The sequence below is a fragment of the Eleutherodactylus coqui genome, chromosome 3 (assembly GCF_035609145.1).
Source record: "Eleutherodactylus coqui strain aEleCoq1 chromosome 3, aEleCoq1.hap1, whole genome shotgun sequence".
Lineage (NCBI taxonomy): Eukaryota > Metazoa > Chordata > Amphibia > Anura > Eleutherodactylidae > Eleutherodactylus > Eleutherodactylus coqui.
This window is the reverse complement of record NC_089839.1, coordinates 275,101,920-275,217,171: the sequence shown is the minus strand read 5'-3', so window position 1 is coordinate 275,217,171 and position 115,252 is coordinate 275,101,920. Positions and strand designations below refer to the sequence as shown.

At 45.1% G+C, this 115,252-nt stretch overlaps 2 protein-coding genes across 3 annotated transcripts; one reads left to right on the top strand and one right to left on the bottom strand.

Moving 5' to 3' along the window:
- The first annotated feature begins 28,805 nt into the window (after positions 1-28,805).
- SHCBP1L (SHC binding and spindle associated 1 like) lies at positions 28,806-71,446 on the top strand. The gene is made up of 10 exons (XM_066595007.1): positions 28,806-29,159; positions 33,694-33,843; positions 35,364-35,578; positions 37,359-37,445; positions 46,268-46,486; positions 48,989-49,094; positions 54,099-54,252; positions 60,269-60,519; positions 62,512-62,637; positions 70,960-71,446. The coding sequence occupies exons 1-10, from the start codon at positions 28,806-28,808 to the stop codon at positions 71,194-71,196; spliced, it is 1,899 nt and encodes a 632-aa protein (XP_066451104.1). The 3' UTR covers positions 71,197-71,446.
- Positions 71,447-74,049: 2,603 nt separating this feature from the next.
- DHX9 (DExH-box helicase 9) lies at positions 74,050-109,642 on the bottom strand. Of its 2 annotated transcripts, XM_066597446.1 has the most exons (28): positions 109,535-109,642; positions 106,162-106,297; positions 103,922-104,062; positions 98,413-98,542; positions 96,452-96,591; positions 95,838-95,986; positions 91,805-91,851; positions 89,760-89,896; positions 88,959-89,048; positions 88,507-88,668; positions 88,236-88,313; positions 87,928-88,119; positions 87,713-87,854; positions 87,545-87,627; positions 86,445-86,601; positions 85,614-85,717; positions 84,971-85,184; positions 84,745-84,839; positions 84,465-84,538; positions 82,108-82,260; positions 81,814-81,974; positions 80,944-81,055; positions 79,241-79,402; positions 79,014-79,141; positions 78,687-78,916; positions 77,110-77,225; positions 76,491-76,691; positions 74,050-74,599 (listed from the first exon to the last, which is right to left on the bottom strand). In XM_066597446.1, exons 2-28 carry the CDS (start codon positions 106,270-106,272, stop codon positions 74,236-74,238), a joined length of 3,873 nt encoding a protein of 1,290 aa, XP_066453543.1. In that variant the 5' UTR covers positions 106,273-106,297; positions 109,535-109,642; the 3' UTR covers positions 74,050-74,235. The 2 variants fall into 2 exon arrangements, with proteins under 2 accessions (XP_066453543.1, XP_066453544.1); XM_066597447.1 differs by lacking the exons at positions 96,452-96,591; positions 98,413-98,542; positions 103,922-104,062; positions 106,162-106,297; positions 109,535-109,642 and adding an exon at positions 92,139-92,196 and having other exon boundaries at positions 95,838-95,854.
- Positions 109,643-115,252: the final 5,610 nt, after the last annotated feature.

Genomic DNA, 115,252 nt, shown 5'->3' with positions numbered 1-115,252 from the left:
GCTATGACATTTCTGGCCAGACATGGTTGATTTAGCAGTTTTGCCAGGGGCTGAACCTGTGCTGATCAGGTAAAAGGGTTGCCTCCAATGAGACAAAACCCTTTTAGGGCTCCTTCACTCGGGCGTATTTGCCAGCATATTTGCGCATGCAAAAAATGAGTGCACAAGATGCAGAGAATAGAACCGATTGATAGCAATGGGTTCGTTCTCACTTTCCATATTTCATGTGCATGAAAAAAGTAGAACATGCTTTATTTTGTGCGCAAAATTTGCGCACCAAAGGGTTCCATAAAAGTTTATGGGAGGTGCATAAATGCGCACATAATACGCAACGGGTGTTGCGAGATACTACCCTAAATCATGGGGAAGAGAACACAGCTGGACCTCGTTAGGCTAAATACCTTTTTAAATCACGACGGGCGTGTCCCATTCTCATATGAACAGAAGTGCGCATGAAGTATTGTAAAATGCACTGATACGTGTGCAAAAGCGTGCAAATGTGTTGTGCTTAGGAAACACAAAAACGTATACACTTGTCTAAATGATCCTTAATCCAAAGAGTGCTATCTGTATGGATGACCCTGCAAGGGGTGCATTTACTTATGTGTCTTATGTAGCAGTAGTCTCTAAAATATATACCAGAATAGAGATTAAGGCCTCCCTCATACAGGCGCTTATTAGCATAGCATTTGCAGCGCCATGCTAATCGTGGTATAACGCTCCCATTGTCTTCAATGGAGCCTCTCAGACAGCTGGAAAGCGCCACGATTTTCGAGTGAAGTCTGTTCTATTTTTGATGTTTAGCGCACCTCATCCATGAGGTATGCTAAACTCCACTGCGAATGAGATATGATTCATCAGACCACTCCATTCTCAGACCAGGGCTGGTCTTCGCTCCACGCCATCAATGAGCCTTGGACAAACACGACCCTGTTACCGGTTCACTAATTGTCCTTCCTTGGTCCACTTTTGGTAGATACTAACGACTGCATACACCCCACAATACCTGATGCTTTGGAGATTCTCCGATCCAGTCATCTAACCATCACGATTTGGCTCCTGCCAAAGTTTCTTAGGTCCTTATGCTTGCCTAGTTTTCCTGCTTCCATCACATCAACTTCTAGAACTAACTGTTCACTTGCCACCGAATATGTCCCACTCATTGTTAAGTGTCATTGTAGCAAGATAATCAATGCTATTCGTTTCACCTATCAGTGGTATCAAAGCAGCAGAAATGCAGTCCTAAGCTCTTGCTCACGACCTGAAGGTTGCAAGTTTAATCCCGCATGGTTCAGGTAGCCGGCTCAAGGTTGACTCAGCCTTCCATCCTTCTGAGATCGGTAAAATAAGTACCCAGCTTGGTGGGGGGTAATAAATAAATTATCTGAAAGCGCTGCGGAATAAGTTGGTGCTATACAAATAACAAGATGTAACTTTTTTTTATAGCTGATCAGTGAATATTTCATACTTATCATGAGATGTGTAATACAATTCTATATTTTTTCCATGTTCGTACTGGAACAGTTAATGCACGGGTTCATCCATTATTATGTGTTCACAATTAGACACGCTTACTCATGTATCACAATGCTATGGTAACGTTGCCTTTCCTACAAATTAAGATAATGACCGTGATCATAGGAAAGACGGGTGATGTTGCATCCTCTCAAGCTTGTAGGATATGGATTGCTTGTCTAGCAAATGGAAAGGGGGATCTAGACTCCCTTCCCCTCCTCTCAGACATGCCCTGGCCTGACCCCCATGATGTGTAGGCTTCCCACAGGCTCGTCTGCATTTCTCAATGAGCACAATCATAATAATGATAATGACTCCAGACACCCGCAGATCATCCAATAAATAAAAAGAAACATTACAGACAAAAAGAAACCCTCATTGTTAGGGGAACTCTGAGAGAACAGATGAAAGCAAAAAAAATGAAGGGGTGGGAGGCATGAAGGCTTCGGCTATCAGAATGATCAAATATCTTATCATGTGGGAGACTGGCGGACTGGAGCAGCTACAAGTGGAGAGAAGAGAATATGAGAACACAGGTCATATGGTCAATGCCTTGTGCTATTGTGCCATGCTGAAGCTGAGCGCTTATATTCTGTGGTAAGACTTGTCTTTATTGAGCTACAGATTTCATTTAAAGGCCATGGAAAATGCTCTATTTTGTGCGTATTTGCTCACCAAAAGGCCCCATAGAAGTCTATGGGGCCCATCATACATTTTTTTAATAAATTGAGATATTTTCACTGAAGAATAATATTTGTAATTGGAATTAGTTGAAGAAATTTTTTAATAGTTTTGCTGCTGTGCTTGCAGTAGGTGGTTGGTTCGATACCACAAGCTAGAGGACTAATTTTCCTCCAAAATCCATTGGTCAGGGGGAGACATGACCTGTAACAGTTTACAGCCAGGAAGGAGAAGCTTGAAGATGTCATGTATTATGATATAAATGATGATTTTTCTTGCATTATCACAGTCCCACTCAGGGGCGTAACTTTAGAGGGTGCAGGGGATGCGGTTGCACCCGAGCCCAGGAGCCTTAGGGGGCCCATAAGGCCTCTCTTCTCCATATAGGGAGCCCAGTACTATGAATAAAGCATTATAGTTGGGGGCCCTGTTACAGGTTTTGCATTGGGGCCCAGAAGCTTCAAGTTATGTCTCTGTGCAGCATGGTTTAGGTATGGGTACAGGTACAGATACAGATAGAGGGGGGGCCCAGCTCACGTTTTGCATCAGGGCCCCTGAGCCTTTAGTTACGCCCCTAGTCCCACTCTTTGCAACCCATGCAAACAGCTGATTTTGGCAAGTTGCGGAGGCCAGCCAGGCATTTCCCCAGCAAATTTGTTGTAGGGGAAATATGTATAACAGGATGGTCAATGAGATTAATGGTCTTCCTGTAGTACCAGTATGGCATAGTCCAGAGGTGTAACTTGAAGCTTCTGGGCCCCAATGCAAAACCTGTAACAGGGCCCCCAACTATAATGCTTTATTCATAGTACTGGGCTCCCTATATGGAGAAGAGAGGCCTTATGGGCCCCCTAAGGCTCCTGGGCCCAGCTGCAACCGCATCCCCTGCATCCTCTATAGTTACGCCCCTGGCATAGTCTACAAGAACAAAATCTGCTCTTACAGCGTGTTTAAAGACCCAAGGACTTTTATCTGCGGTCAGGAAGGGTAGCTGAACGTTTGCATCAGGGCCCACGGGCATTTAGCTACGCCCCTTAAGGCAGCAGTTTCAGAAGACACCCTTGTAAGAGAATCATTCTAAAAGATTAATTTCCTATGGAGATGGACTGTGTAGATGCACCAAAAATTGCACCAAATTTGCGCCAAATTTTGGAGAAACGGGACGGAGCATATTCACAGGGAACTTTTTTAGAGGGATGATGCCCTGATATAAAATGTAACATTTTATTGCTGCAAGTGTTTGTGTAGAGCAGGTGCTGAACCGAGTAGAAGAGGCTGCTGGCTGGGAGAAGAAGGCGCCATAGAGGCAGCAAGAGCAGCACTGAAGGGGCATAGGACTGAGAGTCTGAGAAAGCGGGCACCGCCCAGATTCATGCAGGAACAGGATCGCTGGTCATCGGAGAGGGGCTGAGAGACTCCATCCCTCACAACTCATATAAATATAATTACATGCTTCTTCCCTTTGATGCTTGTTCTCTTCAAACAGCTGTATGATTACAGAAAATGCAAACGAGGTGGTTGTCTACCATCCTGCCCGACTTCAGTTCTAAGGCAGTAAATTCAGTCTTTGATCCACTTTTGTTATATCTGCATTGTGGAAAGCTTTTGTACATCAGAGATTGTTCACATCCTTTAAATGTTTTCGTGTTCATTTATTTTTTATTTAATATACACTTTTTGTAAAAAAAAAAGTTTTTAAACATCAAGCGCCTAAAAGGTCGTTGTTTTGCTGCAAAGCTTGGCATACAGTTACATCTCAGGCAGATATGCAAATTATTTGAGTTGTGGTCTGATTAAATGAACGGTCTTGCTACCTCAGGCCTTAAATTGGATCCACCCTTAGCCTATAAAAATCTCTTTTTCCACTTGTGAAGAGCTTGTTGACCACTAGACGCAATCTATAACGCAATCAAAGAAAGTTTGCCCAGTTAACAGAGTTTGCAAGGGGCAAATAATTGAAAGTCGAGAAGCTAGATGGTCATATCAACAAATACCCTGGGCTGTTCTGCAATGTGGATTCCACTGTGTGTACATACCCTTTAGGCTGGTTTAAGCACAACGATTCTTGCTCAAAAATTGCTCAAAGCCGTCTTTTGAGCGAGAATGGTTGGGTCTAACTGCAGTGACATCGTGCAGTTTTCGTTAACGAGTCGCTGATCGTTCTCTTTCAGCATGCTGAAAGACAACAATCAGCCTTATCAGGAGTTCACAGTGGGATACCGCTGGTACTATTGTTTCAACTGGTAACCGTTCTGTGAACACAGACAGGGTATGAAGAAGACAGCGCTCCAGCTGTGTTCTGCATACTCCGCATGGAGCGCATAGCTGTATAACAGCGGAGCGCTCCGAGAAGAGAACACCTGGATGCAGAACACTAGCCGCCCTGCTTGTCTTCTGCATACCCCGTTCGGAGTGCTCAGCTGTATAACAGCTCTGCGCTCAGAGAACACAGCAGGAGTATACAGAAGACAGCGCTTCAGCTGTCTTCTGTATACCTTGCTCGGAGCGCAAAGTGATCGCTCAAGAATGTCAATCAAACTGACGTTTGAGCGATCACCTTGCCGTGTAAATGCACGCAACGATTATCACTCAAAAAGCATCTTTTGAACTATAATCGTTGTGTCTAAACCAGGCATTAGGATTATTACAGATTCTGTATTTCTTTACTTTAGAAATATTATTGCTCACATGATCAGCACAAGATTTTATTAAACTTTGCAATGTATTCCATTGTGTCTCCTGAGATTTTTGGACCAAGGCTGTATGGAGGGGCTGTTTACATACATATATCCACAAAGCCAGCAATTTTTGTGAGATTTACAGTCTATTTCTATGAACATAACATTGAAATGTACACAATCCCTGTAATTTCCCAGCAGTACCACCACAAGGGAAACTAAGTATGACCCAGTGCCCATTCAGTCAATGGATTGTCTGTATAATACAGAGTAGAACAGGTCCTCCAGGGCAAGAAATGTTGTTTGTGGCTAACAGATGTGTATCCTGATCAGAGCACCCCCCATTACCTCAAAATTCCCTAACACGGTCTATGAAAGAGGGTTTTCTAAACAAGACAATCCGTTCTTTAAGCTACACAATTCCTAATTGAGAATCTACTCTACTCCCCCACAGGGTCTAGGGAAGCTTCAACTATAATTATAGCCTTCATGTTGGCAAGTATAATAGTACAAGTTTTTCTAAAAATGAGCAATAGTCACATCTAGTGTGTTCAGCTGTTATTGTATATGTCTAATTAGTAGTCTATGAATAAAGGTCCATTTAGACGGGGCAAACAATGCCTGACACTCGTCCCTGTGTGGCCTTGCTCCCATCCTATTGCACAGGAACTACCGTGTTTCCCCGAAAATAAGACAGTGTCTTATATTAATTTTTGTTCAAAAAGGTTTAACTTTTTTACATATATAGCTGCCTGTACATTATTTAAATTGACTTTTTTAATTAACTGTTAGCAGGGCTTGATTTTGGAGTAGGGGTTATATTTTAAGCATCCTCTACAAGCCTGAAAAATCATTTTGCATCCTCAAACATTCTGGAAAATCATGCTATGTCTTATTTTCAGGGTATGTCTTATTTTCAGGGAAACAGGGTAGTAGCACTTGCTTGCTCACAGAGCAGCCAGCAGGGGGGTAGGGAGGCTGCAGGAGATTTCTCTCTTCGCTCTCCCCCGCCCCTCTCCGTTGACTAAACATAGCGGCTGTTCATTACTGAACGGCTGCTATTTACACTAAACGATCAGTGTTCAGCTCATCATCCATCGTTTATGCTGCATATGTTAAGTCAATGGAGAGGGGTGAGAAGAACGAGGAGAGAACTCTCCTCCACCTGCCCCGCTGTTAGCCAGCGATACTACCTCCCGTGCAGCAGCACGATAGCGAGTACGTGGTGGGATGAGTGGCGGGCATCGTTTGCCCGACATTCATCCAGTCTAAATGGGCCTTAAGGGTGGCCATATGCATTAGCTCTAGATCGGCATATATTCTCATGTGGCTTCCTGACTCTTCAAGATATTGAGGGAGATAAGAAACAGGCAGATTGTTTTGTGCTTGAGAGATAAGCCACTGCCAGAGAAGTCTAGCTGTGGCTTTATCCCAGCTCTGTATTCATAGCACATGGCCAAGCATGCCTGTGTAAGGTGCTGTTGGGAAAGAGTTGCTAGTCAAACAAGTGTTTGGCAAACTGTTATTTAAAATGTGTGGGTAACCATACATTCCAAGGGAACTTTGTACCTTAGAGGAATTCTGGCACACTTAAAATATTGTCCAATCCATGGGCAGTATGTTATAGAGCAGGAGGAACTGAACAGATCAATATATAGATGTGTTGGAAAAGATTCAATATGACTTTATTTTCCAAATTTATTGATCCCAAGCTATGTTCATTCTGGGCCTAGGAGTCCAGTGGGCGGTCCTACTCAGTCATTGACAGCTATCTATGTATGGATACTCAAGCAATTCAGCAGCACTTACTATCCAGGCAATAAAATGCCGAGCGGCACATACGTATCTCCCAGATGCAGAGCTCCCACAGGATCGGATCCCAGATCCCACAGTTGATCCAGTAATAAACAGTATGGAGGAAGCAGAATCTTGAAGATTGCCGTGGATGCTGCTTCCTCCATACTGTTTATGTATGGATACTGTTGTGGAGAAGGCTGTCAATCACTGATAGAACCTCCCACTAGACTCCTAAGCCCTGAATGAGCATAGGCTTAGAACAACAAATGTCAAGTTGTGCTGCATCTTCTCCCATAGAGTTATATATTGATCTTCTCAGCTCTTTTTGCTCTATAATATGCTGCCTATAGTTAATGTGGCTGAACTGTAATATGGACAAGAATGGCATTGTTTCGGTAAGAAGAGTAGACCTATTTTTTTCTCATCTCACACCACCCCTGTAATAGTTGAAGCTGGTAGTTAAAACCTTGCAAATTTGCATGCAACATGTCAGTTGGATCGTTTATTAGAATTATATTATTATTTTAGCTATAACATAATTTGTTTATTAGAACAATATTATTATTTTAGCTATTATTTGGTGGTTTTAGGGCTCAGTCAGACGGGGGTTTTTATGTGCGCAGAAATGTATTCCGTTAAAAAAATTGCGTGACCGAAGTGGGCGTCACACTGCAAAAAATGCACTTAGCTGCGTTTATGCGGACATGAAGTGCGCTGCCTGCTATCCCCTGCTGCGGCTGTGACAGCTGCAGCAGGGGATGCCTTGGATGTGAAACCCCTGGATGCTGTCACATCCAGGGGTTTCACCTTTGGTGAATAGGGCCGGTGGCCAGCATTGTCACAGTGTCCAGTGACAAGGGGACTCCTTGCGGAGACAAAGAAATCCTCTGCCACAGCTGTCACAGCTGTGGCAGAGGACCGCAATGCTATCCCATTGAATTCAATGGAGCCGGCGCTACAGTCGGCTCCATTGAAAGCAATGGGCTGCCAGCAAGCCCTGAAGTGATTTTCGGGGAAGGGCTTTAAATATAAGCCCTTCCCCGAAAATCATCCCTAAAATGTGTAAAAAATAAAAAAAATATATACTCACCTCTCTGCAGCTCCTGCGGCTCAGGCGCATCCAGCCGGGTCTTCTCTCTGCACTGCTCTGAAGTGCTTTCAGCAGCCGGGGATTTAAAATCCCTGCTGCAGAAAGGGCTGCCTCTGATTAGCTGAGCACTGTGACTAATTACAGGCAGCTCTCAGCTGTCATTCAATAGCTGAATGCTGCCTCTGATTGGTCACAGTGCTTAGCCAATCAGAGGCAGCCCTTTCATAGCAGTTCGGGAGAAGACCCGGCTAGATGCGCCTGAGCCCCAGCAAGGCAGCTGCAGAGAGGCGAGTATATATATATATTTTTTGTTTTTTTACACATTTTAGGGATGATTTTTCAGGGAAGGGCTTATATTTAAAGCCCTTCCCTGAAAATCCCTGCAGGGCTTGCTGGCAGCCCATTGCTTTCAATGGAGCCGGCTGTAGCGCCGGCTCCCTTGAATTCAATGGGAGAATATCGCGCTCCTGTGCCACAGCTGTCACAGCTGTGCCAGAGGATCGCAATCTTCACTGTATGTTCCCAATGGGGTGGGCACTGCAGCCACCGGCCCCGTTGAGCACAAGGTGAAACCCCTGGATGTGACGGCATCCAGGGGTTTCACATCCAAAAAAGACAGATGCCGCAGTTAAATGCTTTTTTAAATCCGCTGGCCCATATTTACCGCTGCGCAGTTTTGTGGTCTGGCAGATGACCACTGCCATTGAAAAGCACTGGTTCTTAAAAGATGCGGACTGCAACCACAAGTAACACGCGCACATAAAAAAACGCCCGTCTGACTGAGCCCTTAGGCAGTTTTGACTTTAAAAAAAGGTGGAAAAGAGTATGAGCGTTAAACAATTGAACCTTGGTCTAGTTCTGTACAATAGCTATATATATATTATTATTTTTTGGAAAGGAAGCGTATTTTCCCCTGACATCATATAGATGTTCAATCATCACCAACTTAGCTTCTTGTCATGATGTTACAAGTGACGCCTGTTTGACCCTTTGCTTCCTGGGGGAGCCATATAAAGAATGAAGAAAATGTTATCAAAAGAACAAACTGTTGATTGTGTGAAATGTGTTTTTTTGTATTTTCTCTGGCAATGGGCACTTTTGGAAGTATGCCAGCTGCATGTTTGTGAGTTATCTCTTAACAGGCTCAAACAAGCCTAGGATTTGCTGACTTTGATTAGAAATCATCGCTTGCACAATAGGTGCAGCAAACTCTGCCAGTAGTAAAAAAAATCGGCATGTCTTTTGGACCACGCTGGAACAAATAACATGGAAAAGGAGAATCAAGTACAGGACTTTCCATTCACTGAGAATAAGACTTCATTCCCGCATGTCCAGTCATCCGTTGTTTTTTTCCTTCCCACGTGGTAGGGGAACACCAGAGAGAAAAGGATCCCAGAACTGATCCCATGCTTTCCTATCAGTTGTGACGCAGGATGCCTCCCTGTCCGGCTATTTTAGGCTATGGACGCTTGACGTCATCAGTTCTGTCCGACTCAGACATAAAATAAACTGACTAGACACAACTGATCTATGTGAACCGAGCCTAAGACCTTGTTTAATATTATGTGACTTGTTTTATGGTTTTGACGTCATTTAGTACTATTTCACTGCTCACTATCCAAATATAGGCAAGTTTAGACAAAAGTTGTTTTTCTCACGGCAAATAATTATCGCATATCCACTGCGTATGCCAGTTATCTTATGAGTTTGGCCAACAGTTGCTAACTCTGAAAGCCCCTTCAAGAGCAGCTTGTAGTCATTGAGAACAATGGACAGCAGAAGCCATATAGTTCCCCAGCTGCCAACAGCTGGTCCATCACTGAGCCCCTCCATGATTAGCATGTCTGAGGGGACTCGTAATATGAAACATGGTTGGCAAAATTGGGCAACCCTTTAAAATGCAAAAGTACAAAAAGGAATGACGGAAAATGCATTTAGAATTATAATACAATTCTGTACTAAATGTACAGTATTTCTGGAATTTTGACTCTTGAAGTCCTATAAGGTATTGAAGTAGCAGCATTCACAGCTAACAATGCTCAGACTGTACCATCTGATTGTAAAATAAAGGCCTTCAGGGCGTTACCTCAGTTTCCCTTGGGCGTACTAAGGATGTACGTTCTCTGGGAGAATTCTCATGTCATATTGATCTATGACATTGTCTTATAAACTGTAAGGTCCCTATCCAACACGCTTTCCACGGGAACATTCTTCTCATACTTTTATCTAGCAGAGTCCACAGGGAGGTTGCTACTGCCAAGAGTGCGAATGACAGTATGGGGGATGCTTTTACAAAGGCGAAAATGTTTCAAATGTGAAACAAATTAGGATGCAAGGAAGACAGGTGTGATCCCATGTATGTAAGCCCAGATCCTTAATTCATGGCATCACACATAATGGTTTTACACATTCCAAAAGTCATGGGATAGCAGTACGTAAGTTGATTATGAAGCGGTGGAACGTCAACATCTGTACAAGTTGTGAGGTGTTATCATACGAGTAAGGGTGCCCACCCACTGGCGTTTTTTTTCACTGCGAAATTCGCAGGTTTTTTTTTTCTGCAGGGGGTCTATGGGACTTGTAATGTAAAAATCGCGATCGCGCAAAATAGCGATTTACCGCGATATCGCGATTTTGCGCGATCGCGATTTTAGCTTTGCATGTCCCATAGCCCAAAGACCCCTGCAGAAAAAAAAAACCGCTGCGAATTTCGCAGTAAAAAAACGCTAGTGGGTGGGCACCCTAAGGTTGATAGCTGGCCAGCATGCTCATGGCAAGGCGACATGAATTGGAAATTGAACAAGACATGACAGTGGGTGTCAGACAGACAGAGAATCTAATTCTATTTCTGACGTTGTGTGGGCATTCAACATTTTTCAATCCACATGTGTGAACTGGGAAAACACTTTATAAGGCATTACAACCCGCAGTGGACAGCGAAGTGGCCGCCTACGCCTGCTTAATGATCTTGACTGCTGGAGTCTGGCTAGAATTGTTTGTGTGAACAGACAAGCAACCCTGGCAAAAATCACATTCTCATTCAATGCAGAAAGCCCCACACGTATATCCCATAGTTCAGTGCAGCATTCTTTAGCTTCCTTGACATATGGATGCAGAAGACCCACCAGAGTGCCTATGTTAACACCATGACACTGGACACAGCGCCTCACTTGGACTCATGAGTGTGGCATGGTCTGATGAGTGACGATACCAATTGTTTTGGGGTGATGGTAGGTTTTCCATGTGGCACAGATCCCATGAAGCCTTGGACCCCAGTTGTTGACAAGGCACTGTACAAGCTGTTGGTGGTTCCATACTGGTGTGGGATGTGTTCTCATGGTATTGGTTGGGTCCACTGGTCTGCTTGAACATGTCATTGACTGGTGTCTGCTACGTTTCACTGCTTGGTGACCATTTTCAACTCTTCATGGACTTCATGTACCCTACAGTGATGGGATATTCCAGCAGGATAATGCACTGTACCATTAGGCCTTAGTTGTCTAGAATTGGTTCAAGGAGCATTCTGGAAAGTTCTTACGAATGGTGTACCCTGCATGTTCACATGACATGAGTCCAGTCAACCATTTATGAGATGTGGTAGAGAGGTCCATTCTCACCCACGATCCTGCATCTACAAATACCACTGTGCTGCAGGTGGCTATCCAGACAGCATGGCTCCACATCCCTCCAGACAACGTCTGTCTATTTGTGGAATTGAGGTCATGTCGAATTGCTGCAATTTGCTAGGCTAGAGGGTATCCTACACAATGTTAGTTCCTGTCCCATGATCTTTGGCATATCAGTGTATTATTAATTTTAGATTATTTATGACTGTTCTGAAATAGAATAAACTCATTGATACTTTACTCTAATCCTTTTAAAGGATTTGCCTAAGATTGCGATAGAAAAAATATACTATACAAATAAAAATAGACTTGTTAAAGCTCTTTTACTACCCTATCATTGCTGGCTGCTAGCCCCATCTGGCCTATATATTCGAAAGGCCACAGTGATGTTTTGTCCATAAAGAAGCAACCTCTAGCGGTTGTGATTGGATGATGAGAACTGGTGGTGAGTGGTGGATGGGCAAATAATTTAATAGTATACTGTATATAAAGTTTATATTTTTCAATTATATACAAGCTTATGGTCTTTGGGAGAAATGGTACGGTTCTAAGGCATGATATATATGTAGGTTGAACAATTACAATTTTGGGAGAACTTGACATCTTTTATGCTATACTGTTTAACAGGAAATAAGTGAAAAATCATTATTGGAGATGCTGCTCTCAGGAGGGAACTGGTTCTTCTTGCAGAGGTCCAGCTGGAAGTAGGGAAATTTAAGGCTCATGTCCACAAGCGGGTTTGAATTCCGGGATCTACGTGGGGCACCCGCGCAGATGATCTGGAGTTCAAGACGCCCAGAGACTATTCATGGGCGCCCGCAGTTTAATTAAAGCATGCGGGTCTGTTTTCTGAACCTTCCGGTCCGGAAAACAAATCACAGCATGCTGCATTTTGCCACGGGTCCCGCAGGGACAGCTTTTATTGAAGTCAATGGAAGCTGTCCGATCTGCGGCACACCTGGAACTGTCACTCCGGGTGTGCTGCGGGTCCCGCGGTAAAGCAGGAGATTAAAAAAAAAAAATCTCCATTGCGCATGTGTGGGGAGCGTGTCGGATGGCGGGCGTGCCTACATGCACTGAGTAGACGCCCTGAGATCCGCACACATCCAGACTGGTAAGTAATGGCCTCATTCCGCGGGGAGGGTGGGATCCCGCGGCGGTGCTCCCGCCTATGCAACCTGACCCGCCCGTGGACATGAGGCCTTACTCTTCTTCAGAATAAAGAAAACTGTCTCTTTAGTGCCACCTAGAGGTAGCCATCCTAAAAAATAATGTCTGACCCTTAAAAATGCCTTGGAACATGACAAGGAATGTCCGCCAAATGTTTATTTTTGATTTTACATAAAGGTTTCAATGCATAATTGTAATAACTACAATTAAAGTTCTTACTCTTTTATGAGCAATGCATATCCGTGCCATGTATTTAAGTTGTTTTAGGGCAGAGGTGCACAATCCTTCTTAGTCTGAGGGTCGCATTGTCAGATTGTACCACTCTCAGAGGAAATAATAAAACCTTTGGTAGGTAGAATGTCAGGTATGTTCCTGCATTGCTCCTTTAAGAACTACACAGTTTCCCACACAGTGCACCCTATGACAATTCTATTCACACAGTGCTTTTTCAACCCTCAATGAGTGTGCAGAACAGAGAGGAAGGGGGACAAGCAGGCAGCAGAGAAGCTCTGTGATTCTTCTGTCTCTCCCCCTGTCCCATTCATTAGAGAGCATATTTTCTCTCTGATTGTCACATATGGGGTTTTTTTTCCAGAAAAGGAATGAAAAAATGAGGACTTGCTGATGTACTCCTCTACACCATTTAACCCTGCAGATGCAGAGGGCATCTGATGGAACTAGGAGTATGCAGTATTTTATAGTGGTATTCATAGCCCCATTGATTTTACAAAATGGCTTACACATTTTGTGTTTCAGTTGCACAGTAATCTATAAAACTGACATACAGTATATAGCTTAGGGTAGTGTTTCCCAACTCCAGTCCTCAAGGCATCCCAACAGGTCATGTTTTCTGGAATTCCTCAGTATTGCACAGATCATGTAATTATAGTCAGCACCTCAGACATTGCTATAGGTATTCCTACTATAGAGTATCCTGAAAACATGATCTGTTGGGGTGTCTTGATGACAGGAGTTGGGAAATACTGGATTAAAGTCTTGTGACATGAAATGTAATATTAATATTGCACTATATTATTTGGGCACAATGGGGATTAGTGTGTCCAGTAGGATCCTTTGGCACATGAAAAAATATATGGCAAGCCCCATCACATGCTGTATTACACAGTTATTCTCCCCTAAACGTATTGCTTCTAGGAGACAATCCTGGGCCTCACAAAGATACCATTTTGCGACACATGAAGTTTCTACAGGTCCATAATACAGATCCATCTGAACTTCGTCTGCCGCTCCACAGGGTCTGTGCACATGGCTTTGCTGTGTACGTAAGTCCTAACATCCTAACACTACAGCTGTTCTGGTATCATAAAGACATCTTGGTCAAAACATCACTGAATTAAGTACAGAAAAAAAAAGTTTTAGCCCATGGGAGTTTTTGGTATGTGATTTTTTTCGTGTGCCAACAATTTCCACAAGCTGGACCTCATCAGTGTCACAAAATCCACCCACAGATGTGAAAAAGTACTGGCAGGTGTTCTCTTAAAGGATTCCGGCTGTCTTCTAGTGCAGTCCGCACAGCCAGATTGTGCTGGTAAACAAATATGTTTCCAGGGGTGGTTACTTCACGCCGTCTGAATGAAGCCTAATTGGCACATGAGAGTAAAAGTGTTTCAGCTGGGATAAATTCTGTTCTGTGTCTTCACTACTGATGAGAATACATACAAAATATGGGGCCATAAGAAGGGACTAGAAAAATGAAACATTGGATGCATGGAGCTTGTACTGCAGCACATAGAGGCTGTACAGCTCCCTAGTACGGAACGGAGCGTGCTCTGTGTGCCTCCGTAAAAAATCGGATGCAAATGGAAATACGGAATGTAACCATAATGGCTGCGGCAAACGGACAGGTATTCCCACTACCTCAGCCATATGTGATTGAGATAGAAATAGCCCTTTAAACTAGTCATTATGGCTGAGATAGGAATATGCATCTGTATACCCCAGCCACCTGGCTAGGAGAATGGAAACAGCTCGGCTACACTGTTTCCAGAACTCCTGCGGGAGTGAATGGGAGTTCTGGAAACAGTGTAGCACATCAAACTACTCTGTTTCCATAGTACCAGAAGTTACAGAAACAGTATAACTCACAATTGCACTGTTTTTAGAACTCCTGTTGTGAATAAAAAATACAGTTTTTTTTAAAGTTTGATGCATAGAGTACTGAGGATTTTTGAGGGAATGTTTCCCTCCTATGACAGCCTTGGAGAGTCTCCGACTCTCCATATCAATCCTCCCACTTCTATTATATGTTACATTCTTGTAAATAGCAGGCAGCATTGCAGTTCAGTGACCACTGTTCATTCCCGTTGCTTACATGTGCTGTTGTCTCTGTCTGCCATATGTGCCAAAGTATTTTGGTACTTGCCACCATATGGGCAAATACAGTCTTTTGCTTTATTTATCTCTTGCTGATTTAAGGTATAGACACAGGTCAGTACAGTAGTGGGCAAAATGTGTAGCCACGGAGATGACCATTATGATGTCTAGATACTAGGGTTTGATTAATAGGAATAGTGCTAGGCCGCTCTTGTCAGGGCAATCATCCTGCACACCATCTCTGTTTTGAGGGTATGCAGGGTATAGAGGGTATGTCGACCCTTTATACAGGTCTTTATAACAATTATTGGGAATTGAAAATCAAGCCAGAATCCATAGTGTCATTTTAACTATACCTAATAAAAGTTAATTATTAGTGTTTTTCACTCTTTCCAATTTTGATATTGGTGATATGATTGCGATGGTCACATCCGTATATCACTATCATTTATTTTGCTTCAGTATTACAGTAGCTATAAAATAGCAGAAAAACCATAAACGCGCTACTTAAAACAGTGACAATCATCATTTTTAAAACTTTTTATTTAAAGTTTTTGCAGATTACAAAATATGATGGTAATACATGATTTGTACATTAGTATGTTTTTGAAGTGTGGGAGGAAACCAGAGTACCCGGAGGAGACCCGCACAAGTCAAGGGAGAACATATAAACTTCATGCAGATATTGGTCTTCGTCAGATTAAAATCAAAGGGGCTAGCGTCATGTCAGAGTACATCCACATAAGAGCCGACAGCCCTTGGACCATCATGGATAAGTTCTGCCTGTCACTGTCAGTCCTACGCTGTCCTTTTGCTGCAGGCTGCAACCGGCTGAATAAACTACGCCAAACTTCTGTTAGACTTCCCCTGCCACTGATGGTGGTGCTGCTGTGGCAGCTTCCTGCTTGCCTGCCATGAGCCACAGAGCCTACTATCCATTGCGGATGCATACCCGCGGCCATGGGGAAATGCTCTGTTCAAGCAGCTTAACAGTCTGTCCTAATAGTGCTGCATTTTGAGGTCCCTCTCCGCTGCCCAAAGGACATTTGTCATTTTAGTCTTGTAGTGGGGATTAAGGAGGGTGGCCACCCAGTAATGATCTGATGTTTTGATGTGGGCTGCAAGCACTGCAGCATAAAAGCATTCATATGCCTCAAAGTGCCTAAGCGTTTTGGCCCACATTCCTCAGTGTCAGGCCTAAGAGTGTCCTCTGGCTAGTCCCGTCATACATGGATAATAGCTCTGGTTTCTGATGGATGGAAAGAACGTTGCATAGTCCCTTTCCTGCCTCTGGACCTATATTATCTCCTCCTCTATACTTCTCCCATGGGTGAAGAAACGTGTTAGAGAAGATGCCCCCCCGTTTCTTACATAAAGCCATCCTGCGGTGTTCAGTAATAGCAGCCTGGCCAGACAGTTGGAAGATTCCTACTCCTGTGACAACACCACATCATTGTCCCTGAGGCCCTGTAGCATCTGTTCCAGCAGGCAGACAACATGGATGGTCACAGTGATTAGTGCGTCATCACGACTGACCATTTTGGTCACTTCCTCACAGCAGACTGAAATGGCACACACATCATTTATCTGTGCCTACAATATCTTGTTCTTCACCCTCTGGTTGTTAGGACTGCCCCATCGACAACCATGACAATGAATGATCAAAAAACTCCTAGAACTAGAACTACTACATTGCATTAGACTATAGAGACTTGTAGGTGGACATAGTTTATATCATGTCACTCCCGTTATTGTCCCATGCCGCCATGAAATATTCATAAACGTAAACCAATTAACTAACCTTCTGGGCACCAAGGTCACTCTACCACTCTCTGCACTTGATTCTCTATATGAATATTGGTGTTTTAAATCGAAAATGTGTCAGTTGTTGGTATGAAGTTTGTATCCCAAACTCCATTAAGCTCTCTCTCACTGCTCGTTCATTTTCTTCTCCCCTCTCTTAGTCTATTCTTAATCTACCCAACTGGTTTGCGTCATGTAGTTTAAGGTACCATGAGGTATCCTTGAATGGCTTCATACAGTCTACGATCTCTTGTGTGGTGAATTATTCTTCAATGCACGTAGGCCATTTTTTAAAATAACCTGAAGCTCGTGACTCCACCCTATATTCTAATTCTCATCTTTCCATACACAAAAATTGCTTGAGTTAGTGTGTTATGTCTGTGAGTTTTGGAGTTATCGGCTGTAGCCATTGTGTTAATAGACAACATTTGCTTACTATAAGAGCAGCATGGATCAAATGCCTTGATTGTAGTTCAGCAGGGAGAAAGTGAAATATAAAAACCTGGGGTGTCAATCGTAGTAAGATTTTTTCGGCCTTCTCTATTAGTATTCTTATCTCTGTCCAATATCTTTGAGCTTCGGAACAAGCTCCATAAACTATGGAGGTGTATTGGGATGTATTGGGATGGGGTGGGATATCAGAATCATATATGGCCCTATGTATGATTTTAAACTGAGTTTCTCTCTATCTTTCATTGGAAATGGCTTTGTGCATTGCTGACCAGCCATCCGTGATTTTATTCAATTTCTGGGTCCTTGATGAGCCATCAAATACTGCAATGTTTAACTTGAAGACCTGGTATAAACTAGAGAGGGAGTGCTTTCATGAGGAGGAGATGATTAAGAGGTCTAGCGGATTAGAGATTTGTCCTTTATCTATTTGTCGTAAATTGGTGAGTATAAACCCTTTCAATTGCGCATAAGAGAGGAAGTGTGTGTTTGGGAGCCCAAAGGCTTCTTGGAGTTCTGGGAAAGTTTGTAGTCTAGGCCCCTGGGGATGTAGTATATGTTGGACAGTCTCTATACCTTTAGGTTGCCATTGTGTAAATAATTTGCTTTCCCGTCCCTCTTTGAATTCTTGGTGTCTCCATATCTTCATATGCTTGGAATACTCCTTTGATGTGAAACACGCCAATTTTGGCAGGATCATCCGACTATCTAATGTGTATGAGTGTCTACAGACTTTCCCCTGATGGCAGATGTTGGGGCAGAGAAGGATTGGGCTGTTGGATATCAACAAGTCTGATCCTTTTTTTCCTGGGGAGATAAGCTGCTGCTAGTGGTGTCCGTGTAGTGGCCCAGAGTTAACAGGACCCCTCCGTAAGTATGCATGTGGTTGTCTTCTCTGTGTGTAATAATTGTATTGTTAGGGTCTTCTATGTGTGTGCATATGTGATGTGTATTGCACCTCTGCAGCGCTGAATGGGTTAACATCTGGGAAATGTATCTTGTTGCGTGTCACGTGATTGTGCTATGTATATGTGTTTTGCAAGGATGTTGTGCAAGTCAATCTGAGTCTAAGTCTGAATCTGAGTCTTAGAAGAGGCTAAATTGGAGTCTGGGGAAGACAGAGCCTTTTAGGGAGTAGCGTGAGGGATTAGCGTCAGGATAAGGTAGCAGCCTGGGCATCAACAGCCAGAGACAGTGACACAATGAGTAAAGTTCATAGTCCAGGCTTTGCCTGGGTTTATTTCAGCAAAATAAAGCAAACAGGCCTTAACTCCAGGCCAACATAAATTAACACCTGCTCGTCTGAGCACTCACTATACACAGATCGGTCCTGACTACTCACTGCAAAAACACTGCTTGCTGCGCACAGCCAGTCATTTTCTCAGACCTGCAGAAGTCTCACCACACCCCCTTAAGACCTGCAGGCCCAGGTTTTATAAGGCCTGATACCAGCCTCACCTGGTACATGAGAGTGGCCATCCCACCCTTCACTTTGACCACTCCAGGAAAAGCCGGCCCGGACTATGCGGCTTGGAGCCACTATCTTACACTACAACGTGTCAGTAACTTAGTGTTACTGACACACAAACGCTGGCTTCCTCCACCGAGCCCAGGCTGCTCGGTGACACGTATCTGCCCAAGTACTCCCTAAAGCCACATAAGAGAGCATCCTAGGCAAAACATATCTGCCCTCAACAACTTTGCCAGTCACTGTCTCACAGTAGGGAAAACTGTGCCTTGTCCTACGAGGATACCCAGGATGGAAGAGGCTGAGTGATGGCCTGATGTGTGCCCTGGGCCCAATCCACCCAGGCTTCCTTGCTGTTATTATGGAGGGATGAGAGAGTGAAAGAAACCAACGGGCTGCGCTGAGTGTCACTTTTTTAAATGTGAGTTGTGTCTGAGATAATAATGGCTCAGTTGTATTCTCATTTTGTTATTTTTGTCCTCCCCTTTTGAAGAGCCCTAACTTTGTTGTTCTTCTGTCGGTCAGGCTCTGTGTTTTATATAGGTTGTAGGACCTTTGATGACCAGGCGGTGGAGCGATGACATCACCCGGAGCGGAGCATGAGAAGCACTCACATACATACTCACTGACAAGTGGTTGTTAGTAGTTTGACTTTTCTGATGTCTAATTATACCACTAAATTCTTTCCATAAGTGACTGCAGCTCACAGTTTGCATTCTTTTGACATGCTCCGTTTAGAAAAATGCATATACAAAGGGAAAAGAAGTAAACAATGAAAATGCAGGATCCTCTTCCCAGTACATGTCTTTACAAGTAGGATCCCAACTTCACAGTTGTTAAGCATTGAGTCATATCAACTATTAAATGTCAAATGATCTGCATTAACACATATTTCACACTGACGTTCACATCGTCTTCACAACGCTGTTGGTCTTCGACAAGCCTCTTCACATTTCAGTACTTATTATATAGACTATTGTAGAGGTAAATCCACTGAGGTTAGAAATGGCATAATCTGGGTTCACAAGTAGATTACGAAGTTCAATCATATAAATCATTGGATTAAGCAACAGTTCCTAGAAAGCAGCAGTGCATAACAAATGTGGATCACGTTCACTACTTGCTTGAAAGTAGAAATGTTCCAGCCACATTAAATATATGTTTTACCAAAGATCAAAGTTTTCCATAGACTCCGACTAGACATTCAACTGGGTTCATGGGGTAAAAGATGCTAATTTTTTTCAACCGTATATAGAAGAATCACAAGGAGTCTGTCATGTGAAATTAACACGAGTTTCTCGGCCGTGTAAAACCGGCGTTAGGCTAGTTTCACAAAGGCGAGCACAATTTTGCCGCGAAAAAAATGGCGGCAAAATTGTATTTTTGTTCACTGAGACTTTTGAGAGTCAGCAATGCTTTCTTTTTAGAGAATAATCTCACATCACATCGCTGATAAAATAACGCAATTTTTTATTGTAAAAGTCAGTGACTTTCTAATGTTAAAATTTCATTGCATGTTTGTTGTGTTGCGATAAAATGTAGGCCCTAGAGATGAGCGAGTATACTCGCTAAGGCACATTACTCGAGCGAGTAGTGCCTTAGCCGAGTATCTCCCCACTCGTCTCTAAAGATGTGAGGGCGGCGCAGGTGACAGGTGAGTTGCGGCGGGGAGCGGGGGGGGGGAGGGGAGGGGGGGAGAGAGAGATCTCTTCCTCTTCGCCGGCCCCCGAATCTTTAGAGACGAGCGGGGAGATACTCGGCTAAGGCACTACTCGCTCGAGTAATGTGCCTTAGTGAGTATACTCGCTCATCTCTAGTAGGCTCCATAGAGATATATGGGAGTTAAGAAAAAAAAAAGAAATATCCAAAATCTCGTGCAAATTTAAGGCCTTTTTCACACGTGCTACAAAACCGCGAGATTTTGTAGCGATGAGACACCACTACAAAACGCATGTATGTAAGGCCACATCTACACGGGCGGAGCGATTTGGACGCAAGAAAATCGCTGCGATATTATATCAGTAGACCGTGCAATATCACTGCGTAAATGCGATTCTACGCTGCTACTAAGTCGAACATGGTGCTAAAAAGTCACGCTTGAAATATATAAGCCCTACCTTGAAAATAAGCCCTAGCTGCAGTAAAAAAAAAAAAAAAGTCCTATTGACTTTTGCACTAAAACTTTTTATTGCAGGCAGCAGCGATGCAAGATTATTCCCAGGCAAAAGCCTCAAAAATCGGGGGAAACAAATAGCGTGTGAAACTACCCTTAGGCTAGTTTCACACAGGGGACCCCGATTTTGCTGCGAGAAAATCGCGGTAAAATTGCGTCTTTGTTCCCACTATTTTTAATCGGCAGCGATGCTTTTTTATTTAAGAATAATCTCGCATTGCATCGTCGCCTGCGATGAAATCGCACAATCTTTTTAGCGCAATGCATATTTCGTGTGTTGAGACGCGATGAAAAGGCGTCTCCATAGGAAAAAAATGGGTGATAAAAAAAAAAAAAGGCAAAACGCTGGCGATTTTCAGCAGGTTTTTCCTCGCAGCGTCAAAAGATAGGTCATGGCCTATGTGAGGGAGGCCTTAGACAGGTGATTTCAGACCTAGTCCTACTTATATGTAGCTGCAGTTTGTTACAATGTATCAGCCGGTGAGAGCTTTGAGAGTAGATTCCATGGACAGAGAGCGATTTGTGCTATGGTTAGCTTTTTCCTCTGGCAGGAAATATAGAGCCTACAGAACATACGGCCATGTGAATGCATCCATAGTGTTGGACAGAATCTTCAACTCATTTCTGTATTAACAAATCCCCTTCCCTGCTCATATTTCTCACCATACAATGTGTGCACATTCATTCTTGGACCATGCATGCACTACATAAATACTGGCACTCTGCCTTTATAGTGGCTGCCTAAACTTTAGCTCCCAGTTCCTTTTATTTGATACGCTACAAAAAGTTCCCATGGTTAATACATTAATGCCATTAAAACTGATTAGAGATGCTGCAGACTGCTGCCAAGCACGTATACTTTATAGGGAGCACTGGGGTTAGTGCATTTCTGAAACAGCCATGCCATGTAGCATTCAGCTTTCAATTAGGGTTTCCTACATTTTTTTCTGATCTGTAGGACGAGCCTTGTGTGAAGCATTATAATTAGAGATGAGCGAACGTGTCCGTTACGGACACATCCGCACCCGGACACCGGCTTTGCCGAACACTGCAGTGTTCGCGCGTAAAGGTCCGGGTGCCGCCGGGGGGCGGGGAGATGCGCGGCGGCGTGGGCGGCAGTAGCGGGGAACAGGGGGGAGCCCTCTCTCTCTCCCTCTCCCCCCCACTCCCCGCCGCACCCCCCCGCGCTGCCACGGCGGCCCCCGAACTTTTTCGCCCGAACACTGAAGTGCTCGCAAAGTTCGGTGTTCGGGCGAAAAAGGGGCGGGGCCGAACGTGTTCGCTCATCTTTAATTATAATGTATAGTGAACTTTTATACTTATGGACTTTCAGGGTACGTTCATGTGGCGGACTTGGTGCTGATTGTCCACAATGGAAAAATCTGCATCGAAATCGGCATCATTTGCAGATTTTACACCCGCAACTGGAGGCGTGAAATGTACTGTGGATCAGCTTAAGGACTAATTCACACGATTATATATTGGCCGGCGTTTTCATGGCCGGCCGATATACGGTCCCATCTGATTCATTGGATTCCAATGCATCAGATCACACAGGCGTATTCCTGCAGCGTAAAAGTGCCCAACAAGGTGCTTTTACGTCGGGAAGGAAAGATAGCCCAGGAACTATCTTCCTGGCCTGACTACGGCCGCTGCCACAGACTCCTATGGGAGCCAATGACAGAGGCCGGAGAAGGGAGTTTAGCAGCGTGACTGCTAAACTCCCTCCCCCTTCTCTCCTCCCCTCCACCTGTTTGCAATGGGCGGGGGCGAGACAGGGGAGGCCATTATGGAATTATGAAGCCCTACATCATATAAAAATCGCAAAGCACAAACTTGTGATGCGTTTTTAACATTAGAAAGTCCCATTGACAATGGCGTTAAAAAAAAAACGCAAGTGTGTGGGAGCCCTTACAATTATAATGGTACAAATCGCACTTGCATGCAAGTAATAGGGCATGCTATGACTTTTTTTTTATCTCGGGCCTTAGGTCTAAGAGCAAAATCGCTAATGTGAATAAACAGATTTAAATTAATGTGTTCTTTTCAAATGCGAGTTCCGTTCATGTTGCAATCGGACTGAACTTGCACGCCATGAGCACCTAAGTGAATTCACTCTCAGGATGCCTTCCGACTGGCGAGGAAATCGTGCAAGATTTGTGCGTTGCAAGACGCACAAATATGAAACCCGTTCTTTTGAATTGCGATGCGTTGCGGATCGGACATCTTTCATTGACTTCAATTTAAGCCGTCCCGGCGGGATCTGCAGAAAAATGGAGCATGCTGCGATTTTTTTTATCAGACCAAAAATCTGCATGCTTTGTGGACACCCATGCTTCTCTATGGGTGGCTTGATTTGCGGATCTCCCGCACGGATTCCGCAAATCAAACCCGCCCGTGGACATTGGGCCTAAATGTTGCCGAACAGAATAATTTCAGGAATGGTGTTCATTTGGGCGTGAACTCTAAGGCCTCTTTAACACAGGCAACACAATATTGCCACGAGAAAATCACAGCGATATCGCATCAGTGGTTTTCTCGTTGCGATATCGTGCTTTTGTGTCGCTACAAAGTTGTGTGCGGATTTTTGGGCAGGGGGGAACTTGAAATATAAGACCTACCCCAAAAATAAGCCCTATCCACATAAAAAAACAAAACAGCACCTTACAGGGACCGTAAGCTCCCCGCATGTCTCCTCTGAAACTCTGGCAGACTTCCTTAAAGGGGTTGTCCCGAGGCAAAAGTGACATTTTTTTTTCTGCCCAGTCCCCCTTCTAAATCAAACATTACAATGTACACGTGTAAATTGCTTTTAAAGAAGGTTTCTACTCACCATTCTAGCGTTTCATCAACTTATAAAACTTCTTCCAAAGATGGCCGCCGGTCCTTTCCCAGGGACGCACCGCGGTTTTCTCCCATGGTATACCGTGGATGTCTTGCGTTCCACTGCCGATTACAGCCACCTAATTGGCTGATCGGCACCACGTTATGGGGCGGAGCTACAATGACGACGCGCAGACCAGCTCTCCGGCGCGAGCACACAGCAGAAGACCAGACTGCGCAAGCGCGTCTAAAGAAGCAAGAAGACACCAAAATTAGACGGAGCCATGGAGACGGGGACGCCAGCAACAGAGTGGGTAAGTGAATAACTTCTGTATGGCTCATATTTAATGCACGATGTATATTACAAAGTGCATTAATATGGCCATACAGAAGTGTATAGACCCACTTGCTTTCGCAAGACAACCCCTTTTAAAGTCTTCTCTCATCGCTTCCTGGATTGTAGTTTCAAATTCCCCACCTCCAGGAAACGCTGGCTGTTATTGGTTCTCGAGCGCCGCGGCTCAGCCAATCAGAGCCAGCACTTGATAAACCAATCACAGCCATTCAATGCAATATGCATTAGCTGTGATTGGTTCATCGAGCAATGGCTCTGATTGGCTGAGCCACGGCGCTTGAGAACCAATCATACCCAGTGGAAAATTTCAACCCCTGACCAGGAAGCGCTCAGAGAAACTACAAGCAAGTGTTGGGGAGCTACAGAGAAGATGTGCGGCGGAGTGAACAGCGGATGTAAGGTGATGTGTTTTTTTTACTGCAGCTAGGGATTATTTTAGGGGACGCAGTAGGATTTCCTACTGTACAAGTCTCACCACATGAAAACCACGTTTTCGTGCGATGCAACATATAGGAAGGCTTGATAGGGAAACCTAGGCGTTTTCACAGCCGTCCAATATACGCTTCCTTCTAAGTAGTTCTCCCCCTTCCCTCCCACTCATCATCTCTATGTCTCTCTCCTCCCCTCCGAGCGATTTGCAATGAGAGTGGGCGGGACAGAGTGGCGCTTGGCTCTGCCGCTGTCTCGCCCCCTCCCATTGCAAACGCCGGACTGGAGGAGAAAGGCAGAGAGCCGGTGAGGGGGAGAGAAGGGAAGAACTGCTTAAATGAAAGCGTATATCGTCTGGCCGTGAAAACCCGATATACGCTCATGTAAACAAGCCCTTAGGCTAACTTCACATGGGTGTGCGCGATATGGGGCTGTGAATCACGGCCCCATATCGTGCTCCCCGACATGTGAATTCCCTGCGGATGCAAGACGTTTTTATGTTAAAACAGCCTCGCATCACTTCGGGAAAGAAGCCATCCTCGGCCACGGAATTTCTCCCATTGTTTTCAATGGGAAATATCACACTGCGTGGATTTAGCACGCTGCCATCAGCCCCATTGAGAACAATGGGTGATGCAATGCGAGAGCACGCAGGAAGATAGAACATGCAGCGATTAGTTTTCCCGCGTAGCATCGCGGTGCCATGCAGGAAAGCATTGCTCATGCGTGTGACCCCATTCAAAAGAATGGGGTTCATATTTGTGCAAAATTTGTACGTTTCGCAACACACAAATTTCATGCGATTTTCTCGCCTGTGTGAAGTTAGCCTTAGGGTGCTATTACATGACCGCTAGCGGAAGCTGCTTTTTGCGCTCGCTTATTCTCACCAACTACCGAGTGGCACCTGTGAGCGCAGATGCCACTCGGCAATTAATGCTATTAACAAGCTGTAATAGCCCGGCAAGTGTAGGGAAAACGCAAGCACTAGGGGCTTCTGCTAGCACTTGTGTAATAATGCCCTTAATGTCCTGCCTCCTGTATCTCCTGGATAATGATTGCACTTGCTCTATCATCAATCACAATAATTACAGGACTGTTTGACCCCACAGTTTAGCTGGACCTGTTTCGCTGATTATTCAGGCATTCTGTAATTTGGCTGAATTTTCCATTCTGCAACCTTGGCTACAATATTCCATAATGTGGTAATCCACGATCTGCTGCAGAAACAGATGTTTTATTATTGGAACCTGGTTTTGTTGTTTGTGTTAGGCCTCATGTCCACGGGGAAAATCAGCCCCGCCGCGGATTCTTCATGGAGAATCCGCAGCGGGTCCCTCCTGCCCCGCGGACATGAGGCTAAAAATAATAAACTCACCTGTCCGGACGCTGCAGATCTTCTCTCCGTCGCGGCCGGATCTTCTTTCTTCGACCCGGCGGATGTGCTCGGGATGTGCGCGGATGTGTCGTGCAGGACACATCCGCCGGGCCAAAAAAAGAAGATCCGGCCGCGACGGAGGAAAGATCTGCAGCGTCCGGACAGGTGAGTTTTAATTCTGGTACGGGTGTTCCGTGGACCATTTTTCTGTAAAAAAAAAAAACGCTTCCCATCACTTCTGTGGAGTAGTGGCCCTCCGTCGCGGCTTTCAGCCTTGTCGGAGTATTAGCGAGTGTTTCCCACTTTTTTCACCGGGAAACCTCGCATTACATTCATGTGATATGTTTTCCTGTCCCATTGAAGACATTGAGCAATGCGCTCTTAGGGAATGCTCAAAGATAGAACATGCCACGATTTTTTCCATGACCAGCTGCAGTACAATTTCACCGCCATACGCAGGGTCACGGCCAGACTTTCGGCCATAAAACACAGCGTTTTACGCTTGTGGGTGTGTGAGCGCGGCCTAAGGCCTCATTCACACAGGCATCGTTCTCACGTGCAAAAATTGCATCTATTAGAACCAATAGTTTCCTATAGAAGCGTTCAGATGAAGGAATATTAGACGCGCAAAATATTCACACCTTACAAAGATAGGACACGCGTGACTGCAATGCCCGCATCTAAGGTTTGTGGTGCGTGAAGAGATAGAACCTGACTAGAGATGAGCGAACGTACTCGTTTAGGGCGATTTCACAATCGAGCACCGCTTTTTTAGAGTAACTGACTACTCGGGCGAAAAGATTCGTGGGGCACGGGGGGGGGGGGGGGGGCAGTGGGGAACAGGGGGTAGCTCTCTTCCCCCCCCCACTCCCCTCTGCAACCCCCAGCGCCCCACGAATCTTTTCGCCCAAGTAGTCAGTTACTCAAAAAAGCGGTGCTCGATTGCGAAATCGCCCTAAACGAGTACGTTCACTCATCTCTAAACCTGACCTATCTTTGGTGCGTGATGTGCAGGAGTCTCCATCGACTTCTATGGGAGCCGGATAACTCGCAACTAATGATCATGTTAACGGACAATTTCACTGCTAATTAAGCTTGAGACTTGATAACTGGAAATCGCCCGTTCACGCTGTTTTTCGAGCAGTTAGCAGCGATTTTTTTCACGTGCCTTTTCTGCGTAAAACAATGACGTTCACCGTGATGGAAATAATAAAACAGATAGCGAAAGCTGATGTGAACTCATCTGAAGGGCTCATTCACACGGCCGTATGCGTAATGTTCTTTTTTTAAAAATTACCCGCTCTCTCTCTCTTAGCAGCGTTGCGCGTTAAAAACACCGCACATACGCAATGTATGGCGTATCCACGGCACTTAATACGCAACCCATAGAGAACAACAGGGTTGCATGTGCGTAATACGTGGTAAATTAGAACATGCTGCGTTCTTTCTTACATGCGTATTAAAAAAACGCCAGTGGGTCAATGATCAACGTAGTTTTATTGACTCCGTTCGCCACGTCTTATGCGCGTAATACGTGGTGTGAATAAACCATAAGGCTGTGGCGTACAAGACCGTATTTTGACCCCCATTTTGCGTCCATAATACGAAGTGCTTCCCAACCTGACCGCAGATCTCCTGACCCAAACTTTGAGCATCATACATTTCTTCAATGCTCACTATAGATGAGCGAGTATACTCGCTAAAGGCAATTGCTCGAGCGAGCATTGCCTTTAGCGAGTACCTACCCGCTCGAGACTGCAGGTCTGGGTGCCGGCAGCGGGCACAGAGCTGCGGGGGAGAGCGGGGCGGAATGGAGGGGAGATCTCTCTCTCCCTCTCTCCCCCCCCGCTCCCTCCTGCTGACAGCCACTACTCACCGCTCCCACACGCCGGCGCCCGAACCTGCAGTCTCGAGCGGGCAGGTACTCGCTAAGGGCAATGCTCAGTCGAGCAATTGCCTTTAGCGAGTATACTCGCTCATCTCTAATGCTCACAGTTTGCGTCAGGAGACCTGCGGTTAGAACGCGGTTCGCTTCCGTATTATGGACTCAAAATGGGGGTCAAAATACAATAGTGCGGTTTAACGAGTATTGAGCCATTTGTTGTAAAAGCCACATTTGAGCAAAGCCTTAGGCCGCTCTCACACACACCGTCGTTAGAACGCCACGTTTAAAATGCGCCGTCTTGCCGCGAATCCAAGTGGCGTTTTTAGAACGCATTGCACAGTGTTAAACAGCGGGGTTTTTTAACCTACACCATCATTGTAATGGCTAATGAGGTGCGTTAAAAAGCACTTAAACACAAGAAAATAGAGCTGACAACGCTCGAAAATCGCGGCCTTTCTAATAATGTCAGTCTGCAAAGCTCCATTGAAATCAATAGAGACGCTGTTCAGTGTTTAGGGCAGCGGTAAACGCTGTAAAAGGCCTTGTGAGTGTTCTTAGGCCGGCTTCGCATGAGCGTATACGTATTTGCACGCGCCTGCGCTCTGCATGCAGCGTTTCATGCATGTCCTTGCCTATTGCGTGCGAGCATTTGCACACCACCCATTGACTTCTATGGGGATAATTGGTGCACAAATACACAGAAAAATAGAACATATTCGCATGACCGTAATACGCCAGCGAACTACGAAAATTTCAACGAACCCATTGAAATCAATGGGTTCTATTCTCTGCGTGTGAAGCCGGCCTTTAGGAATACTCTTTGGTTGCGGCTTTGTGGTTGGCACTATTGTGGGGCATGGTAGATTTTTTGCTTTATTTCTGACAGGTATAGTAATGACAAAATAAATGAGCATCACTTCTATGCGAGCAGTGTATATATATATATATAAAATCCTATGAGCGGAGCCACACGCAAGAGGCGGACTACAACTGCACCTCACAGGCGATATCACTGCGCGGCCCCGGCAGCCTGCGCACGTGACTGGATGCTGCACGACGATTGGCTGTGGCAGTTTAGGCGGGAATCTCGAGAGCAGGACGGTTTATTCATCGTTCGGCTAGAACAGGCATGGCGACGGGACGCAGTGACGCGATGTGGGAAATGTCCTCACAGCTAAAACGTGAAGAAAACGCTCAACCTAAAATACCGAAGACCAACGATTTAAGCCCTTACAAATACCCCTTCTCACCGCAGGGGTCGGAGGGCAGCCCCATACTCCGCTCGGTGTTTGCGTCCCCCAGAACCCTGAGGCTGGCGGCGGGCTCAGGGCGCAGGTGCAGCAAGTTACTATTACCGCCGTGCCTGGACACAACGGAGGTCGAGTGGGAGGACGAGGAGCTGGGAGCTGCCGCTCAGCCTCTGCCGCCCATCTATGTGTCGGGGGTGCCGCTGTCTGTGCAGGAGAGGGTCTCCCTGTACTGCGAGCAGATCCTGCGTCACTGCAAGGTGCGCCATATGTCCGGCAGTAGTCTGCACAACTCTCAATGTCCTCCTACTCCCCTTGTGGTGACCTAAGGAATGACAGCCATCAGTTACAGACCATAAGCCTATGGCGCATTCACACAGGCGTATTTACAGTCCATATTTGGCGCATAATATGGGCAGTATTACACGCATTGGTTTGCATGGAGGTATTCAAACAGGCTATTTTCACGTGCGCCCCCCCCCCCCCCCAAAAAAAATCAGCAGCATGCCCCGTTTCGGTCCGTATTATAAACAAAAACCACCAATTCCAGTCTATGAGAGCATTAAAAAACCCGCAGTGATTACGCGTGATACATTGTGTATTCACTGCGTTTTTACTTATGAAGACAAGACCCTAAATGGCCCTTTTTAGTTTTTACGTGCGTGAAAAAAACAATGCGCACAAAAAAAAGTGACCAAATACGCATAAATGCACGGAATGAAAGTGCATTTTGCAGGCTGTATACACATATACCCATGTGAATGAGCCCTAGGGCTCCTCCCACATACGGCGTAGGGGAAAACGCTGCGGTTTTTACAGCCGTTTTTGAATGCATGTTACAGCTTTTTTTATAATGCACCCCATCGTTGTGATGGGGGGCATTAAAAGGCGCGAAAACACCAGATTAGAGCAGACCGCTCGAAGATTTTCTAACGCTGCCTCCGAGCGCAGGCCTGCAAGGCCCCGTTGAAATGAATGGGAGCGTTGTACTGCGATTAGCGCGGCGTTCAGAACATCGCGGTAAAAAGCACGTGTGTGAGGCTAGTTTCACACGGGGCGATCGTGATTTTGCTGCAAGAAAATCGCGGAAAAATTGCGTCTTTGTTCACGTGATGTTTTGAGCGTCGGTAGTGATTTTTCTTGAAAATAATTGTCTGTCGCGATATCGCGGTTTTTTTTTTTTTTTACGTGACTGTCAGTAGGACTTTCTGATGTTTAAAACGCATCGCACAAAAATTGCAAAGCACAAAATTGTGATTTTTGTGCGATGCGTTTTTAACATTAGAAAGTCCTATTGACAATTGCGTTAATAAAACACAGCGAGATCGCAAGTGTAAAGGCACCCTAATATCGCATCGCTGCCGTCCATGATGAAATCTCGCAATTTTTTTTGGACCTAATGTTAAAAACGCATCGTGCGAAAATCACAGGTTTCGTGCGTTGCGATAAAAAGGAGCCTTCATAGGGAAACATGGGCGATTAAAAAAAAAAAAATCGCACAAAGATAGGGCATGCCGCAATTTTCTTTCCTTGCAACATCGGATCAGTGAAAACAACGCTAATGTGAAGGAAACCATTGAAAATCATTGGTTTCATATTTCTGCATCGCGTGAAAATTACATGATTTTATTGCCCATGTGAAACCGGCCTAAGGGCGGATTCAGATGACCGTATATCAGCCGCCGGACGATATACAGCGTCTCTCTCTCTGCCGGGGGTGGAGGCTGGAAGAGCCGGGGGCAGTGCTCTGAGCTCCCGCCCCCTCTCTGCCTCCTCTCCGCCCCTCTGCACTATTTGCAATGAGAGGAGGTGGGATGAGGGTGGGGCTAAGCTGCAAGAATTAGTCCCGCCCTCATCCTGCCTCTCCTCATTGAAAATAGTGCAGGGGGGTGGAGAGGAGGCAGAGAGGGGGCGGGAGCTCAGAGCATTGCTCCCGGCTCTTCCAGCCTTCGCCCCCTGCAGAGAGAGAGACGCCGTATATCAGCCGGCGGCCGATATACGGTCGTCTGAATGCGCCCTAAGATAGATTCCTGTGTATCCGTTATGTTGCTGAATAAGTGTGATAATTAGTGTGCAGTAGACGTGTATCGAGTGCAGATGCTTGGCCATCACTTTCAGTGAAGGTCTGACTTCTGGGACCCTCACCAACCTTGATGATAATGAAGGGTCCGCAGCACTGGTGTAATGCTGCAGCCCCTTCCAAGCAACCTGCCCATCTGCATTGCAGGGAGAAGCAGTGAAGGGGATGCAGCACTACACCAGTGTTCACTCTGGCCCCTTTATCCTCAGATTTGTTGGGGAAGGGGGGGGGGGGGAGAAGTTGGACCCTACCAATCATAAAGGGATAGTATTTTATAGCAGTGCACCATTACCTTATAAGGTGGGAGCATCACATCAAGCTTCATTCACATACTATTTTTGTGGCTTGTAAATACGCTATGAATTTCATGTGTTTTTGACAAGATTTTTTTTTACAGTTTTCTTTATACAAACATTTATTTTTTCATCTTCATGTGTTTATTTTCCCATATAGAAACCTATGGGAAAACACATTAAAAAATGGCATACCTAGAGCATGCTTCGTTAGAAAAAATGGCACAAAAAAATCCACTGATTGTGTCCACTATTTTCTGTCCACAGTGGTTTTTGCAGCAGTAGACACCAGGTAAAATGCTGCAAAAAGCGCAACATTTAAAAAAAAAAAACACTACACCTGAAAGTAGTCTTTCAAAATGCAGTTCTCCACTGACTTGGGAGTGAGCATATAAATACTCCCAACTCATTAATGCTCATATCGGTGAAAGTTTGCCGATATGTAGAGCTCCGTGACTGACTAATAGTTAAATACTAGTAATTATTAGGAAATTATAGTAGCAGTGTTTCCAGTGGCACACCACACAAGACAAACACAGCTTGACTTCTCTCACAGCCGTGACATCACCACATGTCCTTCAGCCCACTGGATCTCTGTGGTGGTGGTAGGTCAGGGTGTTCTGTCAGGACTGCTGAGTTGTGTCTGAGATAATAACGGCTCAGTTGTATTCTCATTTTGTTATTTTTGTCCTCCTCTTTTCAAGAGCCCTAACTGTTGTTCTTCTGTCGGTCATGCTCTATTTTTTATTTATGTTGTAGGACCTTCGATGATGTCACCAGGGGGCGGGGTGATGATTGTTAGCAGTTTGATATTACTTTTTTTTTTAACAAAACTGTACTTTACTAATTGGCTTTGTATAGGCAGCTCTCAGTTTGCAAAGGGTGTTACACGTTATTTATGGCCTTTTCCATAGCAGTGAATTAATATTTGCTGTTGAATGCTTATTTAAAAGGGCTGTACGAAGATTGGTGGTGTCCCACTTGAGAACAGGAAGCCCGTAACCCACTCTGCCTGCGCTGCAGCGTTTCTTCTCCCCCACAGTTATACCAGTATGAATGGAGCACTGACTGAGCATGGGGCACTCCATCCATTTTAAAGGGGCTGAGAAGAATACTTGAACGCTTGCCACTCAACTATCTCCGCAGTCTTATTGAAAGTTAATAGAGCGTCAGTGCACTTGCACAACCAGCGCTCCATTGCATGTCACACTTCACTGCAGGGGGTGCAGTAAGTCCGCCGTGCGGAGGGCAGGAGACACTGGACCACTGCTCTTGGGATCAGTAGGGGTCTCAGCGGTGAGACCCCCAATGATCATCAAGTTATCCCCTGTTCCGTGGATAGGGGATAACTTGTGATCTTGGTACAACCCCTTTAATTTTTATAGGCTGAAGAAGTAGATAAAGCACTCTCTAGGTTCTTTTTGGAGAAGTTAAAGAAGAAGTGGGTTGGGGTCTGGAAAACAAACCCCAAGCTTTTTTTCCACAAATATAAAGAAGATGCTATACAGGATGTTGGACCTCTTACTGAGGTATGTATTTGTCACTTGTGCTTTTAAAGGGGTTGTCCCGCGAAAGCAAGTGGGTCTATACACTTCTGTATGGCCATATTAATGCACTTTGTAATGTACATTGTGCATTAATACAGAAGTTATAAGAAATTTTTCACTTACCTGTTCCGTTGCTGGCGTCCTTGTTTCCATGGAGCCCGTCCAATTTTCAGCGTCTAATGGCCAAATTAGACGCGCTTGCGCAGTCCGGGTCTTCTTCTTTTCTCAATGGGGCTCCGTGTAGCTCCGCCCCGTCACGTGCCGATTCCAGCCAATCAGGAGGCTGGAATCGGCAATGGACCGCACAGAAGCCCTGCGGTCCACCGAGGGAGAAGATCCCGGCGGCCATCTTCAGCAGGTAAGTAAGAAGTCACCGGAGCGCGGGGATTCAGGTAAGCGCTGTCCGGTGTTCTTGTTTAACCCCTGCATCGGGGTTGTCTCGCGCCGAACGGGGGGGCTGTTGAAAAAAAAAACAAAACCCGTTTCGGCGCGGGACAACCCCTTTAAGCTCGATATACTGTATGTGTATTGTTCACACACATACCTTTATATCTTGTTATACATATCTAATTTTTAATTAGTGATGTATAATTAATTTAACAAGTATACATTGCACACATAAATATATACTTTAAACCCACCACACCCCATAGGGAGCTATGTAGGGAGCTGGCTCACTGATCAGACAGTTTTGTATGCCATGTTACTGTTGTGATGGTTTGTATGAATGACCCCACAGAAAGTTGATTGATTGCACCATGGCTGATATATATATATATATATATAGAAAAGGGTATTGCTTTTTACAGTATATGGCCTTTTCCATAGCAGTGAATTAATATTTGCTTTTGAATTCATATTTAATTTTTTATAGGCTGAAGAATTAGATGAAGCACTTTGTAGGTTTCTTTTTGAGAAGTTAAAGAAGAAGAACAAGTGGATTGGGGTTTGGAAAGCAAACCCCAAGTTTTTTTTCCAAAACTATGAAGAAAATGCTATCCAGTGTGTTGCACTTCTTGTGGAGGTATGTATTTGTCATTCGTGCTTGGATACACTGTGTGTGTATTGTTCACAAACACAGTACATTTATACCTTATTATTTATACACTTCCCATTTTTTTTTTCATTGGAAAAAATACAATTGATCTAATAGGTATACATATATACCCTAAATTCACTACACCCCTATAGGGAGATGTGTAGAGAATTGGCTCCCTGATCATACCTATTTTTTATGCCATGTTGCTGGTGGTATTGCTTGTATGAATGATCCCACAGTTAATTGGTCAGTTCCATTCTGATGCTTTTCTTATGTGCTTGGCTGACATAAGGGAAAATGATTAACAGGGTAGCTGATTGAGTCCACAAGCCTAGCATGTAGGGGTCAAAGTAGTTGACATAATCCCTTTAAAGGGATTTTCCCAGTGAAAACTTGATGACCTATCCTCAGGATAGGTTATCAGTAGCAGACCAGTGGATGTCTGCTGCAATGGACTCTTGCCTTTCAGCTCATTTGGTTCTGATCCGCAGCTGATTTCACCCCTTCATTTTGAATTCAGTTGAAAGGGTCAAATCCGCACCAAAATCTATATCAAAATCCGCATGAAATGGTGCATATTTGCTACAAATTTTTTCAGCTACAGAAAATTCACAGCAAATCTGCTGCACGTGAAAGGACCCATGGGCTAATTTCACACAGGTGAGTGTGATATCAGGACATGCAACTCGGCATGATATGGTGCTTTGGAACGTGGGTGTCCCCGCGGCTGCAAGACGTTTTTGTGTAACTTCAGGGAAGTAGCGATCCTAGAAAGTAGGATTGGCTGTTTTTAATGGGAAACCTCGCAAAAACAATTCCGAGGGAACGGCCAAAGATGGGATATGCAGCGATTTTTATTTATTTTTTTTCCCTGCATCACAGTGCAGGAAAAGTTGCTCATGTATATGACCCCATTCAAAAGATAGGGGTTCATATTCGTGCGAGATGTGTGCTTCTCGTAAGGTACAAATCTTGCGCAATATTCTTGGCCGTGTAAAAGCACCCTAAGGATATGTTCACACTGGGCGACATCCGCTGTGCATTGCCTGCAGCGGATGTTTCAAAGCAGATCTGCCGGGCGAACGTAAAATTGCTGACGCCCATGTGACTCAAGCCTTACACAGACCTGGCTGTGATTTACTGTCTGTGCTACTGCAATCACATCTGCACTGCTTAATTCTTCTTTAGTGTCCTCCCTGATGATGATATTTATGTGTGTGTCCTTCAGAGAGTTAGGAAGCAGAATCCGTTGTTTTCTTCATGTGCAATGTATAGAAGACAGTATAACAGATAGTCTCCCCTCACCAGCTCAGAGAAAATTGAGAATTAATGGTGCAGGGAAAACTGGGGAAAATTTCAATGTACAAGACATATAATGGCAGAAACAGTGTTATTCCTCATGTACATACACATTAAATATTATGCGTATTCTGAAAAGTCACCAGGAAACTTAGGAACGCTTTAAAAAGTCACTCTCAATAGAAATACATTTTTTATCTTTTCAGGTTACTTGCAAGCCTACCCCAAATGTATCTTCTTATTTAATAGCCAAAATTTGCCTTGTAGAACCATTTTCTTCCAATATTGCTAACATTCAGAGAGAGTTAATTGATGATTTTCTGGAACAACTTGGTCACTGTGTACCTCTGCTAGAAATCTACCCTACTGAAGGACAGGATGATGACACCTGTGAAATCGCACAAGCCTTAGAAATTGTAAGGTACGACCATTCGCATACTATTTCTAATAAATATGTATACTACCGGTAATGACAAAGGATTGAAGGGGGTGGGAGGGCAGTTTGCTCTGTGCTATTTGGCTACCTCCTAGAAATTTGTGGCATATAACACCCCAATACACATGTCCCTTCAAGGGTTATTCGTTGCTTATTTAGCCTGGTACAGGAATGCACTCAAGCTGTCAGGTACCCGCATCATATGGACCAGCATAGGACATGCTGCAATTTTTCTTCACACAGAGGGCTTAAACAGACGAATGTGTTTGCACAGGTTTTTGCAAGCATAAAACTCACACCTGTAAAATGTGATGAAGCGAAGCCATTGATTTCAATGGGTTCGTTCTGAAGAGTGTGTTTCTCGCACATAAATCCTGCATGAAAGAAAGGATAGGACCTGCCCTGTCTTTCTTCGTTTTACATAGAATGCTGCCATAGAAGTTTATGGCAGGTTTAAAAAATCATGGTGAACGCTGTGACTACCCTTGTTCATGTGCAAATATGCTTCATTTGCTGTTGAAGCCCAGACTTACACATACCGTGTTTCCCCGAAAATAAGACCATGTCTTATATTAATTTTTGCCCCGAAAGAGGCACTAGGTCTTATTTTTGGGGAATGTCTAATAACAGTGGCAGAGCGTTGCAATTTTATTTTCGCTTTCAGAGGTAGCGTTCCTGCCACCGACAGTGGCTTTTACACACCCCATCATTGATGAGGTGTGCTAAACACAAAAAATAGAACAGACAGCGCTTGAAAATCACGCCGAGCACATGTCTGTGAGGCTCCCATTAAAATCAATGGGAGTGTTATAACGCGATTACCGCGATGTTCAAAACGTGCGGTAATCTTGGGAAAAAACGTCTGTATACTACTTATCTAGCAGGCGCCGTCCGGGTCCCTCCCGCTGGTCTGCGAAGTTTCGTCACGCTTGCTTGCAGTTGCCGACAGAAGATCACTTTCTGGTAATGGGGTTTGTAAACTGTGCCTCCAGGAAGCGATGCCTCTGATTGGTTGTCAAGCACCGCGGCTCAGCCAATTAATGTAATGCTTGAAAAACGAATCACAGCCATCGTGATTGGTTTATCGAGCACTACATTGATTGGCTCAGCTGTGGTGCTCGAGAACCAATCAGAGCCATTTCTTCCTGGAGGCGGAGTTTATCAATCCCGTTACCAGGAAGCGATCTGTCAGCGGCTGAGGACTGCAAGCAAACTTGCCCGGAACTCCAGAGACCAGCGGGAGGGACCCGGACGGTGCCTGCAAGATAATGTTTTGGTTTTTTTTTGTTGCTTTTTACATAGGCGTAGCTAGGGCTTATTTTTGGGGTAGCAACGCCCCCTCCCCCCCAAAAATAAATAAATAACAATCAGGGTAGGGCTTATTTTCGGGGAAACACAGTATGCATAGGCCATATCGTGTCTTTGTGCATACAGACGGAATATATACCTGTGTAAATAGGCCCTTAGGTTAAGTTTCTCTGTAGGAAAAAATTTGTTTAATTTGATAACGTGGTCACACAAATCAGAATTATACACAAGCTAATATTGGATGTCTAGAAGAGTAATTTGGTGTCAGTAATTTTCTATGAACCATGGTTTAATCTTGTCTTGATTACCTGGTAGTTATCTGGAAAGTTTTGTCTTTAGGCTTTGCATGCAATGATATTTCGGCAATTGGGAAATTTACTTCATTTAATTATTTTTTTCTCAAATCAGCCTTCAGTTTTAGGCCAATATTTATATATATTTTTTTTATATGTTCTAGATTCTTTTTTGATTACCTTTGGAGGGACTGGGATGAGGAAGAAAACTGTGAAAGTTATTCTGTTCTCATTGAAGAAAGGATCAATTTGTAAGTATTAAAGGGGTTGTCCCGCGATAGCAAGTGGGGTTATACACTTCTGTATGGCCATATTAATGCACTTTGTAATATACATCGTGCATTAAATATGAGCCATACAGAAGTTATTCACTTACCTGCTCCGTTGCTGGCGTCCCCGTCGCCATGGTGCCGTCTAATTTCAGCGTCTAATCTCCCGATTAGACGCGCTTGCGCAGAAGGGTCTTCTCCCTTCTCTTCGGTCTCGACACAAGCGGCGTTCTGGCTCCGCCCCGTCACGTGTGCCGATTCCAGCCAATCAGGAGGCTGGAATCGGCAATGGACCTCACAGAGCCCACGGTGCACCATGGGAGAAGACCCGCGGTGCATCGTGGGTGAAGATCCCGGCGGCCATCTTGGCTGCAAAGAAGAAAGAAGCTGCAGAGACGGGATTCGGGTAAGTAAAATTTTTTTTTTTTTTTATCACGTCCCTTGGGTTTGTCCCGCGCTGAACGGGGGGTCTATGAAAAAAAAAAAATAACCGTTTCGGCGCGGGACAACCCCTTTAACTCTTTGAGATTCATTTGTCTGTGTTAGGCTTTGATTAAGATTGACTCTAAGTTAAGCATATATAAAACTTTGTGTCCCTGTATTGTTTTTGGCGACATCAAGTGTGAGCTCAGGAGATGAGCCTACTCCCAATAAGGTGCCAGTTGTATTATACTGATAACACCTGCCTACAGCAGCCGGAATTGGAGATAGCTCAGATCTCAACTGTTTAATCCCTCAGTTGCCGTGGTCAATAGCAACTGTAGCATCTGTGTGGTTAGACAGAAGGAGGGAGCTGATTGTCGCTTTCTGCCAAGTAATTACAGGGTGTCGAGGAGTTGTCATGGCAGCTATATGGTACATTAAATAGTACTATTAAAAATAAGGCTTTTCTCACAAAAAATGAGCCTTCATACAGCTATGTTAAGAGAAAAATCAAGTTATAGCTCTTGAAAAGCAGGGATTAAAAAGCAAAAACGAAAATTTGAGAAATTGCTAGTCTTTATAGAGCTTAATGTCTCAACTACTCTTATTATAATATAATTTTAATATTTTTCTTGCCTGTGTCATTGAGGGACACAGCAAAGACCTTGGGTATGGGTATAGGTCCTGCCACTAGGAGGCGGACAGTAAGTGAAGAAGTACTGGCTTCTCCTACCAGCTATACACCTCCTAAAGCCATCAGTTCCTGCAGGTCATCCTGGACTTTGACTCCGGCTGCTTGCCTTGAGCATACAGGGCAACACAGTCCCTTTGTCAGGGAAATTCTGCGTAGAGCACCAATCAGGCCCACCCCAATGCCCCGCTGCCAGCGGTAAAGAAGAGACACCACACACGGAGGTCTGGTATAGGTCCTCACACGGGGACATAACTGCGCACTTTATTACAAATTACATGGGGTCTTATACCCTTTGGTCACATCACTAGGAATGGGTAATGGTCTCATTGGCTCAAATTCACCGCATAACCATATATGTGAAGTCCGCATTTCCGTCTGAGGCACTGATAGTTATATACGTAGTTAAACAGTCGTTATCAAGATACGGCGCTTCTGGGAAAACAGCCAAGCACACGGCCTTCGTATCCGGTTCTTGCTTGCGGTGTTCAAGATACATTTTGTCTTCGCCTTGCAAGGCCTTTGGAATATCTGATATAAGGCGACAGATTAAGTTTTTCTTATTTTAGCATTGAATAGAACTTGCATATAGGTATAAAAGCATAAAAAACATATAGCAATATATACATATACCCTCACACCTCTGTTAAAACATGGAGGGAAAGTGGGGTCGGTCTAACCTCCCTGCTGTTCTACCTATCTCCTCAAAAAAGTGGCACAAAAAATCCATAACTCCTATGTGGCCTGCCAGTGTAGTGCCCATGTTCTATGCCAGGCCCAAGGATCCCTCTCTCGCAAAGGGAGGCGAGAAGTTATGAGGGTTCATTGCTAGACACTATCTGAGTTCACTTTCAAAACAGGTGAGTATCTGCGCCACTTACCTTGCCCACATATTCCTTCTGCACCCAAGTCCCCACGATTCTATTCAATCTGCTATGTATTGGTTTTAACTACTATATTATGAGGATTTTGAATGTTCTTCCATTTTTTTAGCTCAGGACTTACTGCTAGAGATGAGCGAATCTACTCGGTTCGGGTGTTTTTGAACCCGAGCACCGCTTTTTCCGAGTAACTCACTACTCAGACGAAAAGATTCATCTCTACTTACTGCGTATTATTCTCTTGTAAGGAGAGTTTTTATCATTTTTTCTTTACAGGGACTTTGGATTACTACCCTGGGTGGGATAGTCCACTTTTGACTATCTGTTCTTATCCCGGGCCAGTACGTTTTTTTTTTTTCTCTGAAATTCCTTCCTCGTTTTGCATTTGTGAGTGGTAGTGGACAAGTATGCTTTAGAGGGTATATACATATGTGTATTTTTGTTTAGTTTATCTATTGGCCCAATGTGATATATTTATTTGATAAAGGGTACATATTAGAGGTTTCCCCAGTGAAGTGTTTAACAGCCAGTATGGGCTAAAATGTGTATGATTGTGTCTAAAAGGGAGTGAATTTCATACCGAAAATTCCTTTTTTCCGAGTCATCCTGACGGCAGACCTGGAGGTTGCACCTTGACCTTGTAGGGACAGGAAGCAAGAAACTTCAAAAGGCTCCCCCTGCCTCCCATTCACCAGTGTCTTCTAAATTACTTACATGGACATGTCGTGGTTAACCAAGGAAGATTTTTATTGCTCCGAGACAAAATTAACATGGTTAGTTCTATTTGAACATAAACAATAAGAGGGTAGCTTACCCGGATTAAACGAAGGAAATATGCACAAATTTACCGCATAAAACAGAAATGTCCAACATAGGAGCCTCTGGGCTACTGGTTCGTGCCCGCAAAGACGTAGATATAATCGTGTGAATTTTTGGGAGGGAAATACGTGCCGTCAGGATGACTCGGAAAAAAGGTCTGACGGCAGACCTGGAGTATACCAGATTAACTCTCTAGGGAGGGACCACTGCTTGCAGGACCTTTCTCCCGAAAGAGAGATCGGAGGAGAGGTCCGTATACAGCCTGTAGTGTTTTGCGAAGGTGTGCAGGTTGGACCATGTGGCTGCCTTACAAATTTGGTCCGGCGTCGCCATAGCCCTCTCTGCCCAGGAGCAGGATACTGCCCTGGTTGAATGGGCCTTGAGTCCTTCCGGGATAGTTCTGTTGCAGGAAGAGTAGGCCTGCTGGATGGTGGATTTTATCCAGCGGCTAATGGATCTTCTAGAAGCCGCTCTTCCTCTGCCCGGCCCCTGGAATTGGACAAAAAGACAATCAGCCTTCCTGAAGGATGAGGTCTGCTCTAAGTAGCATAAAATGGCCCTCCTTACATCCAGGGTATGGTAGTCTCTTTCCCTCTCGTTTTGGGGATTTTGACAGAAGGAAGGGAGAATAATTTCTTGCTGTCTATGGAATTTTGAGGCTACCTTTGGGAGAAAGAAGGGGTCTGTTTTTAGTATGACCCTATCGTCCTGGATTAATAAGTAAGGTGTCTTACAAGATAGGGCCTGGAGCTCGCTCACGCGCCTTGCCGTTGTGATAGCTACCAAGAACACAGTTTTAAACGTGAGGAACTTAATTGGTATCTGCTCGATAGGCTCAAAGGGATCTTTGCACAGGTTTTGGAGGACTAAGTTTAGGTCCCATGGGGGGACCATACTGCGGCTAACTGGCCTCATTCTCTCTGCCGCTTTCATAAACCTGCGGATTAGTCTATGATCCGCTAGGGGCTGATCTAGAATGGCCGAGAGTGCTGATACCTGCACTTTCAGGGTTCCCGGTCTCAGGTTTTTGTCTAGACAATCCTGGAGGAAATCCAAAATCTCTGCCACTGAAGTGTCGAGATTGGAGACTTCCGACCCCCTCCAGGAGGAGAATCTTTTCCAGATTTTATTATAGATAGCTGAGGTCACGGGTTTTCGGGACTGGCGTAATGTCGTGATGACTCTGGAGGACAGACCTTGTCTTAGTAGCGTCTGTTCCTCAATATCCAGACCGCGAGGTTCAGTCTCTCTAAGTTGGGGCACAGAACTGGGCCCTGCATTAGAAGATCCTTCCTGGATGGAAGGCGGATTGGTTCCGTGATGGCGAGTTTTAAGAGTACCGGAAACCATGCCCTTTTTTCCCAGTGTGGAGCGATTAGGATCAGCGTGATGTTGCTCTGCTGGACCTTCTGAAGAACCCTCGGGATCAGGGGTATGGGGGGAAAGGCGTATGCCAGACTGAAATCCCAGCTCTGGGAAAAGGCGTCTAACCCCTCGGCCCTGTCCCTCGGATCTAGGGAAAAGTAGGCGGGGCATTTTGAGTTTTTTTCTGGTCGCGAACAGGTCCACCTGTGGACTGCCCCAGGTTTCTGTAATAAGACGGAACTCCTCTTGATTCAGCGACCATTCTCCGGGGTCCAGGCGTCTTCGACTGAGGAAGTCGGCTGTCTGGTTCTGGGACCCTTTGAGGTGGACCGCTGTCAGGGATTGTACCGTGGTCTCGGCCCATCTGAAGATCCGGGCTGTTAGTTTCAGCAGATGAACGTTTCTGGTGCCCCCCTGGTGGCGAATAAGTGAAATGGCGGTCACATTATCAGAGAAGACTTTTATGTGTCTCTTCTTTAGGATATCCTGGGATCTGTGAAGCGCTTCCCAGATGGCCCTAAGTTCTCTTAAATTCGATGTCTGGGCACGCAGCGTCGGTCCCCACTCGCCCTGGAGCAGGCGCTGCCCCACTTGCGCTCCCCAGCCAGACTGGCTCGCATCGGTTACTACAGAGATGAAGGGTTCTGCCACCCATGGGGACTCAGCTTCTAGAGTGTCGGTTGACCGCCACCAGCGGAGGGACCTTAAGACGGATGATGACATGGGCATCCTCCTATCCAGAGAGATGGGTGTCCCATCCCAGTTATCCAGGATGGCTCTCTAGTGTTCTGGAGTGTGCCTGGGCCCAAGGGATAATGCCAATGCAGGAGGTCATGAGGCCCAGGAGCCTCATTGCGTCCCTAATTGCCATTTGCTTCTTCTGGCCGCCCTCCTGTGCTGCCAATCTAAGACTTTCTTGTCTGAGTGGAGGCAAAGACAAGGTCTGTGATACTGAGTCTATCTGCACCCCCAGGAAGGTTTTCCGTGTCTCGGGGAGAAGACTAGACTTGGGGAAGTTGACTATCCACCCCAATCTCTGAAACAGAGAGATGACTTTGCTAGTATTGTCTCTGAGGATCTTGGATGAGGAGGCGATCACCAGGAAGTCGTCCAGGTACGGGATGATATTTATACCTGCTACATGGAGATGCACCACCATCTCTGCCACTATTTTAGAAAAAATTCGGGGTGCTGTAGAGATGCCAAAGGGTAGACACTGAAACTGAAAATGGCGTACCCGGCTCCCTATTCTGATGGCAAACCTCAGGTATTTATGATGTTCTGGCAGGACTGGGACGTGGTAGTACGCGTCTTTTAGGTCGACGGTACTCATAAAGTCTCCTCTTTCGATCAGGGTTACCGCTGACCGGACTGTCTCCATTTTAAACCTTTTGTAGGTAATAAATTTATTCAGGCCCTTCAGATTAAGAATCATCCGAAAACTGCCGAAAACTTGGCTTTTTTTAATCAAAAATAGAGGCGAGTAGAACCCCTGGCCCTGCTCTATTGTGGGGACCCGAACTACCACCCCCATTTGCAGCAGCTTAGAGATTTCATCTTTAAAGATGTCCTGCATGGCAGGGGATTGTGTGGGGGTGATTCTGAAGAAATTGGGGGGCCGGGTGAAGAATTCTATCCTGTACCCCTGGGCTATGAGCTGCAGGACCCACGGGTTATCTGTAATCTTTTGCCATTCTTGGGAAAAGTTCAATAGTCTGCCCCCCACCTGGTACTCTTCTATAGGGGTAGGGGTTATTTTTATCTTACCCCTGCCTCCTTTGGGGTAGGACCAGTCTTTCCTTTGCCCCGGTATGGCTTGAAGGATGGCTGCCGTTTGTAGGGAAATCCTGTTCTGGCTTGATCCGGGAAACTGTGGGTTTTGTCTGTGGCTCTTTTTAGGATCTCCTCCAAATCCGTGCCAAAAATGTGCTGGCCATGAAAGGGGATGGAACACAATCTTCCTTTGGAGGCCGTATCTGCCTTCCACGTTTTTAGCCAGACTGCCCGCCTGGCCATGTTGGACAATGCGGCGCTTCTGGCCGCCAGCCTCATGGACTCGGCGGATGTGTCTGCCAGGAAGCCTGTTGCTGATTTTAGTAAAGGCATACACTTCAGCAACGCCTCTCTGGGGGCCTTCTGCTTAATTTGGTCGTCTAGTTCCCCTAACCAGAGGAACATCGACCTCGCCACGGAAGTTGCTGCGATGTTGGACTCCAGCGTGTAGGCCGTTGTTTGCCAGGCCCGTTTCATCAATGCTGTTGTCCATCGGGTCTTTAAGATGTGAGGAGTCCTCAAATGGCAGGGCTGTCTTTTTTGCCATTCTGGCCACTTGTGCGTCCACCTTGGGGACCTCTTCGTAGACGCTCACATCTTCCTCCGCGAAGCGGAGTCTTTCTTTGTACTCGCGGGACAAGAAGAGATGTCTGTCCGCACTAGCCCATTCATGCATGATTACTTTTTTCAAAGTATCATTGACTGGGAACATGATGCGATTCCTTGGCCTGAGCCTGCCGAACATGTCGTCCTGTACGGACCTTGGCTCGACCACATCCTCTAGCTTCATTGTATCCCTGACGGCTCTGATCAGGTCATCCAGGTCCCCGGATGAGAAATAATACTTCTTATTCTCATCCTTGGTGTCAGAGGGACGGTCTAAGAGTTCGCCGTCCGACAGGTCGCCCAGGGATTGCTCTGAGTCTGAGCTCGACAGCCGTATGTGGCTCGCTCTTTTAGTGGCCCTTCTTTCCCGCTGGGCTGGGGGGAGACTGGAGATCGATGCCCGGACCTCCTCCCTGACTAGGGATCTAATATCCTCCCTAAATGCGGCCTGTTCATCCGTAAGGATTTTGGAAGTACAGTCCTGGCATAGCGGTTTTTTGTACGCCTCATCTAATTATTTTGAGGGACAGGGCGCATTTCTTGTACTTTTTCCTAAGGTCCTGCTTAGACCGGGTGGATTCCCTGTCCTGCAAAAGACACATGCATGTACATAAGGGAAAACCCCCACACAATGCAAATCCCTGGGCATAACATTCCTGCAGCAAGTCACACTTACGGTTTGCAGGGCTTCCATCTCTGATTCCTTTGCAGTCATACTTGCCAGAAGTGTAGACAGGATCAGGCAGACAGATAAATCCTTCTCTGAAGGTATGCTGTCAGTGGAAGCTTGCCGGGGGGTCTCCATTTTTAAATCTCCCGCTGCCCGGGTCAGCTGACGGCGTCTGACGTCACCACGTCACGCCGCGTCATTGGCTCCGCCCCCCGACGTTGTGCGCGGCCGTGCCGGCATGCCCGGAGGAGAGAGGCATCTGAGCCTATGGCCCGCGGCTCTCCCCGGCTGGAAAACGCTGCACGGAAGCCCCGTGCACGATGCAGGAGTGGACTCAGGGACCTCTGGTCCGCCACTCTGATGCGCTGCGGTGGTGATCCCCGGGCGGTCAGACCCGTGGCTCGCCGTGCTCCCGGACCGCGCTGACTCTCCGGAGGGGAGGTGAGCGGGGAAGCAGCCCTGTGGACCGTCAACCCCGCTGTCAGCAAGACTCCTTTTGGAAGAAGGTGAGAGGGAAAGCGGCCCCGTGGACCGTCCCGGTGTTATCCTGTAGCTCCCTGGAGGGAGCACCTCTTGCATGTCCCTGTAGGGACAGGAAGCACTGGTGAATGGGAGGCAGGAGGAGCCTTTTGAAGTCTCTTGCTTCCTGTCCCTACAAGGTCAAGGTGCAACCTCCAGGTCTGCCGTCAGGATGACGCCGGGAAAAAAGGAGGGTTTGCCAGACAATTGTTTGTTCAATGGTTGTTCAATCATCGACCAACTTCTGCCTAATGGCCAGCTTAAAGTGACCCTCCAGGCATGGAGAAACAAAAAAGGCCACACCAGCTTCTCTGACTACCTACTGCACACTGTTTATTAGTATGCAATATTAGTCTAAGACACTACACCTGCTTTGCTTAACCAGTGATGTCCACATGGGCATGCTGGCCAGTCAGGGCAGCATTTAGTGCTTTTGACTACCAGTCTATGCTATGCACAGTGTGGATCAGGTATTCAGAGAAGCAGTATGGCCATCTTTGTTTCTCCAGGCCTCGAGGGTTGCTTTAAGGATAGTGATAAGCATAGAACCTGAATTGAACCGTGTGAAGGCTGGGTAGATGAGTGTCAATCTGGTTGATCAGCACTGGTCTAGCACAGTAAATCACTGCAGGTAAAAACACCTTTACACCACCTACACAGGATGATTGACAACATTCTCTATACACACACTGATACAGGGAAAGCTGTAAATCACTGTGTTTGGTCAGGGTAACCAGAACTCTCACTGTCTTACGAGGAGTCTAGTCAGGATTTACAGTTTTTTTCTCAGAAATCATTCTCCAAATTATATAAGTCTTTATGGTTTACAAAGCTCAACTTCTCTTCTTCTACCATATCCTACTCTCAGGGTACCATTTATCTGACAGGTTCGTTTCAAGATTATTTGGGCACAATGAATTATTGTTTTATATGATACAAAATACTTGCAATGCAATAATTACAATTTGTTACTAATAATTCTGCTATGCTAGTAAGGTTTTATTCTGCTGATTTTATAAAATAAATGAATAGAACTTACTGTTACTTAATGTTGTAGGTATGGTGAGATTCAAGATGGAAACATTCCTTGCTCTATTGCCCAACGTTTTAAGAGAACTCTTGAAAAATACAGGAACAAACGTTTAGAACTCATTGAATTTCATAGTAAGATAATGGATGACCCTTCAGTTTCAGAAGCTGTTGATTGTTGGAGCAAATACTATGAAGTCCAATTGTTAGGTGGCTTATTGAAAATTTGGGAAAATCTAAAACTCAGGTAAAATATTATTCAGAATATGAACCAAGTAATGCACTTTACAGCATCAAGAACTGCTTTCTTATCCCTTTTATTTTGGGGGGAGGGGTAAAATGGATGCAATTTATTTAATTATTTTACTAATATAATTTGGAATGTATGCGTATGCATTTCATAGAGACATAAAATCAAGCCCTAAGTAAAAGTTGACACCTAATTTCATACCTCTTAACCAGGGTTATATTAAATTATGATGTATTTCAAGTAGAACTTGTAAAAATGGAGTTATATTTTTCTATGCAATTCCCAGTATGTGGGTAAAATAGGGTGAGGGCTCGTTCACATCGGCGTAAAAAGCACGCAGAAGCTAGCTGCGGGAAAAAAATCACAGCTGGCGCTGCAGAAAATCGTCTGAGCGGACGATTTTCTGCAGCACTTGTTGTGAGTGTTAGGGCCAAGTGTTATGACCGAAAAGAGGTGCTGCTGGAGAGATAGATGGAGGAAGTTCCTGTGGAAACTCCCTTCTTTTCTGCAGAGCTTCCCTTCACTGGAGAGAGAAAGATGAAGGGAAGCCCCAGAGGAACCCCCTTCATTTCCACGGGGCATCCTTTCGCTGGAGAGAGAGAGATGAAGGGAAGCCCCATGGGAACTCTCTTCATCTCTGCAGTAGGACTTCCCTTCACTGGAGAGAGAGAAATGAAGGTAAGCCCCAGGAGAACTCCCTTCACCTCTGCAGCGTGGCTTCCCTTCACTGGAGAGAGAGAGAGAGAGAGAGATGAAGGGAAGCTTTTGATCACCTGATTGTGTGTAAAAAAAAAATCCTTTTTTTGTTGAAAACATTAAAAAATACACAGGCATAAAAGCTTGCTTACTAGTTGGAAAAACTTAGTCCTTTCTTAAGGCAACTTTACACAGAGCAACTATCATTTAGGCAGTCACTCTGAAAAGTCCCTGAAGCATATGAACGACAGTTGTTTGTTTGCTTCTACACAGAGAGATGATTTTAATAAGTTGTTTGCTGAGATATCGTTCATAGAGGAGATCTCCATGCAAATTCGTTTACAGGCAATTCAAATAGAAATGACTGTGACTTTACACCAGACGACTTTTGATCAACTAGCGACTTTTTTTTGAAAGCTGAAATTAAACGACTATTGACTTATCGTCCAAATATGAAGATAAGTGCGGCAGCAAAATATTGTAGATAAAAGCGATGTTTCAACCAGTTCTGGTCTTTATCAAGTTTAATGCATTAAGCTTGATAAAGACCAGCACTGGTTGAAACGTTGTTTTTTTGCAATATGGAGGAATAGAACTTTGATATTTTATCTACAATATTCTGCCGATGCATTTATCTTTATATTTGGACAATTTGCTTTTGGGTCTGTGGTCCAGACCCTTAAGGCCTTAGTTGCACGGGCGTTTTTTCACGCGATTTGGAGATCGCATGACGGATGCGCATCCGCAAATCGCGTGACCGATGCCCAAAATGCGCCCGAAAATCTGCTCCTAGCCGCGTTTCATTAGAAACGGGCCGGAGCTGTCCAGCGCATTGCATTCAATGGAGCCGGCAATACAGCCGGCTCCATTGAAAGCAATGCGCTGCGGGCGAGCGCGGGATGAATTGTCGGGAAGGGCTTAAATATATAAGCCCTTCCCTGAATTCATGAATGGGTGTGAGTGAGACCTGCCTCTGATTGGCTCAGGCTGAGCCAATCAGGGGTAGGTCTGACTCACACCCCCTTCACACCCACTGCAGGCCGGCCGCTCTGAACTCCGGCTGCCGGGACAAGGTAAGTATATATATATTTTTTTATTTTAACACATTTCTGGATGAATTGCAGGGAAGGGCTTATATATTTAAGCCCTTCCCGACAATTCATCCAGCGCTGTCTGGCAGCCCATTGCTTTCAATGGAGCCGGCTGTATTGCCGGCTCCATTGAATTCAATGGGCAAACATCGTTCTTCTCTGCCACAGCTGTTACAGAATGATTTGCTGCTGCCGCCGGCCCCATTGAGCGCATATAGAGAAGAGAACAGGAATCGCAGATCGCAGATAGGTGCGATCTGCGATTTCTGTTCTATAATTTATCGGACGAGCGCATAAAAAGCGCTCATGTGTCCGATACCATTGCAAAGCAATGGTTTAAAAAAATCGCCGGACGCATGCGCAAATCGGGCGAAAATACGCCCATCTGACTGAGGCCTTACAGTGGGGCAAGCACCCTGTCATCAGAAACTCCTCACCTTATAGGTGTATTTCACATTAATTGCTGCTGACTGCTTCTACTTTTGCAACTAGTGACTTATCGCTCGTCTCCCTGTTGGTGCCCAATGAACAATTATCATTTGAATTCACTTTTTTAGTGATTTTTTTTGGCCGTTAATCGTCCCGAGTAAAGGTACCTCTAGTAATAGATGTTATTAATCTTCCAGTTTGTTCTTTGGAAATGGAATTTTAACTCCTGCATTTATGTATAAACATGATTTTCTAGCTCAGTTTTACTGCTTGAAAATTACAGAGCACATGGACCGTTTTTCCCAAGACTACTAAGACAAAAGAAAGGTCCAAGAGATTCAGGAGAAGTTGTGACGCATGTTGTGGCAAAAATAATGACTGCAGACATGGTAAGAAAATAGTGTATGGTGCAAAGTGACAGCTATCATACTTAAATGTTTTTACCGACAAACAGAGAGCAAAAAAAAATCTTAAACTTAACTGTTTTTGTAATTCACATAGTTTGTGTGGACCAGCAGGGCTCACGCTGTGTCACCACTCAATACAAACTCTTCCTCTCTGTAGTTAGGAGTGCTGTCTAAATGAACATTTCTTATACCAAAGAATACACTTTGCATATAGACTTCCGTGATCCTCATTATTGCCACTTTATAGGAAGCATTAACAGGTGAATTCTTTGTATCAAGCAATAATTACTGTTTGCCTTTTAGAAAGAAAAATCAATTGCTGAGTTCCAAATGACTTTTTAGCGGTTGTAAGTTGCATATGCACAATATTTGCCTTACCTTTTAACCCCTTTTAACCCCTCAGTGACGGCCCCATAGTGTTTTTATGTCCTGCCATTGCAGGACATGTATGGAGGGAGATAGCACTGCTATCTCCTTCCATACATCACGGGTGTCAATTCTGACAGCGACATTTAAATCCCTCGAACGATGTTCGGAGGTCCCATACGGACCTCCCGTGGGTGTCAAGGCAGCCGGGGGGGTGGCTTGATAGACTGCCTGTCAGAATACAGTATGATATAATGCTATAGCATTACATCATACTGCAGGAGAGATAAAAAATTGCTGGTTGTGGTCCCCCCTGGGGACTAAAAGAAGATGTCAAAATAAAAACAATAAAGTTTTACTAATCATAAAAAAAAAAATAAAGGGGGTAAAATAAAAACCTTTTGCCTTATTTATAATAAAAGAATCTAAATAATAAAGCTAAATACGTATTTGGTATCGCTGCATCCGTAAACGTTTGATCTACCAAAGTAACACATTATTTACCCCGCACGGTAAATGTCGTCAGAAAAAAAAATAAAGAATGCCATAAATGCGCTTTTTTAGTCATCCTGCCTCCAGGAAAATTGTAATTAAAAGCAATCAAAAAGGCATATGTATTCAAAAATGGTACCAGCAGAAACTAAAGGATGTACCTCACAAAATGTGCCCTCACACAATTATGTCGACGGAAATTTAAAAAAATGATTGTGCGCAGAAAATGGACAGACAATAATAAAAAAAAATTAAATATCTCTTAAAAACAAAATACAAATAGTACAGCAAAAAAAAAAACTATATAAGCTTGGTATCGTAGTAATCCTACTGACCCATAGAATAAAGCTATCTTGTCATTATTGTTGCAGTTTGTGCGCCGTAGAAACAGGAGGCCCTGAAAGATGTCGGAATGTCGGTTTTTTCCCATTTCTCTACATTTTGAATTTTTAAAAAGTTTTTCAGAACAATATATTATATAATACCATTGAAAAATACAATTCGTCCTGCAAAAAACAAGCCCTCATACAGCTACGTTGATGGATAAATAAGGAAGTTACGATTTTTCAAAAGGGAGGAGGAGAAAACGAAAATGGAGAAAAAACAAAAAGCTCCATCACTAAGTGGTTAAATACAGCATGAATACTGTATATTAGAATTTTACGATTTATTTTGGCTTAAAACTTTTGCAGTCCGTCAGTTTGTTAAAAATAAAAAACTTTTTATATAAATCATAAGGCCACAGTTATAGTCGAAATTTGCAAGCTTTTTCAAAGCAAGTTACATTATAAAACTATTACTTGTATATTGCTTAGATTAGAAGTAAAAGTATGCCACTCTGGTACTCTATGTAAAGACAAATTGATACTTTTCTCTAAGTATATGCCCTTTAAATACAATACAATTTCCTATTGGCTGTAGATGGCACAGATTGTCTTTGCATGTTATTGCCAAGTCTTTAATCTACAAGAAGACTTTGATCTTATTTCATTCCGTGAGTTCATTTAAAAGTACAGGGAAATTACATACTGTATGCATGTGAAGTGTCTAAATCTACTACTATATATTGAATATTAGCAATCCCCCCACACACTCCCATATTTATAATAAAAAAGAGAAAACAAAAAAACATATTTGATATTGTTGCATCTGTTTGATCTATCAAAGTAATTAGAGATGAGCGAACGTACTCGTTTCGAGTACTTACGCGCCCGAGTACCGCCATTTTCGAGTACTTTAGTACTCGGGTGAAAAGATTCGGGGGGCGCCGGGGGGCGGGAAGAGGCGTCGCGGTGCGGGGGTAGCAGCGGGGAACAGGGGGGAGCCCTCTCGCTCTCCCTCTCCCCCCCACTCCCCACTGCTACCCCCCGTGCCGCCACGGCGCCCCCCGAATTTTTTCGCCCGAGTACGGAAGTACTCGGAAATCGCGGTATTCGGGCGAAAAAGGGGCGTGGCCGAGCACGTTCGCTCATCTCTAAAAGTAATGCATTATTTATTCTGCATGGTGAACATCATCAAAAGAAAATGCACAATGCCAGAATCCTGGCCAGATGGTTAATAATAACCGTACTATAATGTGTGTGTGTAATGTGTGCACACACACAAACACAGCCACACACTGTAACAGCGGGACAGGCACAGACTGTGGAGATCGCTGTCACAATGTCTGAGGATCTGTCAGCCTGCAGCCTCAGAGTGCACAGGAGCTGGCTGTGAAGATTGCCCCTCTGCCTGTTGTTATGGAAATGTCCCTTTGTCCTTGTCCCTAAAAACAGAGGGTGGATTGCAGAGAAGCTAGTAGGAAGACCCCTATTAGCAGCCACTTCAAACGTGCTCTACAGTGGTAAAACTACAACATTTTTTTAAATACAAGTATATTACAGAATTGAAGAGATTAACACAAGCTAGTAGATGAGCAGAAGTTGTCTGAAAAATTAGAACCCCTTTAAAAAAAAAAAAGTAGTTAATACTTAACTCCCTTGTTGCAGCTTCCATTTTCCATTTTCTTTCTACATTGGCTGTTGTGGTGATGTGGTTGCTTACCGATGTGACCACTGCAGCCAATTTGAGGCCCCAAAATGGATCATCAGTAATACCCCGTAAATAAGCTTGGGCCTCTTCATTTCTAGGCCTTGTAACTTGTATACAGGAAGTCACTGGGGCCACATGATTTTGTATTGAAACTGAGTTTCAGCAGCACAGTGAGTAAATTAATAAATTAAATAAGCGAGATTGGTCCAGGTCTGCGTGAAAATAACTCAGCAATGTGTGTTGCACTATAGAATATTATGGGTCTGTGTGCTGTCTTTGTGTGGTACGTATTTTTAACGGATGACACACCGACTAAAAAAAATGTGTACTAGAGAGCTTCAGCAGCTATTAGATGGCAGAGTTTCTCCCCTGCACAACACAAGTGGAGAAATGTTGATTGTTGCCGGCACCTGAATTGCCAAAACTGACAAGTGTAGCTGCTGGCCACATTTAGCATAGCTCTGTCTGTGTTCAACAGGGCTGAAACGCTCATGTAATAGCATCCTTACTGCCAGGTAGCAATCGTAATTTGTTGTATAAATCATCATTAGGGCTCTTTCACACGGGTGCTGTGATTCTCGGCCAGTCGTGTCATAGCCACAGCACGCCCGAAAATCGCATGAACGAAAGTCAAGGCTGCATCTCCTGTTTATGAGCCCGCTCAGACGGCCTGGGTGCGGCGTGTATATGCTGCACCCGGAATACCGTTGGGTGGAGAGAGACAGTTTAGTTCTGCTAAACTCCCTCCCCCTCTCCGCCTCTTGCTGGTTCCCAGCAATGGGACAGGGCGGGAGCTAGTTTTCTATACTCCTGCCCTTTGCGGCCTGCAAGCAATGGGAGGGGGGGGGGGGGAACTAGTGTGCTAATCTTCTGCCCCGTCCCGTCCCCTCCCCTCCCTTTGCCAAAAGCCGGCAAAGGGATGGAGAGATGAAGGGAGTTCAGCAGAGACGCTGCTAAACTCCCTCCCACCTTTCTTTCCGGCAGCTGTTTCTGCCGGACGGCTGTTTTTACGCATCGGAAAAACGCCCATCTCAACTGATGCATTGGAAACCAATGCATTAGATGGGTAGCGTATCTCGGCCAATCACAGGTAGCTCTCCCCGAATGAATGACAGGCGAGAGCTGCCTGTGATTGGCTGAGCACCTCAGCCAATCACATTCAGCTCTTTCAGCAGGCGAGGTATTTTAAATCCCTGCCTGCTGATAGATCAGCACCACAGTGCAGGGGACAGCAGGAGAAGACGCGGCTGTGCCCTGGCAGCTGAAGCAAGGTGAGTATTTTTTTTTTGTTTTTTTAAACCACTTTTACTTGATTTTCAGGAAAGGGCTTATATTTAAAGCCCTTCCCTGAAATCAATTACTGGCAGCAGAATCTTTTACCGCAGCTGACATATGTGACAGCTGCGGTAGAGAATTGAAGAATTCCTCTGCTGCATCTGTCACAGGGAATTCTTTTAACTAGTGCATGCGGCAGATGTGTTCTTCATCCCCGCGAGGGTCACAGCAGCGGCGGACTGGTAAGTATATTTATTTATTTATTTATTTTTTTACACTAAAATTTTTATTTTTCAGGGAAGTGCTTATATGTAAAGCCCTTCCCTGAAAAAGAATGCAGGGAGCCGGTAGACCATTGTTTTCAATGGAGCCGCCGGCAGCAGCCGTGGCTCCATTGTAAACAATGCGTGCATTCCCTATGGTGCACGCATGTCCTATCTTTGCAGGCACACGCCTGTAAAGCACGGACATGTGAACACACCATAGTAAATTCATTGTTGCACGCACAAAAACACGCTTGTGTGAAGCCATCCAGAGGCATTGAAAGGGCTAACAGCCACGATCAGTGGGTGTCGGCTGTTGCAGAGAGCTGATATCTGCTGTTTTTGGTGCCGGTTCAGCTCCTGAGCCCACTGCATACACAGCATATGCAGTCGATGGCTGTATACGTGCTAACTGCATATATGTATATAGCCTTATGGGTGTCACAAAGGGGTTAATAATAAACTAAAACATACAAATCTCAGTAATATAGTAAGTATGAAATTACTGTTTTATGGTACATAAATTTTTCATTGATCATGTATTTTTTTTTTTTTATAGGTGAAAGAATATTCTCCAGAGACTCTACTTCAGCAGCATAATAATTTGGTCACTGCTCTGGAAAATAGTTATTGTGGGGATACCGTGCTGATTTTTCCCGGAGAATATAAGGCAATAGCACTGGCTATGTTAACAGATGACATCACCATTAAAGGTAAACTTTTCAAGTTTAATATTTGTACTTCTGTCATATTCTAAGGCCACTCTCACACATAGAATTGGCAAAACGCTGCAATTTCGATAGTTTTTACGGCCATTTTCGGACACAGGTTGCAGAGGCCCATTGAAATCGATGGGAGCGTTATACCGGCATTTTGAACACTGCAGTAAAAAGCGCATGTGTAAGAGTGGCCTTACAGTTGTGGTTTCTAGGGGTTCTGCAAATCTCTGTAATATGGTAAGATACTTTTAGTAACAGAAAATTGATGGCAGAAAAAGACATGGTCATCTAGTCTGCCCTTATATTGTTTCTCTCAGCACTGTGCAAAAGTTTTAGGCAGGCGTGGAAAACTTTTGCAATGGGAGGGGCGGAGCTAAGCTCTGTTATGTAGCTCTGCCCCTGTCCCACCCCTCCCACTGCAAATAGTGGCAAAGGGCTTAGAGAAGGTGGGAGCTCAGTGCACTGCTCCCGGCTCTTCCAGCCTCCTTCCCCTGCAGAGGGGGACGCCGTATATCGGCCGGGCTTAAAACCCAGCCGATATACGGTCGTCTGAATGCGCCCTGAGAATGCTTTCAGAAATAGCTTATTTTTAACTACACTTCTATCTAAGGGGTTTTCCAGACAAGCTCACTGCACAAGTTTCTCAGACCAATTTTGCACTTGCCAGTATGAATTCAGCCTAAGGCCTCATGTCCACGGGCCCGCACGGTTTTTCCCGTGCAGAATCCTGCAGCGGATCCCACGGGGCCCGCAGACATGAGGCCAATTAATACAATATACTTACCTGTATGGACGCTGCGGGTCTCTCCTCCGCGCAGGCTGGATCTTTTTTCTGCATGGCGGATGTGCTCAGAACGCTGGCAGCATGCCGTCTTTTTTTTTTTCCTTTTTTTTTAAACTCCTGTTTTCCTGCGGCACAAACGCAAGGTCAGCTGTCAGTGTCAATAGAAACCGTGGAAGCCATCCGTGCGGGAAAACCGCACAAAATGGAGCATGCTGCGGGTGTTTTCCCGCACGCAAGAATAAAATGACATCTACAGGTATTTAATTACTTGCAGGTGCCCTATGATTCCCTTTTGGCACGAATCGAATGCACAGAAGACATGCGCAATTTTTTAAAGTTGTATTTTTGTTGTGGACATCGGGCCTAAAGCTACATGCTGTGTTCTTTTTTTTGTTCGCTTATTATGCAATGCTTGCACGCAAATGTGAGCAAAAAAAGCATAAGGCAATGTATTTGATTGCTTGCGAATTACCGTGTGTCACACGTGCATACTCGCACACGTAATACGTAGTAATCTTACGCTCGTGTGAGCCCGGCCTAAGGGTGCTATTACTGAGATGTCCAGGTGCCAGCTGTAGTCAGTGTAGCTCTTCCTGCATTTTGCAAGGCAGTAACGCTGCTGTGTAATTGCAGTCTAAGCTGCTGGTATTTGAGTTTTCCTGACTATTGCCAGGCAGCACATGCTGAGAAAACAGAAGAGCTAGAGCTTGTCCAATAGCGCCCTTAGGGCTTATTCAGATGGACGTATATCGGTCAGGTTTTCATGCCCGGCCGATATACGCTGCCCCTCTCTACAAGGGCAGGAGGTGGGACAGGACGGAAGTTAGTGCACTTAGCTCCCTCCTCTCTTCGCCCCTCGCCACTGTTTGCAATGGGAGGGGTGGGGATGAAGCTAAGTTGCACCCCCATCCCGCCCTCTCCCATTGCAAACTGTGGTGAGGGGTGGAGAGGGGGCGGGATCTCAGTGTACTAGCTCCCTTCCCATCTCGCTTCCTCTCTTTGCAGAGGGGGGCAGCGTATATCGGTTGGACGTGAAATAGTAGTACATGTTGTGATTTTTTATTTTTTTTCACTCAGACTACTCAATTAAAAAAAAAACTCATGTGTATACACTCATTCAAATTAATGTGTTGTATATCCATCCGATTACATTCCCCCTCCCTCCCCCCATTGACTTTTATGGGGACTTCTGGTATGCCAATACACAAAATATAGAATGGGTTATGTTTTTTTTTGCATGACTGAAAGCACATACAGAATATGGAAATGTGAAATCAATGGGTTCTACTCACTGCATATTGTGCGTGCAAATGCGTTAGTGCATATAAGCCCTAACTGTGGTTTAACAAAATGATGCTGATGCACTACAATGATATTCTTGGGAGTGGGTCTGACAGTACAGTATATAAGTGTAGAAGGAGGTAGTCGTGTGCATGAAAATGTTCGTGTAGGAAAAAATGTGTTTTAAAATGTATGAGAGAATGAATTCAAACTTTTTTAATCTTTAAAAACCATAAAGGATTGACCAGAGGGATGGGAAGCAGACACTACCTACATGGGTAAAATGCAGTGCTAATATGTGAGTTGGGACTTTCCAATCTGTTTTCCTTGCTGAAGTGACTTGCAAAACATGTCCAACTGGGAGCTGGGCATTCTTGCACCATCTGCTGTAACATAATGGTGCCGTAGTAGGGTTTTAAAATAAATTAATAGTAAAGATCATGCAGTCATCTTTTTAAGTGACTAGATTTGCCTGCGCACAAACTGATTTACATTGCAGAATCCGCGTCATCCGCACTGCCAATATGCAGCAAGTACCGTTCGTTACATCTTATGGAAAAGTGCTTCTTCCTGCACACTCGCAAAATCGAATTGCGATTCCTGTGAGCAGAGGAAAAATTGCAGCATGTTCTATTTTAGTGTGGATTCCGCACAGACGCCTTCCATTAAAGTCAATGGAACAAGTCCGACCCGCGGCCCTTCCACATTTGACGTCGCAGAAAGGTCGCAGATTCTGTTTCATCACCTAGCGGAAAAAAAAAAGATTTGAAAAAAAATCTGTACTGCGCATGTCTGACAGCGAACTGTCCAGACTATCCGCAGTACAGATAAAAACAGGTACGTGCGGATGCCAGCCGGGCAGAGAGATGGATTTCACTGTGGGCTCCCGCACGTGGAATCCGACCCATTCGTGTGCAGGTGGCCTTACTGTAATTTATGTCAAAACTGTTGCACCTTGGAAGCTTTCATTCAACATCGGTAAAATGTTTACTAGCATAACAGAAAACACAACTAGAGATGTTTTATAAGATTTACAAAGTCTGTTGGGAGTTTTACAGCTTTCATGTATTTGCAATTATGTGTACTTTCTGTTTAAGAATTCTGTGCAGTGGTGTCAAAATTAGTATGGGAAAGAGACACTAATTCCTGGTTCAATGAAATTTGGATATCACAAGGCTGCTGATATAACAAGAACGTGGCTTGCATCCAAAAGTTAAACTAACTTTTGAATGCAATCATATTCCATAAAGATTGTAGCGGGAAACCATACAGACATGATCCGACAACTTATCCACTTGGTTTTAGATTGTTTCTTTAGCAGTGTAACTGACAATGGGAAATGTCATTGAAAATAGTTTTGTTGTGTTAACAGCCAGTAATTCTTGCATATTTTAGAGTGTGGTTTCTTTTTTTTGCTATTAACCAGTCATTTGATTCTTCCTCTGTAGAAATGTGATTTGTGTATCAACCAAGGCTGTAACTTTTTTCTGTCAGGATTGAAACGCAAATTTTTTAGGGCCTAGTATTTAATCTCTATAAGATTGCAGTGTTTGCTTCACCATATAACTGCACATCAAAATTATTTAAAGAGTAAATTACTTTCAACTAAGTTTTGACATGTCATAGAGACATGTCAAAAGTATTGATCAGTGGAGGCCCCGCTGCTGAGATCCCCTTTGATCGCTAGAATCAGGGAGCTGCATTGCTAACCTTAGCTCTATGCCCCGCTGGCTATCTTTGCTGCTTTTCGGCTGCTTCCAACAACTGAAGACGGCCCTCTTAGAGGTGTATGGAAAGCGGTATACAGCTCTATGAGGTCACCTACCTGCAAAGATAGCTGAGGGGCTAGTTAAGTTTACCTCAAGTCATTAACCCCTTAACGACTGCCCAAACATCATTTGACGGCAGATGTTAAGGGGCTTTATTGTGCAGCGCCGTCTTTTGGTGGCACTGCGTTAGAAGCCTGGTCCGGGTCAGCTGTGTCGGGGGGAGCTGTTGTTCAGCTGTTGGAAGCCTTGTGTTTAACCTTTTACATGCTGCGGTCAGTGTGACCATAGCATGTAAAAGGCTGACAGAGCTCCCTCTATCACCCATCGGAACCCTGTCATGTGATCGCAGGGTTCTGATGGGTTGCAATGGCACAGATACAGCCTTGGATACAGCCTCTGAGTCTGCCAGTTACGGTGGCTTATGAGGCTCAGTGCTATTCTGAAGTGTATTATGAGAATGAAAAAAAAATGCTTATAATCAAGTCCCCTAGTGGGACAAAAATGAAATAAAAAAATAAAAACATCAAAACCCTGCCCCCCCTTTTTTTTACCTAGAAAATCACACATGTGGTATCTCTTCATTCGTAGTTAACCCGAGAAAAAAGTTAGTACATTATTTAACCCACACATTGCACACCATTAAACATGGTGAAAATAACTGATTTTGCCTATCTAGCCTTACAGAAAGCAGAATAGAAAGTGATTATAGATGAGCGAGTATACTCGGTAAAGGCAATTGCTCGAGCGAGCATTGCCTTTATCGAGTACCTGCCCGCTCGATATGAAAGGTTTGGGTGCCGGCGGCGGGCAGGGAGCTGCGGGGGAGAGCGGAATGGAGGGGAGATCTCTCTCTCCCTCTCTCCCCCCCGCTCCCTCCTGCTGACAGCCGCTACTCACCGCTCCCCCGCGCCGGCACCTGAACCTTTCATCTCGAGCGGGCAGGTACTCGATAAAGGCAATGCTCGCTCGAGCAATTGCCTTTACCGAGTATACTCGCTCATCTCTAAAAGTGATCAAAATGTCACATGGATCAACAAATGGTACCATTAAAGCCATTTTCACTTAGCTGAGAAAATCGTGCGAGAGGCATATCCTATCTTTGCACATGTCCTCAGATCTCCCATTGTTTTCAATGGGGCCGGCGGCAGCATCGCACCACGCGCTAGGTGCAGGTGGTGCAATTGAAGGTTTCACCATTGAAAACAATTGGAGAAACTCTGCGATCCTCCACCGTGACTAACAAAAGCGCCAGAGGATCACTACTTCCCCAAAATGATGCAAGGTGGTTTTGAGATAAAAATGCCTTGCATCCGTGGGAAAATCGCATGTTGAAGAATGTGATATTTGGCTGTGATTCTCAGCCCAATATTGCACTCGCCTGTGTGAAGTGCCTGAAAAGTACAACTCGTCCTGTTAAAAAAAAAATCCTTACACAGTACTGTTGACAAAAAATAAAGAAAAATGTTAGGTGTATTTGAATGCAGTGATAAACAAATCTATATTTTTTTTAAGTTGCAAAAAAAACTATTTAAATTAGTGACGAAGCCTGTTTGCGCCTTTTTGGAAATCTGACATGTGTCACTTTGACATAGAATAAAGGCCGTCGCTCATCGTTGTCTTTGAACGTGCTGAAAGACAACAATTAGCCTTATCATGGATTCACACCGGGATACAGCTGATACTATTGTTTCTGCTGTATCCTGCTCCCTGATGACAGGCGGGGTATGAAGAACAGAGCGGTCCAGCTCTGTTCTCCATACCCGGCACGGAACACTCGGCTATATAACTTTTTTTTAACGTTTACGTCATCGCTATTATCCATTGGATAACGGCGATTACGTGACCAGGAACCACTCATCGCAGCCCCCCATGACATCTCCTCATGCCTTCTATTTACTTCAAGGTGGGATCCGCAGAAAAATTGAGCATGCTGCAGATTTTTTTTTTCTCCCATGCGTGCCATCCGCAAATTGGGAAAATCACATCTGCAGGTATTTAATTAAGTGCGGATGACCAATGATTCTTTATGGGCTGATTGAGCTGCGGATCGCACACGCAGGTTATTCAGTTATGCCCGTGGACATGAGGCCTAATACCTGCTTTTTGTTTATGTATAAATGACAAAGAACTGTTTTACCACAATTGTTTTAAAGTCATTTTTGGCAATCTTTTAAAGGCATCGGGAAGAAAGAAGAAATAATAATTACTTCACATCCTTCAAGTGATAATTTTGTTGTCTCCAGAGCAGAAAATCTAAAAATCATTAATCTCACACTAAGACAGAAAGGGACAGTTGATGGCATAGTAGTTGTGGAATCTGGTCATTTGATTCTTCAAGAGTGTGATCTCCAGTGTGACGGGACCGGAATTTGTGTTCTTACAGGAGCAGCTTTATCCATGAAAGATTGTGAAATAAGTGGCTCGCAGGTAAGCTATGCAGACTTCAGTTTAACCCCTTCACGACCAGGGACGTAAGAGTACGTCCTGGAGCTTCAGGGTATGTATGAATAGAGGTCGCGGGGTGACCTCTCTTCATACAGCACGGGCGTCAGCTGTTTATTACAGCTGACACCCGCGGGCAATGGCCGCGATCGGCCGTTCAGCCAATTGCGGCTATTAACCCTTTAAATGCCGCTGTCAATTCTGACAACCACGGGACGTCTTATGCTATATTTCCTGAGGATGACCTCCTCATTGGCATGGGCCTCAGCACTCGTGCTCTTCTGCCTGACAGCGACATTTAAATCCCCCGAACAATGTTTCGGGGTCCCGCACGGTCCCCCCTGCGGTCAGATCGGGGGAGCCGTGCAGGTGTCATGGCAGCCGGGGGCCTTTTGAAAGGCCCCAGGGCTGCCTTAGCAGACTGCCTATCAAGCCATCCCCGTGGGGTGGCTTGATAGACTGCCTGTCAAATGGCAGTATGACGTAATGCTATAGCATTACATCATACTGCAGGAGCGATCAAAGCATCACTGGTTGTAGTCCCCCACAGGGACTTTAAAGTAAAATAAAAATCAATAAAGTTTTATTAATTGTAAAAAAAAATAAAAAAAAATTAAAGTTTAAATCACCCCCCTTTTGCCATATCTATTATTAAAAAATCTAAATCATAAAATAAAAATACATATTTGGTATCGCCGCGTCCGTAGAAGCACAGTCTATCAAAGTAGCACATTATTTTTCCCGCACGGTGAATGTAGTCCGAAAAAACCCAAAAAAACAGAAATGCACTTTTTCAGTTACCCTGTCTCCCAGAAAAAACGCAATAAATACTATCGGAAACTACAGGACATCCCACAAAAAATGAGCCCTCGCACAACTATGTCGACAGAAAAATAAAAAAGTTATTGTGCGCAGAAGATGACTGCAGAAAATAATTTTAAAAAATTAAATGTCTTTGAAAAAAAAATAGTACAGTAAAAAAAAAACTCTATTCTATGGGTCAGTACAATTACTACGATACCAAACTTGTAAAGTTATCATGTAATTTTTGTTGCAATTTGTGCGTCGTAGAAACAAGACGCACTGAAAGATGGTGGAATGTTGGTTTTTTTTTTCATTTTATTCCACTCAGAATTGTTTTAAAGTTTTTTGGTACATTATATGGTACAGTAAATGGCACATTTAAAAATACAACTCGTCCCGCAAAAAACAAGCCCTCATGCAGCGACGTCGATGGATAAATAAGGGAGTTACAATTTTTTTAAAGGGGGGAGGAAAAAACGAAAATGGAAAAAGAAAAAGGGGCTGCGTCATTAAGTGGTTAAAGGGGTTTTCCCACCTCACTGACGGCTGAAATGGGAATACGTGTCTGTATGCACTCGCCATATAGCCAGAATTACGGAAATTCTGCTTCTGTAATTCCCGTAGAAGTGAATGGGAGTTATAGAAACCATTTTACAGCAGGCTACACTATCTCTGCTACAGAAACATCAATTAGGGCTCCTCCCCACGGACGGATTTCCGCCACGTTGCCCGCAGCTATTAGGTTCTATTGAACCTAATAGCTCAATGCTCACGGTGCGGAATTCCATTGCGGAATTCCGCACCGTGAAATCTCCCGTCCTCACCCGCGGCATGCTCTATTTGCCGCGGGTGTACACGCAGACGGCTTCCATTGCAGTCAATGGAAGCCGTCCGTCACGCTATCTTCTGCTGTAGCACACAGCAGAAGATAGCGTAAAACTGCTTCCCCGCCCACCACCAGCCGCGTCATATGCTGTGGGCGTGTCATATGACGCGGCCGGTGCTTCACATGACGCTGTAGCGCGTCACGCGCTCTATTGCGCATGCGCGCCGAAGCGTCATGTGGGGCAGAAGACTCCGGATCCGGAGGTAAGTATTGGGGTCTCTGGGGGGCGCCGTGACGGGCTCCACCGCGGATACATCTCTTAATTGTAGAAATGTTTTCATTTTTAGGGAGCAGGTATTGAATTATACCCAGGCAGTGGCGCCATACTCGAGGGAAATAAGATTCACAACTGTAATAACTTCAGATGTACAGACGGCCTAGGAAGCATCCAAGGAGGCGGAATTAAAATAAAAGTAAGATTACACACAGCAGTTGATATTTCATAATATCTAGTTACTGAGACTCTGTTCATATCTGTGTCGGGATTTTGGCACATTCAATGGGAAATACAGTTATGCATGCAACATCATTTTTCTTGTTTAAAAAAAAAAAAAAAAAAAGACAATTTTATTAAGTCAGTGAGATATGTTGGGTGATGGATCCAGCAGACTGAACAGTGCCTAAGTCCATGTTTACACTAGCGATTTTTTTTTTCATGCAAATTTTGCGAGATGCACAAAACTTGCACAAAAGTAGAACCTATTATTTTAAATGGCTCTATTTACATGTGCGATTTATTTATGTATTTAATTTTTCTCTCAGTAATGCTACGATTGCAGCTTGTCCTATTTTTCTTTGATTCCGCAGAAAACTTGTCTTATTAATTCCTGTTGGCAAAATAAAAAAGCGCATCACACTCACAAGTACATGTGTGCGCGATGCAGTTTTAAAAAATGTTTCTATTGAAAAAAGTTGCGATTTTTATGTGCATGGAAATCGCATGTACTGCTATAACGGTGTGTTTTCCTATCAAAACGCATCACACTCGCAAGCAAAAATAGGATTTCTCGTCTATATGATTGAGGATCACAGCAAGACCTTAGGTATAGCTTCTGCCACTAGGAGGCGACACTAAGCATAAAAGTGTTAACTCCTCTTACTAGCTATACACCTCCTGCAGGCATCCAGCTAGCTCAGTTTTAGCTTAGTGTCTGCAGGAGGCAGAAATGTTTAGAGTAGATTTCCAAGGAAGATTTGTGGGAATACGGAGAGGCAGGGCTTTTTCCTGTCCTCCCACGAGAAGGGCGAACAGTACGGTGTCTCCACTGTGCTGTTTACGCCCGACCCAAAGAAGCAAAGGTGGCTCAATCACGCCTGTGTGCAATAGATCGCTGCCCGCCAGCCTTGGTGTTTCACTCCCTGCACCAACTCACATCCTCTGTGACCGCAAGTGCGGTGGGGAACACTGCTGGAGATGGAGGCTGTGCCGAACATAGAACACGGCCGGAAATGGATCTCTCGTCAGGATCTTCTGAAAGAGGGGTAAGTATAATCCTCTCTTTCTGTTACCTCTCATCTCTCACTCCCCCCTGCAGGAGGTGGCGGCGCAGTTAGTGCTCCGCTGCCGGCGGCGTCACTCTAGTTCCTGGCTTTTCGGGCCTACCAGGCCTGCTGGGTTTTGCAGCCGCTGTGGCACGTTCAGCGGCCCCTGAGGTGATGGGTCACCGTGAAAATTGCAGCCAGAGGCAGTGCAACCCGCGGTGGCTTGCGTCGGATGCTACAGCTAAAAATTTAGCCCTCGGCTTTTCGGGCCTATTAGACCTGCCCTCTTCACAGCCAGTGTGGCACGGTCTGGGACCCATGCGGCGGCAGGGGCCTCCATGGGCATAGCAGGCAGCAGCGGCACAGTCCGCGGGCCGCGCCTAAAAATCTGGCCCCTGACTTTTCGGGCCTACTCCTGTTTTGGAGCCTTGCTAGTGCAGAAAAGCGCCCCCCCCCCCCCCCCCCCCCCGCATGCCAGAGGTGGGGGCCGGTTTCTATAAATTGAGGTCCCGGTTTGGGCCTATTGCATGAGAGGGCCTGTCTAGGGGAGCACGTGAACTCTGGAAGGAGAGCCCTCCATCTCTCCTCCCATATGCCGGTGCTGGATAGTGGTTTTTCTTTTTTGTATGGCGCTGTGACCTAGGTGTCGCACGGCGGTTAGTGACAGTGTGAATCTGTTTTTCCTGAGATCTCTGCTACCTTCCATACTGGAAAGAGTACTTGCACGTGCTCCGGACTGGGTGGAGTCTTACCTAACGGCTAGCTCCCCTGTTGCCCCTCCTGCAGTTACCTGCAGGCAGCCTAGCGCAGTGTCTGAGTCCAGGATGACACACGGGCGGGCCAGAGCCACATACCATGTGTGCTCTCGCTACAATATGAGATATACACCCAGCCAGAGACTATCTCGTGTTACGAACAGCAGTGTTCAAACTGGTTATCAGCAGTACTCCGGGCTGCCTGAGACCTGTGGTACCTTCCATATGGAAATAGTACTGTACACGCTTTGGAACCTCCTGCAGTCCCCTGCAGGCAGCCTTAGCGCAGGGTCAAAGTCCTGGATGATGTGGACAGGGGCAGGCCAAAGCCACATACTATGTGCGTTCTCGCTACAGTATGAGATTTACATCCAGACCGAAAATATCTTGTCTTACGAATAACCTTGTTCGAACCGGTGGTCAGCATTACTCTGGGCTTGCTGAGACATGTGGCACCTTCCATGTGACAAGAGTACTATGCACAGGAACTCTGCGGACTCATCGCTCCTCATCTCCGATATGGAATAGGTGAGCCTAACCCAACGGCTATCTCCCCTATGGTGAGTCGCCTGCAGTTCCTTGCAGGCAGCTTCACGCAATCTCCATTTACAGGAGTGGCGCAGGCTGGGGCTGTCCAGAGCTGCATGATACTGTGCGCTCTCACCACAATACGAGATTGACGTCCAGTCACAAATTGTCCCGTTGGACGAACACCCTCGTTCTGACTACTTATAGTGGTAGGTCTCGATTTCCATCCTCCGGCAGGTACTGACTCCCCTCCAGTTAGCTCTATTAGACGCTGAACACTATGGGTCTGATCCCTCTCCAAGCGGTTTCGAAACCAAAACAGCATGTACTGCTTTCTAGAACGACGGGACAGCTATTTCCGTCAGCTGTGGCTCATGGCGTCTGTGATGCAGGGATGTGATCTGTTGGGAAGGAATCCCATGCAAAGCCGAATTTGGCTGCGTAACAGGCCACAAATTTTCCTGTATTGTGGATGGCCGGACTGTTGCCGTAAGGAGTACTCTGTAATTCAGAATGGTCTTCATCTACACTCCTTGAGCGGTTTCCACGGATTCTTCCTACGCAGGTACAATGCATAGGGTTCTGGTCCAACTTTGGAGCCTGTCCAACTGCTTCACTAAGCCGAGGAGTTGGAGTGTCATGCATCCTCTGGTGTCCCATTAGATGTAAGTCAATTCGCTCTAAGGCTGAAGCGCTTTCCTTTAGGTGGGTGCATTTGCATTAGCAGAAGATTCGCTGGGGTTCTTCAGCAACTATGCTTTGACCAGGTCATTTTTATTCCTCGCGGGACAAATCATATGTATGTTAGCAACTAATCTTCCTATCTACAGCGAGTTCTTACTTTGGCCGTCTCTGACGGCCATGGACTCCGTCTCTGGAGTTACTGGCCCTTGGGTTATTATCTCTGGACGCAAATGCCATTTTTCACGGTCTTCTCGTTTGGCGCAGGCCCTGTACAACCAGTATGGCGGGGAAGACACTGGTGGTGTGAGTTTTCTGCTCAGCACAGATCTGGTTCAGTTTTTGGACTTCGCCACATACAGCGCCAGCCGATAACCAGAGCGTTTCAAACAGACGGATCCGGAAACATACAGCGCTCCTCCTGCACAATTTCCTTCTGCATTGTTGCTTGTAGGAGGCTGTGGAACAGTAAACGCTTATACTGCTTTCAATTCTTTGCGCTCGCCCCTCCCTACTCCTGATGGTTCTACGGCAAGATTCACGTATTGTGTGATATTGCCATAACATCAACCTTTCTAGTGCTTCATTAGAGTCATGCGCTTGCTCGGACATCTTGGAAACGGCAACCCTAGTTGTCTACCCGAAGATGCATGCTGTGGACAATGTCATAGTTTCAGTGGGCTGCTTCTGGCAAGATGTCTGGCAGGGACGGGCTGAAGAACCTCTTGGTGCAAGTCCTTTTTACCCTACAGCTACCAAGACAACCAACGTCACGTGTGGGTTGTTGGTATACATGGCATCAGGGCCATGCCACGTTTCAGCTGTGCGGCCTTGGGCCGGACAGCGGTTGCCGATGTTCTACCTACCCCACATTCTGACGGCAGTCGGCTGTATCAAGACAGTCGACTTGGGGAAACGTAAGCCTCTCCCCACCAGCTTTCCAACCATGGCCATCGTATGACTCTGACCAGACACGATTGGGAACCCCAATGGGTCTTTTCTTTTTTGGCGTCTCTCCATCTGCTTTATTCTTCATGATGGGACTATGATGGCGTGTTTACAGTCTGGATTTCGGTGCAGGCTGCCATTCAACCAAATCGACAGCTAGAAGGCCCCAGTGCTCTTAAGTTTTCTGCTCCATTGCCACTGATGACACCACAGCTGAGGTCAGCTTGCGTTGGCTAGCAGTCTACCTTCCAAGCAGCAGCCTCTATCAGGCATACTTTTCTACGGTCGTCTTGTCATCAGAACAAGGTCGTTATCCACTTGTTGCATATTCCCTCACGGCAGGTGGTCTCTGGATCCACTTCAATGAAGATTTTGGTCAGCACTGTTATCGATAGCGGCTCGTCTTAGGTCCACGTCGGTCACAGATGGCTCTGTCTGACTGCGCAAGATTACATCAAGTCCCATTCTTCAGTCGCCCTAGCTCTCTGCTCGTCGTCCTGATAACACAAGTTGTGTCTTTGGACTCCGAGGTGGTCTCCTCGTACTAACTCTGCTCTGCGGCAGTACAGGGTTACCGGGCCAAGAACATAATATTATCTGGCCATGTTACTGCACATATTACTCGGACAGCGTGTGCCTCTCGGAAGCTCTCTCCCGGTGGATGGATGGTACCATTTCTCGAGCACTTTCTGCTAGATCTCTGAGCATGCTGGCTGCCGTTAACGCTAGTCGCAGTTTAAGAGCTGATTACGCTTTGTTATACATGCGGCTTCTTATATTTTCCCACCCCCTTGGGTACTACTCTGGAACGTCTCAAGGTCTTGCTGTGCCCCCCAATGATATGGACGAGAAAACAGGATTTTTGGTATAACTTACCGTAAAATCACTTTCTCGTCACGTTCATTGGGGAACACAGCACCTACCCAGTCTGGTATTAGGACTGTAACATGTACTCCTCTTCTTTGGAGTGTCCTCAGTGCAGTCCCACATGATGGTTGAATGGGTTACAGTTCTTGAGCATTGTTATTAACTATTGTTGCCTTATCCTACTGGCTGCTCCTACTGCTTGCATACAAACTGAACTAGCTGGATACCTGCAGGAAGGGTATAGCTAGTAGGAGGAGTTAACACTTTTTTATGCTTAACGTCGCCTCCTAGTAGCAGAAGCTATACTCAAGGTCTTGCTGTGTCCCCCAATGAACATGATGCGAAAGAGATTTTACAGTAAGTTAAACCCAAAATCCTGTTTTTCGTTACTGTAAAATCTCTTTCTTGTCACATTCATTGGGGGGACACAGTAGACCTTGGGTATAGCTTCTGCTACTAGGAGGTTAGCACTAAGTGAAGAAAGAGTTAGTCCCTCCTGCCAGCTATACCCCTCCTACATGCACTGAGCTAAATCAGTTTGTACATAAGCAGTAGGAGAGGAGAAATTAAACGCATGCAGTCAAGCAATACAGACCATACACGGAAAACAATATTTCTAGGTAAAAAATATGCCTGATTGAGGGAAAACATTTAAGAAATGCCACCAGTGCTAGCAAAGAGTAAACGCCTGGACGGGTGCTATGTCCCCTAATTTACGTTTATGATGATAAAAGGGTTTTATGGTAAATAACAAAAATCCTGTTTTTAGGTCTATGCCATTGGGGGACACAGGAGACCTTTGGATGTTCCAAATCAGTACCCAAGAGGGTGGGACAAAGAAGAAAAAAAAGTTGGTGTGGTCAGTGTGTTGTTTCTAGTGGGTGCTAGTAAGTGATGATTTTGGTAGGACATAGAGATAATGATGGCTGGCAAGCATCCTCAGCACTAGGAAGGCAGAAGAATTTGCAGATACTGAAGAAAGCACATGCAAATTTAGTAGGATGGTAATAATGAGGGAGGGTGCTGCCCTTGTCCTTGAAAAGGTACACCCTGCTGTAAACAGATATGGACAGACTAGCTGGCAGTAGGTACAGTCAGAGCCATGCTTGCCAAAGACGACTGTTTTGTGTAGGAGCTGGAGTAAAAGGGGTTAAAGAACAGGCTAAAAGGCAAAAGAGGAAAATATTGTGTGTTCTCTGTGTTGCGACTCGCCAAAAAGGCAAACTGCGAGCATGGGTGAACCAATAGTGGGAAAAAAATTCCATCTTGGCCCTCTCCAGAATAGCTGGACCCACGCTATGGGCTGCTCTGTGATTGACAGCTGATGCCCTCCGGATGCATGTCTGACAGGAGAGCTGTAACTTGGGACTAAGTTTGCCACAGTACACTGGATGCCGCTCACATGGCTGAAGCAGGTTTTTTTTTTTATATTTATGCTCGGTTGGCCATTGGGGCAGTTTGTGGTTAAGGGACTACATCGGTCTGGTATCTGAAGGGTACAGAGAAGAACATAGATAATGATCCCAAGGCAGGATACTCATGGAATCTTTCTGTAACTATAGAAGGTAATGACTAGATGTCCTTAGAGAGACATAGTTCCCTTGGCAGATGAACAGCGCCAGAGAAGAACGAGCGTCAGGATACTCCTAGTGTTTGTTCTGTTTCCATTCAGCCAGCACAGCTCCTAGAAGAGGAAGGTGAAGGATGGGGTTGGCTGAGGCATGAATGGCCATTGCATGTATGGGGTTTTTTTTTGTTACACCTTGGCAAGGAGAAATGTAGTGCATTGACACTTTCCACACTGCGGACGATGGCAATTATAAAGGTGAAAAGTGTGACTAAAGCTTGTAGAAGTGCTGAAGCTGAATATGGGGAAATGTACAGGCTTCCGGATTACTTATTATTGTAATAGACAACTAACTCCTTCTATAGAAAGGCTACTTAGTGTGGTTGGTGCACTGCATAGTAAGAGAGTGCATAACTCACTAGGTAGACCTAACAACTGGAAGGGTGTCAAGAATCGGCCTCAGCGTTATCCAGACAAGGGATAGAAGTCTCATCTCAGGATTTCCTCAAGATTGCACAGGTAATGTAATTATTGTTGGTGCCTCAGCCATTGTCACAGGCGTTCTTACTGTAGGCCTATAAACATGACCTATTGGGGGTCCCTGAGGTCTGGAGTTGGGAAACGCTGGTCTAAAGCATGCTTAGAGCTTTAGACTTGAAATCAGGGTGTCTTATCACACTGTGCATCCTCAGATGATGTTACCAAGATTTCTTAGAATCTGCCAGAAGCGGAGAAACTTTAGATGCTAGCAGTTTAACCACGTACATGCGCCAGTCAATAGCAACTGCAGTATGTACGTAGATCATAGGGGGAATGGGGCACTTTGTCACTCATCAGCACCCTGCAGTGCGATTGCAAGACACCCATAGGTCCCCTCACAGTTGGTGTGTTCTTATAAGAAAATTAGAAGATATGTCAGTATTCTACAAATTCCCAGAATGTAAAGTCGAATAGGAGTATTCGACCAGGCAAACAAAATAAAAACACAATCCCATCCAGGCTACATAGAACAATTTCTTTTTGGAGCTATGTGTTTACCTTGGAAACAAGTCACATGGCAGCAGTCTGTTCAGCATTTTACAAGGAATGGGTCCAAAATACAGAAGAGTTCCAAAAGTTTCCATATAGATTCCATTTCTGCTTTTAGCTTACAACTACTGATGTTAAATAATGACCTGAATACTGCCCTCTGAATGCAGCTTAGTCTGCAGCTACGGGACCGCATGTATCTGTAGTACTTACACCCAGTAGTGAGATAGACATTCGAGGTATAGTGCACACTCAAGATTGCTCACATCAGTGAAGAAGGCCTCTTGCATGCATGACCACCTTAAAGCGAAGCTGTCAGATGACTTATGCCATCTAGTCTGCTCAGTATACATAAAAGAGAACTTACAAGGTTTTTCCACTTTAAAGTTGAGTGTGCAACAGAAACTCCTAACAGAGCCTGTGACCGGTATGAAAGTGGCATTACCTAGTCAACACAGGCTGAGTGGCTGAAATCATAGTGTGCGCAGTGAAGGTTGTTAATCGCTGGGTGTGGGAGAGGTAATCGGGAGTCCTGTTGGAATTTTGCTTAAAAATCCTGCGTAAAGTCATATAAACCTGATTATATATTATGGAGTTCAGCTTCTCTCTAAGTCTACTCTGATTGCCATTGACCACACGCTGGAGATCAACCAACTCAAGTGAGCAAGTAGTACAAACGTAGTATTCAAATGATGGGAATTCATGTTAAAAGCTCAAGTCCACTTTCAGAGATTTGCTGCACGTTCCTACTTTTCCAGCAAGTATTGTCATAGATGAGAACGTGCTGTCAGACGCTGGGCTATGGCAGTATAAATCATATGCGGACATCAGAGAAAGTTGTGCTTCAAGATCTTTTAATATTATTTCTTCTGAAAAAGGTCATTCCTGCACCAGTAGTGAAGCTGACTAATAACCACATATACAACAACAAGGGGCATGGTATTACAATTGTACAGCCCGAGAGGAGATTGGTTAATACGCTGGAAGATGCAGGTGCTGGAGACAAGAAGGAAGAAGACGTGCTGACAGCAGCTATAGAAAGTCTCAGCCTGGACGTTGGCAGTAACAAACTAGAAGAGAACTCACTGGGAAATGTTGGAACAGTCTTGACATAGAAGCACATAGTGGAATGCTGAAGGGAGTTAACAGTTTAAAAAGTTTAACATGAGTTTACGTTTGATACACAACAGTTTGTTACAAATCATTCAGTTATTTATCCAAACGTGTCTCTTGGAATGTTGTAAAGCATTTCATCTTTGCCACTTTGGTTTGTTCCATAAGGCCTCATGTCCACGGGGAAATTAAGAATTAAAATCCGGAGCGTTTTTCCCGCACGCGGATCCGTGCCCCATAGGGATGCATTAGACACCCGCAGGTAGTTAAATACCTGCGGATGTCATTTTTCTCTACAGGTGCGGGTCCCGCGTGCAGGAAAAAATCCAGACATGCTCCATTTTAGTGCGGGTCTCCCACGGGGACGGCTCTCGCAGGCTTCTATTGAAGCCGTCTGGATCCGCGCCTGAATTAAACTCATCTGCTCCGGACGGTACGGGTCTTTCCTCCTTCGCGGCCTGATCTTCCTTCTTCGCGGCCAGATCTTCTTTCTTTGGCCCGGCGGATGTGCCCGGTGCATGCGCGCGGCACAGCCAGTGTGCCGAGCACATCCGCCGGGCCGAAGAAAGAAGATCCGGCAGCAGCAGGCGAGTTTATTCTTATTTAATGCCTCATGTCTGCGGGGCATTAGGGACCTGCGACGGATTCTCCATGGAGAATTCGTGGCGGGCCTGATTTTTCCTGTGGACATGAGGCCTGAGGGATTAGTTGTTTCAATTATTTTTGTGAATGGAAATTAAAAGAAGCTAGTCTTAACCCTTTCCAATACATTTATTTTTTCTCACCCATTCTCCCCAGCTCCAATAAATTGGAGCTGGGGAGAATGGGTGAGAAAAAAAATGCATTTTCCCTGCACCCTCCTGAACTGACAGTTCAGGAGGGTGCAGGGAGGGACCTGCTTACCTGTCCGGCGTCTTCCGCATTCTCCTTCTGCCTCCCGGCTCGGCGATCATGTGACTGCTGGGGTCAGGTGGCACCTGGCGGTCACATGATCGCCGGGCCGGGAGACAGAAGGAGAATGTGCAAGACGCCGGTCAGGTAAGCAGGTCCTCCCACAGTGCAGGCTCCCGGCTCGGCGTTCATGTGACCGCCGGGGGTCAGGTAACGCTGGCGGTCACATAATCGCCGGCCGGAATCTCTATGCATTACATAGCGCTTATTGAGCGCTATGTAATGTGTAAAGGAGAAGGCAGAAAGGGTTAAAAACCCTTTCTGCCTTCTCCTCGGGGGTCCTCGATGAGGACCAGTGCAGGAGTGCATCTGCACCCGATGTGTCTGACGATCAGGTGCAGATCCACTCCTGCACTGCAGTGTCAGGCCTGCCCCGACATCGGAGCTGTGGAGGGAAATTATGATGTCGGGGCAGGCCCGACATTGGACTGGAAAGGGTTAAAGGTTTTCTTCCCATGAAACATTTCCTGGTTGTTGTAGTTTAAACTTTATACCAACCAGTTTACATGATCTAGTATTAAATACAATGCAGGTATAAATGCTGAGTGCCACATGTCAATTGTGTCAGCTAGCCACATTGTAAAAGTTAGAGCATTCAAAGTTCCTAATTTTATTAATATGAAGGTATTGGCAGCTATTAGCATATTATATATCAGACGAGAAGTGACTGATGTGGCATTTCACTAGAAGTAGTTTGTTAGTTTTAGGGCTTATTTACACGAGCATATATTGGCCGGCGTTTCTACGGCCGGCCAATATACACTTCCATCTGAGGAGTCCCCCCCCCCCTCCCTCCCTCCCTCACCAGGTCTCTGCCTCTCTCCTCCTCTCCGAGCGGTTTGCAATGGGAGTGGGCGGGATGGGGTGGAGCTAAGCTCCCACCTCCTTCCCGCAGCCAGCAATTGGAGTGAGCGGGAGCTTGGATCCGCCCCATCCTGCCACTCCCATTGTAAACGCTGGAGTGAAGGAGAGAGGCAGAGAGCCGGTGAGGGAAGGAACTGCTCAGATCAAAGCGTATTATCAGCCGGCCGATATACACTCATGTAAATAAACCTTTAGGGTTTATTTATCTGAAGCAGATAAGCTGCAGAATTTCCCATGAATGAAAATCTGTTCCTCTGAATGGCATTGTTTTGGCTGCAGGCACATGGATTTCAATAAGCCCCTATTCAGATAGGACAGTTAGAGACATTTCTGCAACAACGCTGCCATGTGTGACTGTATCCTTATAGATGTTATTTAAGAAGTTCTATTCAATACTTAGTAAATGTTATGGACATTAGAAACGTAAAATAATCTTTAAAAGGTTCTATAAATAAAAGAGTTATGGCTACCTTCACATTGCACTTGTCACCGTATGTTTTACCCACAGATGCGAGGCGTTTTTCATGCAAAAATGCTTCACATCACTTCTGGGAAATTGCGATCCTCATAGTGCCCGATTCACACACATTGAAGCATCAGCAATGGGAAACACGACATTGCACTCATGTGCACATCACATGGCATGCAATGTATTTGACTGCTCCGCTGAAAACAATGGGTGATGCGTACAGAAGAACACGAAGAAAAAAAAAGCAGCGCTGTGAGGAGAAAGAATCACGTGTGTATGAAAAAGAATGGAGACCATGTTCGTGCGAGTTTCGCACTCATGTGAATGTAGCCCAACAGTAAAAGCCCAGTTAAAGGGTGGCCTACCAGATTAAGTGGAAAATTAAACAGCAGCTAATTTCTGTAATGATATAAATGATATAATTTATATAACGATATAATTGCACAGCATATTAGTTTAGATATAAAAGGTCTCCAACTGGATGTAGATTACCATCTGCCTAATGCAAAGAATTTTCTTTCATATATAGTGGGTTAAAAAATATAAAGTATTCTGAAATAAGAGACACTAATAAGATTGATAATTTATTAAAAAGTAAGCTAACTTGCCAATCTTTTTATTGGCTACAGTGAAACCATAAAATACAAAAAAAAAGACAATTTTGAACACTACTTGTATGAAGGACTTGTCTGCCGCCTTCAACATGCAGAGAACCTCTCACTGGTAAATTAAGTTTACAACAAAAATCCTAAACTCTTTAGAATCCACCACGTGCCTGGCCCCTGAAGCCGCCGCCACCACCACCGCCGCCGCCGCCTTGATAGTTTCCACCACCTTGTCCTTGGTATCCACCTCTGAATCCACCACCTTGTCCTTGGTATCCACCTCTGTAGCCGCCACCTCCGTAGCCGCCACCACCTTGATTACTGCCCCTGTAGCCACCACGGTAACCTCCACCGTAGCTGCCACCCCTGTAGCCGCCACCTCTGGATCCTCGATAGCCTGATCCTCCATAGCCACCTCCTGAGTTGTAACCACCACGGTAGCCTCCACCTCCTCTGTTACCTTGGTAACCAACATCAAATCGAGCCATCTTAGGTGGACGAGGCCCATCTCCAAATCTGCATACAAAGTACAAAATAAACACATTATACCGGGTTATTACACATGAATTTTCAGATTTAAAACACTCGTAACTCACACTTAATGACACTCGCAATACATACATTTGATATCAATGAAAACAAACTGAAAATGTTTTGTCACACATCAAAAAGGTTTTCCACATCGGAGGCGATCACTGTGAGCCCCTTTGTCACTCGACACACAGAGTCTGCAATGAAGTTCATGCCATACATGCTGTAGCAGAAAAAGATTGACTGATGCAATGGCTTCTGTGAGGTGTACTCCTGGATCATGGTGGGTGGTAAGGGGAGCATGTAGACCAACACTCCTCCAGAAGAGGAAAAAAAAAATCATCACCAGGCGTAAGGTCCGGGGAACATGGAGGCCAAGGATAGAGTTCACCACCTGCACAGCCAATCCTTCTGTTTAGTCGTCACTTATTGAGCTCACATCTCACTTCTAATGACTCCATGACACAATCGGTTTAATTACACTTTGTATACTCTCGCAGAAAGATCAGCACCTCACTCGGTCGTTCAGTTTCAGGTCCTGTAACTACAGTCAGTAGGGATAACATCGCAAAACGCTCTGTGTTTGCTGGCAGCCGTTTTGTCTCATATCCCCCTAGTGACAACTACAACTAATCACAGGGGAGCTTTATTATGACCATAGCTTGATAAAGGAAAGCTGTGCTGTGATTGGTTGCTATGGGCAACAAGGACAGGTCTGTTAGTTATTCACTACTACAGTGAACTGAGCAACAGTGATAAAAATAAGAGCAAACTGTCATGGTTTGCTCAGGTAAACGATTGCTCGCTCTGTGTAAAAGTAACTTAAGTTCTGAGTGTTTCAGATCGGGAAGGTCGCTGGTAATAACTGTAGTATGCTCAGTCCTGAATCTCTGCACAGTCTGTTTTCTATATTTATGTTGATCACTAAAGTATACAGCTAAAGAAAGCCTTTTGCAGGGTTAAAAAAACTAAAAAAATTTAAACTATTTTAGAAGCCAGCAACTGCCCCATGGCACCTTTGGCTGCGAGCTGTACTGAAAACACTTAAAACATTTAAGAGTACCAAAGTTCTACTCTGCTTTGTGAGCGCCTCTTCAGAAACGTGGCGAATCTACTCCCTTTTCAAATGCCTGTACATACTGAAACTATTCATGAGCTATCCCTAGGATTGGTCATTAAGAGTAGATCAGTGGGAGTCTGCCTTTCAGGAGCCTGGCCAATCAGCTGATGAGAAGTTGCTGCAGACAGTATGCTCAGATTGCCATGCATAGAGCAATGACCTGGTTTGGTTTTGCAGCTCTCCCCCCTTCACTTTAATGAGAGAGAGCTGCAATACCACACCAGTCCACTGCACTACGGACAGAGGTGTAGCGATTCTGTCTGACCACAGAAGCTTCTCATCACCGGGTGTCCTGAATGGCGGACCCCCACCAATCTTCTAAGGATAGGTCACAAATGGTTTTAAGCTTTTCCAGTTCATGAACATTGGGTATGTTTCCTGTAAGATCACAGACATTTGTTCAGTTTTCAGCAGTGGCAACAGAGGAATAAGCTTGCACAATTAACAGGTTTTAAAAAATGTGCACAATGGAAAAAAAAAAAAAGAAAAAGAGTTGGACAGGTTCAGAAAAACGTCTTTCTTCCAAAAATGGACATGCCTGCCCACAGGTTGTGTTGGTGTTGCAGCTCAGCCCCAAGTCACTTCAAAAGGAGCTGAGCTGCAAAACCAGATGCCACCCATGAACATATGGTGCAGTTTCTGGAAGAAAGCCGCCATGTTTTTCTGAACTTGCACAATTCTTTTAAGAAACTGCATTTTGACGGCTCTAGTCTGACCGCTTTGTGTTCTGTAACATGGAGCATATCAGTTGCTTACCTGGCATTTCCAATCATGAGATTAATTCCGGATGTGGATGGCTTAGATAATAAACGAATCCCGTTCAGCAGTTTCTCATTGACAGGATCCAGTTGAGACAAGATGTCTGGTTGTTTGGTAACTTCTACAACAAGCGCCTCCAATGCAGATTTCAGCGCAGTAACAGCCGCGGCATCCTGGTGGGCCATTGACAGCTTTATCCTGCAGAGTAGACAATTCTATAGTTAACCGCTCGCTGTGGTAAATAAGATCCCTGCGACCCCCAAACGAAGATCAAGTTCGTTATTGATTTATTTTCAAAGCCTACCAGGCAGCATATACACTAATCAGGATAAATGTGGCAAATCTAAACCTCCTAATTAGGACAAAGTATCAAATATCCAAGCATTAATATAACATTTTCTCACTGAAAATTATAAAAAACAAACTTTCTATTATACATAATAAGAAACTACAACGGAAGAGGATTACAAGAGTTTGTCAGCTTTTCAGTACAACATATGGGAAAATAAGTGAGAGAGCCAGGACATCTGGCCGAATCAGACCATGGAACCACCTCCACAAACTTACACACAGGCACAAGGAAAAAAAGGCATAATAAACATGTCAATACACATACCAATCATCCAAGAGAATGAGCTGTCCGTCTGACATGACTTTTTTGGAGGCGAAGAGCAGCAGCTGTAAGGGACTCACCATGGTCATCACTTTAGCAGAAATTGCTCTTGTACGGATCTGAAAACATTTAATATACGCAAGCACAAGGTTAGACTGGTAGATGAAATACTGGTTACTCCATCTTTAACTTTCTTAACCTCAGGCTTTTGAAAACAGCTGACATTTTTTAGCTCCGCATCTCTACATATGACTTTCAGAAAGACAAAACTATGGTTGTAGCTGAATGGCATCAATTGCCCAATACTGAAGTGACACATAATATTAGGCAATAGTCGCACTAGAATCACATTCATGTTTTTGAATACAGAAGGGAATGAATGCACTACTTTAGTGCCCTTCACTCTCTGTTGACTGGATAAAAGGATTAAAATAACGGTATGTAGATTCTTTGGTTGAATTGGGTCAATTAGTGCATTATTCTCCAATCCTGTCCTTGAGTACCTGAACAGTTCATGATTACAGATGAGCGAGCGTACTCGCGAAGGCAAACTACTCGAGCGAAGTAGTGCCTTATGCGAGTACCTGCCCACTCGTCTCAAAAGATTCGGGTGCCGGCAGGGGAGAGCGGCGAGTTGCGGGAGTGATTGCGGGGGTGGGGGGGTTGGGGAGAGAGTGAGAGAGATCTTTCCCCTTTCCTCCCCGCCCCCCGAATCTTTTGAGACAAGCGGGCAGGTACTCGAGTAGTTTGCCTAAGCAAGTACGCTCGCTCATCTCTATTCATGATTTCACTGAATTATGTGCAACACTTCGGACATTGTTCCATGCGGCATAAACTCCCTCCCACCAGCAGGGTCAACAAAAGGAAGATATTACCAGTAAAATCTTGGCCGAATGTGGTTTATACAGAGCAGGGCTGTACCCAGAAGAGATCCTGAAAACAAGGTTTGTGGTACTTGACAGCTGAAGTCAAGAGACAATGAACTGGTAGAAGGACTCTTTCGTACTGTTAACTGTTTCGGATACGGGTCTCCAAGGCTGAGCCTCAGTTATACCTGAGATTTCCATATGGATCTGCATGCAGATATTAGCCCCTCATGTGAGTAAATATGCTGTGGAAGCCATGTCAAGAACTGGAAGGTCTCATTTGTTTTTTCTCTGCGAAGTGGATTTTGGAATCCGCTTGCAGAGAAATAGAGCGCAGATTTCCATGGCATTTAATAGCATGCTAAAATGGTCCAGAATGACACCATGTGCACAGGGCCTAGCAGACTACTCCAAGTGAATTCAATGGTGCAATTCAAAGAAAAGTTTTATATGAAGACCAACAATATGCTATAAAACGTTCGCGGTTAGACTTTCTGAAAAGGCTTAATCTTTTTAAAAAATTTTTCTTTTAATGTTTTTGAAGATCTGCTTTCTAGAGGACAATGATGTCATAACAGAAAGAAAACACAACTGAGCTGTGCCAGATGTCAGGAAAGGAATGTACAGCATGCTGAGAAGTGTAACATCATTATTTGGGCTCATTATCTTTACTGAAGCTACAGAACGTTTCTACAGCAGCTTCACTAGATTTACCTTTTCACCAAAAACAAAGAAAGGGGAGGGATACTTCAGGTCTTGGCTGCTGAAGGGGCAGTTAACAGAGGATTTGTGGATTAGCGCATTGCGGCCCTCAGTTGTAAGAATCTTTCGTTTTTCCTTGTGGTAACAGACATTGGGGTAAACCCCAAATGCCAGGAGCGAGATGACCACATCGAGGTTATTATCTGGACCAGTGTTGTTGAAAACTTGATTCATTAAGCATTCTGAAAGAAAGAAAAAGGGAAAATGTCCAATACAAAAGTTAGTTTCATATATCTGTAAGAAGGATCTCAGTGACCTGCTAAACTCCGACTGGCTTACCTTCAGGAAACCCTGCATTGATCAAGATGTCCTTCAGCTGCACTTTTGCTTCCCAGGTCATACGCAAAGTTGCCATGTTGAGACGCTTGTGCTCACAAAATCTAATCTCCGAGTCTTCTCCTCCCATTCTAAACAGGAAAGGAGACCACAAAGGAGGTGAAGATTCTGACCCATCAACAACGGAATGGTTAGTTGTTTGTATTTTTTTATAAATCCAGCTAACATACCTCGCATCATCCCAGGCTTGAAATACCGACAAAAGAGCCACATGATCAGAAAACCGATTACCAGCAAAGTTCCTATGCATATATGGCAGCCTCCGACCTTCACTGATAAATGGTTCTGGAAAACACGTGGCAGCAGAAATTGTGCAAAGTGCATCCCCAACACTGCAATAAAAGGAAAGAAAATCCATTAATAATAGGAATTGTTACCTACCGTAAAGTCCCTTTCTCGTCATGTTCATTGGGGGACTCAGAAGACTGGGTATAGCTGCTGCCACTATGAGGCGACACTAAGCAAAGAAAAAGTTAGTCCCTTCTACCAAATATACCCCTCCTGCAGGCACTGAACGAAATCAGTTTGTATGTAAGCAGTAGTAGAGATCAGACTAACAAAGGACGTCGAGCCATACAGGCTAAGTAGAACGATAGTTTGTTGGAAGAGAGTCAGGCCGGATTGACAAACGCCTTAGATAAGACATCAGCACCAGTAATAAACAACTGGGTAGGTGCTGTCCCCCCCCCCCCCCCCAATGAACATGAGAAGAAAGGGATTTTACGGTTCACACAACGTCTTTTCCTGAAGACCTAACTAAGACATGTCTGCCTCCTGCAGGTGCTAAGCTAAAAACTGATCAGCGTGGTGCCTGCAGGAGAAATTAACACTTTCTGCTTAGTGTCACCTCCAAGTAGCAGTAGCTATACCCAAGGTCTTGGCTGTGTCCCCCAATGATGGACGAGAAATCCTATTTTCTTGTCCGTATCATTGGTGGACACAGAGACCTTGGGACGTTCCAGAGCAGTACCCAAGGGGGAGGGGCAAGAAAAAAGATAATTAAATTAGCCTATTGTTCCCAGTTGGTGCTAATAAGCGCCAGCTCCATCATGGATAGCAAGTAACGCTTGCTGCCCTTTGTCGGACATAAAGATATGAAGGCTGAAGGAATCAATTGTCGATAATCTAGAAAATATTTGCAATTTTATAAGGGAAGAGGTAACCATCAAAAAGTACGGTTTGTAGTTTGTTACTGCCAAGAGAAGGCAATTACTGTCCTAAAATAACATGACGGCCGGTCTGGACTAGGCTGTTCTTGTCATGCTGGCCCTCTATCTGCCTGCTGTTGGATGCAAAGGCTAAGATGGCTGCGTGATGGGATAAAACCCGGCACTGCATGGTGCGAATGGCATATGGCAGAGGATGAAGTACGGAGGTCTGATGACTAAAGAACAAAATAACTAAAATGATAATTAGAAGGCAGGATACTTGTGGAAACTGCCCGAAACTTTAGGAGCAGCATTGCCCCGGAGTGTGAACCGTGCCAGAGAAGAACGAGGTAATCAGACCAAGGACAGTTGTCATGACTGCCTGGACCCGTGCGCTACCGATCAAGCATCGCACAGCTTACAATTACTCCTCCATTGAAGGGAGTAACGTAGTAAATGACTAATCACTACTGAGCAATCATACAGACTACTGAGGGACTTCCTGTCCCATCATTAGTCCACCTTTGGACACCAAGCTAAAACTGATTTATCTCAGCGCCTGAAGGAGGGGTATAACTGGTAGACGGGAATAACTTTCTTTGCTTTGTGTCGCCTCTTCGTGGCAGCTGCTCTACTCAAGGTCTTCTGTGTCCCCCAATGACACGGACCAGAAAATGCATTTTAATTATCATCAACTTTAAACACAGAATCTCTCAAGTACTCACTAGAAGATGCAACCCATGATCATCATTTTTCCCAGCCGCGGCTCAATAGGCAGTTTAGCCAATATTCTTCCTAGTGGAGTCAACTCATCATTTACGTCCAAAGCATCAAGCTCTAAAGGAAAAGCCATACAACTAATTTAATGCCATATTCTGTGAAGGTTCAGCTGAAAAACCAGCTTAGAATCCTTTAAGTATAATCTTATATATCAGGAGAGAAGTTAAAACTTGTAGTAATCTCTGACACTAATGTTATTATAGCCTTAGGTGTGAACTGCAAATTATTAGGCGCAACAGCTGCAGGGGCATTCCTAAGCCCCCTCTATATAGCTATACACAGGCTATTACTACAGTAAGTATCGCTAACACAGATCATAAACACCAAGCTATATTACAGGTGGTTTCCTGAGAAATACTATTGATGACATTCTCAGGATAATCCATCAACAGTTATCGGCTGGGGTCTACCGCTCAGTACTTGGCCGATCAGTTCATCAGGCGCCCGGTGTCAGCGTCACAACACACTGGAGTGGAAGCTGCTGCTCTGACCCATGTAGTGGCTGACACTTGTAACTGCAGGTGCAGCTCCTATTGATTTTAATGAGACCCTAGCCTGCAGATACAATCACCAGCCAATACACTGAGGTCAGAGCAGCAGTTTGCACTATATACCCGTGTGTAGCAGCAATGACAGCGGGTGCCCGATCAGCTTAACGCCTTGGGTCCCAGACCAGTGGACCCTGGCTGATCAACTATTGATGACCTATCCCAAGGACAGGTCGTCAATAGCATTTTCCTGGAAAACCACCTTTAAGTGAATCGGAATTTATAATGTACATTCCAAGCATGAAAATACTGAAATACGTAACTTACCCCTCAGTGTGTGTTCAGCTTCTATGACAGCATCCAGCGGAGGGGGCTCTATGGCCTTCGATAGAAAGTGGCCAATGGCACCCAAGCGTAGAAGTTTAATGCTCAGAGCTACCTCGTGTAAAGGAGTACGGAATATTTCTGGCGTAAGGTGACTCTCCAAGCTAGAAGACACGTTATTCTACATTAATGTAGGTCATCAAAGCACATCTATTGCTTTTACTCTAACCCACCAAAGAGCAACTGGCGCAGTAAAAGCCTGACCATGCCAAACTAATGCAAGACCCAGCTTCTTACCGTTCAAAGCGCGCTCTGCTGCACAAGTGGAAACAAAAGCCTGGTCGTACACGGCCGGCTCTTCCTTTCCTCTGCTCAAGATTGGTTTTGGAAGCCCAGACAGTGGCATAATTTGTCATGTTGTTGTGGGATGTAAATAACTTCACTTTTTGCCTGCAAATGAAAAAAATATACATAAAAAAGGCCATTTCCCCACAAATCAGTATGTCACAGTGGTTGGGGCGCAGGAGCAGAGCCCAACGAACGTCGAGTTACTATCTTCAGGCAGAGATGTGGTCATGCAGGCTCTCTCAGCTAAGTTTCCTTAGTTGCCACAGAAGTAAATTCATCCATGGTCCTCACTGCTGAGAGAGTGATCTGAGACCCAACTACAAGGGTCCCAGCACTCCACCATTATAATATTAGACATAACTAATCACAAAAGCTATAGACCTGCTGAATATGCGCGCTCATATGTTAAGGCAGTCATATGCAAGAGGCAGCCAATTCTGTCAACTGTACCATAAAGATTGACCCGTGATGGGCAAGGAGGTATAAGCCATTGCCAGGTACATCTGGCAGCAAATTATCTCCCACAAGAACAAAACTGATCAGGCATGTTGGCATCTAACATACCCGACCCCTCCCTCCTCCCCAAATCATCGGCGATTGGGGGAAGTTGACAGGCCTACGGACACACACAATACTGTTGGCTGATCGCATCAATACAGGCGAGTTCAGCTGAGTTTCTTCTTGTGTCTGGCTAGCTTTAGAATCAACACTCATCCCATTAGAAGATGTTTCTTCTAGGTTTCACCACTTGAAAAAGCCAATCGTGCTGGACGCTTCACAAAATGTGCTTTTTGTTATTAAGCTTGCAGAAGAGGATGGTCCCTATGTAAGGCTGAACAGTTAAATCGGCCTACTGTGCCTTTAACAGGCGGTTTGTACAAGTCATACCACTAATCAACCATTTTAACCCCTTAATGCTCCAGGATGTACATTTAAGCCATAGAGGTTTGTGGTTTGTATGGAGGGAGAAGGGGGAGGAAGGGGTCAATCCTGCCCCATACAATGTGTCAGCAACACCTCCGATCAGCACAACTTTTGATTGCGGTTGATGTTCGGTGATCCCAAACAGCCTCCTATGATAAGATTGTGGGGTGCCGTTCAGTTTCCATGGCAGCTGGGAATCTTCTGAAAGCCCCCAGAGATGAGATTGCAGTATAATATAAAAACTATGGTATTACATCATTCTGCAGGAGCGATCAAACCATCACGAGTTCTTATCCACTATGGGGACCAAGTTTTAAGAACTTGTAATAATTAAAAAAAAAAAAAAAAAAAGTAATATGTAAAAAAAAGAAGAAAAGCGTTGTTCACCATATTTATAATGTTTATATTTATAATAGGAAAATTTTAAAAAACCAACACATATCTGGTATTGCTGCATCCCTAAAAGTCTGATCTATCAAAGTAACATTAATTTACCCTACACAGTGAACGTAAAAAAAGAAAAACACACACACACACACACAAGCTAGAATTGTTCTTTTTTAGTCACCAGCCTCCAAGAAAAAAAAATAAAAAACAGTTAAATATATTCTAAAATGGCAAACTACAGAAACTACAGAACGTTTCTTAAAAAAAAGGATACTCACACAACTTAGCTGACAGAAAAATAAAGCTATGGCTGTCAGAAGACGGCAACAGAAAATATTTTCCCCCAAGATATTTTATATTTTAGAAGTAGTACAGCAAAAGAAGAAAAAAAAATACTACATAAATTTTGCATATTTAGTCATCGTACCGACCTATAGAATAAAAGTTAGGTCATTTTTGCTGCAGTATGTAAATTGTAGAAACAAGACAGCCCCACGGAGGGCGGAATTGTTCTTCATTTCACGCCACTTAGAATTTTATTTTCAATACATTTGGTACAATAAATAGTATCATAAAAAAATACAACTCGTCCCGCACAAAACAAGCCTTTTTGAAGGATAAATAAAAGGAGTTATGATTACTTTAACCCTTTCCAATCCACTGTCTGACGTCTAAAGACATTCTGATTGAAGGCTGTACAGCTCCGATGTCAGAAGACGTCCGGCAGAGTATTTTTACTGTAGACTACTGGCCGCTCTGTTGTCGGGGGCCTCTCCAGCATGTCACATACCACAGTACTGGCTCTAGCCAGCAGATGGTACCGTTGTATAATGGCAGAAAGAGAAAGCCCTCTGGGAAACCCTGAATCCAAAATTGGATTGCAAAGGGTTAAAGTGGAGAGGAATAAAAAAAAAAAAAAAAAGGAAAAAAAAAACAAAAAAAACCACGTGTCCTTAAGAGGTTAATCTAATGTTGATGACTTAATGCGCACTTACTTGCAGGAGTCAATGACATAAACCACATCATTTATAGTGATACTGGTTTCTGCAATATTTGTAGACAGAATAACCTGCGGGATTGAAAACAAACAAGTATGAATGATCGTTAACAGATATCCCACATCTGGTCACATGTCCAGCACCGTTACTAGTCATTGATTTTAACAATTTATGGTAGAATTGTTACAATGTGCAATAATGGTAACAACCACTTCAATACAGCAGAACATTCTGTACCATCGAGGATAACAACTTCTACAAGAATTGCCTTTTCTACCTTGATTATTCCATCTGGAACATTGTCAAACACCTTTCTTTGCTCCTCTCGCGGTATCTGGGAATGCAGCGGTAAAATGCGGTAATTATGGCTGCCTGTTAGTTAAAAAAAAAAAAAACGAAAAAAAAAACCGGTTCAATTTGAAACTTAGGACCCCAACGCTGCAACCAATAAAATCCCACAGTCACAATGAATACGTTACAATGCAAAGGTTGGCAAGACTTACCGAAATGAGGGTTCATCTCGAGATGCTTCTGCATGGCGTAGATAAGGTTCCAGCCCGGTAAAAACACCAGCACCGCACCAGGTACATTTAGCGTTTCAATATATTTCAAGAGAGCTTCAATAAGTTCAATAGGAGTTTCCTTTTCAGTCAGCTGTGACATGGAGCGGCGAGTCTCAGGGCCGTAACCGTCACCGCATATCAGATTGCAATTAGTCTGTAGGAACGTGGAAAGTGTTAGTATGTAAACATTTGGAAGAGAGGAAACCGCAGAATTACAACTTAGGCATTTGATGGACAAGTGAAACCACGACCCAAAAAAGCCTAAATATGACCAAAGAGGTAACACTCCTTGTTGACCATCCTCTGATCACCAGGGGTTTTGAATTCAGATGGCTTCAATATAAGAAAGGGCTGTTATGATGTGGCAGACATTTAACATTAAATGATCATCCTAAGATATTCCTCTCATTTATTATGTAGCTCCCCCTTCAAGTATATTAGTGGGCCAGTCTTACGTTCGTTAGTTATTCTTTTCGATCTGAAACTCCCAACTTTTTTTCCTTTAGATGGTCATGTGATCGAAATTCTGACAAGCTCAGATTTACATAAGAGGACAGTGCATAATAAAAAGGCGTCTACTCACATCATCTTCCTCTCCTCCTCCTTCCTCATCTTTGTCTTTCTTCTTTTTTTCCATTGGAGGTGGTCTAAACTGAGTCATCTGAATGCAGTCTTCCAAAAAGTACTCTAGAACGCAAAAGTTGGGGGGAAAAAAATTAAAAGGTGACCACCATTTAGTTTCTATGCAGATTGTTAAAAGGGATTATCCAGGGACATTTTTTCTAATAGCTGCTCATCATGGCTGACCAACATAAGTGAAGCCATATTCCCCTACCACCGCCATTCTAATGTTCAAATCCAGGGACAAGTAACTGCTGCACCAGTTGAAGTGAGTGGTGCCAGCGATACTTGCTCCCGTGTAACAGCACAGGAGGGAGCATCACTGGGACGAGCTGCCGGGCATAGTTTGCACTCCAGATGCAAATGTATAGGCTTCGGAATTATTAATGATAGTAATAGGTGAATTTCTCCTCCTGGAAGGGTTTGCAGTGATAGACCAATGCTGCAGCGGACTGCTGAGTGAGGCTGGTGAACTTCGTAGTAATTATGTAATCACTACATAATCAGATTCAAGGTCTAGTGGTAATGCACTTATTCCACCCAAAATTAAAAACAATGTTAAAAGTGGGAGGGGGAGGGGGGGTGGAAGATTCCCAAGTTTCCCTATAGTAAACTAAAACTGTGTGCCCCACGTGAACTAAGCATGACAACTTTGTGTAAGTATCTAGATATGAAGGAAAAGATGCAAAGCAAACAGACAAATAGAAGCGGAATATGTTCTATTCATTTAACCTGAACCAGCTTATAAGATCTTGAGTTAGATCACAATCTTGAGACTGAAAAAGAAACAAACCTTGCACAGGAAACGTCCGGCCAAACACCTCAATAATGGGGCAGTTAAAGAAATATTCACAGAACATGCTGGTATCTATAGTGGCCGACATAAGAATAACTCGAATATCTGGGAAAGCTTGGATGACATCCCGCAGCACCACCAGCAAGAAATCCGTCTGGAAGAAAAAGATTAAGATGAGAATAGGACAATGTGTAATAAAATGGCAACAAACTCAATTTTAATTGGCACGCAAACCTGCATAATAACTATGACACCTGCACGAAACAAGCAAAACCATACAGATGGGGGCTCACAATCTATATTCACCTAATGGGGACAGAACCCAATACCAAACAATTCATGGGCAATCAGGAGGGTTAGATAAATGTTTTTGCTGTAATGGCTCTTTAAAGGCTGATTTAGACAACGATTTTTGCTCAAAAATCACTCAAAGTCGTCTTTTGAGCAATAATAGTTGTGTCTAACTGCACTGACATCGTGCAGTTTTCATTAAGCCGTGCAGTTTTTCAGCATGCTGAAAGATCAGCGATCAGTTATCAGGAATTCACAGCGGGATACAGCTGATACTATTGTTTCAGCTGTATCCTACTCCCTGAAGACAGGTGGAGTATGAAGAACACAGCTGTCTAGTTGTGTTCTTCATCCCCCCGCTCGACTGTAGAACAGCGGGGCACTCTGAGCAAAAAACAGCTGGATGCAGAAGACAAGCGGGGCTGCTTGCCTTCTGCATCCAGCTGTTCCCTGCTCAGAGCACCCGGCTGTTATACAGCCGAGCGGGAGATGCAGAAGACAAGTGGCCACGCTTATCTTCTGCATCCCCCGCTCGGAGCGCAAGGTGATCACTCAACGTTTGCGCGATCACCTTGTGCTGTAAAAAAAGCAGACAAGGATTATCGCTCAAAAGATTTTTTGAGTGTTAATTGTGTCTAAACCAGGCTTAATAGATCAATGGGTAGAATTAATCACTACAGTCTTATCAGGCTAGAATATTGGATAATACAGTTATGATGAATGGTTTACATTATATTAGACAGCAGACAAAATGGACAAGCCCTCAGTGTACAGCAACCTACTACTACCTCAGTAGAGAAACTCACATTAATATCCCGCTCATGGATTTCATCCACAATCACATGACTAATTCCTCTGATTCCAGCCTCCAGTTTTCGTAAGAGAACGCCTGTGAAGTGCAGATGAAACGATCAGTCTTCACATACTTAATAAATCATGAAAAGTACAAACGGCTGCTGCAAACAAGTTCTCACCGACTGTGCAGAACATGATACTGGCATGGGGTCGCGGCAACATGGACTCAAACCGCACGCTGTAACCACAGCTTTTTCCAATCTCTTCTCCCCTTTCATAAGCAACCCGCTCGGCCACAGACACGGCACTGATTCTACGGGGCTAAGAACAACACTGTGAACTTTCAGCCATGACTAATTAGGACATGCAGAATGAAATTCCATCATAGCCCTACCTGAGTCACCACAATGTTGCACTGGGCTGCTTGGTCATTGTGAATGAACTCATCTAGGATGTACTGCGGGACTTGCGTGGTTTTACCACAACCGGTAGCTCCGCGAATGATTACAACAGAGTTGTTGTGTATTGCCTCCTTGATGTCATGCTCAAAGTTTTTGACTGGAAGGGATTCTCGCTCCTGAAGAATCTGTGGGATAACCAATAGGCAAGTAAGACTGTGAACTCATTACATAACATCCACCTCAATTACTCATCTCCAAAGTAAAAGTCACAACTCATACAGCCTTCTAGAATGTCACTCACCGAATGTAAGTCCTTATCGTTTTCCAGCTGATACAGAAGCTCGTTCTTCAGGTCTGCACTGATCTGCTCTTGAGTTGCCTTAAAAAGTAAAAAAAAAAAAGTCAATAAAAAAATAGGGTTCTAATAATTTAATACATCATTTCAATGTTCTGTGCAATAAAAGTTGGCAAACTCAGTGCCAAAGTTTTATTCCTCATTGCCAGCCGTTGTCACATGATCGACCAACGGGAATACTTTACAGAAAACAAACCACTTCCCCTTTAATACTTACAAAAGCAAGAGGACCTTCATCGATGTTGCTGCTGGTCCACGGGTTCCAGTTCTCCTGCGGTGGGGACCAGGGCACCACGCCAGAGTAATTCTGCCGCTGAGAAGGCTCAAAATGTACCAACTTTCCCAGATTAAGGGACACTGGCTGACTAGGATCCTGGGGCTGCGAATGATAACAGGATTATACAGAAGAAACATTACATAACCCTTTGACAAGCCTATGACTGCTGTGCAGCATTGTATTGGGAGAGTCTCCAGACGACAGGGGTGTCATTATTTTGCAAAAAAAAAAAGAAAAAGCAGTACAGAAAAAAAAAAAAAAAAAAAAGACAAAAGCCGGAAAGCACAGGCAATAATACGATTATCAAACCAAATGAATGTGTTTATAAGAGATATAACAGGAACGATCAGTGTAATTCAATTCACTTCCGGCCAGGATGAGCCAATACTCACTGCATACGGTAACTCAATGTTCAGCTCCTGAACAACACTAAGCACCTGCTTCTGCACATCGGGGGTGAGGTTCACTTCATACGGCTCGAGCTGTACGGGACAAGGAAACAAGGACAAAACCTCTCAAATGGAAAGTTAAAGCTCTTCATCATAGAACCAGCATAAGAAAACATTACAAAACAATGGAAACCATTATATGCAGATGTGTATTCTGAAGCGTCTGGGCCCCGATGTATCTGTAATGGGGCCCGTGTCACACTGCATTTTTGTGCACCTCTTCTAGATACACTACAGTATATTTCAACTCCTAGGTAATGCAACAAATCTAGTATGTCTGCACTGATGCCAACATATTTCTGCCGACATGCCATCCCAGGGATGGACAGAAGACAGTCAACTTGGCAACTTTAAAATAATACACTCCAGAGGGGTGGGGGGGAAATCGGCAACACCCAAGCTTTGCCCACTGTTACTGCTTGTTGAGAAAGATGAGGCCCAATTCATGCTGAGCTCACTAAGTTTGGCCTGCTGTGACTATTGGGGAACTTACAATGACAGCTAGTGAAGCCCAAGTATGTGGGGTGGTATTAGTACAGCAGATTTCATCATTATGGCACCATGACAAATTTGCTTGTAAGTACTTATGTTTTTGATACAATTGTGATATGTATGTATAATGTCTGGACCTGCCACTAGGTTGTGTTTTTGCTGGTCCCTTATTTTTGTAAGTGTGCGTAGATTTGGCTAAAATGTAACAGGCCCAGAAAAAGGTTAGTCAACGGTTCACCAGAAGAAACTCACCGCTTCCCCTTCCTTCTTTCTGGTTTGTCCAGAATATGCTTCAATAACATTCAAGTGATACAACTGCCGCACGATAGACAGAGCACACGACTGCGCAGCCAACCTTTTGTTAGATCCATGTTCTCGGGCGTGTATAGCTGGAAGACAGATGGCACAGAACAATGAAACTAGTACTCTTCTACTCCCCACTACCCTCAACTTCAGATGGGTAGGGAGGTGAGGGCAGAGAAACTAGACGCCCCAATAAAAAATAACCCCTCCACGATTGGTTTATGCACGGGAAGGATATTGGCTCAGTGATTAACACCGTTGCCTTGCAGCAATGAGTTCAACTGCAACCAATGACAACATTGCCATGTAGCATGCGCCTGTATGTTCTCGGGGATTCCTTTAGGGATTGCAGTTCCCTCCCACAACATACTGTTCGGTAAACTGGCGCAAAGATACATTCACACATTGCGGAATTTCCACAGCAGGAAATCTATGGTGGATTTTGGTGCAGATGTGCGACACCATCATCACGTGCTACCAAATTTCCCTGAAAATAAGACACAGTCTTAAATTAATTTTTGCCCCAAAAGAGGCACTAGGTCTTATTTTACTTACCCAGCAGGCTCTGTTCAGGTCCCTCCTGCTGCTCTTGACAGGTCTGGCAAGGTTCCCGCAGTCCTCAGCCATCTCTATATGATCACTTCCTGGTTATGCAATTCATAAATCCCGCCTCCACAAAGCAACGGCTGTGATTGGTTCTTCAGGAGCTGCTTAGCCAATCAATGCAGCACTGGATAAACCAATCACAGCCATCGCATTGTGGAGGAGAGACTTATGAATTGGTTAATTGAACACTGCATTGATTGGTTCTTTGGGTGCTGCTAAGCCAATCACAGCCGTTGCTTTGTAGAGGCGGGATTTATAAATCCCGTAACCAGGAAGTGGTCCTGTATGGGCGGACGAGGACTGCGGGAACTGCGCCGGAGCTCTGGACAGAGCCTGCTAGATAATCTATTCCTATATTCTTTTCTTTTATGTAATGCAGCTAAGGCTTATTTTCGGTACATGCGGATTTTACCTCTCATTTGGGGTGGTAAAACGCAAGGTGGAAATCTGCAGCATAAATGGAGATGCAGCGGATTTAAAATCTGCACCACAAGTCAACTAGGGCTGTGAAATTTCTCTGAAGCATTTCCACAATATGTGAACATACCCTAAGAGAAGGCTGCGAGCTCCACTTGGGGCAGGGACTGATCTGACTACTTAAAGTGATGTGGAATGTGTTGGAACCATATAAGCAACAGGAAATAAATGAGCAGATGCCACCACCTCGTCTTTAGTGTTATGTAGTTCTTCCAAAAACCAGCAGGTGGCAGCATATGTGGATTTTGAAATCAAACTAAGCTATATTCGCATGGGAAAATGCGACTTTGGTCAGTGAAAAACTGCTACGTTTTACTTTTTACTATTTAAACTCCAATTGAAGTCAATGGATGTGTGAAAAAGACAAAATGCATGTAGGTGCTTTCGATGGGACCTAGTTCAGCCAGTTTTAAATTCAGACATTAAAAAATCAGTTGTATGAATCCCCTTAGGTTAACTTCACACGGGCGAGTGCAATATGGGGCTGTGAATCTCGCTCCCATATCGCACTCGCCATCCATGTGAAAGCAGTGAGGAGTTTTCAAGTGAAAGCAGCCTCGCACCACTTGAGGGGGGAGTTCCTACAATTTTCAAATGGGAGATCTCACATCAAATTGCGTGCACCTAGCCCGTGGTGCGCTGCTGCTGCCAGTCACACTGACAATGGGCGCTGCGCGCAAAAGCAGGTAGCATGATAGAACATGCCACGATTCTTCCCGAATTGCAGCGCCATGCAGGAAAACATTGCTCATGTGTATGACCCCCATTTAAAAAAAATGGGGTTCATGTTTGTACGGGTCACAACGCACAAATCTCACACGATTTTCTCCCCCGTGTGAAGACAGCCTTAGAGACTCAGTAGGAAAATGATTGTCAGACAAATCCACCCCAGAAAATTGATAAAAACTTACTGCGTTTCAGCTGCTTAACAAACAAGCTCATTTCAGCAAAAAAGCTCCTGCAACGACAGATAAATACGTGAATTTCATCGAAGCGCTCCAGCCCTCTCCCCCCAGGAAACGGAACATATTTCAATACTCAACATTTTGGCCTTCTAACCCAATCCATAAGCAAGCATACATGGCACATTACAAGTGGAGTTAGTTGAACCACATTTTCAAGTAAAGTATAAAAATAACCATAAAAAGGAAATGACTACAAAGTATCACATAATCATCGCTCTCACACAGTTGTTAGTCGCAGCTCCGGCCATTACAGTCAGTCTCCCCCCCAAGCGTCACTGACCTGCACATCCTCCCTAGCAGACAGCGCCTGTGTGGTTCTCAGCCGGCCTTTTGTTTACCTGAAGAAAGTGACAGCAGGAATCAGCAAGCAGTGATTACATTCACATGGGATTACTTAGTCCAGCCTAAGCGTCAACCCATGTCTTAAAGAAAAAAAAAGCCGATTCCTGCAGTCACCAGATTTCGCCCCGACAACCATAGCCTATCAGGTTTAACTGTTTACATGCAAACAGAAAACATGATGCAATGTAAGTAATCAAAGAAGAAAATTACTCTGAAGAGGGGATAAAAATATAAAACAATTTTTAAATAATTGTATCCATTTGTATCAATTCCGATAAAAGTTGTTTGGTTACCAGAGTGCAGACGATTTTGAGGTGGACGAGTTTTACTGGGAGTAACGAAGGTGCTCCCTGTAATGCTCTATTACAACGGCAGGCTGAGAAACACACATGCATTGTGAGAGAGGACGGCCCTTCGGACAAGGAATAGGTAAACTTACTGGGAACCAACGGTCGTTCTTCATGGTCAATTATTTCAGAAAAATGAGTATAAAACAGAAAATTGCTTCTAATAATATTGTATTCTGTACAAGAGATACCTGTAAAGCCGTAGATTTATCCCGTTCATAGATCCGCCTGCGACACTTAAATAACTCCCCTACAACCTGCAAATTTGGCCTCCCAAGCCCAACGTCTGGAAAGAGGTTGTACCAGGATCACAAGTTATCCCCCATCTACAGGGTAAGGAATAACTTGCTGATTGGTGGGGGTCTTGCCGCTGGTCCCGTGTCCCCCCTTCGGTCTGGCGCCGGTCCTGTGGCCCCCATCCCCTTTGATCTGTCACTGCAGAGTCACTTGTTCCTCCACAATGATGTCAGAAATAGAGCACAGGCTGCACAAGCATAGTTGTCACATTATTTTCAATGGGGCTGACAGAAATACCCGAGTGCTTGCCGCTCAGCTACCTCCGCAGTCTCAATGAATGGAGCGGCAGACTGCTTGTGTGACTGTTGCTCCATCTATTTCTCCTCATCACTGCAGAGTTGCAGTAACTCCTCAGTGAGCACATTGGTGGACCCAGGATCGGTGGGGGGGTCTCAGCGGTGAGACCCCTCTACCCCCCCTTCCCCCCGATCAGCAAGTTATTCCCTATCCTGGTACAACCCATTTAAGAAAGTGAACTTACAAGCTACATTTGGAATAGAACTTTCTGCAACTGAACTTCTGTTCCATCCATCTGCATGGGGTTGTTTCTGATGTACACGATTTCTGAAAACCCGACTCAAAAGACAATTGCAGAAATTTCTGCAACAACTCTTCGCATGAGGCAGATTTTGACATGGACCTGTGGGAGATTTCACCCTTTCACGCCAGTTTCAGATGAGCGTATGGTAACACAATAAGGATCCGTATTATGGACATGTTACAGATGACATTACAACCGGATGTTAGCAATATGTGATCAGCATTTTCCTCTATACATTTTATTTTCTACTGCGCAAAATAGTGAAAATAGTGGCAATACGGAGGCAAAAAACACAAAACACAAAAACACGTGTAAATTATATTACACGTGGATGTACCCTTAGGCCAACTTCACAGGGGCAAGTGCAATACCGGGCCGGGAATCGCAGCCTAATATCGACCTGCCAACATGCGATTTCCCCATGGATGCAATACGGATTTATCTCAAAGCTGCCTTGTAACACTTTGGGAAAGTAGCCATCCTCCACCGTGGAGGATAACAGAGTTTCCCCCATTGTTTTCAATGGGGAAAGCACGCATCTCGCGCACCTATCATGTGGTGCGATGCTGCTGCTGGCCCATTGAAAGCAATGGGAGATGTTATGACGCGCCCAAAGATAGGACATGCCCCGATCCTGTTCTCCACATCCCATCACGATGCGGGGAAAGACAAAACTCACTCATGTATATGACCCCTTTAAAAAGAGTGGGGTTAATACTCGCGTAAGATTTGTACGTCTCACAGCATGAGAATCTCACCCGTGTGAAGCCAGCCTAAGGGTAGTTTACACGATTTTGTGTCAAAAAGCCACATCTCACACCGCAAATAATGCCACAGTCAGATGGAAGCTGTAGATCAATAGGAGATATGAAACGCTACACATTTCCTCACTGGTCTTGCATTTTCTTAGTTAATTGCTTTTCTTTTCTTTAAACACAGCGAGCTCTAGGGTTGTCATTTCTTTTTAGGGCCTCTTCCCCATAGACTTCTCTATAGGAAGGGAAAAAATGCACGGTGTATAGAAGAAAAACCTAAAAATGCATTCAGTTCACTGCACTTTTCAACAAGCCTCACAAAGTCACAAAAAAAAACACAACAAAAAAAACACACCCATGTGTGAAGGCGGCCTAATAGAGCATATACAGTATAATTAACACGTGCTCCATTATTTGAGCCCCAATTATACAAAACAGAAGGGGAACAGAGTTTCCCCCATTGTTTTCAATGGGGAAAGCACGCATCTCGCCACCTATCATGTGGTGCGATGCTGCTGCTGGCCCATTGAAAGCAATGGGAGATGTTATGACGCGCCCAAAGATAGGACATGCCCCGATCCTGTTCTCCACATCCCATCACGATGCGGGGAAAGACAAAACTCACTCATGTATATAACCCCTTTAAAAAGAGTGGGGTTAATACTCGCGTAAGATTTGTGCGTCTCACAGCAGGAGAATCTCACCCGTGTGAAGCCAGCCTAAGGGTAGTTTACACGATTTTGTGTCAAAAAGCCACATCTCACACCGCAAATAATGCCACAGTCAGATGGAAGCTGTAGATCAATAGGAAATATGAAACGCTACACATTTCCTCACTGGTCTTGCATTTTCTTAGTTAATTGCTTTTCTTTTCACACAGCGTGCTCTAGGGTTGTCATTTCTTTTTAGGGCCTCTTCCCCATAGACTTCTCTATAGGAAGGGAAAAAAATGCACGGTGTATAGAAGAAAAACCTAAAAATGCATTCAGTTCACTGCACTTTTCAACAAGCCTCACAAAGTCACAAAACAAAACAAAAAAACCAAAAAAACACACCCATGTGTGAAGGCGGCCTAATAGAGCATATACAGTATAATTAACACGTGCTCCATTATTTGAGCCCCAATTATACAAAACAGAAGGGGAACAGAGTGTGAAATCTGTTAATTTCCCTTTACTAACCTCCTAGAGGGGAGGAAAATCTACCATCTATGAACCATTACTGCAAAGGGAAAAAGTATAACAAAGTGTAACAAAGTTATACATATTGTGCGGACCAACGCTCACCAGGACACATTCTGTCAACATGTAAAAGATGCAACATGAGCACAAGTAATAATCATAAATTGCTAGTAGTATACTGGTAAATGCCAATATATAGGCAAGGTATACAAATGTATTATGATGCATTATTACATAGATCTATATTTCAGCTGTTTAATATCAGATCAATATTGTGAGTAATTATCAAATCTTTGTCACGGGGTATAAAGTGCGAATATAGATTCTCTTCACTGTTGACCACGCTACAAGATTTGTGGTTTCCTTATGTAACCTAAAATCTGCTGATTTGTGAAAATTGAGCAGTCCTGATCCCTGACAACTAGGTTAGACTATAATTATTGTCCGTGCACGAAGTGTTGTGGCCCAGTACATCAGTGACGTCCGTGCTCTGGCTGCGCACTCTACAGAACAAACCTGTTATGGTCAGGCCCCACTTCGGAGTACTTGTAATCAGCTTGTGACTTCTCCTTTTGAAAGAACTGATTGAGACGACCTTTGGCGTTCTCGAGAGTCCAGTTTCCATGCAGACCTGCGTTCAAGTCAACCTCTTCAGACTCCAGCGTCTACAAAGACCGGCAGGGGGAGAGAGATGATAAATCAGAATTTAAATTGTAAAAAGGACAAAAAAATCCCCGAGTGTATGAAAGCTCGATGTCAGACAGGAATGGGTATTGTACACAACTTCTTGTTCCTGACATAGCGATGGTGGATCCATTCTTCAACGGATCTCAACAAATCCAAATGGATCTCACAGACTTGGGTTTATCAGGTTTCACGGCAGACTGTATCCCAAGGGTACATCCGCGATGTAAACACTGCAGGGTTTCCACAGCAGAACTCCACATTGCTGAGGATTTATAGTGTGGATTTCACCCGTTGTAAATGAGAGTGTAAAAGTTTGAAATCTACTGAAAATCTGCAGCAAAAGTAACAAGACTTGGAGTGGTTTTTGCCCCAATTGGGAAATCGGCACATGCGGCCTTACCCTGATTGAAGTCTAAATGTTTGAGCACAAGTCACTAACATACCGCCTGAGCTTCCTGTTCATCTCTTTTGGCATAATAGTCTTTCAGATTAGCTCCACGGTCCCAATTTGAACCACCAGTCTGTGGACCATATCCTGGGAGACTGTTTCCCGAGTATCCTGAACTGCCTGAAGCCGGTGCTCCTAGGGGACGACAAAAAAAAAAAAAAGACAAAACAAACAATGGCTATTGAGGAGTTGAGTAATTAGTACAAAATAAATAAAGTCCCATTTAGACCGGACGAATGTCAGGCTAACGATGGCAGACACTCGTCCCCGCACATACTAGCTCCCGTGCTGCTGCACAAGAGCTAGAATCGCTGGCTCACAGCAGGGAGGCAGCAGGAGATTTCTGTCCTCGCACTCCCTCGGCCCTCTTCATTGACTTAACATAGCGGCCATTCAATACTGAACAGCTGCTATTTACACTGAGCGATCAGCATTCAGCTAATTATCCATCATTTATGCAATGTTAATTGCAGAAGGGCTGCGCGTCGGATGGCTTCAATTGACTTCAATGGAAGACATCCGCGCAGAAACCAGAGAAAAATGGAGCATGCTGCGATTTTTCCTCTGCGAGCGGAAATAGCAATCGATTTCCGCTCGCAGAACAGGAAGAATCACTTTTCCACAGCATGCTATGGATGGTATTTGCTGCAGAACCTGGGGGTGGACACCCACCCCGGAATCTGCAATGTAAATCCACCTGTGTGCAGGCGGCCTAACCAAGGTATTACTAAAAGTTTTGACAGGTCACACAAATCCTGAGATCTTAAATCTCATCCACACACCAATGAATTTTTCCACAAAAATTAATATTCGATGATTTTAAAATCCACGGCATATTAATTTCTGATGTGCGATTTTCATGGCAGATTTCACCTCTTTCAATGTAGCAAAGCCTGTGTGCTAGTCTGGGCTCACATTTCTTTCTTCGTCTTTGTTTAATGTATACACCGGGAAAAGCTCTCGACCTATGCATTAAAGGGAGGCTGTGACTGATTCCCAACAACGGCATCCATCACCTGTAAGCTAAGATGGAATCCCTTTAATGTACGGCTTAGGAGATTATACATAACCGATCTGTTAGACCCCATAATATTCCATGAGTGATGGATGCCTCTGTTAGGCATCCGTTTAATGGATCCGTCACCCATTGGCTAAAATGGTTTCTGTCTAACACATCCATCACGTAACGCTTTTGAAAATCTCGTAACATATACATTAATGGGACGCCTGAGATGGATACCCTATACAATGCAATCAGTCATCCATAGGCTAATATGGCCTCTGTTTAATGCATATGTTTTACATGACTACATAGAATGGAAACGCAGTCTACTACGCTACTCCATACTAGTCTTTAGCCTCTGTTCACAGCTGCGTTTAGAGCCTCTGATGCAGATCCAGCACAAATGGAGACAAAATAGGGGAGATTGCTGCACTATTTTGTCCTGGAAGATTCTGGAGGGCAAGACGGAAGGCAGACGGACCCCATTATAGTCAGTGGGGTCCATCTGGCGCAGTTAGTCAGTCATAGAACAGATCCAGCATTCAGTTTTCCTGCGGATATAACAGAAAGCTGAATGTTCATATAGTCTTAGGGCCCATTCACACGGGCGGTTGCAATTTTGGTCTGTAAAAAATGCCTAGTTTTCAATGCGCGGTTATCCTCGGGTTACATGCATTTTTTGCTAGGCATGTGTGCTTTTATATGTCCATATGGCATCCGTGTATCATCAGTTTGTCGCACTCGCAAAAAGCACAAGTAGGCTTAAAAGATGTTAATTTTGTCACAACCCACAGAAAGCAGGGTGCGCAAAAAAAATTATCTTTTATTCCACTTTGGTGTGTGAACAGCAGTGAATTCTATTGCATCTGCACATCTACTAAATTATGTACTATTGATACACAAGCAGAACATTCCCAGCTGTATAATCTAACGCTGCCAAGGTTGACACTTACCACCTCCCCCTCCCCCTCCTCCAGTTTCTTTCTGTAAAGCCAAGTGTGGTGGCAACGGTCCTCCAGAAGGGCCATCAAATCCTTCACTGCTGAATCCTTGAGCGTCATCAGTTGAATCATTCTGTCCAGCCTGGAATTAAGATGCAGATCAACGTAAGTGAAAACATTCCCATTCTTAGAATAAACCAGAAAGATACGGATTACTTACCGGTAGTCCCATTTCCAGGAGTCATCACGACGGCCCCATTACGTATGGAGGTTGCCCTCTGACCCAGGTAGGGACAGGAAGAGTTTAAAAGCACCTCCCTTTCCACCATGCTTCAGTGACTTACAAATTATTACGGTGGACAATGTTTACTAAACCAAGTTTTATTTTTATTCGGTCATATTTACATTTGAAAAACATGAATTAAACTAAAAGGGAGGGAACTATGGGCCGTCGTGATGACTCCTGGAAATGGGACTACCGGTAAGTAATCCGTATCTTTCCAGAGCGTCATCCCGACGGCCCCATTACATATGGAGTATACCAAATTATACGTGGCTCTAGGGTGGGACTACTGCCTGAAGGACTTTTCGCCCATAGCCTAGGTCTTTGTCCGACTGGACGTTAACCCTGTAGTGTCTGATGTGTGTATGCTAGACCAGGTGGCTGCTTTGCAAATCTGCTCGGCAGACGCCTGGCCTTTTTCTGCCCAAGAGGAGGAGAGAGAGCGTGTGGAGTGGGCTCTAATTTTCCCCGGAGGATCGAGACCCCTGGCTTTATATGCCTCTTGGATGGCAGTCTTGATCCACCTCGCGATGGTGCTCTTAGATGCCGTCTTTCCTTTTGCCGGCCCCTGAAATTGGATAAAGAGGTGGTTATTTTTACGGAAAGAGCGGGTAGCCATATACACTAGAACGGCTCACCTAACATCTAGGCTATGAAATTCTCTTTTTCATTGCGGGGATTTTGACAGAAGGAGGGCAGAGTGATCGTCTGCTCCCTATGAAAATTTGACACTACCTTCGGTAGGAAGGCTGGGTCCAATTTGAAGGAAATCCTGTCGTCTTGTATTATGTATGGTTCAATACAGTATAAGGCTTGTATTTCCCCTATTCTCCGAGCCGAAGTTATAGCGACTAAAAGGGTAACTTTTAGCGTGAGTAGTCTCAGGGAGAGTTGTGAGAGGGGTTCAAAGGGGGGTTGGCAAAAATTAGTTAGGACTATTTAGGTCCCAGGTAGGGAAAGTTTCTCTAACAAAGGGTCGAAGCCGTTCTGCCCCTTTGAGAAACCTACGCACCCAGCGGTGTTCTGCCAAAGGGAAATCTAGGTAGGACCCTAGTGCTGCTGTATGAACTTTAAGGGTTCTAGGGCTAAGGTCTTTCTCTAGGCCTGCCTGTAAAAATTCCAGGATTACAGGTATGTCAATCCCTGGGATTTTCCCTGGCTCTATTTTACAGAAATCTGTGAATTTCCTCCATATCCTATCGTAGATGGCTGTCGTGATAGGTTTACGGCTTGTCAGGGTAGTAATTACATTATGGGAGAGTCCCTTCCCACGCAGTATCATGCTTTCAGCATCCATGCTGCTAGACTCAATTTTTCAACCCCTGGGTATATTAGCGGGCCCTGGAGGAGAAGATCTTCCACGCTTCCACGACTGGTAGTAGGAGTGGACCCCGAATAGTCAAGGCTTTTAGCAGAGGATACCAGGGCCTTTTGTCCCACATAGGGGCAACTAGTATGACTGACACCCGGCTGGTTTGGATTTTCATGAGGGTGCGGGAGATCAGTGGGAGCGGGGGGGGGGAGCCGTAGGCTAGGTCCATGTCCCAGCTTTGGGACAGGGCATCTACCCCGCACGGATTGTCTCTGGGATTCAGCGAGTAAACGTCCCGGCACTTTGAATTTTTCTTCGTGGCGAACAGGTCTATCTGCGGTTCTCCCTACTGGCAGATTAGTTGGTCGAAGACTCGCTGGTTCAGCCCCCATTCTCCTGGAAGAATGCTCTGTCTGCTCAGGAAGTCGGCAGCGACGTTTGTGGACCCTTTTAGGTGGATCGCTGAGAGGGACAGCACGTTGGATTCCGCCCGGCGGAGTATCTTTGTCGCCAGTTGTTGCAGGTGTGGGTGTTGCATTCCCCCTGGTGACGAACAAATGACAGAGCTGTCATATTATCGGTTAGAATTTTGATATGCCTTCCTCTTATAAGGGGTTCTGCTGCCTGAAGGGCCTCCCAGATTGCCCTTAATTCTCTGAAATTGGATGAGCGCTTAGCTACTTGGGGGTCCCAGATTCCCTGTAGATTTAGGTCGGCTACTTGCGCTCCCCATCCCGTTTTGCTGGCATCTGTTGTGATGGGTACAGTAGGTTCTTGTGACCAGGAGGTACCTTTGCTTAGGTTCTTCTGCGAGGTCCACCAGCGTAGGGACTCTGACTCGGACGGACAGGCTCACCTTCTTATCCAGGGATGTCTGCCGTTTGTCCCAGTTGGCAAGGATAAATCCTTGTAGTTGCCGGGTATGGGCTTGTGCCCATGGGACTATCTGAATGCAGGCCGTCAGAATGCCCAGCACCTTATTGTTTCTCTAATAGAAACCGTCGTAGCCTGACAGAGGGAGTTTACTCTTTGGATGAGGTCTTCCTTCCTGGATGATGGAAGCCGGGATTCCTGGATGTGGGAGTCTAGTAATACACCTTCTGTGTACCAGGGTTCAGGTCGGACTTCTGTTTGGTTTTCTCTGTCCTTGACACTAACAAGAAGTCATCCAGATATGGAAATATACGGATCTGGTTCCGCCTGAAATAGGCTACCATCTCTATTATGATTTTTGTGAACACCCGAGGGGCGGTGGAGATTCCGAATGGAAGGGCCGTGAATTGATAATGTTGGATCTTGTCACCCTCCCACAGAGCGCATCTCAGGTACTTGTGATGGGCTGCAGTTATAGGGACGTGGTAATATGCATCTTTGAGATCTATGGTGCACATTACACTATCTCGGTCTATTAGTGAGACAATAGATCTTACTGTTTCCATCTTGAATTTTTTGTACAAATAAATTTATTTAGGGCTTTAAGGTTAAAGATAGTCCTAATGGAACCGTTTGGTTTTTTGATTAGAAATAGGGGGGGGGGGAATAGAATCCCTCACCCCTTTCGTAATCAGGGACTTGTGTAATGACCCCTAGGTCCTTGAGTTCCTGAACACCTTTTATGAGGTTCCCTTGTTCCTGTAGGGACCCAGGGGAGGTTATGAGGAATCTCCTAGGGAGTAGAGAGTGGAACTCAATTCGGTACCCTGCTTCGATTATTCGGAGTACCCAGGGGTTAGATGTTATCCCCTGCCACTGGCTTAGATAGCCCGCTAATCTACCCCGTTTGTGGTTCCTTACCCCGACCTCCCTTGGGGTACGGCCATCTTCCAGTCTTCCCTTTAACTACGGGAGGTGGCTGGCGTGTCCTCCTTGGAAAGGATGGTTTCCTGAAAGGTTGTCTGTCGGGCAGGGTCTTACTCTTGTCGCCGACTTTCTCCAGGATTTTGTCCAGGACGGGCCCAAACATGTATTCCCCTTGGAAGGGGATGGCGCAGAGTTTGTTTTTTGACCTTATATCTGCGGCCCATGTCTTCAGCCATAATGCCCTTCTCGCTGAATTGCTGAGGACTCCGGTTTTTGCACCGTATCTCACCGTCTCCGCTGATGCGTCAGACAGGAAGGCGGTAGCCATTTTTAGGAGGGGGAGACAGGTGGCCAACTTCTCTCTGGGGGCCCGATCCTTGATGGAGGCTTCTAGCCTGTTTAGCCATAGCACCATGGATCTGGCCACAGAAGTTGAGGCTATGTTAGCCTCAATGGTGAGGGATGTTGCCTCCCAGGCTTTCTTCATTAATCCGTCGATTTTTTTATCCATCAGGTCGGATAGCTGGGAAGTGTCCTCAAAGGGCAAGAGGGTCTTCTTGGCTACTTTTGCTATTTGGATGTCCACCTTAGGGGTCTCCCTGTATAGGCGGACGTCCTCGGTAGCGAACGCGAGCCGGTTTCGGATTTCTCTTGAAACCGTTATCCTTTTTTCCGGCTCCTGCCATTCGTCTGCTATTACTTGTTGCAGGGTCTGATTGACTGGGAACATGGTCTTTCTCCTGGACCGGAGGCCGCCAAACATCTCATCTTGGATTGTCCTAGGCGGGTTATCCTCTTCTATTTGCATTGTTTCCCTCACCGCCTTGATGAGGTGCGCAATGTCGCTTGATGAGAAGTAATACTTTCATCTTCTATAGGAACTGGTGGGTCCTCTAATTCTCCTTCGGACGGGAGCTCCAGTGATTCACCGGAGATTGAGCTCGCCGATTCGGTCTGCCTTGGTCTTTTAGGGACCCGTGACTGACCTGGCTGAGCCTGGGGAAGGGACGCCATGGAAGCCTGCAGTTCTTCCCTGATCATGCAGCGGATATCAGATTTAAACGCCGCTTTTTCTTCTGCAAGTATTTTTCCCGTATATTCCTCGCATAGGGGCTTTTTATAGCTCTCCTCGAGCCTTTTGTTGCAGAGGACGCATTTTTTCGATTTTTTTCTCGGGTCCGTTTTCTTTGGACCTTCCTTATCCATCTACCCATGCAAAGTGGGGGAGAGAAAAAGGGGAACATATATGCATCCGACTTGTACAAGTGATCATTTTGCGCATTCCTTTTGGCATATAGCCACTTACAGTTGGTAGGGTATCAGTCTCTCCCTCACGTGCTGAGCTGTCGCGGGTAGACATACTCACATACACTGTCTGGCAGTCAGCAGGATCCTCCATGGAGTTTAGCCTGCTTATATGGGGAGGATTTTCAAATTTGGCGCCATTTCCGGGTTCTCGCCGGTAGCCACGCCCCCTACGTTGAGCGCGTGACGTCACCACGCCGGATGCAGTCACCGCTATGCACGCCGAGGACCAGGGAGGCCGCCGCTGCCGTTCCCCTGCCAGGAGGAACTATCCCATCGTGGCAGCGGCGGCCCGAACATGCGAACCGCGCGAGGGAGACCAGCAGCGCTGGTCTCCCTCGCGCGGTTCGCATGTTCGGGCCGCCGCTGCCACGATGGGATAGTTCCTCCTGGCAGGGGAACGGCAGCGGCGGCCCGAACATGCGAACCGCGCGAGGGAGACCAGCGCTGCTGAGGCGACTTACGGCTCCGTCGGCGGCGCAGGTCGGGGATGCAGGGACTCGTGAGTGTGCAGCCCTGACCTCTACCCCTCCAGGGGGAATCGCACAGCGTGCGCTAGGTTTCTTCTAAGTTTTCTCTCCGCAGCTTGTCTGGAGCTGCTCCCTCTGTCCCACCGTAGGGACAGGAAGACACTAAAGCATGGTGGAAAGGGAGGTGCTTTTAAACACTTCCTGTCCCTACCTGGGTCAGAGGGCAACCTCCATACGTAATGGGGCCGTCGGGATGACGCTCTGGAAAACTTTGTTAAATGAGAGAAATGTGTGATTATTAAGTTTACATATGCAAAGTAATGTTTCTATATTCATTCAGACATCACCTACCCCAAGCGATGGAACCTCATCACTTCTGATTTCTCCAAGTCTAACCAGATAGTTCACAAAGTCTCGGGCCGCATTACTCTGAGCATCTTTCTTGTTGGTTGAGTTCCCCATGCCTGTGAAGTTGTAGCCATCCACACGAACCTATTCAAGAAAAAACATTGTATTCATTAAAAAAAAAAGGTACTCCGGGACTTCATGAACTTTTTCTATTGAGGACAGGTCATCAAAAGATAACACATTACTTAGATCCCCACCGATTCCTGGTTTAGTGGTCGCCACAGTCGCAGGAGGCAGAAAGAGGTAAGCATAGCGCAGTGGCCTAGATGGTATTCAGCTCCCACTGAATTTGATGGGAGCAGCACCTGCAATACCAACTCAGGTCAGCGCTTTCTGCTTCCTCCACTGGGAATTAACTGATCGGTGGGGATCTGAGGGTGGGTCCCCACCGATCATCAACTGATGACCTGTTAGTCAGCAATAGAAAACGGTAATAAGCTCCTGGAATACCCCTTCAAAGTAGTTGCCCCACTTTACTATTGATGACCTAACCTCAGGATAGGTCATCAATAACAGATCAGTGGAGATCCACAGCTTGGGATACCTGCAAATCAGCTGATCGCCGGTCAGTGTCAGCATGGAGCGGTCTTTGTGCTAGAAGCAAACAAGCCGCGTACGCTGCGCAGTGGTCCTGGTTGGTATTACATGCTGAGTCCTACTGAAGTGAATGGGACTCAGTATGTAATACCAACAAGGGCCATTGTGCAGTGTAAGGAGCTCTGTGCTTCCGGCATAAAGACAGCTCAGTGCCGAAACTGACTAAGGGGATTCTGAGCGGCGGACCCCTACCAATCTGTTGATCAATCCTGAGGACATGATTAAACCCTTTAAAACCCCTACTAAATGTGATTTATAGTATATGATAAATTACTGTAAGCTGCGGAAAAAAAGAGAAAGCAGCAAATCTCTTAATTTACTTGATATATATGGGGGTGTACCGCAACATTTTATTTGAATAGTCAAAATTAGAAAGATTATTCTGTTTAACGAACCCCTTCAGCACAAATGTTATGCGGGGAGAGAACTTGGTTCATTTTTGGTTGTTAATAAATTGTATTATTTTACAAAGCTATATAATTAGCTGCTAGCCATCACTGTAACCTCACCAGGAACATACAAGCCTGGCTTAGCTACCTCTATGAGGAGCAGCATGTGAAGAGTTAACTCTAAATGTGACCAAGACTGCAAACCTTGAAGTTAAAGGGAACCTGTCCCCAGTTTTTAATTACCTATCCGAAAGGCCAGTCTCACACGAACGGATCAGAATCTGCAAGCAGAAGCCCAGCCGTCATCCGCATGTACCTGTATAACCTGCACTGTGAATAGTCCGCACAGCACATTTTACATTTTTTTTTTTTTTAATCCCTGCTTTTCCCGCACCGTTGCTAGGCCGCAGGTGGGATGGCCTCCACTGACTTCAATGGAAACCATCCGTACAAAAATAGAGCACGTGAATTTTTTTTTCCACAAGCTGAAACTGTAGTTGCTGTCCATTTATGAGAGCAGACATGTGAACGCTCGATTTGTTTGAATTTCTGCGGAATGCCTCAGATCGTCCGTGAGGGCGAGGATCGCAGATGCTGCAATTCAAACTCGGCCATGTGAGACTGGCCTAAGGATAGGTCATCAATAGTCGATTGCTTGGGGTCTGCCACTCCGGATACCCATCAATCAGCTGATCCTTCAGAGCAAGACATCGGCATCAGTAGTGAGAGCCGGAAAAGTTAGAGAAGGCTTCACTCCCATTCTAATCAATGGGAGCAAAGCCTGTTACACTTTCGGCTCTGGACAACCGGCCCAGCTGCACTAACAACAAGCCGGAAGATCAGCTAATTGGCAGGAATCCTGAGTGGTGGACCCCCTTGAATCAATCATTGATGATCTGAGGATAGTCAATAGTAAATGCCTGAAAAACCCCTTTAACAGGATGCAGTGTCCCGATATAATTAACGAAGCCAACAGACAAGCGTCTGACTTGGAATGTTTCTGCACTGGACTGTGCGGTCGGTCCAAGATCTCAGTACGGGGCTGAGGAATAAAGAACACGGTTCTTCAGACCTCCTGTAGTCCAACCTAACATTTCTTCGGTCCACATAAAGCAAGGCTCCAAGCGAGTAGTTCTTTCTATCAGCTTTGTTATATTTAGTAAACCCGTCCAACGAGGAGAGCGCCGAATACTCTACCTCACACACAAACTTCTGCCGATTCTTGTTTCCTGCTGAACGGATGTCATAGTTCGGGGTAACCTTCTTCTTCCCACACCAAGCATACAGGAAATTCTTTATGTCCGCCATGGTGGAACAAAGCCTTCCTTGTGACCTGGAACACAGACGGTATTGTCACTCATACGTAAAGACACGATCACAGTGTGACCACAGGGCTGGCCTCACACAGGCGTACACGTGTTTGCGTGAACATAAGTGCAGCGTTTTTGCGAATGAACGCTATTTCTTGTGCACATCGGTGTATTTTACTGTACTTTTTGCGCCTGCAAGGCATGATTATTTGTCTGCGGCAAACAGACGCATCGATTGAAATGGCTAATTAGCCTTAAAGGGGTTGTCCCGCGGCAGCAAGTGGGGTTATACACTTCTGTATGGCCATATTAATGCACTTTGTAATGTACATCGTGCATTAAATATGAGCCATACAGAAGTAATTCACTTACCTGTTCCGTTGCTGGCGTCCCCGTCGCCATGGATCTGTCTAATTCTGATGTCTTCTGGCGTTTTTAGACGCGCTTGCGCAGTCCGGTCTTCTGCCTGGTGAATGGGGCCGCTCGTGCCGGAGAGCTGGTCACCGCGTCGTCATCGTAGCTCCGCCCCGTGTGCCGATTCCAGCCAATCAGGAGGCTAGAATCGGCAATGGACCGCACAGAGCCCATGGTGCACCATGGGAGAAGACCCGCGGTGCACCATGGGAGAAAACTGCAGTGCATCCCTGGGAAAGGACCGGCGGCCATCTTAGGGAGAAGATTTTTATAACTCCATATTTTGTCGGATCGGTGAGTAGCAAGCGGTTTAAAAACCGCTTTAAATTGCTATTTTATGCCGGGGGGTGAGGGGGTGGGGGGGGGGGGGAGACAGGGGGAATGGGGTAAGGTAAAATTTTGATGTTTGCCGCGAGACAACCCCTTTAATGAGTTCCAGATGTGTTCTACTCCCTGCACAATTATGCAGTGTCTCACACATGTCTGCGTGCGTTTGCGCACCCCTCTGACTTCTATGGGGACCTTTAGTGCGCAAATAAGCAGAAAAATAGAACACGTTTTTTTTTGTACGACCAAAATACGGAAATGTGAACAAACCCACATACTCCCGTGTGAAGCCGGTCTTAAAGAGTAACCGCACTTTTAAAAAACTTTTGACATGTCATAAGTTTTGATCAGTCGGGGTCCAAATGCGGAGAGCCCCCCCCCACTGATCGATGAGAGGAGTCGACAAACAATGAAGACAAATGAAGGGGCTCGGGTGAGGGCTGCAGCGATCAGCGGGACCCCCACTTATCCAAACTTTTGACAGGTCACTCAAATCCGAAGACTAACAAATCTCATCCATATGCTACAGAATGTTCCCACATAGAATTACCCCTGTGGGGAGGACTTTATAATGAGCACAGCGGAAGGATCACGGGAACCGGCGGCTTCTATTGATTGCAATAGAAGCCGTCCGTCCGTTTTTCCGCACAGAGTAGAACATGTTGCCTCCCCCACAAGTTGTGGGCAGGGGAGAATCTAACAGCATGGTCTATGAACGAACATTGCTGCAGAATTCGCGGCGGGTGTCTGACCGCGAATCCCATAGCGATAATCCGTCCGTGGGCATTGGGCCTTACTCTCTTTAAAACGTAATCTGGACTTAAAGGGGTTGTCCCGCGCCGAAACGGGTTTTTTTTTTTTTCAACCCCCCCCCCCCGTTCGGCGCGAGACAACCCCGATGCAGGGACGTACAGACAGCTTACCGGAGCGCTTACCTTGATCCCCGCGCTCCGGTGACTTCTATACTTACCTGTGAAGATGGCCGCCGGGAACCTCTTGCTTCGTGGACCGCAGCTCTTCTGTGCGGTCCACTGCCGATTCCAGCCTCCTGATTGGCTGGAATCGGCACGTGACGGGGCGGAGCTACACGGAGCCGCTCTCTGGCACGAGCGGCTCCATAGAAGACTACAGAAGACCCGGACTGCGCAAGCGCGGCTAATTTGGCCATCGGAGGGCGAAAATTAGTCGGCTCCATGGGAACGAGGACGCCAGCAACGGAGCAGGTAAGTATAAAACTTTTTATAACTTCTGTATGGCTCATAATTAATGCACAATGTACATTACAAAGTGCATTATTATGGCCATACAGAAGTGTATAGACCCACTTGCTGCCGCGGGACAACCCCTTTAAGTCTTGCTCCTTGCAGCCATACAATCATCATGGACCGCTTTGAAAATATACGCTCGTGCGAACGGCCCTGAGCGCGATACTGATGTATACAGACGGTGGCGATCAGAACCCCCCATTTCTTAAAGCCGCGCTCACACCAGCGTAATTTCATTGCGTATTACGAGCGCATTAAAGTCAGTGAATGGAGTCGACGAAAGGACGTCGGTATTCGCTGCGCCGCTCACACTTGCCTAAAAAAGAACGCAGCACGTTTTATTTCACTGCACAATATGCGCGATAGACCCTTCTGGTGTGTAATAAACGCGGTACCTATGTAATTACATTGTGTGCGCGCCATTTGTGTAGAAATGGCTCACTAAGCAACGGAGCAGGAAAAAAAAAGTCAGTCTGCGCAAGACGACGGGCGCGAGATACGCTGTCGCATGCAGGCAAGTCGTTACCGCACGCCGCCTCACACAGCGATACAACACTGCGTTATAGACGTTTTACCACGCGCTCGCGTCCCCCGCCCGGCCTCTGACTGATGGCGGTTCGCTGCCATATGGTGGATACAGGGATAGATTTTTTAGCGCGGCGATTACAAATTACTTATGTGTTACCGAAAAAAAAAAAAGTAGCGCCTTCTCACTTGACGCAGATTCCATATTGGGCATTCCGCACGCAAAAGCGGACTAAATCCGCAGCCAAATATTTGCATAGCTGCAGGTCAGACCTACATACGGCTCCGCTGCAGATTCCAGGCGCAATTTTTTTTTTTAGAGGCGGAACCAAAAATCCAGGCAGCGAATTCCCGACTCGCGGATATCCTGGTCGCGGACGCTCACCAGGTTTCGTACCGAAATCCAATCAAACTTGATACAGGATGACACTACAGCCGGGCTGAGGAGGTTCATGCCAAGAGTCAGCTGCAAGCCGGCAGGAAATGGCTGATAACAGGGAGAAATAGCGGCACAACCTAAGCGGACAACATAAGCAGCCGCACACATCACGTGACCCGTCCGCCGGGATCTCAGCAAGGTGCAAGCAGCGCAAATATCACTGCGGGAAAATCTATGTAGACAGACGGCGCACGAGCAACACTGTCTAGCAACCTATAGGCAAATTCATTGTTATATCGCGACATATTAGCGCAGCACATGGTAGCTATCGTGTAATTCCCATCGCTTACCCGCTGATGTCCGCAGGCCGCTGGTTACAAAGCAACCACGAGCAAGATGGCCGCGCGGAATTTTACACGCAGGACGGCCGGAACGCTCGGCGCATGCGTGAATCTACATCCGCCAATTGAGAGGAAGCTGTAACCGGAAGTTGTATGTGGCAAAACGGAAGAACACTCGGCGCCATGTTTGAATGGGGCATCTCTTGTAATATGTAAATTGATGTAGATTGTAAAAAAAAATGCAATTAGCAGATTGTTCTATTTTGCTTCTTTATAAGAGCTGTTTATTAAACAGAAGGCTGATTGATTTTTGCATGGAGGAATAAAAATAAGCGTAATAGACGTTTTTCATAGCAACCAATTAGAAACTATAAATGTAATTTTTAATGAACAGAATATGTGATTCTAAGCGTTTTTGCGATAGGCTTTATTAGCCTATTCTGTACATTTTTTCTTACAAAACCCCTCTTTTGCCGTACAGCTAGGTGGAAATGCGTCTTCACCAAGCTGTATAGCAGTAGAGGGCGCTCCATCCAGATGTGACTGCACCTTTCTCCATAGCACAGCTGCAGACACTCTTCTCTTCCGGTATTACAGTTTATTAATAAGTGTCTACTGTACATAATTCATTTTTAATAGCCCCGTGCCCCCTGTGTCCTGCCACCCCTGTGTTTTACTGCTCTCACCACTCGCGTGCTGCCATCCCTCGGCGCTGTGAAGGAGAAGTGTTCTATTTTGCAAAAGGCTTTCCCTTCACACCTGATGTGCTGACAGGGGCTCAGTGCATTGGGTGTGAACTACTATATGTCACAATCGATGCACTGAGCCTCAGTCAGCATATCGAGTCCGTCAGGGAGCGAGCGCTGTGAGGAGAGAAGCTGTCTGCAGAATCCAGGGACTTATCCTCCTCAGCACTGCTCGCTTCCCCCTAGATCCAATGTGGTTACAAGGGCTCAGTGCATTGGGTGTAAACTACTTTATGTCACAGTCTGATGCACTGAGCACCTGTCAGCTCATCAAGTCCGGTATGGAGCGAGTGCTGTGAGAAGAGAAGCCGTCTGCAGAATACAGTGACTTATCCTTCTCAGCACTGCTCGCTCCCCCTAGATCCAATGCACTGACAGGAGCTCAGTGCATCAGGTGTACACTACTATATGTCACAATCCGATGCACTGAGCCCCTGTCAGCGCATCTGGTCCGGTAAGCAGCAAGCACTGTGTGAAGAGAAGCCATCTGCAGAATAGGGCGACTTCTCCTTCCCAGCACTGCTCGCTTCCCCCGGATCCGATGCACTAACAGTGCGGGCAATCTATAATCATCAATGTTGCCTTAGGTTTGAAAATGTGCATTCAGTTCGCTAAGAAAGCCAAAGAAAAATGTTTATAGTCCTGGGTGGGCTAAAAGGTTGTGGCACAAGTATTGCGGTTTCCATCCTACGCCAGGCACAGCGCCATTTATTTCCTAGCAGCAGTACCCGGTATTGTAGCTTAGTCCAATTTACTTGAGCTGCTAAAAGACCATGTTACCAATGAGTATGACATGCAGACTGAGGAAGACGTCGTAGCACTTGTCTCCGCACTGCAGCTGGTGGTCATGCCAAGAGTTGTCCTACCACCACCGATCAAAATTGACGCCTTATCCTAAAAATGGGTCATAAATACCTAAATTCAAGAAAAGCCCTTTAAATGACATACAGCTGCCCTGTAGCTACCACTATGGGGAGTTTAGGAGTTCGCTGTGTACAGTTTCCATAGAGGTGGCTGCAAGTTAGAGTGCCTTCAAACTTGCGATCACGATATCGCTTTTTTTAACGCAACTGTCAATGGGACTTTCTAATGTTAAAAACACATCGTACAAATTTTTTGCTTTGCGATTTTTGTGCGATGCATTTTTAACATTAGAAAGTCCTATTGACATTTGCGTTAAAAACCGCAGCGACATCGCGATTGCAAGGGTGAAGGTAGCCTAAGGGCTTATTCAGTTGGGTGATTTTCATGTCCATATGCTGTCTGTGTTTGCACACAGACAGCACACTGATCTATTCAATGGGGCTATGCAGACATGCGAGTTTTTACTTGGATTGATGATCTGTGTAAAAAAAATTGCGGCATCTCCTATCGGGCAACGGTCAACCAATCAAGCCAATTAGAGTGCAAAAGACAAGATTTTAAAAAACCCACAAAAACCAGCGCACGGATGGCACATACAAGAGCATTCTATTCTTCATGGATCATTGCTAAGCGATGATGGAAAAAATTGGATTTTTTTTTTTTGCATGCAAGGAAAAAAAAATACGGATAACACTTGAGCAATTTTCACTCTATAAGTATCTCAATGCAGGGCATCTGAATATAAAAAGAAACAAAGCTCCAACCAATTTAAAGGGGTTTTCTGGGCTATTTTTTAATGATGACCTATCCTCAGGATAGGTCATCAATAGTTGATTGGCTGTTGTTCACTGCTTGGAACCCCGGCTGATCAGCTGTTCAGGCGCTCCCTGTCACCGGAAAAAATACAAAAGCAGATTACCGCCACCCAATAGTGACTAGCACTGGTAATTGTAGGCACAGATCACATTAAAATCAATCAAAGCTGTACTTGCACTTACCAGTGCCAGCCACTACTCAGGGATCGGCGCTACCTGCTTCAGCTCCATACCTTGTGTTTTCCTGGTAACAGCAGACGTCTGAGTAGCTGATTGGCTGGGATCAATAAAAATAGCCCGGAAAACCGCTTTAAAGATATACTGAGGAATTGACGTATTTGTTAGACCATAGGATGCACTCAGATTTAGGGCTTCTTCACATGAGCGTAAGTGCAAAACCACGCGCATTAGCGTGACTTTTTGCACAGTGAAGGTCGTGCTATCGTGCACGATTCTACTGTATTTTTTTGCGCTGCTGGGGACTGTTCAAATTGGCACGGGACAAACCCGCACCAGGATTAAAAAGGCTGTACAGACTTAATAAGTCCTCAGTGTGTTGATTTCCCAGCAGAACTGTGGTTTATTGAGCAATTGCACGGGTCGCCTATGGTGCTTTTGTTGCGTAAATGCACACCAAAATAGAGCAGATAGGGATGATCTAATTGAAAACAGTGGGTTCTATTCTCTGCATGTTGCACATACAAATATACTCATGTGAAGAAGCCCTTAGGCGGGAGAAAATAGGGCAGAAAAATATATGCTAATTAAACTTCCCTGGTGGTTTGAGGGAGCGGATTTAATGTCACTAAAAGTGCTTTGTGATTGTTCCCAGCAAGAGAAACCAAGTAATCTTGTAGATATGATACTTTTCAATGGCTAACAAAAAATACATGATGTTATAGGGAGCTTTCCAACCTACTTAGGGCTCTTCCTCAGGCATAATGGAACAGATCTAAAGACGCATTTATATAAATACATATACACATGATCACATGGGAGGGCAAAAAACATGGTGTGATTCATTTGCACTTAAAAGAAATTCCAGAACAGGATAAGAGGGCACAGACATGATGTGATTAATAGCATTTAGATAAATACCAGGGAGGGATGAGCAGAACAGTAAATACTTAATTAGTCAAGTGACAAGGGATGTGAAAGTTTTATGATCTCTAAATTGATGTTAGGGGGACACCACCAGGCCAACATGTTAGCCCTCTGCTCTGGGTTTCTCATATCTTATACTCTCCACTGATGTAGAACCCCCCCCATCCAAGATTCATACCGTTTTTGATAATATGAAAGGTGGTTATAAACTTATATTCCCAAATTCTTCTGTGACGTTGGAACTTGAAATGGCCTTTAAGTATAACTTTCATATGCTGTACCCGTGACTAGATAAATGCTTCGCCACAGGTAATTGTGTCTTTCTCTTTACATGACTAGAGTGCTTTCACATTGAACGATTATCGATCTTCCGAGCAAACAATGTCACAGTTTGCACACAAAGATAAATTAACTTTTTTTTTTTTTTAAATAGGATCGTTCAGTCGTTCGGTTGACTGACAGCGAATGAGAGCGACTGAATGATCAGTCTTTAAACCGAATGAGCCAACGATGATTTTTATGCTAGCATGAAATGTACGATCAGCAAACAAAGTCTCGATCATTGCTTGATTGTTGGCTGTGTTTACACTGAACAATTATTGCTAATTTTCACACGTTTAATTTGTTTTGAATGTCTGAAAGGTCTTAGGTTTTAGTGGCAAATGGGTTAATATTCTATTTACTAAGGACACTAGCAGTTATTACTATAGTCACCAAACTTCAGTGACCTATAATAATTCTGCTAGGTATAAATGAAACTTGCTACCAGGTTCGTGCCAAGTCTACCTAGTGGCATGTAATCAATGTAAAGCCAGGGGATGCCTCTGTTCACCACAGGGTATACTGAAGACACAATGTGCCAAACAACCTACCTGGGTCTTTAGTGGACAGGTCTTATCCATGGGGAGAGCAGGAATGCAAGTTTTTATAGGGGCCTCTCAATATATCTCCAGGCTTGGAGAGGGGGTAACAGATGTATGGCCAGGAGATTTCCCAGGCAGAGTATTAAGGGGGTGCTATAAGCCTTTCAGTTTGTAGGCACTCATCCACTCTGTCTGTGGGCCACCACTTCATTCCCAATCAGTACTTTGCAAGGGAAACAGATATGCCACTGCCTTAGAAAACTTCACACGGGACGGACTAGGCCACCTGACACTCCACAAGCCGCGGTAAATTCCACACCAAAATCCACAGGGTACCTGCCGATTTTGATGCAGAATTGAAAATGGCTTAAAAGCTACGAGGGACAATGACAGCTCAGCCATATATTCAGGACATCCTGCAGCCACATGTGTTCCTCTCATGGCAGCTTCCATGAGGCAGCAGGATAATGCTCGGCCGCAGACACAAGGGGGTCACAGGAATGTCTCCACAACATTGTCACACTTCTGTGGCTGCCCGGTCATCAGATTTATCACCAATAACACATGTATGGGACCATCTGGGACACCGACTTTGACAGCCCATGGGTTTACACGATGTAGAAGCTCAGTTACAGCAAATATAAAGAAATCTATGCAGCAGAATACCATATGGAACCTGTATGCCTCCATTCCTGCCTGTATCACATTTTTTATCCAGGCTAGAGAAAGTACAACAGGGTTCTAGAGCCTTCATGCCCACCTGTATCACATCTTCAATCCAAGCTAGAGGCGGCCCAACAGGGTACTAGAGCCTCCATGCCCACCTGTATCACATCTTCAATCCAAGCTAAAGGTGGCCCAACAGGGTACTAGTGCCTCCATGCCCACCCGTATCACATCTTATAGCCAAGCCGGAGGTGGATCACCAGGGTACTAGAGCCTCCATGCCCACCTGTATCACATCATCAGGGTACTAGAGCATCCATGCTCTCCGATACCATCTTGTATCCAAGCTAGAGGTGGATCAGCAGGGTATTAGAGCCTCCATGCCCACCTGTATCACATCAGCAGGGTACTAGAGCATCCATGCTCTCCGATACCATCTTGTATCCAAGCTAGAGGCGGTACAACAGGGTACTAGAGCCTCCATGCCCACCTGTATCACATCTTCAATCCAAGCTAAAGGCGGCCCAACAGGGTACTAGTGCCTCCATGCCCACCCGTATCACATCTTATATCCAAGCTAGAGGTGGATCAGCAGGGTACTAGAGCCTCCATGCCCACCTGTATCACATCAGCAGGGTACTAGAGCATCCATGCTCTCTGATACCATCT

Bases quoted from the DNA above. Each gene is read 5' to 3' on its own strand.
- SHCBP1L (XM_066595007.1), top strand. From the start codon at position 28,806: ATGTGGGAAATGTCCTCACAGCTAAAACGTGAAGAAAACGCTCAACCT. The intron at 37,446-46,267 runs GTAAGTATTAAA...TTAATGTTGTAG, and splicing joins ATTGAAGAAAGGATCAATTT to GTATGGTGAGATTCAAGATG. The intron at 54,253-60,268 runs GTAAACTTTTCA...AATCTTTTAAAG, and splicing joins AGATGACATCACCATTAAAG to GCATCGGGAAGAAAGAAGAA.
- DHX9 (XM_066597446.1), bottom strand. From the start codon at position 106,272: ATGGCGGACATAAAGAATTTCCTGTATGCTTGGTGTGGGAAGAAGAAG. The intron at 91,852-95,837 runs GTTTGTTCTGTA...CTGTCGTTGCAG, and splicing joins GTGGGGCCTGACCATAACAG to GAGCTTTTTTGCTGAAATGA. The intron at 79,142-79,240 runs GTATGTTAGCTG...TTTCCTGTTTAG, and splicing joins CAAGCCTGGGATGATGCGAG to AATGGGAGGAGAAGACTCGG.